The sequence below is a fragment of the Somniosus microcephalus genome, chromosome 6 (genome assembly GCF_052327205.1).
Source record: "Somniosus microcephalus isolate GS21.2 chromosome 6, FLI_Smic_1.0, whole genome shotgun sequence".
Taxonomy (NCBI): Eukaryota; Metazoa; Chordata; class Chondrichthyes; order Squaliformes; family Somniosidae; genus Somniosus; species Somniosus microcephalus.
In genome coordinates, this window is record NC_140992.1 from 5,353,648 (window position 1) to 5,497,826 (window position 144,179).

At 44.8% G+C, this 144,179-nt stretch overlaps 2 protein-coding genes across 2 annotated transcripts; both read right to left on the reverse strand.

Annotated features, from left to right (window-relative positions):
* Positions 1 to 1,900: 1,900 nt before the first annotated feature.
* LOC147115389 (scavenger receptor cysteine-rich domain-containing protein DMBT1-like) lies at positions 1,901 to 47,556 on the reverse strand. The gene is made up of 16 exons (XM_085989567.1): positions 47,463 to 47,556; positions 38,681 to 38,749; positions 36,882 to 37,193; positions 25,341 to 25,658; positions 23,098 to 23,412; positions 21,573 to 21,887; positions 18,064 to 18,375; positions 15,934 to 16,248; positions 15,247 to 15,561; positions 15,101 to 15,175; positions 13,937 to 14,242; positions 8,787 to 8,918; positions 7,689 to 7,775; positions 7,519 to 7,602; positions 6,184 to 6,375; positions 1,901 to 2,004 (listed from the first exon to the last, which is right to left on the reverse strand). The coding sequence occupies exons 1-16, from the start codon at positions 47,554 to 47,556 to the stop codon at positions 1,901 to 1,903; spliced, it is 3,345 nt and encodes a 1,114-aa protein (XP_085845693.1).
* Positions 47,557 to 95,087: 47,531 nt separating this feature from the next.
* On the reverse strand, positions 95,088 to 132,448 carry LOC147115390 (scavenger receptor cysteine-rich domain-containing protein DMBT1-like). Its single transcript, XM_085989568.1, has 15 exons — positions 132,436 to 132,448; positions 131,054 to 131,122; positions 129,619 to 129,930; positions 126,239 to 126,556; positions 124,035 to 124,349; positions 122,684 to 122,998; positions 116,645 to 116,956; positions 114,205 to 114,519; positions 113,516 to 113,830; positions 113,370 to 113,444; positions 112,228 to 112,533; positions 103,901 to 104,032; positions 98,172 to 98,258; positions 98,002 to 98,085; positions 95,088 to 95,188 (listed from the first exon to the last, which is right to left on the reverse strand). Exons 1-15 carry the CDS (start codon positions 132,446 to 132,448, stop codon positions 95,088 to 95,090), a joined length of 3,069 nt encoding a protein of 1,022 aa, XP_085845694.1.
* Positions 132,449 to 144,179: the final 11,731 nt, after the last annotated feature.

Below are 144,179 nucleotides of genomic sequence, written 5' to 3' on the forward strand. Positions count from 1 at the left end.
AATGGCAATAGATTGGGAGAAGGGGAAGTGCAAAGAGACCTGGGTGTTCTTTTGCACCAGTCACTGAAGGTAAGCATGCAGGTGCAGCAGGCGGTTAAGAAGGCAAATGGTATGTTGGCTTCGTAGCAAGAGGGTTCGAGTACAAGAGCAAGGATGTCTTGCTGCAGTTGTACAGGGCCTTGGTGAGACCACACCTTGAGTATTGTGTGCAGTTTTGTTCGCCTTACCTGAGGAAGGACGTACTTGCCATGGAAGGAGTGCAGCGAAGATTCACCAGGCTGATACCTGGGATGGCAGGAATGACGCATGAGGAGAGATTATCTCAATTGGGCTTATACTCATTGGAGTTTAGAAGATTGAGAGGGGATCTCATCGAAACCTATAAAATTCTGTCAGGCCTGGACAGACTAGATGCAGGAAGGATGTCTCTGATGGCCGGGAGTCCAGAACCAGGTGTCATAGTCTAAGGATAAGGGGTAAGCCATTTAGGACTGAAATGAGGAGGAATTTCTTCACCCAGAGAGTGGTGAACCTGTGGAATTCTCTGCCACAGAGGGCAGTGGAGGCCAGTTCATTAAGTATATTCAAGAAAGAGTTGGATATATTTCTTAAGGCTAAAGGGATCAAGGGATATGAGGAGAAGGCCAGGGACAGGGTACTGAATTTGGATGATCAGCCATGATCTCATTGAATGGTGGAGCAGGCTCGAAGGGCCTAATGGCCTACTCCTGCTCCTATCTTCTATGTTTCTATGATAGCATTTTAGCAGTGTAAGCCGTGGTTCAGTGGGTGGCACCATCACCTACTCGAGTCAGAAGGTTGTGTGTTCAAGTCCCATTCCAGAAGGCGAAAACACAACAATTTAGGCTGACACTCCAGTGCAGTATTGAGGGAGTGCTGCACTGTCGAATAGTGCTGTCTTTCGGATGAGACATTAAGCCGGGGTCTGTCCACTCTCTCAGGTGAACGTAAATGATCCCGTGGCACTATTCGATGAAGAGAAGGGGCGTTATCCCCGGTGTCCTGGACAATATTTGTTCCTCAATCAGCATCACTAAAACAGATTATATGGTCATTATCACGTTGCATTTTTGGGGAGCTTGTTGTGTGCAAATTGGCTGCCGTGGGTCATAAATTACTACAGTGAATACACTTCAAGAAGTACTTCATTGACTGTGATATCCCGAGGTCGTAGAAGGCGCTATATAAATGTTTGCAAGTCTTTCTTTCTTTTAGTACCTTGGGATCTTTAACGTGCACTCTAGACGGCACATGGGACCTCGGTTTAATCTCACATAATTAAGACAGCACCTCCGACAGTGCAGCAGTCCTTCAGTACTGGAGTGTACGCCTTCATTATGTGCTCACGTCTCTGGAGTGGGACTTGGACCCACATGCTCTGACTCGGAGGCGCAAGTTCTACCTTCTGAGCGAAGGCTGTTCAATAAGACTGAGTTAACTGAGCTTCGACGTCCAGATAGTCAAAGCTGACAGCCGCAAATCCACATAACGCTCTGCTACATTCCAGTCTACACTAGATATTCTCTGGGCTTCAGCATCAGCGCTCACTCCAGTAAACGGACATCGCATTGTCCACAGTTCTTTAGTCCTGGCACCCAGATAGAATATAGTGTAACACGCGGGATGTAATATAAACCCTTGCCGTGTGTACCGGCGACTGTAATCTCACTACCACGTGTGATATTCCCAGCTCTGTAAAAGTGGACTGAAAAAAACATTCTGGCGGTACGAGATATGATGGCTAAACAATAACTTTGTTTTGCATGAAATATATAAATGCACAGAATACATTTTCACAGTGATTTCTTACCGCTCATCGTTTCATGAAAATAATAATACACAACTCTAATAATGCCATTTAAAGTAGCTAGCTTGTCAATTATTTAGGTTGGACATAGCTGCCCGTCCTTTGGCTCAGATGTGGAGCTGAAATCAGCTCAGCATTGATGACAAAGCGAAGACTCTCCATCGCCAGGTTCCACCCTGTAAGCGAAGACAGGGAGTTGAAGAAGCCAGAGACAATCAAGTGCTTTAATGTTCCTGACACTGAGAGGCGGGGAGTTTCAATTCATGCACAACTTAATGTCAGGCAGGCAATGGGACAGTACAGCAAGGAGCCTGTGAATCAATGGCCCAGTAATTCGGGTCGGTGGCTTGCCGCGCGTGCAAGCCCCTGATATGCACTTACCCGACGCGCTGACATTTCACCTCCAGGGACGCCTGGAATTCGTGTTTGAAAAAGAAGAATCCCGGGCAGCGTCTGACGTCACGCCGCCCAGGAGTGCAGCCAGCGCGAAGCCTGGAGCGCGCTGTGCAAGTGGGACACGCCCCTTGAGGTCTCAGTTTAATAGGACACGCCCCCAATGTTTCTCACAAGCTGCTAAGCATTTTTACATGCAAAGCAGCATTTTAAATAGGTTTTTGGTATTTTTATGAAGCTTTTGGTAACTTTTATAAACTTTTAAAAACGTTTACATTATTTTGAAGAATCTGAAGTAGTTTTAAACAGAATTAAAGCAATTTAAAGACTTTTAAAAGCCCTAAAATAATTTTTTTATTCCATTTACTTATTTACCAATGTCGTCGTCATACGTGTCTTCACACTGTTCCCTTTGGGGAACTGTATGAAGTGGTGGAAGGATTTATGGCCGTGATTAACACTCATTCCGTGACCGTAACCATCTTTGAACCAGCCATTAGGGTGGTTAGTCCTATGGCAGGAGGGTTTTACGGGCTCCCACAAGCTATACAAGGAGGGGGGGCCACCCACACCCACACCCACACCCACGGACGCAAATATCCCACTGGATGTCAAACCCAGAATTTAGAACCGGAACTCTGACTCCACTTGCCAGGACTGTCATGGAGTGCGGTTCGAAACTCTACCCCGTCTAGCTCCAGCGGCAGGGATCCTACCACTACGCCAAAGGCCCAATCCGATTAGCAGCGTGAAATGGCTGGAATGAGCACAATTCACGGCATTAAAAGAACTCACAATTGAACTGACGATGACCTCCGCAATCTCCTCAACGAGGTGGAGGTGCAGCGCCTGCTCATCATTGGTAATGAGAAGTCAAAGGCGCCGCAAAAAGGACAGATGATAGCTTGGTCTTTCAAGTGGCAGCATAGGGCTCCAGTCACGGGGAGGGAAAAGGCGCAGGAAACATATGGGTGTCACCTTTTGCGCGGAGTGGGCCTTTTGCATAGCGGTAAGCATCCCCGCCGCTGGGCCAGAAGGAGTAGGGTTTCAAACCCTGCTCCAGACAGTCCCGGCAAGTGGAGTCGGAGCTCCAACTATAAATTCTGGGTGGACATCCAGCGGGATACTTGCGTCCGTGGGTGTGGGTGGCCCCCCCCTCAGATGGGTTGTGGGAGCCTGTAAAACCCTCACGCCATAGGACTAACCACCCTAATGGCTGGTATGAAGATGGTTATGGTCACGGAAGGAGTGTTAACGTGGCCAGAAATCCTTCCACCACTTCATACAGTTCCCGAAAGGGAACAGTGTGAGGATACGTATGACGATGACCTCTTGCGCAATGCACCTCCTTGGACCCTCAGTCGCAGATGCGAGGGGGCAAATCGTGCAATTGTTAAATTTTTCATTTTATTGACATGTAAAATGTTGGCCCAGTAATTCCCTTCCAAACGCGCGAGTACGGTTGGGGTACTTATGCGTCTGTCTGGAGGAAATGCCGGTTTTCAGCATGCACAGCGCATGCGGGGAAAACCAACATTTCCTGTCCTCTGAACAAAGGGGTTCAGAGGCAGAATGCGTGCGACTGTACAGGCAGCGCGTGCGCAGTAAAATTTGCCGCTTTCATTCATGCTTTCAGTGAGGTCAAGTCAATACAACTTACACATGAAAAAAGCATGAGTACAGTTGCTCCAGAGGCTGCGGTTGTTTGGGAAAGGGATTAAAGTTATTTTAAGAAATGCTGAGGTAAGTTTTAAAGTTTATTTTTGATTTTTAAAATGGGTTTTCAGTACTGTAGGTAGAAGGATCAATTGTGGCTATGTGAATTGAATTTGCTGTGTTTATTAAATGTGAAAATGACTCCAACATTTTTAAGAAAGAAACTTTTCATCAGCAATATGTTCTTTTAAGTAATTATGTATGTATGTCTGTATATATTCCTTTGCGTGTATGAATATATTCCTTTACTTATGTGTATGAATGTATGTATTTAATTATGACTTTCAGAGAAAGTAACTTATTGGAAAATCATAATTAAAAACATACATTCATACACATAAGTAAAGGAATATAAAACATACATACATATATGTAAAGGAATATATGCGGACATACATACATAATTACTTATTACTGATGAAAGGTTTCTTTCTTAAAAGTGTTGGAAATGTTACATTACTCATTTTAGAACACTCATTCTCACATTCAATTCATACAGCCACAATTGCTCCTTCTACCTACCGTACTGAAAACCCGTTTAAAAAAAAAAAAATTAAACTTTAAAACTAACCTCAGCATTTCTTAAAATAACTTTGCTCCCTTTCCCAAACAAAAATATTGCTCCACGATGAAATATATCTTCCTCCGCAGCCTTGGACCAACCTTACACATGCTTTTTTCAAGTGTAACTTGTAAGGACTTACCCTCACTGAATCCATGAATGAAATCGACGAAGTTCACTGCGCACGCGCTGCCTGTGCAGTCGCACGCGCTGTGCCTCTGAACCCCTTCGTTCAGAGGACTGGAAATGCCGGCGTTCCCCGCATGCACGGTGTTTCCTGAACGCCGGCATTTCATCCGGCCAGATGCGTGAGTACCCAGACCGTACTCACGCATTTGGACCCGAATTACTGGGCCAATACATCAGGGACAGAAGGATTTTAATGCGTATAATGACAAAACAGGATTGGAATATTTAATGTAGATTGTGAGAAAGTTAACCGCTTCAGTTTCTAATGGTAACAAGTGGTCTCGGGCTTTAACATTGCTGTCATCTGTACTACAGGTTTGTAATATCTGTAAAAAAAGCGTTAATCCGACTGTCCTGAAGTATACTAGTGTTACACTGTTATTGATTATTCTTTATATTGTAGTAATGATAATCTTTGCTATTTAAGCAGGCAACTGTAAGTCAATTTCAAGTACCACTGGTCTGCTGGGCCAGGCCTGACCCTGCAGCAATGGCCAGTTTCAGGATAAAACAATAAGTGGTTTCATTAAAGGCTACCATTTAATCATTTGATAAAAGTGTGGGGAAAATGGTTAGTTCGCAAAGCAAAACATCTGGGCATAAATCATCCATTTCAATTGTTACAAATGATACAGAAACGAAGACAGGCTGAAAGTTAAAGGTTTCACGTAGTAAAACAGCAATTATATGGAACAAGAGAGAAGCTAACAAAGTTAAGGAGTTGAACAGTTCTATGGAAAAAGCGCTTGTTCAGTCGGGAAATTAAAGTTATTGATAAGGGATAAATCAATTACATTCTTCTTATTTGGAGTTGTATTTTAGCTTTTATATAATTATAATGCAAAATTGTGTGGATTGTTATGAATATTTGGATTCGCAAAGGCCTAAGATGCTGAACTAATTGTAACCCGTTTGAATCCACAACAAAACTATCAGGTTTGGTATAAGTACTGCCTTTCAAGTGTATGTTTAAGTATTATTGCATGTTCTCCTTATTTAATAAATTGTTGACACCTGATGTTTCAATGTTTAGAACTTTATTGATTTGACGAGTAGATTAGGAATAAGCACCCCTCCTTTAACAGTCAGAGTTCAGATTTACATCCGATTACCAAGCCAAGAATCCAAATGTTTGCATATCTGTAGCTAAAGAGAGATCGATACCTCTACAGTGTACAGCTGGTATAGACATGGTCTGTTCAGCAGTAAGAATCAGACCTCATTAAACAGGTTCGTTCGTCAATCGATTTCACAACTGTCAGCATTTACTATGCCACTATCATCCGATCAGGTAGGCCGTCCCGCTGTCGATGATACAACATAAGGATCATCACTTTGATGAATACCTGTACCTGAGCACGAGGAACAAAATCTAGCCAAGCGCAATTCCTTTAAGCACGCACGTGTAATAACTACAATAAGAAAGCTGCCAGGCCTTTAAGTCTGCATCGTGCAAAAGCAAATGGACAGGACGCGAAAATTGTAAGGTATTTACCAAAAACAATCCACATTAAACAAATTTTAGAATTCGAACCGATGAATGAATCTACAGAAAGTTCCAATCTGCCACTGTCTGCACAATAAATTGCTGTCCTGTTTAATTTCTCGGAACTTCCCACTGGAACTTCCCCATCACTGGTGACTGAGAATTCTGTTGGATTCGATTTTCGATTTCCAATATCAGGACCTGGTTCAAATCAAATTCAGTAGGTAATTAACAAATGACAGGATTGTTCTTAATTCCACAAATTGCAGGGTGAGTAATTCCAGTCATGGTGGTCCTCACAGCTCCATCTCAAGTTATTGAACATCATCATATTCTCTTCCGAATTCAGTATCAGAGTGAGTAACGGAACCTAAAAAAATAGACAGACATAGTCAGCTGATTATAGATAATGTAGTTTCCAAAATAATGAGCTCAGCTATCACATATTCTAATATGAATCTATCCAACTCCAATTGGTTTGCTCTCAGTCCATCTCATCACTCTACATTTGCAATCAGCTATCGCTCACTCGACACAAGGATTCACGATAATTTAATTGGGATACTTCATTGATATCTATAATTGATCCAAATAAATTCGCAGGAAATACTTCTGAATAATGGCTCTTTGTAACTAATTATGGGTTTAATTTAGAGGACAATGCAAGGTGTGGGGTAAATAATGTGTTCTGTAGATAGGCGATGCTGAATTGCTTTTTTTCTATTTTTGAGTGCTGAAGCCGTGATACTGATTTACTGTCCTTTCTATAAGGTGAAGTTCTAACACCTTTAACGTATCGGGTGTACGGGTGCAGTTTTTTTGTCTGAGCCCGATTTCAATGAGGCCGATGTCAATTCAACCAGGGACATTGGAGTCTCGACACTGGTACCGACAGAATGTTATATCTCTAGTTTTATACTACGCAAAACGTCTAAATGATATTTACAAATCATGTCAGCTGCATGATTTCCACAGTAACGCCCCTTTAGTCCAAGATTAGCTAATTATCAGTTATCTGCCAGTGCAATTATCGGCCCTCGATCACAATGCAGACAGGTAGCTGAGTAAATTCGGTCTAATAACTGCTTCAGATCCACAGCTAAAGAGTGTAACGTCCCTCGAACATTACAGTCAGTGTGCTTCAGTGGATGATACAATCAATGATTAACATACACTTTTTATACAGTGTTCGTGTTAATTAAATCAGTCCGCACTAAAACCAGTCCATCGTTAGATAACTGTGTGTTTGTAAAATGTCTGAGTATGACTGTGATAGATTACTTCATTTTATCTCGATCTGTGTCGCGGCGGGCGGCGTGTGACATGATCTCAAATTGTCCTAACCTTCCATATTTATATCTTCAATTTCATGTAAATCGCTGTCAAGATAATATTCCAACTTGTCGGCTGAATTGATAGAGTGCGAATCTAATAACGAAACACAAATTAATCTTAAAATACAAATAATTATCAAAATGCAAGGTAACATTTGCATCAAGCTTAAAGATAATTACCGGGTCCTCCCCCAAACTCCTGTATCTCTATCTCCTCATAAACTGGCTCAGGGAATCCATTCGTTGAAGGTTGTCTTTTTCTGTCACCTGTAATACCAAGAGCAGGAGAATATCGGGTGAACTAGAGTCGAGAGTTATTTATATCTCTCTTTCCTCGTTTCCTCTTTCCAACTCTCATTACTACTTTCTGGCAATAATCTGTTACTTGGAATATGATATATCAGCGTAATTCCCCTTCCCATGTCCCGGAAGAGCGCTACACCGCTCAAGAACTCTCTCGCTCTATTTTGCAGAATAGGACCACTAGGGTTCGGCACAGAATCTACAGCTGGCATGATCTTATGGCCAGAACTATAGTTCTAACAGGAAACATGTCTAATAGTCCTGACAGTATTCTCGTGCCTGTGGGACTCGAGTTCCTCTGGCAGATGTTGGGGAGGCAAACGGCTCAAAATCCTGCTGAGGTAATGAAAACAATTGGCGTATCTTCTGCGATGCTACATTTGGCCTTCTCCCGACCACCACACCACCACCCCCGCCCCCCGTCCGCCTCCACACCCCGGGATCCTCCCGATCTGAGGAGGGTCCTGGCTGGTCCATCACTGCCAACTTCCTGGGAGTGTATGTGTGTTCGGGAACCCCATGGGCGTATTTCGAGGAAATCGAGGCAGCAAGACCTTACTCGAACTAATCGCCGGTGCAGATCCACTTATGATCTCGCTGGAAATCGCGGGGCAAGGTTCAGAGCCAGGGACATAACATTAAGCATTTTCGCCCCTTATCCATGTAAAGCGCCAGGGAACTTAACATTTCTCAGGCGCTACGAGGAGGGAAATCAGCCGTTTCATGTTGCGGCAGTTGAGCTCTGGTCAGGGATGCCAGGATCATTGATTTTGGAAGCGGACGTTTGATTGCTTTGGCTGCTTGCCCCATAAAGAGGATCTATCCTCTCTTATATAGTCTATTTTGTTCTGCATATATTGTGCATTCCGTGGATTGACAGCCCATTCCGATAACATTTAACAATGACTAGAAAAGATGAACAGTAATAGGACGCACAATTTGTTCACCAAGAGTTCTCACGATTCATAAACCAACCTTTCTGGAAGATTCTCTGCAGTTCTGCGGCCAAAGCAATTGACACGGCAACCAAAAGGGCACCAAGAATGCAGGGGATGATGAAAATGGAGGGTCTCTGCTGCTTAAAAGGCGCTGTGTACTGCTCAAGGCCTGTAAACAAAAGCACTTACTATTAACCAACTCTAGCCAGAAGTGCCGAGTGGCTGATCCATATCGGCCTTTTCCTGAGTTCCTCACCATCACAGAAGCCAGTCTTCAGCCAATTCGATTCACTCCACATAATATCAAAAACCGGCTGAGCGTGCTGGATAGAGTAAAGGCTATGGTCCCCGACAACATCCTGGCTGTCGTCCTGAAGACTTGTGCTCCAGAATTAGCTGCGCCTCTAGCCAAGCAGTTCCAGTACAGCTACAACACTGGCATCTATCTAACATTGTGGAAAGCTGCCAATGTATGTGCTGTCCACAAAAAGCAGGACAAATCCGGCCAATTACGGCTCCATCAGTCTACTCTCAAACATCAGCAAAATGATGGAAGTTGACTTTGACAGTGCTAGCAAGCGGCACTTACTTACCAATAACGTGCTTACCAGTGCTCAGTTTGGGTTCTGCAAGGACCAGTCGGCTCCAGACCTCATTACAGCTTTGTACCAAAACTGGACAAAAGAGCTGAACCCCAGAAGTGAGATGAGAGTGACTGCCCTTGACATCAAGGCAGTATTTGACCGAGTGTGGCATAGAAACATAGAAGATAGGAGCAGGAGAAGGCCATCCGGCCCCTCGAGCTTGCTCCGCCATTCAATGCGATCATGGTTGATCATCCAAGTTCAGTACCCGGTCCCTGCGTTCTCCCCATACCCCTTGATCCTGTTAGCCTTAAGAAATATATCCAACTCCTTTTTGAATATATTTAATGTATTGACCTCTACTGCCTTCTGTGGTAGAGAATTCCACAGGTTCGCCACTCTCTGGGTGAAGAAATTCCTCCTCATTTCTGTCCTAAATGGCTTACCCCTTATCCATAGACTGTGACCCCTGGCTCTGGACTCCCCGACCATCGGGAACATCCTCCCTGCATCTAGTCTGTCCAGTCCTGTCAGAATTTTATAAGTTTCAATGAGATCCCCCCTCATTCTTCTAAACTCCAGCAAGTACAAGCCCAATCATCCCAATCTCTCCTCACACGTCATTCCTGCCATCCCAGGTATCAACCTGATGTATATTCGCTGAACTCCTTCCATGGCAAGAATATGCTTCCTCAGATAAGGCGACCAAAACTGCACATTGTACTCAAGATGTGGTCTCACCAAGGCCCTGTACAACTGCAGCAAGAGATCCTTGTTCCCGTACTCAAACCCTCTCGCTATGAAGGCCAACATACCATTTGCCTTCTTAACCGCCTGCTGCACCTGCATGCTTACCTTAGGTGACTGGTGCACAAGGACACCCAGGTCTCGTTGCACTTCCCCTTCTCCCAATCTATTGCCATTCAGATAATAATCTGCCTTCCAGTTTTTGCCACCAAAGTGGATAACTTGACATTTATCCACGTTATATTGCATCTGCCATGCTTCTGCCCAATCACCCAAACTGTCCAAATCATCCTGTAATTTCTTAGCATCCTCCTCACAGCACACACGCCCACCCAGCTTTGTGTCGTCTGCAAATTTGGAAATATTACATCTAGTTACATCCCTTGTCTAGATCATGAATATATATTGTGAATAGCTGGGGTCCAAGGACCGATCCCTGCGGTACCCCACTAGTCACTGCCTGCCACTCGGAAAAAGACCCGTTTATTCCAACTCTTTGCTTTCTATTTGCCAACCAGTTCTCTATCCAAGTCAATACCCTGCCCCCAATCCCATGTGCCTTAAATTTACACGCTTATCTCACCAAGGCTTCAAGGAGACCTATGAAATTGAAGTTAATGGGAATTGCAGGGGGGAGAAATTCACCACTAGCTGGAGTCATAACTAGCAGAAAGGAAGATGGTTCTAGTTGCTGGAGGTCGATCATCTCAGCCCAGGATATCACTGCAGGAGTTGCTCAGGATATTGTCCTAGGCCCAACCATCTTTAGCTGCTTCATCAATGACCTACTCTCCAGCACAAGGTCAGAACTGAGGATGTTCGCTGATGATTGCACTGTGTTCAGTTCCATTCGCAGATAATGAAGCAGTCTATGCCCGAATGCAGTAAGATGTGGATGACATTCAGGCTTGGGCTGATACGTGGCAAGTAATATTCGCACCAAACAAATGCCAGGCAATGACTATCTCCAACAAGTGTGAATTTTACCAACGTCCCTTTACATTCAACGGCATTACCATCCGAATCCTCCACCCTCAACATCCTGGGCTTCACGATTGACCAGAAACTTAATTGGACCAGCCACATAAATATTGTGGCTACAATAGCAGGTCAGAGACTGGGTATTCTGCAGTGAGTGTCTCACCTCCTGACTCCCCAAAGCATTTCCACCATCTACAAGTCACAAGTTAGGAGTGAGATGGAATACTCTCCACTTGCCTGGATGTATGTTGCTCCAATAACCCAATCGACACCATCCAGGACAAAGCAGCCCACTTGATTGGCACCCCATCTACCACCTTATACTTTCATTCCCTGCCGCACCGGTGTACCGTGGATGCAGTGTGTACCATTTACAAGATGCACTGAAGCAACTCGCCAAGACATCTTCAGCACCGCCTCACAAACCTGCAACATCTACCACCTAGAAGGACAAGGGTAGCGGGTGCATGGGAACGCCATCACCTGTATGGTCCCCTCCAAGTCACACACCATTCTCACCTGGAAATATATCGCCATTCGGTCATCGTCGCTGGGTGAAAATCCTGGAACTGCGTCCCTAATAGCACTGTGGGAGTATCTTCACCATAAGGGCTGCAGCGGTTCAAGTAGGCGGCTCACCTCCACCTTCTCAATGGCAATAATGAATGGGCAATAAATGTTGGCCTTGCCAGCGGCGTCCAAACCCCAGGAACGAATAAAAAAAATTACCACATCGCAAATCTGTCTCACTCATTTCATTCACTCACGGATACAGCAACTGGATCGAACTGAAATATTCACGCGTTAGAGTTGGGTAGAGTTCCATCACCTGACAGGAGCTGTGTTGTTTTACAGAGGTTATTACTCTCCGCAACATTTCAATTTAAACCCAGTTAAGAAACGCAAGTGTCAATGTAAATCTCACACGCTACCTTTTCCATAGATCTCGATCTGAAGCTTCCATTAAACGTATTGCACTGTTTGGCTAACAATGGTTCAGTTCTGGACAGGCATTGGGCCGTAGAAAAGACGGGTAGATAATTCTACCCCGAGGTGCTAATAACGTAAAGCAATAGAGAGCCATAGATCCATTTGTTGTCGACACCAAGTTATGTGGCACAGCATATCATGCAGATAGGCGCATCACGCTGCAAATGGAGATTACAAGTTTAAATCAGTGGACAAAACTGTGGAAAATGAAGTTGAAAGTGGGGATGCGTGAGGTGATCCACTTTGAAGATAAGAAAGATAGGTCGGAGTATTTGCTGAATGGTCAGAAGCTATGAACTGTGGATGAGCAGAAAGATTTGGAAGTGCAAGTACAGAAAACAGTACAATCTAGTGGATAGATACAAAAGATAGTGAATGGAAGAACAGGCATGCGGGGATGAATGGCCTATCCCTGTCGCTCTTTCCTAGCATCTGGGACGGTTCTCAGGATGGACTGTGTCAAATATACACTGTGTACCGCTGCAGGAAGAGCTGGCTTCGCTTCACCAGGTGACATCCTGGGTCAAGAATCGCCGTTTCCAAATGATAAATCCTTTCAGTCGTCCAGCAGACTGAAGTGGTTACAATGCAATTCAACACATTTTAAATGAACAGCTGGACGATGTCAGGAAACATGTGACTGTCGTGATAAACTAGTGAGAGATGCTTAGTTATTCCTGAACTATTCCAAAACAATCCTAGTGTTGTCCCTTTGAGCGTGTTGTCTACATGCGGATTATCACAACAACTTGTATTTATTTAATACCTTTAAAGTGGTAGAAACATCCCAAGGCGCTTCACACGAGCGTTATCAGAGGAATTTTGACACCGAGCCATATAAAGAGATATCAGGACAGATGACTAAAAACGTGGTCAACGAGATAACGGTTAAGGAGCGACCTAAAGTAGAGTGAGGTAGAGCGGTGGAGAGGCTTGGTATTCCCGAGCTTACAGCCAAAGCAGCTGAAGGCAAGGCGAGCAATGGTGGAGCGATGAAACTTTGTCATATGGAAGAGGCCAGAGTTGGACGAACACACAGATCTCGTAGGGCTGTAGGGCACTGTGATGGCTCAGAAATTCCGTTTTGGAAAAATCTTCGCATGGACCGGAGGGCTCCCGGGAGGCGCAGAGTTCCGTTGTTGTGCCTCTTCAAACTGCCGGTGTGCAGGGCACGCGTATCCCAAGGGCGCAAGTAGTTCGCAGCGTCCCTGGGAACACCTGGGCCATGAGGAGCCAATCAGACCAGGGAATCTCCATTCATAGATTTGACAGGAAGACCTGTCAAAACTATGGCTAGAGATCACCCCCAAAACATAAGTAAAACTTCAAATAAATTAAAAAACACATCACATTTTTAAAATGATTATAAATCCCATAAATTAACTAGTTTAAAAAATTAAATTTTTGAAAAAAATAATTAAAGTTTTTAACGGGGCTAAAATAAACTTACCTTTCTTTAAAGTATTTTAAATGATAAATCAGTGGAAACATTTTTTTTTACGTTCTTCAACTCTTAGCCTGGTAAGAGCAGACCTTGCGCCTCCTTTTACAGGTGCAAGAATTGTAAGGGTTTTCTGCGGGCAGAGGGTCTACAAAAAACGGAACTCTCCACCCGCAGTGGCCCTGCTGCGGCGGATCTGCCAAGAGCTTTCTTGACAGATCGGAAATGCCGTTTTCCAGCGCATGCGCAGTGCATGCCTAAAACCGGCATTTCCAATGTCCCGACGGGTGAGCACACAGGTCGTACTCACCCGTAGGGATCGAAATTTGTGCCTCATAACGTTACAGACGTAGGGTGCCGGGAAGCCATGGAGGGATTGGAACACAAGGTTTGAAATCAAGGATGAGAGTTTTAAAATCGAGGCTTCACTTTAAAGTCACGTACCAGAACATATCACACCAACGTCCTCTTCATGCCCACAGTCATGACGACCCATTGCTGAAAACTGGCAGTCCCACAGGAATAGCTCACTCCCCTTGCATTTAACCTCGTCCATCCAAATGGTGCCGTTTCCTCGGCCGAATAGCGTCTCTCCGGGAGCCCAGACTGGGTCGCCACAGTTTAATTGTCTACAGACGACAGCGGCATCGTGTCTATCCCAGGAATCATCGCACACCGTTCCCCAAGCACCACTAAAGAATATTTCAACTCTTCCGGAGCAATTACTGAATCCTGCAGCCAGCCGCAGCTCTACATCAAAAGATACACGTGTAAGCACTTGGACACTTTAATTTGCTCTTGGATACAATCACTTTGTTTTATTTGTCGTACTCCGAGTCCCAACCCACTGTGTGACGGGACACATGTTAAAGATCCTGGGATTCCCAGTGTCCGCGGTCACGCTGCTGGAACACATAAAGCTAAACTAGATGGTGAACGTGTACAGTGGAAGATAACTGTTCACTCTTGGGTTTCCTGATGTGTAATAAGAGACTTTAGAGGAGTGGAACCAATGTTATTAATATCCTGTCTACTAACCGCTAACTGAGACCCTAACATATATCGGAGGGCAGTTGTTACGTTGAACCCACTGAGAATTCAGAATAGAAACTCCGAATGTTCCTTGAAAGGAGGCAATGGGCAAAACTCCAGTGTTGAATAAAGAGTTGCTGTAGCCTGTGTGACAACTGATCCATAGGCTAACTGCGTTTGACTCAAATAACTATCTTCCGTCGACATTTTATCCAGGGTGCCCCACTTCCAAACCTGTTCTATTGGTTAACAACAGCGAGTTCCGAAGTGATGAATGACATCGTACAATCGGTACTTTCAAAGCAGCTGATTCTGGCAATGGTGAAATCAACTGTCTGAAAGGCAATTCCATCGCCTACTGTCCCTGGTGAGTGCATTCGCTACTGGACTTAAACGTGCTATTGCACTAATGGTGCAAGAATCAACGAGGTGATGTATAGTCTGATTGTATCTACCTGGGATTGTAAATAATCAAAAATGCATGGACACATACAGAAGTATTAAAATAAGCCAAAGCAAAATAAATCCCAAGAGACAAAATGCACAAATCTTATTAATATCCATATCAGTAATTACCAGCATCTTCTGGAATTGGTCCCATTTTATTTTTCTTCGTGTCCGCCTCATCGCGGTTCATCATCGGATTTATTTCTGAAAAACAATTCCAGCCATTATTTTAGTGAAACATCCCAAAGAAACGTGTTCCATTTGTAGTTTGTTACCTGAACAAATGACCCCAACATCTTCCTTGTGGTCACAGTTATGTTGTCCCCATGGTGAAGATGGGCATTGCCATAAGAGAGAATCGTGCAAACGACATTTCACATCATCGAGCCAGATCGGTCCAGAACCCTTTCCAAATGCTGCATTATTTTCCACAGATCGGGCCGAGCCGCAGCTGAGCTGGTTACAAACCACTTCTGCATCTTCCAGGCCAAAGGCATCAGAACAAACAGTGCCCCAGGTCATATTAAAGAAAACTTCAACTCTACCCTGGCAGGGACTCCGTCCATTCGCCAGCCTTATCGCCCTGTGCTCTGTAGAACAAAGAGTGAAGTGTAATCTTCATTTTAGCGATACCTCACTTAAGTAAATGTAAAAACAAGAGATCAGACGCTTTCCGTTGTATAAAATCGTTTCCTTTAACAGATTGCATATCTCAGAAGCGGCAAAAGGCCAATGATTCCAGCAGAAGAAATTTAGATGATGTTGATTTGTCTCTTATGTTCTAATTTGTGATTGGGGTCATAGATCAAAGCCCTTTCATATAGGTCATCTACATCACGAGGCCTTAAAGTTTCAAATTCAGTGATTACCATGGTCAGAAATCAATTGTCCTTACCTCATTCTTGTTAAAAATGGCTCTTTAGCTGGAGTCAAAAAGTGCACATATTGAAAGCAAATCTCACCCGAGCAGATAACTCCAGCATCTTCTTTATGAATGCAGTCGCTATTGCCCCACGACCCGGCCAGACATTCCCACAAAACCGAATCATTCGCTGAACATTTCAGGTTGTCCAACCAGATAGGCCCCGATCCTGGGCCAAACCAACCGGAAATCGTTGCGTTGAGAGCCTGTCCACACTTCAGCTGGTTACAGACAACATGGGCATCTGTTAAATCCCAGGAATCATCACACACAGTTCCCCAGGTTCCGTTGTAGTTAATCTCTACCCTTCCAGCACAGCGACTTCCACCATCCGCCAACCTTATCGGAATATGATCTGAAGCACAGGAATAATTATATTGAACAGGATGCGGTCCAGGAAGAGGCTTCTGCACGGCTCCCAATCGATTCATTCCCAACTGATATATTGTTTTTAATTACTTTTCTTGCAACGATTAGGTTGTAGTGACGTTTCTTTCAAACCTTTGTACAACCATTTCCATTATAACTTCCTATGCACACATTGATAATGAAAACTAACTTGTTAATGGCCGCCTCTCCCATTGCAGGTGCTATAATGCTACCAATGTCAGAGGATATAAAATAAAAACATAAAAATAAGGACTCAATCTATGATTTAAAAATTGGAAATGAATTCCATCTGAAGCTGTTTCATTTAAGTCTACACTTTATAAAACCCATTCACGGAATACGATCGTCACTTTTATTGCTCATCTGTAGCTACCCTTCAGAAGCAGGTGATACAATTGCTTGGTTATTTCAGGGGCAGTTACGTCAACTACGTTGGTTTGGAGCTGGAGGCATATCAAAGCCGGACTGCATAAGGACGGCAGGTTTCCTTCCCTAAATGACAATAGGGAACTACTTTGGTGTTTATGACAGTCCGACAGCTTCATGCTCACTTTTAATGATGTCAGCCTTTATTTCTAGTTATTTAATTTAAACTGAATTCAAATTCTCAAATTGCCCCGGTGGGATTTTAACGAACCTGTGCTAGATTGTTAGCCCAGGCCTCTGGTTTACGAGCCCAGTAACAATAAAACACTACGCCACTGTACCCATGCGTTGATACTCTGAGAGCAATGCCTCAGGTGATCAACTAGTACTATAATAAATTTATTCTGTCTGTGCAGACTTAAAATGGATATTTCTATTTACACGGAGCCCTCTATATAAACTCGGCAAGCTGTAATTTCAGCCTGCCACCAGAGATGACGTTGTAGACCCTCGGTTTCATTTGTTTGATTGCTCTGTTTGTACTGCAGAGACACTCATTTGTTCCAATCCACTCTAATTATTTACTTCTTAAATTGTCCAAGACTTTGCTACCTAATATAAATAGAACTATATCATCAAAATATTATGAAAGACGAAGAAGAGAATGTATTACTATTAAGTGGGGACCGAATAAAACCCGTGTGCTCGGGTTCAACTGAACCCGGACATCTCACACTGCTTCAGATGAAAACGACACTCGAGCTGCAGTCCTCGTGTGCAACCTCAAGGGAGATCGACTATCATTATATGAAATGTATTGTGCACCGAGGCTTTTCCTGTTGTTGTCACACTTAACTTTCATTTAACGCTTTCCCTTCATATTTTACCAATATTACAAAGTATTAAAATATTCACAGCACAGAAACAGGTCGTTCGGCCCAACGGGTCCATGCTAGTGTTATGCTCCACACGAACCTACTCCCATCCCTCTTCATCTAACCCCATCAACTTATCAGATACAAAATACTGGGGATGCCGGAAATCTGACATAAAAGCAGAACATGCTGCAAACACTCAACAGGTAAGGCAACATCTGTGGCGAGAGAAACAGAGTTCACGTTTCAGGCCGATGACCTTTCGGCAGGACTGGAAAAATTTAGAGATGTAACATATTTTAAGCAAGTGCAGGGGCAGGGAAAGGGAGGAGGGGAGGTAAGAACAAGGTAAAGAGGTTTGTCCACTCACTGGGTGAAGAGATTTGTCCTGAATTCCCTATTAGATTTATTATTGACTGTCTTATATTTATGGCCCTATTCCGACTTGCTGTGGCTAAGTCCATGGGATATTCAGCAGCATATCGTTGCAACGCGATATTCTGATACATATTTTTATTTAGAGTTAAATAAATTCTTACCAGAACAAAACACGCCCACGTCATCAGCGATAGAAAAGTGTTTCGCTTGTGTAAAACTACAGTTCCACAGGTAGGGTTCACTTCCATTACATCTGACATTGCTCATCCACACCGGCCCGTTAGCTGGTCCATACTTCGAGTAATTATAAATACTTATTGCGGAGCCACATTTCAGCTGTCTGCACACGACAGCTGCATTATTGAAATTCCACAGACTGTCAATTACTCTCCCCCAAACACCGCTGTAATAAACCTCTACTCTGCCGTCACAATCACTCTCTCCATTGGCCAGTCGCAACTGCCAAATTTCAGCTGCAAAATACAATATGTAAATCATTGTTTCACAAGGTAATATTTTGAACATAAATTGCACAAGTTCATAATTTTGTATGGGTTCACTTTGCCTGAGTTAATAAAATGAGAAACTGTTGCAAATACACGACAATATAATCGGTATCTGCAAGAGAGAGGTAGAGCCAGGTTACCGTTTCAGTGGAAGCCCCGGTCTGTAATGCTGTGGTCAGAATGACAATCATTTACAGACAGGCCAGAGGAAAGCAGGCAGCTATATCGTTAGGTGAAGGTTAAGGCTACAAGTCCTGTTACTACCTTTAACAGGGTTTTAATAACCTACCCAAGTAGACACGGAATGTTCGTAATAACTTGTAAATCTAGATTAAACAGGATGCAATTAATCTGTTAATTGGCTCAATGTCAGGGACTCCAGCGGTTCAGGGAGAATGCCGACAGCTTCCTTCTTAGGGCATCTAGGGATAGTCAGTAAAATCCAGTCTTGTCCATATCGCCCACTTTCCGACAACAAATTTATAAAAACAAAGGCTAACTGGAGTTTTGGTCAGTGAAATAGCAGAGAAATTGAGAGCATTAGGAACAAAAAAACAGTATTAGAACATTCAGTCCCTCAAGCTGGTTCCGTCATTCAATGAGACCATGGTTGATCTGTGGCCTACCTCGATCCACCCGCCTTAGCTCTATATCCCCTAATACACTTGGCTAGCAAATATCTATCGACCTCAGGCTTAAAATAATTTATTGACCGAGCATCTGTTGCTTTTTCTGGGAGAAAGACCCCGCACTTCCACCACTCTTTATGTGAAGAAGTGTTTACTCACTTCTCTCCTGAATGGCCTGGCTCTGAAGTTATGGTTATGTCTCCTTCTCCTAGACACCCACGCTAGCGGAAACCGTTAATCTTTATCTACCCTATCAATTCCCTTCCAAAGCCTATAATAACACAATAAAATCACTCCTATATAAAAGGGAATACAATCCTAGTTTTTATAATCTCTCCTCACTATTTAACTCTTGGAGATCTGCTAACTTTCTGGTGAACCTGCGCTATACTCCTTCCAAGGCCAATATATCCTTTCTAAGGTGTGATTCCTGGAACTGTATACAGTACTCCAGAAGTAGTCTAACAAGTGCTTTGTATAGCTGTCGCAAAATTACCTTCCCTTTATATTATAGACTTCCAGTTATAAAGCATAACATTCCATTAGCCTCTTAGGTAACATTTTTTCTCGACAACTGCACTTTAGTGATCGCTGTACATGAATCCCTGAATCTCACTGGACATCCACTGTTCCTGGCTCTTACCTTTTTAAAAATCCTCCGGTATAGCCTTTTTCTGTCCACAATGGATGACCTTACACTTATCTGCGTTGTAATGTATCTGCCAGTTTCGCCCACTAAATTATCCTATTTGTAATTGTATGCTAGCCTTCTACGCTACTTACTATGGCCCCAAATTTTTGTGCCGTCGGCAAACTTGGATATATGGCTCACTAATAAAAATACTGAATATATGATACACCAGCAAAGACCTTTTCTTTAAAGTCTTTCATGGGATGTGGGCGTCGCTACCAAGGCCAGCATTTATTTCCCATCCCTAATTGTCCTTGAGATGGTGGCGGTCAGCCGCCTTCATGAACTGCTGTTGTGCCTGAGGTGAAGATATTCCCACAGTACTGTTAGCGAGGGAGTTCCCCGCTTGGTACTCAGGTATACCACCGGCTTTGGGCTTACGTGGCAACAGACATTCGGGGTTTCAACTTTTATCCAATGTTGAATTCGGTGCACCCTTAGGGACTGTGCAAATTTAGAGGTGGTCTCCTCACAGGATGTGAAAAATTAGATTCACTCTATTTTCCGGCTGCCCGAAGAGGACAAATCGAAGAGCAATAAATTACCCTCGCATTCTGGTCACTAGAACACCGCCCCCTCGCCCCGCTGTCTTCTAATTTATCCCAAAGTAAACAGGTCATGACGTTGCATGTAGTTCATTATTACTACATACACATAAATTGCAACAAAAGCAAATTGTATTTGTGTAGCCTTTAATGTGGCAAAACGAGACAGAGGGGGTGTAAAAAGGAGGGGGTGTCGCAATATTAATCAAGGAGACAACTACTGCTGTAAGGAGGGATAATATCTGAGCAGGTTCCGCTAATGAGGCCATATGTGTAGAACTTAAAACAAAAAGGGGGCAAGCACTTTACTGGGAATGTACAGGGAGTCATGATGGAGCTGTACAAAACGCTAGTTAGGCCACAGCTGGAACACTGTGTGCAGTTCTGGTCGCCACACTATAGGGAGGATGTGATTGCTTTAGAGAGTGTGCAGAGGTGACTCTCCAGGATATTACCTGGGCTGGACTGCTTCAGCTATGAAGAGAGGCTGGACAGGCTGGGGTTGTTTTCCTTGGAGCAGAAAAGGGTGATCGGGGACCGGATAGAGGTGTACAAAGTTATGAGGGCCATAGATAGGGAAGATAGAAAGGATCTTTTCCCCTTATTAGAGGGGTCAATAACCAAGGGGCATCGTTTCAAGGTAAGGTGCAGGAGGATTAGAGGGGATTTGAGGAACAACTGTTTCACCCAGAGGGTGGTTGGAACCTGGATCTCACTGCCCTAAATGTTGGTAGAGGCAGGAACCCTCACAACATTCAAGAAGCATTTAGTTGAGCACTTGAAACGCCATATCATACAAGGCTACGGGCCAAGTGCTGGAAAATGGGATTAGAATAGATAGGGCTTGATGGCCATCGCGGACACGATGGGCCGAAGGACCTCTTTCTGTGCTGTATAACTCTATGACTCTATGACTCTAAAATGTCCCAAGACGCTTCACAGGAGCGTTATAAACAAAGTTTGACACCAAGCCACACAAGGAGAAGGTATGGCAGGTGACCAAAAGCTTGGCCAAAGAGGTAGGTTTTAAGCAGCGTCTTGAAGGTGGAAAGAGAGGTAGAGAGGCAGAGTGGTTGACAGAGGGTAATCCAGAGCTTAGGGCCTTGGCACCAATGGTTGAGCAATTAAAATCAGGGATGCTCATGAGGCCAGAATTAGAGAAGGACAGATATCTCGGGCGTTGTGGGGCTGGAGGAGATCACAGAGATAGGGAGGTGCGAGACCATGGGGGGATTTGAAAAAAGGATCAGAATTTTAAAATAATTATGAATCATTGATACTTGACATTGATGTACCTACCGGAACAGATAACGCCAGCATCATTTCTGTGCGTGCACGGATGTTGCCCCCATGCTGTAACGGGGCAGTCGCTCAAACGCATCTCATTGCCGTTACATTCGTTGATATCCTTCCATATCGGACCATTTCCTTCTCCAAAGAAGGCTCCCGCTGGCGTTGATACCGCGGTCCCACAACCGAGCTGATTGCAGACCACAGCCGCATCCTGTAAATCCCAGTAAGTATCGCAGGCCGTGCCCCAGGTGTCACCCAGCAGAATTTCCACTCTCCCTGAGCAGGTGTCCTCACCACCGACTAATCGCGGTCCTTTTAGTCCTTTGTGCACAAAGAATGAATATTATTGAACTGATTTATTTTCCGTTGGAAAGTCCTTGTCTTATTTAATCTATCAAATGTACACAAATAGAATTGTTTAAACCCTGCAATGCGTCATCTGCAGTTGGTCATTGTGACCTACACAAAGAGTTTCTCAATGTATCCTTGACATCGCTGTAACAATTAAAACTGCACTGTCGCGCAGAGGGAAGGAATGACTGGGGAATGCAGCAGCTTGGCCACTTGTTGAGAGCCAAAGTGAAAGAGGAGGCCGCATAGTGGAAGATGATACCAATATTCTGCAGAAAGAAAGAATTAACCTAGGAAGAAGTGATCAGATGACGGAAAGCTATGGGCTTTTATTAGCCTGAATACCTTACAACTAAAGGGAATACTAGGCTAGGAGGAGTTCGATGGGTGATAAAGTCCTGGAAAAGGCTAAAGTAAAGAGGGAAATATTGCGACGAGTCTTCCTTTGAAACCCGGTGCAGAAGTGGCGCCAGGGAAGGAAGCTGTACGAACGATGAATGGGGGCTGGGGGCGGGACTGGAGGAAAGGTACTTTGCTGATCCTATTTTTGGGGAAGAAGAACAAGTCCATCGGAATCCGCGGGGTTTTAATGTAACCATTGTCAGGCACCAGATTTTCCTGGAATCTGAGCCTCGATGCCATATTATTCGATTGACTTTCAGTGCTTTGGGATGATGTGTTTATTTAAAATTGCAAATATCTCTATTAATACGGTGAATAAAGTAATTTGATACGAAAAGGCTATGTGATATCTCCGCGTAATTTCCAACCTCCGATGTTAAACTGGCGGCTGCAGTGTGGGTCTGATGTTGAGCTTGATGCGCTATCAATTACTCATAAAAGACTGAGAGTTAAGAGAGTAACTAAAGGCTTTTATTAACAAAAGAATGAAGGTCTGCCTCGAGTGGTCGACTGGTCCAGAAATACAAAGGGCTGGGGAGCAGTCACCTTTATACTAGGACTTGTGGGAGGAGTCAGCCGAGGCATGTCCAGGCATGTACACAGTGGAATACAAACAGTGGCTTACCACAGAGCGTCAACGATGTTTTCCATATAAATGATAGAGCTTTAGAGATAAAAAGTATCGAGTCTATTAGGGAAACTGCACAGATTTTAAGCTACCTGTGATCTGCCTTCATCTCTATCTGAATCCACATGTACGAACGAATGAAGCACCTACCGGAACAAATGACACTGACATCATTTCTGTGCGTGCAGTTGTGCTGATTTCTTGGTGTAGTGGCGCAGTCCCAAAGACTAGTCTCATTACCCTGACATTCATAAGTATCCTGCCATATAGAACCACTGCCCTCTCCAAAGTGAGCCCCTCCGGGTACTGATATTGCGTCGCCACATTTCAGTGCTGCGCACACCACACGTGCGTCCTGTGAATCCCAGTGCGAATCACACATAGTTCCCCAGGTCTCTCCATACTGTATCTCCAATCTTCCAGTGCATCCGTCATCTCCGCCAGCCAGTCTTTGCTGTCTGTGTCCTGTCATTTTAAACAGATGGTAAACAATCTTCAAAACAATTTGTTTGAACAAGCAGCTTAAAACAAGTAAAAATAAAAGTTTTTTTAACTGAAAATATCGGCCTTGTGTTCAAACCCACAGTTCACGATTTAATATAATGCACCTTATATTATCTTTTACATATTTCTTCCAAATAATTTAGAGTTTTTGTTATACATTTAGATCCTGGAATCGCTGAGCTGCGATCTCATTCGATCTTTCCCTTTCGTATTTTACCCTTTCGGGTTATTTCTGAAATTCCAATGGCAAGAATGAAATCTCAGGCGGCCGTCCGATATCACTCTGACACACGACCAGAATTTCATCATCTCACACCGGAAAATACAACAGAATGTTACTGTCAGCATTTGAAGCTTAAAACTATCTGTTGGTATAAAGCGGTTGTAATCATTAAAGTGTTACTGTAATCGCTAAAAAATAAAGCTATTTTAATCATTAATCTGTTTCGGTAATCTGTTACGATGAAATGTTAGATTAATTAATTATCATAGTTAAAAGAGTATTTGATGCATGTGCTTATTTTTCTCTTCAGAACTGTTCTCAACTAATTTATAGGCCATCAATTGCTTAATGATTTCTTTATGATACTGAACTTCTGACAAATAATGAGCAAAAGACCTTCGAGGCTAAAACTAAGATAAGGGCGAAAACTTGTAGTAAAAAAGTTGGCATAAATACAGGTCGCATATCTCTTTTCTATCCTAACAGAATTACCATGACGCCACTGTGTCCTGTATTCTCTGGATTGGGTACCGGTACACTATCTGAATATCGGTAGCGCTACTCTTGAAGTTACAAAACTAAATTGTTGCTATGAACGAGATGATTTGGTGCCCAAAACCATTAGACTCCATCTCTCATTACAACACTAGGCTGTCAACCCCACAACACATCTGCCGGCAGTTCTCTATAACTCTGTATCGCAGCACCTCAACAAGCAGCTACGTGTAAAGGGGTTTCATGTCGCTTTTAGATCCTCTTTTTACAACCATTCTTGCCCTGGACTCTGGCACTTTTCAAAATGTCTAGGAGTTATATTTGTGAATCCGAACTGTGAAGAAATATATATTGTTGTAGCAGTACACTGTTTGGAATATCACAAATAATGTTCTATTTGCTTCAATCGGCAGTTAGAAAAATCGCGTCTTCCGCAAGGTTTATTCATGGTTCTTAGACATTATTATCTGTTTTTATTTGGCTGTGTATAGTGACACCAATATTCCGGACCGGAATGGAGATGATTGGGTAAGTCGCCGGCCAATCACGCCTGGAGAACGCACTGCTCTAAGTAACTGGGATTGGCATAATGTACATAAATTGTACTATGTGACTGTACTCCACTGACTGCATTTTGCTGGCGAAAAAATATTTTTATTATGTAACACTCGTCCACTCACTGCAATTTTTTGAAGCTGGAGAAATAATCAATTTGTATCATGTCACTATCCTCCACTGACTGCATGTTCCTGGTGAACTAATCTTGCTGTACACTGGAGACTGTTTGCTGTAGTTTATGAGTAAATTAAAATCGCTAGTCCCGTTCCGCTTCCAACTCATTGGCTGACACAGCAGTGTCAATATTCACTCCGTTTTTATTCCAACCAGAGATCGGCTGCCCACTGTTCTTTATATTCCTGATCAAACGACAAGGAGTTGTAGAAGGGACTTCTTATTTTGGTGACACGAATAACGAAATGGATAATTTATAGATCAATATATGAACCGTGCTTACATTTTTCCTGTAAAGCTGTCAACATTCAAAGTGAGTTCAATAGCTTTCAGTATTTTAAAATGGCACGTCCATGCCCAATTTGTGTGGTTCACTGCTGTGGGATGGAGTGACGTCACCTTCAGTTATTTTCTAAGATATTGCAGGCAGAATAATTACCTGAACAAACGACACCAGCAGATTCCTCTTCCCTAGAACAGTTATTGTGAGCCAAATGTTTTAGCTGGCATTTCCAGGGATCGTCCTCGGTGCCTTTGCAGTGAACTTCAACGTTGAGCACAGGCCAGTGTCCACCCCCAAACTGGGAATTCCCTGATGCGGATACAGCGTCGCCACAGCCCAGGTATTTACACAAAACGCGGGCCTCGTTCATATCCCACATTCGACCGCAAATAATGAACCAGCGTCCAAAGTTAGCGCCCTCAACTCTTCCAGCACAAGAACTTCCTCCGCCCACCAGCGCCGCCATTTGCTTGGCTGTTGTGAAAGAAATGCAGTTTTAGATTATTCACCTTTAATATATTACACCGATTTAAACGGGAGACACAGAGGGCTAGAAATTCAGTTGCGTGTGCGACCAGTTACCGCCCAAAGAGGGCTTCTGCGCCAGTAGAGGAGTTTGCGCTGATATTCAGAGCTGCGGTAATGGCGGCGGTAGCCGGTAGCGCTGCGCCGGCACCGATGACGTCATCGGTGCGCGCAGTGCCCCGGTTCCGCCCCGCTACCAGCCCGACCCCCATATTTAGTTGCGGCGGCCTCTTCCGCAGCGGCTGCAAACAACGTTGTGAAGACCGGGCCGTGCTGCAGCCTTAGTGGCGCTAGTTAAGGCAGAGGTGCGGCCGGCCGCTTTTCCGGCGGCCGCCTGGCCGCACCTCCTTCCCCGGCCTCCTCCACCCGCCCCCCCGCGGCATTGCCGGCTGCTTTCCGCGAGCCCGGCATTTCTCCGTGGTGCCGGGCTCATTTGCCGGCACTATCAAGCGGCGAGCTCCCCGTTGCAGGCACCTCCCCCTTAAGAGAAGGAGGAGGCCTGCAGTACCGCAGCCTGCCGCTCCGCAGGGGGTGGCGCAGTGGCACCTACAGCGCTGAAATTCAGTTTCAGCGCCCCAAGCGGGGGCGGGCACACCCTGGAATAGTGCCCGGTTCCGACTTGGGGTGCAAAAACTGAATATCTGACGGGCGCAACTGGCTCCGCGTGCAGCGCTAACCTTTGGGCGCTAGCCAGCTGGCGGGGCCTTACTGAATTTCTAGGCCAGAGCCTCTAGTTTAAGGTCATCTACACAAAACATCTCGGCCCAGAAATTCAGTTCGGACGCTATTGCGGCGCTAAAGTTGGGCGCTCATCAAATTTAGCGGCCGCCGGAAAGTGCAGGCGAGCTCGCCGAAATTCAGTACATTTGGCCAACTTTTTGGCCGAGCGCTGCAAAAGGCGTTGGAACCCTGTGTTCAGGCGCTAATCCGGCGATGCAGCCTAATAACGCCGATTCCGGGCGCAGCGCAGGTGCGCTCATGTCGTGAGTGTCAGCAGACACCCTGACGCCGGCCAGCTCTTAAAGGGGGAAGGCTCAACTTTGACTGCAGCCACGCCCTGCATGCTGTAGCCCTGCAACTAGGCCTCAGGACTGGTTGTGTGCCATATCAAAGCCTGGAGGTCATGGAGAGGGCCCGTGAAAGAGCCCAGCGGTTCTCTGAGCATGCGCTGGGTGTGCTCCTTCATGGGGTGCGCAAAAGAAGACGGGTCGTGTGCCCGGCTAGTGGCAGGAAGGCTCCCAGGAGCCAGTTCAGGGAGGCGTGGACCAAAATTGCCCGGAGGGTCTCCTCCAACTCCGATGTTCCCAGGAGTGCGGACCAGTGCCGCAAGAAATACAACGACCTATGTCGGCTGGTCAAGGTGAGTACCCTTTCCAATGTCCCCCTCATCCTTGCATGTGCACCTCCCATTAGGGCCAAAGGGACATCCAAGGTCTAATGCCCAGCCCTGCTGCCGCTGCAATGGCACTTGCATGTTAATCAATAGCTCTTTCTGCACTTACCACACTGTGCAAGCTATTCCACCATGGGAGGCCTCACACACAGCTACAGGGCACCACACTGTGCAAGCTATTCCACCATGGCAGGCCTCACACACAGCTACAGGGCACCACACTGTGCAAGCTATTCCACCATGGCAGGCCTCACACACAGCTACAGGGCACCACACTGTGCAAGCTATTCCACCATGGCAGGCCTCACACACAGCAACGGGGCACCACACTGTACTTAGACGCCCTCCTTTCTCTTGCAGGCCAAGCTGGCGAGGAATGCCAGGAGCCTGCGTGTCACTGGTGGAGGCCCTCATGATTACCAGGAGCTAACGCCTCTGGAAGAGAGGGTGGCCCGACTGCTGCGTCACCCAGTGATTGGGCCTGTGGCGCTCGGTGACGCCGACCCTATACTGGAACCCACTGGTAAGGACAGGACCGGGTGCACCTCTATCCTTGCCCTCGCGCATCAGATCTACATCCTTCCCCACTGGCCCAAAAATGCGCATAATGCACCAGTGCGGCCTCCCTCGCTGTCGGCCTGTCCTCACTCTAAAGCTACACTTGTGCCTTCCTGCTTTCAGCTGGTGAGGAGGAGGTGCTCCCTGAAGCCCACACAGCCAGGCCCTCGGAGGAGGAGGACGTCGAGGAGCAGCAGGAAGGCGCCACCTCGGGGGAACCCTCCTCCGCTCCAGGAGATGGCAATGAAGGGGAGACGTCTGGCGTGCCGGAGAGCCAGGGGGAGGCGGGGGAGGGGAGCCCCGAACCTGGTCCCAGTGGCATGGACGCCCGCGGCAAGGCTCCGGCGGCACGCCAGCCTTCTGCCCAGAGGGGGGAGGCGGTGGAGGGGAGGGCAGAACCTGGTGCCAGTGGCGTGGCCGCACGCGGCAACGCTCCAGCGGCACGCCAGCCTTCTGGCCAGAGGGTGGAGGCGCCCTCCAGTCCGGACTCGGACGTCGCCCAGGAGGTGCGCCTCCTGGACGAGATGTCGGCGGCGTCGGAGCGCCGGCACGTGGAAATCATGGAGGTGGTGGCACAGATGCCTCAGGCCATCGAAAGCCTCGCTCAAAGTGTGGTGGCTTTCGGCCAATCCCAGGCCAGGGGCCTAGAGCTTTTCGCAGCAGCGCACGCCAGGGGGGTGGAGCTCCTTGTGGCAGCGCATGAGAGGGGGGTTGAACAGCTCGAGGCAGCGCAGCACGCCAGTCGCCAGCTGAGAGGTGCTGTGCAGACAATGGCACTGCAGATGCGGGGACATGCCGGCGCAGTTGGGGCACTGACTTCTGCCACCCTCGCACTGGCGCGGAGGCATCGCAAGGCCAGCCGCCGCCCTGCTGCCGCACACCGGTCTGGCGACCAACAGTTTGGCGCGCTTGCTCCCCGGCCAGGCCGGCCGAGTGCACGTGTGTCTGGTGACCAGCGCGCGCCTGGCATCACCCACCTTGTCCCCATTGGTGCAGGCGAGCCTGCCACTCCCCCAGCCAGGGTGCAAGGAGCTACTGCAGCCAGTGAAGAGGGCCACCCACAGCTGCAGCAGCCACCAGCCGGCCCCTCCTGGGCCCGCCCTCGTGTAGGCCGACCCCCAAGGGCATCTGGCGAGATGCCTTGTCGCCCTGAGGATCCTTCCCCCAGCCTCGCCACAGCCTCACGGCCCAGCTTGAGGTGCAGCAGCAGGACGGGCCAGGGCAAAAGACGGCTGTCGACAGACTCGCCCTCTCGCCACACCGAATAGAGTGTGTTGAGCGAGGGTTTGGGTGATGCAGGGGCTTCTGTTCTGGGGGGCATTATGTGTTTTGGTTTTATGGGGGTCTTTGTGTTGTTGGGGGGGCTTGTTTTTGTTAGGCCAGTGACGAAGGCCATTTGGATGGTGATGTTATGTTAGTCCTCCCCAGGTTTTGGGAGTGACAGAAGTTTGTTACTGTTTTTTGGGGGTCTTCTCTGTTTTGCTCTTCCATGTGGGAAGGGCCCTGAGTTTTTGAAATAAAGATGTTTATTTATTCACCATGTGCAGGTGTCATGTTTCAAGTGGTTGTTGGGTTAACCGGCTGAGGGCTTGCGAAGCGGCTGCGTTCAGTGGGCCAGGCCATTCCCTGACAGGGGGCCTAGAAGTGTCGAGCAATAAGCCCCCGGCGGACGGCCCTTGGACCTTGTCGCTCCCTTCTGGCCTGGTGCTCCTCCTCCTCAGGGTCCTCCTGCTCGTCCTCCTGAGGTGGTGGGGCAATGTCAGGTGGCAGTGCCTGAGTCCTGCGGATAGCCAGGTTGTGGAGCATGCAGCACACCACGACAAACTGGGAGACTCTATCCGGCGAATACTGAAGAGACCCGCCCGAACGATCCAGGCAACGGAACCGTTGCTTGAGGACGCCTATCGTTTGCTCTATTAGGTTCCTTGTGGCTTGATGGCTTTCGTTGTATGCCAGCTCCGCTGGGGTCCTGGGCGCGCGGAGCGGGGTCATGAGCCATCTGCACAAAGGGTAGCCCTTGTCCCCGATAAGCCATCCCCTTGGTGGAGGCTGTGCCTGGAACATGTCAGCCACAGTAGTCTGTCGCAGGATAAAGGCATCGTGGCTGCTTCCTGGGAAGCGGGCATTGACAGCTAGGATGCGCTGCCTGTGGTCACACACCAGCTGCACATTTAGGGAATGGTAGCCCTTCCGGTTGCGGTATTGCTCGGCATTGTGGATAGGTGCCCGCATAGCCACATGCGTGCAGTCAATGGCGCCCTGCACCATGGGGAAGGCCGCGATCCTGGCAAATCCGAATGCACGCTGCTCCTGCTTGTGTTGGGTCATGGGGAAGGAGATGAATTGGTGCCTCCTCGCGAAAAGTGCTTCGGTGACCTGTTGGATGCAGAGATGCGCGGCGAACTGGGAGATGTTCGCGATGTCCCCAGCAGCGGCTTGGAAGGAGCCGCTTGCATAAAAGCTGAGAGCCACCGTGACCTTCATTTCCACCGAGAGAGACGCCCTGGACATGAGCTGTGGCTGCAAATCTGCATGAAGCAGCTGGCAGATCTCTTCAACCACCTCCCTTCTGAAGCGCAGCCTCTTAACACAATGCGCCGCAGTCATGGTGAGATATGAGACCTGCTCCCGGTATTGCCTGACTGGGTAAGGCCTACGTTGGCGATGCCTAATGGCCCCTCTGCGTCTAGGCATGCCTGGCCCTGTCTCAAAGCGTCTGCGAGCCCTTCGCACAAAATGTAGGAACTGAGGGTTGGCCCCCCATGCAGCCCCCATTACAAAGTTCCAAACAGCAAAATCACAAGGATGCAAATGTCAAAGCACTGGCTAGAAGCCAAAAATACCTCTCCTATGGTGTCCGAAATCAGTAATCTCTGTGCCTTGCTCTCTGTGCAGAAATCCAAACCAGTCAAGTCATTGCAGCGAAATGGCTAGCTTTTATGGGTGAGTGGATGTGCCCTTTAATTAGCGCTCCCCGAATCCCACAGGGCCTCTGTTGAGTTCCATTTCACAGTTCTTAGCAGCGCCACGGCCACATCGGCCGGGCGCCACTGAATTTCCGGTTTGGGGCGCACAAACGGCGTTGCACGACGGAATGACGTCATAAGATGCGCGCGCAGCTGAGCGGGCGCTAACACTTTGCGCCGGCGCTAAAGCCCAGCTGAATTTTGGCGTAGGCGCAGATCCGGCGGTGCCCGGGCGCTAAGTGGATAGCGCCGGAAATCTGGCGCTAACGGCTGGCGCAAACAGCTGAATTTCTAGGCCCTCAAGTCTATCCTGCAGTAAATTGCATCAAATTTAAAAATATTACATTTGCAGCATAAGCAGTTAGCTCTACACATATAGCATAAAGTGCAGAGGTTTTGATCAATATAAACATAGCCACATAGAGCGCTGGCAATTAATACCGGGAGCACTATAAATACAGCACAGCTGCAGCACAGGCAGAGAGAAATACATTTTGCAAGAATGAATAGGAAAATTATGCGATTTTAAATGGAATTGAAGCGCACATGGGCACCCCAGGTAAACAAGCCGAAAATAAGGCAGACCAAATCCTTGCTTTTTAACGAGAGAATTGAATATGAAACCAACGGGGTTGCGCCCCAGTTGGAGTGCCGTGTATGTGCACTATGTTTGGCCTTTCTCAGGTCCACATTCTACATTCAATCAGGCATACAAGCATCGATTTTCTGTTTCGCATTATTTTAACGCTGGTAATCTGGTAAGCGCGACTAGGCTAAAAGGCAGATTTGCACCAAAGCTCGATTGGCGGTAAAATGATGGGAATAAAGGTGGATAAATCCCCTGGACCTGATGGCTTACATCCGAGGGCCTTGAGAGAAGTAGCGGTAGGGATTGTGGATGCATTGGTGGTAATTTTCCAAAACTCCCTGGATTCAGGAAAGGTCCCAGCAGATTGGAAAACTGCTTATTTAAAAAGTGAGGCAGACAAAAGGCTGGAAACTATAGACCAGTTAGCCTAGCATCTGTGGTTTGTAAAATGTTGGAGTCCATTATTAAGGAGGCAGTAACAGGACATTTGGATAAGCATAATTTAATCGGAAAGAGTCAGCATGGTTTTACGAAGGGGAAGTCGTGTTTGACAAATTTTCTCGAATTCTTTGAGGATGTAACAAACAGGGTGGATAAAGGGGAACCAGTGGATGTGGTGTATTTGGACTTCCAAAAGGCATTTGACAAGGTGCCACACAAAAGATTACTGTACAAGATAAAAAATCACGGGATTGGGGGTAATATACTGGCATGGGTGGAGGATTGGCTATGTAACAGAAAACAGAGAGTTGGGATAAATGGTTCATTCTCTGGTTGGCAATCAGTAACTAGTGGCGTTCCATAGGGGTCGGTGCTGGGACCTCAACTCTTTACAATCTATATTAATGATTTGGAGGAAGGGACCAAGTGCAATGTATCCAAGTTTGCCGACGATACAAAGATAGGAGGGAAAGCAGTGAGTGAGGAGGACATAAAAAACCTGCAAAAGGACATAGACAGGCTAAGTGAGTGGGCAAAAATTTGGCAGATGGAATATAATGTTGGAAAGTGTGAGGTTATGCATTTTGGCAGAAAAAATCAAAGAGCAACTTATTATCTAAATGGAGAGAAACTGCAAAGTGTTACAGTACAAAGGGATCGGGGTCCTGGTGCATGAAACACAGAAGGTTAGTATGCAGGTACAGCAGGTGATCAGGAAGGCCAATGGAGTCTTGCCTTTTATTGCAAGGGGGATTGAGTATAAAAGCAGGGAAATCTTGCTGCAGTTATACAGGGTACTGGTGAGGCCACACTTGGAATACTGCGTACAGTTTTGGTTTCCATGTTTAAGAAAAGATATACTCGCACTCGAGGCAGTTCAGAGAAGGTTCACTCGGTTGATTCCGGAGATGAGGGGGTTGACTTATGAGGAAAGGTTGAGTAGGTTGGGCCTCTACTCATTGGAATTCAGAAAAATGGGAGGCGATCTTATCGAAACATATAAGATTGTGAGGGGGCTTGATCGGGTGGATGCGGTGAGGATGTTTCCACTGATGGGTGAGACTAGAACTAGGGGGCATAATCTTAGAATAAGGGGCTGCCCTTTCAAAACTGAGATGAGGAGAAACTTCTTCACTCAGAATGTAGTAAATCTGTGGAATTTACTACCTCAGAGAGTTGTGGAAGCTGCGACATTAAATAAATTTTAAACGGAGATAGACAGTTTCCTAGCTGATAAGGGAATAAGAGGTTACGGGGAGAGGGCAGGGAAGTGGACGTGAGTCTGGATTCGGATCAGCCGTGATCCTATTGAATGGTGGAGCAGGCCCGAGGGGCCATATGGCCTACTCCTGCACCTACTTCTTATGTTCTTGTATTATAAACTGCTGCTATGCTGTAATACTCTATGATTTTAGAATAGACGCTCTACCTCAGCTGGAACGACAGTAAATTCCATAACTGTAGCATAACTTTCTTACTGAAGTAGTATTGGACTTTTGCAACTCCAGAAATCTATGTTACATACCTTGTCTGTTGAAGGGACAATTCTTCTGGGTATTTAACGTTATGTGCCAACTGCATCTGACGCATCATCTATTTATGTATTAAATTATAGATCTTATGTAGGTGGAGCCTGTTCCATTCACCAATCTTCTTATATTTTTGCCAACATTTCCCATTTGCAATTCATATGTCCATATCGCTAACAAAATGTCCTATATCTCCTATCATCTGTCACAAATTTTCCTAGGCATCTTCGGCAGCAATTCCAAAACCCACGACCTATATTACCTAGAAGGACAAGAGCAGCACGTACACCATCTGAACCAATTTCCCTTCCAACCTAAACTCCATCCCGACTTGGACATATATCGCCGTTCCTTCATTATGGTCGGGTCAAGATTATTTAACTGCCCACGTAAAAGCATTGTGGGAGTACATTCAACACATGAACTGCAGCTGTTCAAGAAGAAGGTCCAACACCATTTTCACAAGGGGTACAAGGGATGGACAATAAATGCCGAACCTGCAAGCGACGCACAGAATCCGAGCATGAATTAAAAATATCACAGTCTCTGGCCAGATGATAGTGATATATTGGCCCGTATTTTGCGATGTCTACAGGTGTGTACGAGGTGTTTACACACCCGTAGTGACATCGGAAATGCCGGTTTCAGGCATGCGAAGCGCATGCGCTGAAAACCGGTATCTCAGATCTGTCGAGAATCTTCTTGACAGATTGGACGGCTGCCCTGGAGAAGGCGCTTTGCGGGCGGAGAGTTACCTTTCTGCGAAACCTCCGCCCGCTGAAATCACTTAAAAATCTTACGCCCGGTAAAAGAGTTTAAACAAGTAAAAAAAAAATTCACCCATTTGTAATTCAAAAATACTTTAAATAATGGTAAGTTTATTTTCAGCCCCGTAAAAAACTTTAATTATTTTTTTCAAAAAATTCTGTTTCTGTTTAAAATATTTAACTTATTGCAATTTTAACTAATTTTAAAAAGTGATTAAAAAAAGCTATTTAATGTATTAGTGTCTTTATTCAGTGATCACCATTCATAGGTCCATTCAGAGGTCTATCTGTTAAAAGTATGAAAGGGGATTCCCTTCTTTCATTGGCTTGCCTGGCCCACGTGATCCCAGGGATGCTAACGAACCGCATGCGCCGCCTGGATACGTGAGCGCTGCGAATTTCGGCGTGAACAGGCGCAGGAGCGGAACAGTCCGGACCTCCGAAGCCCTCACGTAAGGGCGTAGAATTTTCCTCGATGTGAGTCATCCGCACGCAGGAAGCCTCCTATCGGAAATTACGGGCGATTATCTTTCCCCCACTCATCACTGAACACGTTTTCTAAAACAAAAAAATGGTTTGCTATTTATTGTGTCTTTACACGAGAGTTGTAATGATCAAATACGACATTGATGAAAATATGTATATTTTAGAATGAGCACGATTACATTTATCAACTGGATTGTCCATTATGTCTTTAAATTCCTTCAATTAAGTCTTTAGGGCTCAGCTTTTGCCAACAGCCTGGGCTTGGAGTGGGTTTGTGATGCTCGTAGTTGATATAAATTGTGCAATCTGAGCATGTGCATTGTTAACAATTATATGTTTATCTTGTTGTTGTTTGTGCTTAGTTTTTATTCAAATTTATTTGAAGAACAGCTAGAAGACAATTGTAATAAGCTTTATTGTGGTGCGTTTTACATTTAAAAAAACAGAGAGAGCTCCTGAGAGAGAGAGAGAGGGGCAGATAAAATCAGAAAAAGGAGACAGTTTTGATTAAATACCTAATGTTTGTTTCATAAACCTCAGGAAGTGTATTTAGTTGGTGAAAACCAAGGCCAGACCTCATATTTCCACTATCCGCAGTATTTTGCTGTTGTTTTAGTGTTTACTTCACTGCTCCTTCTCTTCCAGGAATAGCCTACTTGAGGAATTTCTGCTCTGCTCTACGATGGGATTTCAGTTTGTCTCTTTTACACTGTTCATTTTCATTGCTTTTTGTTTACCTTCTCGTGTTTGACAAAAAACCTCTGCTAGACAAATCTTTTGATTCTTTACATGTCCCATTAACATATCCCTTTGCTTGTACCAGCATCCCTCTTGTCATTGAATCTCTCCTGTCTTCGAACCTCTCACAGACTTTCCCTTTTGTTGTTTCCTCCCCTCCCCCATTCCCTGCCTCTCACTTGCTTAAAGCCTGTTGTGTCTCTAACTTTTTCCAGTTTTGACGAACGGTCATCGACCTGAAACGTTAACTCTGTTTCTCTCTCCACAGATGGTGCCTGACCTGCTAAGTATTCCAGCCCTTTCTGTTTTTATTATTTCAGATTTCCAGCATCCACTGTATTTCGCTTTTGCAGACGTCTTTATTTAAAGCATAGATGCAAGACATTGTCTCACACTTTGTAGAGGGATGTTAGGTAGGCACAGACAGAGGTCTATTTAAATAAATGGAATGAAAATCCGGAAGGCACTGTTTTTGTTCCGCAATCCTCCATACCAAATTGTTCTCTGTGGTACAGCCAGATTTGACTTAATGCCCAGGAAGTAAGGACAAAAATCTACTCCAAATTTTCTTTCCTCACTCTTATTTAAACTCCCTTTTTTTTAAATAAAGGATAATTTTAGAGCAAGAAGAAAGTGTCCAATTATCACAAATGTTATTTTCAAAGTTAGAAAGTGTAGACATTCTAATTACTAACAATCTGTGTGTGTTTGCGTTGGTGAAACAGAGTAGAACTGTCAACTTCTCTGGGGGAGTAATGGGCGTGGAATTGAATTGGCTGCACATTAGACACTCTGCTCAACTTTTCTTACCTTTTACAGCAATGAGTTGAATTTAAAGAAAGAAACAGAATAAATCTAATTGACTTCAATGGAAAGGAAAATCAGGCGGCGTGTGTCCGGGGTAGCTCATCCACTGTCAGATATTTTCACCCCCGGCTGAAGTTAAAAATTCCACCCAAAGAGAAAGAAAGACGGACAAAACAGACAGAGCACGTGTTCCTTTTCATTCCAATTTCAGTTTCTATGAGTTGAATTTCGAAAACAGACCTAAAGCTTCTAATTTTAATTTATTACCAGTGATGTGTTGCTAACACTTGGAAAATGTTAATTGTCAAACTCATGGAGGACAACAGGAAAAAGGGAAGAAACAAAGAGACAACTAAAAAAGACATAGAAAGGTCCTCATTTTAATTTGATTTTGCTCATATTAAAATAAAAGTGTTGAGTTTTGCAAGCAAATAGATCAACTCTAAATATCAGTTGTGTTTTATTGATATTATTTGGAATATTTGCGCTTCACTGAAATATATCAGCCGAGAGACAGAAAGAGAGAGATACAGTGACACACAGCCAGGAACAAAGTCACAAAACAACAAAATCTAACGTTAGATCAATCCGATAGAAAGTCACAAAAACCTATTGCCCGACATGGAGTCCCCAAACAATGGCCGTCAGATGCAAAATTGGAGGTAAACTCGCTAACACCCATTTTTGGCAAGTGATAAACAGTTAAAATTACCCCTCATTCTGCATTTTTCCTGTAAGACCTCCGCCGCGAGACTTCCCGTGACTGCAGGACTGAGATTGAGAACTCAGTGTGCGACAAACATGGTGAATGCAGAGCATATTTTTGGATAATTTACATGCAAACGATTAAAACAATTGAAAGAACATATTCATCAGTAATTAGCAACAACACAGATACCTTTGCAGAAGAGCATTACAATCGTGCCAGTTTCGCAGTTCTGCTGGCCCGAAACATTGAAGCGACACTCCCACAGAGAAGGCTCAGTTCCCTTGCACTGAACCTTATCCAGTAAAACAGGTCCCGTTTCTCCTGAGATCGGATTGGTTACTGATGCGTGAAAATATTTGCAGCCAATCTGCCTGCAGACGACTTCTCCATTAATTGAGTTCCACAGACTGCTACAGACTGAGCCCCACTGGCCTTGGTAATAAACCTTCAGTTCCCCGGCGCATGGCGCCTCCGGGCCCACCAATCTCACGTCTCTGAGCTCTGTTAAAATTTAAGAAAGACGCGAATTATGTAAGTATTCCCAAACTGAACTGAAATAATCATCTTAGAATCATTACAATCCACTTTAAAACATGATACTAAAATTACTTTGAATAATCAGAATATTAAAGTTAGTTTGTGCACTGACGTTTCACTTTGTTCTACATTTAGCTATTTTACGATTTTGGCATAACGTCTCTCCATCTCCAACAGATCCCTCTGTGACTTTGAGTCACAGGCGGAATGACTAAAATATACATATTTAGCCTGTGCCACTTACCCATTTTATTTTGTCTTATAGCTCTGATTTTGAAACCATTTCCGTTATTAATCTTTAGAACGTATTATGGCCAACTGCGATAGCAGGAGATGGATAATACACGTGGCATTGCAGGTGCCGCCCGCAGCCCGTGCAAAACCAATCTGAATCCATCTACACTGAATGGCCCATTTCCCATTGCTACACGACCGAAGTACAACACATTTGGAGTCACAGTTCTGAGGATAAATGAGCACCGATCTGTAACGCCAGGTCTATTGCGCAGGGCGAGAAATTCTACATGAGCGCGTCTCAACGCGGGCTGATTTGTATCTGCCACCAGTTATGCGTCAGGTTCCAGTGGACTGCGCCTACATGCATAAACTCCAAATTCACTGTAGCGCCGAATGTGCATTTTCTACCGCCTGAAACGAACATGAGTGTGCAGAGTGCATAATAAATGTTAGGAGACACTGGGACAAACGTTTCCTTTGTTTCAACGCGTCTAAGTTGAAGTGTAGGTTGCTCTCGTAAAAATTGGTCACTGAGAGTGGTCATAGAGTCATAGAGTTTTTACAGCACAGAAAGAGGCCCTTCGGCCCATCGTGTCTGCGCCGCCCATCCATCCCTGTCCAGTCTAATCCCATTTTCCAGCATTTGGTCCATAGCCTTGTATGCAATGGCATTTCAAGTGCTCATCCAAATGCTTCTTGAATGTTGTGAGGGTTCCTGCCTCTACCACCCTTTCAGGCATTGAGTTCCACATTCCAACCACCCTCTGGGTGAAAAAGTTCCTCCTCAAATCCCCTCTAAATCTCCTGCCCCTTACCCTGAATCTATGCCCCCTTGTTATTGACCCCCCTACTAAGGGGAAAAGTTCCTCTTTGTCTACCCTATCTATGCCCCTCATCATTTTGTACACCATTTCATTTCACTGGCAGCCATTTTGATAGGATAAGAAAGAAACTGTGAAAAACGTTGTTTTGAGAGTTTGGGGTCATTACGCAATTTAAATTTATGACGGATCCTGACCAACTCCTTATATCAAATCTGTTTTCCTTCAGTCTCAGAGCAGAATATCAGAAAATCAACATTGTAATTATTCAGAAAAGCAGATATATAGTGTGTTTCCTTTGAGCAAAGTTGGGTAATTCAATACAAAGGGTTAGTTTCTTATCTTTTTTGATAATTTATGATATATTTATCTTCCAATGTATAAAACGTTTACCTCTGTCATTCACTGCTTGAACTGCAGCACTTTGACTGGGAGGTTGCACCGATGATCGAATTGCTGAGACTGAAATACAAAATGGGGGAGATAAAAATTCTGAAAATTTACAGAGACTGGTTAGTGGTATCAAATAATTGAACCCGAACACACCAATAGCCGATCCGCCGCGCAATGTGATATCCTTATTAAATTTCTATATTGTTCAGTTATTGCCTGCATTCGCATCATTTCTCTATATAGGCCTAGAAATTCCGCAGCGGATTTCGTAATCTCCCGCGAGAATGTCGGCGGAACCCAAGAGAAGGAGTAAAAATGACTGAAAATGGTTGTTAAAGCGTATCCTTTGGTGGCTTCGCCAGTCAGCGGAATTGCAGCCTGCGTGAACTGGGAGCCCACAGAATTTCAGGCCATAGTACATAAGTGCGTCCCCAGCAGATTCCCTACGGAACGCCATTCACTGCATCAGACCCAGTCGGAGAAACAGTCACCATGCTAGTCTCAATAACCGTCCCTGAGAATGTATTCAGAGATTCTACTGCGTGAATACATTTTCTCCGACTTCCCGTCTTATTAATTTTGAATCTTGTGGCCCTGGTTTGCCAACTTGACCCTGATGAATAACTTGCCGGTTGTCACTTTGATTTAAAAATGCAATTACATCAACTAAAAGTTCAAGGATGGTTTCCAAAGAAAATAAGGCAAAATTCCTCGAGGGGGTAGATCTTGACTTTGTGCGTTGTGTGAAACGGGTGAGAGCGAGTCAGCCGAATTAACGTCATAATCCATGTTAGATTGCTGACAGCCAGCATTTTTCATGACCCTTTTGTACCCCCTAAAAAGGCAATATTATCATCTCCGTGATGACCTCACCAGGGCTGTACACAATACTCCAGATGGGACGTGCCCAGAGCCTTTGACTGTTAGGAATAAATCCATTTGAGTATGCGCTCTGTGGGATGACATTCAACTTACGCGCCCGACTTTCTCTTTCATTGAAGGCGGTTAGCGATCATTTTCACTGTTATGGTCGGGCGAGAAACGATTTCCCGCGAATCGGCAGCCTGTTTAAATCTCTTGTGATTTTCTCATCCATTTAAATTAACGGAAAGGAACATCTGGAGAGTTCCGAACCGGTTGGACTGTTCCCTATCACCTCTATTTCGTCCAGTGACAAAAGTGAAATTAACCCAAATAGCTGATCCACTAACGCCCGTTTTGCGCCCCGCTGTGTAGTTTATGTCTCCATTTCACAGAGTACCTAGTTTATCTCTCCTTTAACAGTCATATTTTGTTGAGTATCTTTCACACACACCCATTGTACCGAGTTTATCTCTTTCTCCTTTCTCTCTGACTGTTTCGATGTCATTTCCTCTCTGTATAAGTGGGGTCACTTTTTATTACCTCGGCCGGTTCGGAAATGTCCAGTACTGTGTGGCTGTGTGTAATGGAGGGCGATATCCGTGTTTGTCACGGACGTCGATGTGTCCATCAGGAATCTGTTTGCAAAATTGTGTATCGGCTGACTAGGGTTACTGTACTTTAATAACAGAATTTAAAATATATTTATTATTACACTGGAATCGGACTGATTAAAGAAGTCTCCAAAATGATCAGACACTTTCCATTTGCTTCTGGGCACTGTATTTACATAAACGACATGAAGTTTTTATTTTTGATCCCGTTATTGTTTGTGTTACGTACGGGGGACGAATTTCAAATATTCCCTTACCTCACATTCACGTCTCCTATTACCACACAGAAGGAACAGTCTCCGTCTCTTCCTTATTGGGATTGTTTAGAAACATGGATATTTTAGTTTCTTGCAATGATTCCAAGTTTAACATATTCAGCAGTTATTCACAAAATCATATAATAGTGAAGCACAAAGTGAGGCCATTCGCCCATTCCAGTCTGCGCCGGACCTTTCGAAGAGCCATCCAGTTAGACCCAATCCCGCTCATTTCCCATATCCCTGCAGTATTTTCTCTTTCAAGTATTTATCCAATTCCCTTTTGAAAGCTACTTTTGAATCTATATCCACCACCCTATCAGGCAGTGCATTACAAATCCTAATCAAAGAATTAGGAAGAAAATGTCTGATATCTGGGATTTTTTCATATTCTTCCAACAACAACAATTTGAATTTAGATAGCGCCTTTAACGTAGTAAAACATCAAACGGCGCTTCACCGGAGTATTATGAGACAAAAAAATTGACACGGAATCACATAAGGAAATCATAGGGCAGATGACCATAAGGTTGGTCAAAGAGCTAAGTTTTAAGGAGAGTCTTAAAGGAGAAAAGTGAAGTGGAGAGGTTTAGGCGGGGAATTCCAGAGCTTAGGCACAGGCAACAGAAGGCACGGCCACCAATGGTTGAGCGATTTTAATCAGGGATGCTCAAGAGGCCAGATTTAGAGGAGCGCAGATATCTCGCGGGTGGGATGGGGTTGTGGGGCTGAAGGTGGTTACAGAGATAGGGACGGCGAGGCCATGGAGGGATTTGAAAACAAGGACGAATCAAACTGAATCAAACTGAGAATTTGCATTGAAACAGCCCAAGTTTTGAATTTATTTCTGTTTAGTTCAGAACATGAATGATCTGTAACAGTTAAATGTTCACCGAACACTCCAACTGCCAGTTTCCCTCTGGTCCGTTATTAATTATGATCAACAACTTGTCTAATGTTACTTTTTGGGCGACATTTATACAACTCAAGTAGAATTGTATACAGTACGAACTTTAATAAATAATACTTGTTTTATTTTTTCCGCCGCTCTTCTTGGATCTGTGAGTGAAGCTTATCTCAGTGCCGCTGTGACATCGCCCGGTACATTAATTCGGAGCTCGTTGATTAAACAGTCTTTATCCGAGTGCTTTACTTGGAGCCGGCTTTTAAACAGCATTTAACGGAATCCTTACTACGGAACTGTATGAGAGACGGCCTATAACCGAGTCCTTAGTATCGACGCAAGTGCGAACCAGCCTTTAACGAAACTCTTATTTATATCTGACGCCTAGCGGCTGGTCTATTTTTTTCTATCGTATGTAAACCTGTCTCGCAAATCAATTCATGAACACACAGAATGAAACCGTGCAAGCCTGACGCACCTGCAGCCGGGAAACACTGCTATCGATGCTGTTGAGTTGCCCAGTGTTTGAGTTGCTTGGCGTGAGCCGCGGTAGAAGGGGCTGCTGTTTCACTAAGTTAGGTAGGCTGCCTTTAAGCTGAGGTATATTTTAAACTTGCCACCATTGCCTAAACCGGCGTTGCGGAACCTCTGCCAGTTCTGGTAATATATATGGGACGGTTCTGTAACGGGTGGCTTTTGGCAACAACAATAACTTGCATTTAGCGGAGTAAAATGGCCGAAATCGCTTCGCATGAGCGTAATCAGAAAGAAATTGGCACGGAGCAACATAAGGAGAAATATTGTCACAGATCACCAAAAGCTTGGTAATATAGTTACGTTTTCAGGAGTTTCTTTAAGGAGCAGAGAGAGGTGGAGAGGTTTAGGTATTAGCCCCCAGGCAAGTTGAAACATCTATTGCATTGGGGATAACAAAGAACTTGGGTTGGGTCGCCAAAGCAGGCGGCAGCGGATTAGGCGCTCATTTGCAGCCTTCACGCTTTCTATTTCCATTTGACTGATCGGCTACCGCCCCTCGCCCACCCGCCGTTGTCTTGGCCCACCGAAATTGAATTTTACCAGGACTGAGTTTGGATTATTCTCGTTGTGAGCAAAAGGCTGTCTGACAAATTTAAATAAATTAGGCCTCTGGTGTTGACAAAGAGTGAAATTGTTCTTGGGCCATAGCCCAAAACCGGCAGAACGCATATGCGCCCAGTTTACACTTTGTCCGATGTTCCTTTCGATTCAGAGAGTTGCATAATGGGCCACTGATAACCCCGGTAACCCTATTCCAAAAATTAAAATTCTCCCGTTTTGCTGCCCTGGAATAAAACTGATATTGCAGTGGACCGGCCCTCATCAAACGCGTCCGACTTTCATTTCCATCAATTTCAGCATCTCCCGGGCAGCAAATGGAATTCAGATGAAAAATGTTACAAATGACCAAAATGTAACAGCAGTAGCAGGTCAGAATATGGCATCAATAAAATATCAGTTATCAGGCACGTGTGACTAGAGAATCTTGCTGGGTTTTATCTTTTTCCTACATTTCCTTTCACAGAAAATAAGCTGACTCCCGCCCCCCACCCTGTATCGGAGCGAACCGCAGAATTGGTCACCTTAAATCTGGCACACACTGGGCGAGGAGTCTCTATGGATGGCACGGTATATAATATCGTGGAGTTGCGTGTTGGATGTTGAAGCACCTTCCACTAGGATAATGTAAAACATTGCTGAAACTGTGCTTGCGGGAGCTGCTGCACAAGGCACGAGATATTATTTTAAAGGAATCAAAATGTTTCAGGGACATCAGGGGCAGCGTTGAGGTCCTGGGATATTAATCTTTGGCAACTGTCAAGTCCTGTAGGCCAGCAGTCAGCATTAAACCCTCGCCCCAGATTGATAGTCAGGGACAAACACATGGCAGAAGCTCGCAGCAGCTGAAACTATAAATTATACTCAAAGGAAAGGGTCAAATTATTGATACAACTAAATGACATCATGAGAAGAACAAGGATCAAGGACTAAATCTCTATTCCCGAGTCTTTAACTTTCCACTAGGTTCTAATTTACAATAATTCCAAGTTTCCTGTCTGTTGCGTCAAATTACTTTAGAACCGAATTAAATTATATTTCTAAATGTGGATTTTCTTCTCTGACAAGATATTGAAACCAAAAATCTGCTGTAATCTTCCCAAATATATCATTTCACCGATATTTATCTCTGTTACTTGCAGTGACTTAAATATCCAAATCAAGATCCAAGTATAACATCACTAAACCACGCTCGCAAATATACTGAACTACATTCGGTTAAGTTGTAGTTTTGAATACAAATTCATTCTACGTATCACAGATCATCAGCCGGCATCAAAATTCTATAATTTAGCATCAATTTACTTCAGTACATTATAACTAAACATATCATATTATATAATTAATAAATGTAATTAGTTAACTGTCCATTTGCTCAGTCAGCAGAATATCGGCACGCGGCAATTTCACCCTGATTCGATTCTGCGCTTGAATAAGACACGGACTGTGATACATTTCAACCAGATACCGAATTCCATCTCAACTGAAGGATGTCTGGAAACCTTTTCACTAATCACGGCACCAAATAAGAAACGGGCAAAGATTCCACTGCTAGAAACATTGATTGGTAGATTGGGATTGAGGTTCCCCAATCCCTCTCTTCTTGGTCAGTGCGGAGTTGAGAATTTGCAGTGAGATCACCATTAACATCAGGGAGACTCACAAAAGGATGAAAAATATAAGAAAAGGAAAATAATTCAATAAATACCCTAGGTTTCTGTGTGATTGATTGTAATATACAGAAACACTCCGAGATAAGCACCGTTTCCGGAATGTATATTTCGGCAATGTGTACATTTCAGCGAAAGCGGAATTGAGATATACTTACAGTTTGAAGCTTGCAGAACCTGCACGAGTATCCCCAACCCCTGCATTTCACGGTGAGTGTATTACAGAGACATGAAGGAGAAGCTGATCGATGGATCTGTGGAGAACCTATATTTCAGCACGCTGAGAAATACATCTGGCCCACATCTGACCGCGGTTCTGTCCATTCACCGGAAGCAGGCTCTTAAATCCAGGCCGGCCAATCAGTTCTGAAGTTTTTGCGGCAAACACAGGTCTGGAATCGATACACCAATAATAGGTATTATTAACAATTTAGGGAAAACGTCAGTAATGCGGTCGGGGGAGGGGCTATAGAAACTGAAATTGCCCGACAGAATTCAGATCAGGGCTAAACTTAGAAACGAACTGGGATTTGGATCCAACAACGGCCAATTTTATTAACGGCTACTACAATGTTGTTCTGTTTATACAGTTAGATAAAGAACAGAAATACGAAAATATACTGAACATCACGAATGATTAAATCAGTCGCTGCCACTCAGTGGCTTCTCTCTGTGCACAGCTGGTGGGGAAGTGGAACGTCACACGGGAGGATCCATAATCAGCCGTACTGTCCTGGTAGGTACAACACTTTGTGAGGCCGATATATAGATAATTATATAGCTAGATAGCTAGTTAGATATATATATACAGATAGATAGACAGACAGACAGAGAGAAAGATATATATCTTCTATATATATAAATCGGTCGGTGTGTCTGTCTGTCATTCTGTCTGTCATTCTGTCTGTCATCGCCTGTGCGTCTGTCGGGCTATGCGCTCGAAAGTTACAGGGCGTACCTACGCGCGTGTTACCTCCAAAGAAGCTTACACTTCCGAGACGGTTTTAAGCGTATTTACGTTTCGGCCGGGCTAAAATCCTGCCCGCGGTATCCCAAAAACCTTCAACGTTCCGCTCATTAGCATCTCATTATCCGCTCATTAGCGACAGAGTGACCTCGAGCTCGACCAATCGTATGCCGGGTTGCTGGCGTGTGCCGCCGGGCCAATCGGTGCATGTGTGGCCGGGCCTTATCATTCTGAACCGAGGTGAGTCGCCGCCATCTTGATTCCAAACTTTTCCTTTCTTTTTCCCGCTTTCTGCGTCTTAAGAAAAAACGTAGCTTTTAAAACACATATTGTTTTTTAAAAAAATGATTTAGAAAGTAATTAACTTATCTAATCTCATTAATTTTCCTACCTTTCCCCGTTTTTTCCAGGTAGGCCTAGAAGCCTCGGTGTCTCCTCCGCACCCACGCCCGAGCTAGGCACCTCCCGGCCCCACTCGAAGGCTGGAGGGCCGAGCCTCAGCCCAGCGCCGCTAGGGTGCACGCGCAGCAGGAGCTGAGACGCGCTGTCTCTCTCTGGCTCGGCCGGGGGGCGGGGCTTGCTGAGCGTCAAGCGTTACCCAAGCAACCCCGGCCGGCCGTCTCGCACAGCCGCAATCGGCGGTCTTCACCTCGGGGGGTGGCGTGGGGGGGGGCCGCGACCCTCGGGGGGACGCGACCCTCAGGGGAGGGGGCCGTGACCCTCAAGGGGGGGGGCCGTGCGCGCAGCAGGAGCAGCTGAGACGTGGCGTCTCTCTCTCTCTCTGGCTCGGCCCGGGGGCGGGGCTTGGTCAGCGTCACGGTTACCCTGGCAACCGGGCCCGCCGGCCGAGCCAGAGAGAGACGCCGCGTCTCAGCTCCTGCTGCGCGCGCAATCGTCGGTCTTCACCTCGGGGGGCGGGGGGCGGCACGCGACCCTCGGGGGGGGCCACGACCCTGGGGGGCCGCGACCCTCGGGGGGCGGGGGTCGCGACCCTCGAGGGGGGGCGGCCGCGACCCTCGGGGGGGCCCCCTGCCCTCCCTGCCCCCCCGCCCCCCCCCTTCCCCCCGCCCTCCCCCTCCCCTCCCCCTCCCCTCCCCCCTCCCCTCCCCTCCCCCTCCCCCCCTCCCCTCCCCTCCCCCCCTCCCCTCCCCTCCCCTCCCTCTCTTCCCCCCAGTCGCTCTCTGTCTTCCCCCCAGTCGCTCTCTCTCTTCCCCCCAGTCGCTCTCTCTCTCTCTTCCAACAACAACATGCCCTCGAAAAAGCCTCGGCACCGCCGGGCACTTCAGCTAGTATATATATAAATGGATACAGTCGCTCGCTCTCTTCCTCCCCAGTCGCTCGCCCACTTCCCCCCCAGTCGCTCGCTCTCTTCCCCCCCAGTCGCTCGCTCTCTTCCCCCCCAGTCGCTTGCTCTCTTCCCCCCCAGTTGCTCACTCTCCTCTCCCCCAGTCGCTCGCTCTCTTCCCCCCAGTCGCTCGCTCTCTTCCCCCCAGTCGCTCGCTCTCTTCCCTCCCCAGTCGCTCTCTCTCTTCCCCCCCAGTCGCTCGCTCTCTTCCCCCCCGTCACTCGCTCTCTTCCCCCCAGTCGCTCGCTCTCTTCCCCCAGTCACTCGCTCTCTTCCCCCAGTCATGCGCTCTCTTCCCCCCCAGTCTCTCGCTCTCTTCCCCCGCAGTCGCTCGCTCTCTTCCCCCCAGTCATGCACTCTCTTGCCCCCCAGTTGCTCGCTCTCTTCCCCCCAGTCGCTCGCTCTCTTCCCCCCCAGTCGCTCGCTCTCTTCCCCCCAAGTCACTCGCTCTCTTGCCCCCCAGTTGCTCACTCTCTACCCCCCCAGTCGCTCGCTCTCTTCCCCCCCAGCCACTCACTCTCTTCCCCCCCAGTCGCTCGCTCTCTTCCCCCCCAGTCGCTCTCTCTCTTCCCCTCCAGTCGCTCTGTCTCTTCCCCACCCAGTCGCTCTCTCTCTGCCCCTCCAGTCGCTCTCTCTCTTCCCCCCCAGTCGTGCTCTCCCTCTCTCGCCCCCCAGTCACGCTCTCTCTCTCTCCACCCCCCCAGTCGCGCTCTCTCTCTCTCTTCCAACAACAACATCCCCTCGAAAAAGCCTCGGCACCGCCGGGCACTCTAGCTAGTATATATGTATATATAGATAGATACATAGCTATATAGATAGATAGATAGATAGAGATCGATAGATAGATAGGTAAATAGATAGACAGATAGGTAGATAGATAGATAGATGTAATGATAGATACAAAAGGCAAACACGCAAAAATGGCAAAAAAGAGTTGGCATATGAGGGAGAGTATAATGGCGAGAGGCAGTGTTAGGGAGATAAATACAAGCAGGGAGAAATAATTAATTTACACTTATAGAACGCCGTTCGCATCGTCAGATCTGTCTGTTTTGTATCTGTCTCTCACCCGGTTTAGTTGCTTGCCTCTGTTTCTGTCCCAGTGTCTGCCTGTATTTCTCTTTCTGCAATTGGCACGGTTTCTTTGCCTCTCCAGTAAGCATTGCAGAACGTATGTTGCTGGACAAGAAATTCAGATACTTGGATTAATAATCTTGAGAACTTGAGTTCAAATGCCACCATGGCAGATTCAGAATTTGAATTCATTGTTTATGTTACTCCAGACCCAAACCAAACCGACTAGTTCCTAACTTCCCTCTGAAGTGGTCTGGCAAGCCCATCAATTTAGGTCAGCGAGGCATGGCCAATAAATTCGGTATTCCCAGCGACGCCCATACCATCAGAATTAATTAAAAATAAAACAGCCCAGAAAGTGATGCCGGCACACATTTGGCACACGGGACGATCCCTATAGCAAAGCGATCGGCCCGAGTCCCGCCAGATGTTGGGCATGGGTTGTCATTTACATCAGACCAACAAGTTACAGATGCATTCTGGGCATCCCCAGGCAGCACGCCGGTGAAGACCGTTTGAATTTCCAGATGCTTCAACGCCGGCAGTGGCCCTCAGGTAGAACTTGGAAGAACGGGAGGAAGTGTGTCGGCCAGAAGAGGCCGGGGGGGGGGGGATGGGTAGGAGTTGAGGTAGCGATCGGGAGGCGGATGATTGGCGGCCAGTAGAGGGCCATGGTTTTAATGTAGAGCTTGGAGCAGTATTTCTGCACCTCTTGGCTCCAAATACATGTAATTTTTCAAAAAAAATTTGCTTATTAATTGCACCCTACAGTGGTGTGCGTAAGGCTGCCGCGAGGCCGCAGGTACACCTCGTTTGACTGAAAGCAGTCCGACCGGCTTACTCAATTTAGTAAAGGGGTCTCAACCAGGCGTTAAGCCCCTTATTTGCATATGCAAATGCTGAACTGCTGTTTCAGGTGCGGGCCCTGGACACATTTTTTGATGCTATACCAATCTGGTGGGTGCCCCATGTCTAGCTCAGAACGTACATCGCACAAGGCACGTCATATTGGATAGATTGGCACTTCTTTACAACGGTTTTCTCTCTGCTTTCTGTTCCTTAGCCAAGCATATATCCATGCTGCCAGTGCCCCTTAAATACAGTGGGCTTTAATTTTGCTAACAAGTTCATTGTGTGGTGCTTTGTCAAACGCCTTTTGAATGTTCAAATACACAACCTCAACCGCACCACCCTCATCAACCCTCTCCGTTACTTCATCAAAGAAATCGATCAAGTTAGTCAAACACAATTAGCCTTTAAAAATCCATGCTGACTTTCATTTATTAGCTGAAATCTTTCCAAACATCTAACGTAATACCGATATTTAAGAAGGGGGATTGAACATGTCTAGGGATTTATAGACCAGTCAGCGTAACATTGGTGGTAGGAAAAATAATGGAACCCCTATTAATGGAGAAAATAGAAGAACATCTGGAAACCAAAAATATAATAATGAATAGTCAATATGGATTTAAAAAGGGAAAGTCTTGCTTGCCCAAACTCATTGAATTTTTTGAAGAGGGAACAGAAAGAGTAGACAACGGTAATGCAGTAGATGTAATTTACCTGGATGTTCAAAAGGCCTCCCATAAGGTATACCATAATAGACTGATGATCAGGGTAATTGAATGCAGAGTATGGGGCCAAGTAGCCGAAGGGAATGCCGGCTGGCTACAGGACAGAAAGCAGAGAGTAGGGGTAAAGGGTAGCTATTCACAGTGGTAGAAGGTGGGTAGTGGTATTCCACAAGGATCAGGACTGGGAACACTGCTGTTCACAATTTACATTAGTGATTTAGACTTAGGAATCAAAAACACAATTTCTAAATTTGCGGATGACGCCTAATTGGAGTGGGGTGGGGGGGTTGGCAATACTTTGGAGGACTGCAACACTTTACAGGAGGACATTAATTAACTTGCAGAATGGGCACATAATTGGAAAATGACGTTCAACACAGATAAATGTGAGGTATTACATTTGGGCAGGAGAAATAAGGAGGTCCATTGTCACTTGGAGAGTGCGAGACTAGGTGGGGTAGAGGAACAAAGGGATCTCGGAGTACAAATACAGAAATCACTAAAAGCTGCGACACAGGTTAGCAAGGCCATAACAATGCAAAGCAAGCACTAGGGTCTATTTCTAGAGGGATAGAATTGAAAAGTAGGGAAGTTATGCTACACCTCTATCGAACCTTGGTTAGACTACACTTAGAGTATTGCTTACAGTTCTGGTCGCCATATTATAAAAAATCTATAGCGGCATTGGAGTGGGTGCCGAGATGATTTACAAGGATGATACCAGAAATGCGAGGGTATAAATATCAGGAAAGGATGAACAGGTTGGGTCTTTTTTCTCTTGAAAAAGAATGCTGAGGGGTGACCTAAGAGGGGCCTTTAAAATTATGAAAAATTTTGAAAGAGTGGATACAGAGAGAATGTTTCCACTTGTGGGGAAGAGCATAACTACATGCCATCAATATAAGGTATTCACCAATAAATCCAATAGGGAATTCAGAAGAAACTTCTTTACCCAAAGAGTGGTGATGATGTGGAACTCGCTACCACAGGGAGTGGTTGAAGCGAATAGTATAGGTGCATTTAAGGGGAGGCTAGACAAACATATGAAGGAAAAGGGAATAGAGGGCTATGCTGATAGATTTAGATGAGAAAAGATGGGAGGAGGCTCGCGTGGAGCATAAATGCCGGCATGGACTGGTTGGGCCGAATGGCATGTTTCTGTGCCGTATATCCTAATTAGTACTGATGTAAAACGGCTACTGAGCACTTGATTTCAGTATAAAACAAGGCTTTATTCAACTGTTTCAAAACCATGATATTTCTAGTTACATCACTAGTTCCTGGTTACAGAAACATCCTGGGCAAGCTGGGCCAACGCCTGAGTATTTACACTCCTTGGCCGGCACCACCAGCTGGCCGCCCAGTGTTACTTCATGAGTCATGATAAGATTCATGACAAGTACTATGTTTGTTAGATGCCAAATAATTTTGTCCCGGATTTTTTCTCCTAAACGTTTCCCCACGACCGATGATAGACTGACTGGATTCTGATTGCCAGTTGTATCCATCTCGCCATTTTTGAACAGAGGTGTAGCACTTGTAATCCTCCAGTCCTTTGGCACTTCACCCGTATCTGAAGAGGATTGGAAGATTATGGCCAGAGTCTCCGTTATTTCCACCCTTACCTTCCTCAGCAAATAAAGATACATCACATCCTGACCAAATAAAGAGCCGCAAACTAAAATTCTACCGACCAAGAGATGGAATGTGGGATTAGGCTGGATAGCTCTTCTTCGGCCAGCACAGACACGATGGGCAGAATAGCCTCCTTCTATGCCGTAATTTTCTATGATTCTATGCTGCTATCTCCTTTATGATCTCTCCTCGGCTCCACTCTTCCTTTGACTGCCCTTTTACTTTTTAGGTGTTTATAAAGTACTTCTGGGTTCCCTTTTATGTTAGCTGTTAATCTATTCTTATACTTGCTCTTTGCTGCTCGTATTCACTTTTATTATATCTCCTCTGTACTTTCTATATTCAACTTGGTTCTCTACTGTATTCTGAACCGCACAATTGCTATAAGCCTCCTTTTTCCATCTCATTTTAATCTCTATTTCTTGAGTCATCCAGGGAGCTCTAGATTTGGGTGTCCTTCTTTCCTCCTTGATGGAAATGCGATAGTCTGTACCCGAACGATCTCTTCTTTGAAGACCCCCATTGTTCAATTACTGCATTGCCTACCAGCTTTTGATTCCAATCCACGTGGGCCAGATTACTTTCCAACTCTTTGAGGTTCGCCCCGCTCCAATTAAGTATTTTAATGCTTGATTGCACCTTGTCCTTTTCCAAAACTATTCTGAACCTTTATGATATTATGATCACTATTGTCAAAAAGCTCTCCCACTGAAACATGCTCCATTTGCCCCAATTTATTCCCCAGAACTAGATCCAGCGCTGCTTCATTCTCGTTGGGCTGGAAGCACACTGATCAAGAAAGTTTTCTTTTAGGCATTTAAAGAAATCTTCCCCCTCATTGACCTTTACACTCTCACTATCCTAGTCCATATTTAGATAATTGAAGTCCCCCATTATCACTATTCTGTAGTTATTGTACCTTACTGCCATTTGGCTCCAAATTTGGTCCTTTATCTGATTCCCACTGTTTCGTGGCCAATAGCATAAACCCAGTTGCGTATAGCTCCTCTATAGGCCCCTAATTCTAAACAAATATACAGTGCCTTTGGCCCCTCAACTACTTCATCCCTCTCCCGTGATATAATGGGTTCTTATTTCAATACTTCCACCCGTCGTCCTTTTTTCATTCTCTATCTTTCCTGAATTACTTGTCGCTGGGAACATTACTTTCCCAATCCTCCGCTTCTTTGAGCCATACCTGTTATTGTCACTATATCATAGATCTGTATGGTAACTTGTGGCTGGACCTCATTTTCCACTCTCTGTGCATTTATGTACATGCAATCTTAAACCTTTATAGACTGCTTTGCATTTGACCCTTTCTAATCCCTCCTACTTTTGAACTATTCTTTAAATGTGGTGAATAAGGTTGATGAGCTACAAGCTCAAATATTCGGGTGGCAATATAATGCTGTGGCAATAGCTGAAACGTGGCTTGAAAACGGTGATGACTGGGCACATAATATTCAAAGGGTGCAAGGTGTTCACAAAAGAAAGGGAAGGGAAAAAGCGAGGTGGGGAGACAGTGCTGATTAAGGAAGACATGTTAGTGTTGGAAAGGGAGGATGTTCTTGAGGGAACAAGGACATAGTCAATTTGGTTAGATTTGAGGTGCAGAAGGGGTATGATCACGCTATTGAGTGTATTCTATAGGCCTCCAAATAATGAGAGGGAGGTAGAGGAGAAAACCTGCAGGGTAGTCGCAGAGATGCGCAAGAGCTTTAGACTGGTGATATTGTGGGACTTTAATTATCTCAATATCGATTGGGATAATGCTAGGGTAAAGGGAAAGGAGGGGGAGGAATTTCTGAAATGTGTTCAGGAGAATTTCCTAGACCAATATAAACTTAGCCCAGCCACGAAGGAGGCATTGCTGGAAATTTCGCTGCCGAATCAATTGGGCCAGGTCGACCAAGTGTCTGTGGGAGAACACTTGCGTACGAGTGATCATCGTATCATAAGATTTAGATTAGCAAGGAACGTTCTAGAGTGGAACTTCTAAACTGGAATAGGGCTAACTTCAATGGGATGCGAAAGGATCTAGCCAGAGTAAAATGGAACAAAAGACTGACAGGAACATCTGTAATGGAACAATGGGTGGTCTTTATGGAGGAGATGTTCGAAATACAGGCTAGGTATACTCCAACAAGAGGGAAGGGTAAGGGAAACAAAGCAAGGGCTCCTTGGATGACGAGGGAGATAGAGAAGATGATGAAAGAAAAAAGAGGGTGTATGATGCATGTCAGTTGAATTACTCATGGGAGAACCAGACTAAATACCATAAGTTGCGAGGGAATGTGACGATGAAAATAAGATTGGCAAAGAGAAAAGATGAGAGCAGAATAGTGGTTTACATAAAAGGGATCCCAAAAGTCTTCGACTGGCGTGTAAACAGTAAGCGGGTAGTATGAGGCTGTGTGGGGCCTATTGGAGACAAAGAAGGTGATATATGCTTAGAGGCGCAGGGCAAGGCTAGAATACTCAATGTGTCGTTTGTATCGGTGTTTACTAAGGAGGTGGATGCTGACAAAAAATCGGTAGAAGTGGAAAAGATAGAATCAATGGAAGGTGTGAAAATTGTTAGACAGGAACTACTGGAAAGGCTGGGTATGCTCGGAGTGGAAAAGTCGCCTGGTCCAGTTGGCTTGCATCCCAGGTTGCTAAGGGAATAGCAGAAGATAGCAGAAGAGCTTGCCATAATTTTTCAATTTCCCTAGATGCGGGGCAGGTGCCTGAGGATTGGAAAGTGGCATGACACCATTGTTCAAGAAAGGGTGTAAGGACAATCCAAGTAACTATGGGCGGGACAGCTTAAAATCAGTGGTGGGTAAAGTTTTAGAAATAATAATCAAGGAAAAAATTATCGGGCACTTGGAGAGGTTTAAGCTAATTAAGGAGAGCCAACACGGATTTGTAATAGTCAGATCATGTTTGACTAATATAATTGAATTTTTTGTTGAAGTAGCAAAGAGGGATGATCAAGGGATGCAATGGATGTTGTCTACGTGTATTTTAGGAAGCCGTTTTACAAAGTACCACATAGAAGGCTGGTTAAAAAAATTGATGATCATAGACTAGGTGGATCAGCGGCAGCTTGGATAAGGAATTGGCTTATGGACAGAAAACAGCAAGTTGTGGTAAATGGTTGCTTTTCAGTTGGAAGATGGTAGACAGCAGTGTTCCTCAATGGTCAGTGCTAGGGCCACTGTTTTTTTTGATATATATATAAATGACCTGGATATTGGAATACAGAGTAGAAATACTAAATTTGCCAATGACAACAAACTTGGTGGTGTGGCAAACAATGATGATGATAGCAATCGCCTGCAACAGGCCATAGAAAGGCTAGCAGAATGGGCAGAGAAGTGGCAAATGGAATTTAATACAGAGAAGTGTGTGGTGATGCATTTTGGCAGAAGGAACAGGGAGGGGCAATATACACTTAATGGCACAGTTTTAAAGAGTGTGCAGGGACAGAGCAATTTAGGAGTTAATGTGCATAGGTCCCTGCAGATGGCAGGACATATTGAGAGATTGGTTATCAAAGCATATGGGACCTTGGGTTTCATAAGTAGCGGTATTGAGTACAAAAGTAGAGAAGTTATGCTGAACATTTATAAAGCGCTGGTTAGGCCACAACTGGAGTATTCGCTCCAGTCCTGGTCACCACACTTTAGGATGGATGTGAAGGATCTTGAGAGGGTGCAGAGGAGATTTACAAGAACAGTTCCCGGGATGGAGGATCTTAGTTACAAGAACAGGTTGGAGAAGTTGGATTTGCATTCATTAGAGAAAAGGATGTTAAGGGGTGGTTATGGAGGGAATGAGTGGAGTCTTGTACACCTCTATCGAATCACCCCTAAACATCGTTGACGGGTTTGGATAGGCTAGACGGGGAAAGGCTGCTCCCGCTAGTTGATGGTGCAAGGACTCGGGGACACAGACTTAAGGTATTGGGCAAGAGATACAGGGGGGATGTGAGGAAATACTTTTTTACGCAGCGAGTGTTAAGTACCTGGAATTCGTTGCTAACGGAAGTGGTGGAAGCGGAGATACTCAATGTTTTCAAGGAAAGACTGAATAGGCACTTGAGGTAAATAAACTTGCAGGCCTACGGGGATAGAGCAGTGGAATAGGACTGACTGGTTTGCTCTACAGAGAGCCGGTTTGGACTTGATGGGCCAAATTGCCTCCTTCTGTGCCGTTATGACTCTATGAATCTATAATCAAATGCTATTTGTGTTTCCCGGTCCTCTGTGCACCATTTTATCTCCTCCCTAATGTTTGATTCTGGTGCCAACTCCACTGCCAAATTAGTTCAAAACATTCCCCACAGTGCGAGTTACACTTCCAGCAAGGACATTGGTCTCATCGTTGTTGAGGTACAACCCGTCCACCTTGAGCAGGTCCCTCCTGCCCCAAAACCGGACCCAATGCCCCAAGAATCTGAAGCCTTCCTTCCTGCACGGTTTTTATCCTACTATTCCTATGCTCACTAGCGCATGGTACTGGGAGTAATTCAAAGATTACTACATTTCATTTACTACTTTTTATCTTCCTCCCTAACTCCTGAAGCTGTGACTGCAGTACCTCATCCCCCTTTTTTTCCGATGTCAATGGATCCCAGGTGGACCACGAGTTCTAGCTGTTTCCCTTCCCCCTTCAAAATATTCTGCACACGCTCAGTGAAAACCTTTACCCTGGCATTAGGGAGGGAACGCTGCCTATTGAGTCTCCTTTTCTCACTGTATTTCTAAATGTTGCTGTGCCCCACTATGCAGTCATTTCCCCTCTACTGCTGTGGATGTGCTGTAGACTGTACTCTCCCAGGTTCACGTCGCCCTCTCTGGTATTCAGCAGCAGAAATAGATTTGAGAGCGCCACACTCCCGGAGGAGTCCTGTGCTGCTTGCCTTTTCCTACATTGCCGATTGGCAGCCCGCTTAAGATCCTCCTGAACTCTCTGTAGCTGCCGGGGGACAACCTCCTGCAACGTGCACTTCAGGAAATGCACAGTTTCCTTTATGCTCTACAGTGACTTCTGCCGCTCCTCCAGCACAGAAACTGTGAATTTGAGCAAGTGCAAGCAATACCTGGACACGTGGGTACCCAGGACATAAGAAGCGTCCTGGGGTTCCCACATGACACAGGAATTGCAGACAACGAGTCTCAGCTGTTCCACTATTTTGCTTATCAAATCACTTTAGATCTAATTGATTGCTTGGTTATTTATCTATTCATGGTATCGTGTTTTACTCTCGTCCTTTTTCACAGCTAGCTTACAAACCCAGCTGTGCGTCTGGAATTCCCCCCTTGATTATGAGTGGTGTTACCGACCTTTACCCAATTATCTGAACTGATTTTGGAGCCGTTGCCACGAGCAACTGGTTATCTGAACATCTTTGGTTTGAAACTGACGCACTATCGATCGCTGAGATCTTTCTGAAGCCACGCTTGCAGCAGCAGCGCAAGGTATAGTGAGTAGGTGCGGAGTGCAGGGCAATGGGTTGAGATACAGTGCAGAGCCTTATCTGATTTGTACCTGGGCTTTCAGTAATGCTGCAATGTAAAAAACAAGAACTTAAATCTGCTCAGCAAAAAAGCAAGCAATCTCATTTTACAAGTGGAAAATTGTTTAAAAGTATAAAGATTGCCTGCTTGTGTCAAACGATGGCACCATTTATACAACAAAAACAACAACTTGCATTTGTACAACGCCTTCAATGTAGTAAAACTTCCGAAGGCGCTTCATAGGAGCACTTTTAAACACAATTGTACACCGGGCCACATAATAAGTTGTGTACAGGAATATATGAGATGGAGTAAGAACACAGTGCAGCCAGGAGCTACCGATAGTTCAAGAATTGAGTCTGCTGTGTGTTCCGACCCTCAGAAAAAGCCGATATATTTGTCATGGGGCCAAACCCAGATCTTGTTAAAGAATCATAGAATCACGGAAGGAGGCCATTCGGCCCGTCCTGTCTGTGCCGGCTGTCTGACAGAGCTACCAATTCGTTCCCCATAGCTCTGCAATGTTTTCCTTTTTAAGTCGAGATCCAATTTCCTTTTGAAAGTTACTATTGAATCTGCTTCCACCACTCGTGCAGGCAATGCATTCCAGATCATGACTGCTTCTGGGAAAGGTGGGACTTGTACAAGTCGGACGGTTTACACCTGAACCAGAGGGGAACCAATATCCTTGCGGGGAGGTTTGCTAGCACTGCTGGGGGGGGGGGTTAAACTAACTTGGCAGGGGGATGGGGTACAGAGTGGAGCTATAGTAGGGGGTGATTTACAGCCAAATACAGAGGGAAAAACAAGTCAGCTGGGAAGGCAAAGCAAATATGTGAAGGCAAAAGAGAATATGGCAGGGCTGGAAGGCATTTATTTTAATGCAAGGAGTCTTGCAAATAAGGTGGATGAACTGAAGTTGTTGTTGAACACATGGGAGTACGATATTGTTGCTATCACGGAGACATGGTTGAGGGAGGGTCAGGACTGGCAGCTCAATATTCCGGGGTATAGAATCTTCAGGCGAGACAGAGGGGGGTGTAAAAGGGGAGGGGGTGTTGCAATATTAATTAAGGAGTCAATTACTGCTGTAAGGAGGGATGATATATTAGCGGGTTCCTCTAATGAGGCCATATGGGTAGAACTTAAAAACAAAAAGGGGGCAAGCACTTTGCTGGGAGTGTACTATAGGCCCCCAAACAGTCAGGGGGAGATAGAGGAACAGATATGTAGGCAAATCTCAGAAAAGTGCGAAAATAATAGGGTAATAATAGTGGGGGATTTCAACTTCCCCAATATAAATTGGGATAGTCAGAGTGTGAAAGGCTTAGAGGGTGCAGAATTCTTAAAGTGCATCCAGGAGAGCTTTTTGAGCCAACATGTAGAAAGTCCTACAAGAGAGGGGGCGGTACTGGACCTAATTCTGGGGAATGTAGCCGGGCAAGTGGTGGAAGTGTCAATAGGAGAGCTTTTTGGCGACAGTGACCACAATTCGGTGAGATTTAAGGTGGTCATGGAAAAAGACAAAGACGGCCCGGAAATAAGGGTTCTAAATTGGGGGAAGGCCGATTTTAATATGATAAGGCAGGATCTGGCCAAATTGGACTGGGAGCAGCTACTTATAGGAAAATCCGCATCAAAACAGTGGGAGACTTTCAGAAGGGAAATAGAGAGAGTACAACGCCAACATGTTCCTGTAAAGGTCAAGGGTGGGACCAACAAGCAAAGGGAACCTTGGATGACAAGGGATATACAAAAATGCATTAGAAAGAAAAGGGGGGCTTTTGGCAGTGACAAAAGACTAAAGACGGAAGAAGCCCTAGCGGAGTATAAAAAATGCAGGGGCATACTTAAAAAAGAAATTAGGAGGGCGAGGAGGGGCCATGAAATAACACTGGCGAGCAAAATAAAGGAAAATCCTAAGATGTTTTATAAGTATATTAAGGGCAAGAGGATAACCAGGGAAAGGGTAGGGCCCATTAAGGACCAAAGTGGCAATCTGTGTGTAGAGCCAGATGATGTAGGCGGGGTTTTAAATGAATTTTTTGCATCTGTGTTCACTATGGAGAAAGACGATGCAGACATAGAAATCGGGCAAGGGGGCTGTGACATACTTGAACATATTAGCATCGAGAGGGAGGAGGTGCTAGCGGTTTTAGCAGGCCAAAAAGTGGATAAATCCCCAGGCCCGGACGAGATGTATCCCAGGCTGCTGTGGGAGGCAAAGGAGGAGATTGCAGGGGCTCTGACACAAATTTTCAGAACCTCTCTGGCCACAGGGGATGTACCAGAGGACTGGAGAACAGCTAACGTAGTACCATTATTCAAGAAGGGTAGCAGGGATAAACCAGGGAATTACAGGCCAGTGAGCCTAACATCTGTGGTAGGGAAATTATTGGAAAAAATTCTGAGGGACAAAATTAGTCTCCACTTGGAGAGGCAAGGATTAATCGGGGATAGTCAGCATGGCTTTGTCAAGGGTAAATCATGTCTGACAAATCTGATTGAATTTTTCGAGGGGGTGACTAGGGGGGTGGATGAGGGAAATGCTGTGGATGTGGTTTACATGGACTTCAGTAAAGCTTTTGACAAAGTCCCGCATAGGAGACTGGTCAAGAAGGCAAGAGCCCATGGGATCCAGGGTGCCTTGGCGCATTGGATCCTAAACTGGCTGAGTGGCAGGAGGCAGAGGGTGATGGTCGAAGGTTGCTTTTGTGACTGGAAGCCTGTGTCCAGTGGGGTACCTCAGGGATCGGTGCTGGGTCCCTTGTTGTTTGTGATCTACATAAATGATTTGGATGAGAATGTAAAAGGTATGATCAGTAAGTTTGCAGATGACACGAAAATTGGTGTGGTGATAAATTGTGAGGAGGAAAGCCTCAGGCTACAGGACGATATAAACGGGTTGGTCAGATGGGCGGAAAAGTGGCAAATGGAATTTAACCCTGAAAAGTGCGAGGTGATGCATTTTGGACGGACAAATAAGGCAAGGGAATACACAATGAGTGGTAGGACCCTAGGAAGTACAGAGGGTCAGAGGGACCTTGGTGTACATGTACATAGATCCCTGAAGGCAGCGGAACAGGTAGATAAGGTGGTTAAAAAGGCATATGGGATACTTGCCTTCATTAGCCGAGGCATAGAATATAAGAGCAGGGGGGTTATGATGGAGCTGTACAAAACGCTGGTGAGGCCACAGCTGGAGTACTGTGTGCGGTTCTGGTCGCCTCACTATAGGAAGGATGTGATTGCTTTGGAGAGTGTGCAGAGAAGATTCACCAGGATGTTACCTGGGATGGAGCGCCTCAGCTATGAAGAGAGGCTGGACAGGCTGGGGTTGTTTTCCTTGGAGCAAAGAAGGCTGAGGGGGGACCTGATTGAGGTGTACAAAATGATGAGGGGCATAGATAGGGTAGAAAAAGAGGAACTTTTCCCCTTAGTAGGGGGGTCAATAACAAGGGGGCATAGATTCAGGGTAAGGGGCAGGAGATTTAGAGGGGATTTGAGGAGGAACCTTTTCACCCAGAGGGCGGTTGGAATGTGGAATTCAATGCCTGAAAGGGTGGTAGAGGCAGGAACCCTCACAACATTCAAGAAGCATTTGGATGAGCACTTGAAATGCCATTGCATACAAGGCTATGGACCAAATGCTGGAAAATGGGATTAGACTGGACAGGGATGGATGGGCGGTGCAGACACGATGGGCCGAAGGGCCTCTTTCTGTGCTGTAAAACTCTATGACTCTATGACTCTATGACAACCAGCTCTGTGTAAAATATTTCTCTGTATCACCTCCTGGCTCTTATGGTCAATTATTTTAAATCTATGTTCTCTGGTTACCGACCCTCCTGCCAGTGGAAACAGTTCCTCACTAACTAATCTATAAAAAGCTGCACAATTTTGAACACTCTGTTAAATCTTCCCTAAACTTTTTCTGCTCTAAGAAGAACATCCCGAGATTCTCTAGCCTCTCCACATAACTGAAGTCTCTCATACCTGCCACCATTCTTGTAAATCTCCTCTACACCCTCTCCAAGCCATTGACATCCTTCCTATGGTATGGTGCCCAGGATTGAACACAGCACTCTAGCTAAGGTCTAACCAGTGATTAATAAAGTTTAGCAAAATGTCCTTGATTTTGTACACTATGCATCTATTTATAAAGACAAGGAACCCGTATGCTTTTTTAACAGCTCCATCAGCTTGTTTTGCCACCTTTAAAGATTTCCGTATGTGGACCCCCAGGTCTCTCTGTCGCTTTACACCTTTAAAATTATACCATTTACTTCATATTGCCTCTCCTCATTCTTACTTGCAAAATGCATCACTTCACACTTTTCATTAAATTTTATCTGCCAGATTAACAAATTCACTGATTTTATCCTTCTGGCTTTTGCATGGTATAAGAACATCAGAAAATAAGAACATAAGAAATAGGAGCAGGAGCAGGCCAATCGGCCCCTCGAGCCTGCTCCGCTATTCAATAAGATCATGGCTGATCTGATCCTAACCTCAAATCTACTTCCACTCTCATCCCACCCGAACCCATGTGATCTCCCGGGAGAGGTGAAAAACCAGATAAAAAACCCAATGGCCAATTTGGGAGAAAAAATCTGGGAAATTCCTCTCTGACCCTGTATCGAAACTCGTCCAGGAGATCACCCTGTCCCTGTATTTCCTGCAGTACTTACCTTCTGTAAAAGGTGATCTGCACCCCAGCCAGGAACAGGCCCAATTTACTCTTGAAGGACTCCTAGCTGGCAGCCTGTTCCCGAGGTCTCCACTAGTCCCTGTGAATAGAACCATCTCCTGAAATCTAACACAGAATTAGAACACAAGAAGTAGGAGCAGGACCAGGCTACACGGCCCCTGGGCCCGCTCCGCCACCCACAGGGCCATGACCGATCCGAACCTAGACTAATGTCCAATTTCCTGCCCGCTCCCCGTAACCCCTAATTCCCTTTACTTCTAGGAAACTGTGTATTTCTGTTTTAAATGTATTTAATGATGTAGCTTCCACAGCTTTCTGGGGCAGCAAAATCCACAGACCTACTACCCTCTGAGTGAAGAAGTTTCTCCTCATCTCAGTTTTGAAAGAACAGCCCCTTATTCTGCTACTTCCTTTATTGACATGACTTGTTTCAGTCCTTCACATAGTAGGTTAGCAATTTGAATGTTTATACCATTCAGCAGCCCTTTCAGATTTTAGCCATTGCCCCACCATGCTTTCATAATAATTCAATGCCGAATGAGTTCCAATCTGCACTTTCTACTCAACCATTCACCCATATATCTCTTACCTCCTCTGACGTTCAAAATTGGAGGCCTGAATCATTTAAATCTCTACCTACATTTCTCTGATTAAGATCATGCACAGTTTCCAGGATCATAACAGAATAATCAGCACAGTGATTTTCTGGGAATGCAACTAATTTACTGTAAATTCAACTGACATAAAGATGCTAATACCCTAAATTCACAGGCATGATGTGTACAATTAAGTGCTGTGACTTCTACCAAAGATATTTTAGCGTAAACGGATCTAGGCTAGTCATCTTTAATTTAAAATCTATAGGTCAAATTTCCAAGCACTGTTTGTGACGCATAGATGTTTCACCAATTTCTAACATTGCCATCTTAATTGCCACGGCTACACTATAAAACTACATAAATAGATGGGTTCCATAATGGAAATACTTGTAGCCTTAGGAAAAGTAAATCTGTTCAAACAAGCCGAAACCATTATTTGATACATTACATTATCACTATTGTTTGCCCTCATATTTATGTATTTTTAACTCAATCCTATTTAGCAAGATTGTATTTCAGTTCGTTTATCTCATTTAAAATGAAAAGAAGTGTTTCCAAGCCCTTTCTCATATACACACAAGACTCGGAGACAAAGCAGGTCTACCTTAAATCTTCAAGATCTTAGGGGCGCCATATTGAGCGGAAGTTAATCCGCCAAAGGCATAATTTTACTAAAGCTTGTATTTAATCTAGGTATTCCAAGATATCAACTATATTCATGTTGTACGAGAATTAACATAACTCCACTTAAAAGCCACTACTGATTTACTCTGAAATTATTAAATGTCTGTTCTATATGATCAACTCAGAAGTGCAAATTGTTACGTGACAAACCCAATTTGGCGAACCATGTTCTCGGAGTTTACTGAAATAAATGGCTGCAGTAAATAGAAACAGAAAAGCAGTATTCATAATTTAATTAATTTGATCAGACACTCGAGTTGTAAACTGAAAGAGTGAATCCGGGGTCATGCCCTCTTGTCTCCACAGGAAAATTTCCTTTGTGGTGCCTTATCGGCCCGGGAGTATTCGGAGATCCTACGGCATTTCCAGTGGAGTGTTCCTGTCTAATGCTGAGGTGTGTGTGTGGCGGGAGTGGGGCTGGGGAACGAGAGGGTAAAATTCGGCAGTTGCGTAATTCCACCTTTTCATCTCTGTTGTGGTTGGCAATGCAATACGGGTCATTAATGTGCCCAACACACGCACACAATAACGATTCATTAGTTCCAATTGACTCTGCAGCTTGAGAAAGTTAGGCCGTGCGGGATGCAACTCCCACTCAGACTTCTCTGCCCTCGCTCTCCTACACTGTTCCAAAGATGCTGAACGCAAGCTCGAGGAGCAGCACATTCTTCTTTCGATTAGACACTTTAAAGCCCCTGGTCCTAAAAGTCAGTTCAACATCTTGAGATCATAACCAGCATCCTGTGTTGGAGCAGTGAATGACTGGCCGCAACAACAGGATTTCCGCGTTAAGGTGCGCATGCGTTACAGCTTGAAGTTGCGGTCAGTTTCAAAGTGCTAAAAAGGGCGAACGCTGCGAGTTTGCCGTTATTACCCAAGGCAAAGTCCGGCCATCTGATCCTCCCTCCAAATATGCTATTTGAGCTGCTGAGTGTGTGCTTAATTTATAATTTTACTTTATGCCTTGCTGCTGCCGTAAGTACACAGATACCCCTTTAGTCACCTAGAAGGACTGTTAGAATGCCCAAAATTATAGTGCCTATAATTATAGTTTCCTTGGCGAGAAACTCATATTCGCTTCATCAAAGTACGGAAGCAGAACAAGCGCCTTTACAAACACAGACACATTTATGTTACTAATAATACACACAGATGGTCCTGCGCAGCATTGAAGCAACGAAACAGCATCAGTAGATATTTTGCTAATGAGACCTAACGCGCGTCCAAACGCCTCCCTGCAGGTAGCAAGGGAAATATGTGGGACCCAGTTGTCGGATGTGGAATGGCGTCACACTCACATACCGCACAGTTTTTGAGGTGGGTGCTGGTTTTCATGGACGAGAGAATCTGGTGTGACGTTACACCTGGGTAATCAATGAAGATTGTGGGCCAAATCGGACCCGCCGATTTTATCAGAGTATCGAGGAGAAGTATGATGGAATCGAAGACACACTTCTCTGCAAACCGGCCGCCACCCGTTTCACAGTGATCTGGGATTTCAGCCTAAAATGCGCCTGCCGTATGTGGCTGTGCAGGCGCAATTTAGATGGAAAAGAACAAATATGGCCTCTGTCATATTACCGGTGCTTTGCTAATATTAAGTACTGGGCTCTGCTGCCATCTGTTTGGTCCCGGCATCTACTGTGCGAAGCTCGGCGGAGGGGAAACAGTTGGGAGAAACATCAAGCGACTTGTGCTCGGGCTTCAAGAGAGCGGCGGTGCACGGGCCGCAGCAGTAGCAGCAAAATGTACAAAGAGAAAAGTGTGATTTTTTTTTACAAGCCACTCAGCCGCTGCCAATTTCTTGGAGTAATCTCCTGTGACAGGTATTCTGAAAGTCTAGCTTTTTGGGAGGTTGTAGCGTCATCCTGTGGAGGAAAAATAGATGCAGGTGTTACCACTACCGTTCCAGTTTCCATTACGGTAAAGGGTGGAGAACGTTCATGTTACCAAATGAAATCTTATAAGTTTGTAAATATCTAGGAAATATTGAATCGGTATTCCCGCATGCAGGCCCTGTCACTTTTTTCACTATTGTTGTTCTTTGTAATAGAATCTGCCTTTCTAACCTTCTCACGCTGTCATTACGTCCTACTTGCAGTCGAAGTACTGCAATGCTACAATTGGAGGCACCTTCATCAGAAGATAAAAACAACGGTTACCCTCCATACCCACCAGAAACTGCCAGTGAAATCGATTCTGATCTCAGATTTTAAATCCAGAATGCTCTCAGAGGAATCGTTGCAGTCTATCTCGGATACAACCCGCATTCGTGACTTACGGCTCCAAATACCAATATGTTTGTTAGTTGCACGTTTGAGGTTCTACTGCGACAAAAGACAGATATTATTCACTATGCGCAATAGCCCCCAGCAATGAATTCCAGTTTGGACCCTGTGTGCGCTGGTCTACATTGTCGCTCGGCCCGGCAACGCCTTGACATTAAAATTCTCATCCTTCTGTTCAAATCGTTCCAAGACCTCGCCCCTTCCTATCTATTTAACCTCCCCCAGCCCTACAAACCTCCTGTGTTCCTCCAGTTTTGGCTTCTTGCGCATCCCCGATTTCTATCGCCCCAGCATTGGCGGCCGAGCCTTTAGCTTCCGCGGTCCGTAGCTATGGGATTCCCTCCCGAAACTTGCCCTCAGCTGGGGATTGGATGTATTTCTTGAAATTATCAGTCACCGGTGTGTTAAAGTTACAGGATATTTAATATTTATGATTAGATTTTCTATCTACTTTTAAATCATTACTGTACTTACACGTTGCGGTGAGTGTTCATAGTTTATTAAGCATAGAGTACACACCTCAGTACTTAACATACACTTAACAGTTAGTACTTGGCATGGTTAATGTGAGGACTCAAACACATTAAACGTCGGAACTCGGAATACAGAATGACCAGACTTTTTATCGAATCCAAGATATCTGTAAGAGCTGCCACTTTTTAAGCATTTCCCTCACACCTTCTACGTGACACTGAATTACATGATCATACAGAAATAAAAGTACAACTCCATATTAGTTAATAATCTGGTCCCGTTTCTTAATGAGCTCTTTTCTCATTGGGCCAACGCGATCGGTATAACTCCCTTACTTTTGTTATTTTATAAATAGTTACACTTTTGATCTATATATTGTTATTCCTCCAAGTGAAACATATAATTATATATTTTTATTTGTTTCTGTGTAATTAGTTCCAATAAAAAAATGACGTGTACCCAGATGCTTTCCTTTGCGGTATTAATTGTTTCCCCACACTGTTATCAACTGATTCAGTATGCAATGGTGCTTCTTTAATTAAGTCTCTCATTACTTCATTCTGAAACTGACCATTGCTGCAGTGTCATCCGTGGCACAATAGCCCAGTGAAACTTTAAAATGACTTATGCTTCCCTTCTTACCTGGCAAAGGCTGAAGGATAACTTTACTACAGTATAAAGATAAATCAACAGTAGCATAACATTAGTAGACTTCAGGAGCGCCTGATGAAACTTTTGCTGATAGGCTTAATTTTCAACTTTGGAATGGAAGGTCCTGCCTAGTGAAGAACCTGATCGACTTAATATCCATTGAAAAGCATTTAATGCTACATATTTTGCACTGCTGTTTAGTGAAGCACAGTGGCCTATTAAATATATATTTTGGTTCTGTCTTCACAATGGAGGACACAAATAACCACCCAGAAATGTCGGAGAACATGGGGTCTGATGGCAGGGAGGAACTGAAAGAAATCAGTATTTGTAGGGAAATGGTGTTAGGGAAATTGATGGGATTGAAGGCCGATACATCCCCAGGGCCTGATAATCTACATCCTAGCGTACTTAAGGAAGTGGCCATAGAAATAGTAGATGCATTGCTGATCATCTTCCAACATTCGATGGAATCTGGAACAGAACCCATGGATTGGAGGGTAGCTAATGTTACCCCACTATTCAAAAAAGGTGCTAGAGAGTAAACGAGGAATTACAGTCCGGTAAGCCTGTCATTGGTAGTGGGGAAAATGCTAGAGTCCATTATAAAAGATGTAACAGCAGAGCACTTGGAAAACAGTGACAGGATCGGACAAAGTCAACATTGATTTACAAAAGGTAAATCGTGCTTGACTAATCTACTGGAATTTTTTGAGGATGTAATTGGTAAAATAGATAAGGGAGAACCAGTGGATGTGGTGTATTTGGACTTTCAGAAGGCTTTCGATAAGGTCCCGCATAAGAGATTAGCGTGTAAAGTTAAGGTCCATCGGATTGGGGGCAAGGTATTGACTTGGATAGAAAACTGGTTGGCAGACAGAAAGCAAAGAGTTGGAATAAATGGGTCTTTTTCCAAGTGGCAGGCAGTGACTAGTGGGGTACCACAGGGATTGGTCATTGGACCCCAGCTATTCACAATATATATTAATGATCTAGACAAGTGAACTAGATGTAATATCATAAGAACATAAGAACATAAGAAATAGGAGCAGGAGTAGGCCATACGGCCCCTCGGGCCTGCTCCGCCATTCAATAGGATCATGGCTGATCTGAATCTAGACTCACATCCACTTCCCTGCCCTCTCCCCATAACACCTAATTCCCTTATCTGCTAGGAAAATGTCGATCTCCATTTTAAATTTATTTAATTTTGCAGCTTGCACAGCTCTCTGGGGTAGCAAATTCCATAGATTTACTACCCTCTGAGTGAAGAAGTTTCTCCTCATCTCAGTTTTGAAAGGGCAGCCCCTTATTCTAAGATTATGCCCCCTAGTTCTAGTCTCACTCATCCACCCAATCAAGCCCCCTCGCAATCTTATATGTTTCGATAAGATCGCCTCTCATTCTTCTGAACTCCAATGAGTAGAGTCCCAAACTATTCAACCTTTCCTCATACATCAACCCCCTCATCTCTGGAATCAACTGAGTGAACCTTCACTGAACCGCCTCTATGGAAACCAAAACTGCACGCAGTATTCCAGGTGTGGCCTCACCAATACCCTATATAACTGCAGCAAGACTTCCCTGTTTTTATACTCCATCCCCCTTGCAATAAAAGCCAAGATTCCATTGGCCTTCCTGATCACCTGCTGCACCTGCATACTAACTTTTTGTGTTTCATGTACCAGGACCCCCAGATCCCTTTGTACTGTAGCACTTTGCAGTTCCTCTCCATTTAGATAATAACTTGCTCTTTGATTTTTTCTGCCAAAGTGCATAACCTCACACTTTCCAACATTATATTGCATCTGGAGGAAAACGTTAGTGGGTGTGATATATAGGCCTCCAAATAGTAATATGGAGGTGAGGGAAGGCATAAAAAGGGAAATTAGAGAAGCGTGCGATAAGAGCACAGCTGTCATCATGGGTGACTTTAATTTACATATTGATTGGACTACCCAAATTAGTAAAAATTCTGAGGAGGAGGAATTCCTGGAATGTTTTCGGGACGGTTATCTGGACCAATATGTCGAGGAGCCGACTCAAGATCAGGCCATTTTAGACTGGGTATTGTGCAATGAGAAGGGACTTATCAGCAATCTTCTTGTACGAGGCCCCTTGGGTCAGAGCGATCATAATATGATCGAGCTCTCAGTCGAGATGGAGAGTGAGGAAATTGAATCAGAGACTAAGGTCCAGAACTTAAATAAAGGGAATTACGAGGGTATGAGACGGGAATTGGGTAAGATTGATTGGGTGGTGTTTCTGGGGGGATTGACAGTGGATAGACAATGGCAAGCATTCAAAGATAGAATGGAAGAATTCCAGAACATGTTTATACCGGTTTGGCATAAAAATAAACCTAAATGGTGACTCAACCGTGGATAACGAGGGAAATTAGGGACAGCATAAAATCAAAAAAAAGGGCATATCAACTGGCAAAAAAAAGCACCAGACCGGAAGATTGGGGGCAGTACAGGATACAGCAAAAGAGGACAAAGGGATTAATCAGGAAGGGGAAAATAGAATACGAAAGTAAACTTGCAGCAAACATAAAGACAGACTGCAAAAGCTTTTATCGGTATATCAGGAGGAAAAGACTGGTAAAATCCCAAGTCGGTCCCTTGCAGTCCGATTCGGGAGAATATATAATGGAGAATAAGGAAATGGCAGACCAATTAAACTCATACTTTGGTTCTGTATTCACAAAGGAGGACACAAATAACCTCCCAGGAATATCGGCAAACATAGGGACTAATGAGAGGGAGGAGCTGACAGAAATTAGTATCTCTAGGGATATGGTGTTGGGTAAGTTGAGGGGACTGAAGGCCGACAAATCCCCGGGGCCTGATAAACTACATCCTAGGGTACTTAAGGAGGTGGCCCTGGAGATAGCAGATGCTCTAAGGATCATCTTCCGGAACTCCATTGACTCGGGAACAGTACCCGTGGATTGGAGGGTAGCTAATGTTACCCCAATATTTAAAAAGGGGGGTAGAGAGAAAGCAGGGAATTATAGACCAGTAAGCCTTACATCGGTTGTGGGCAAAATGCTAGAGTCCGTTATTAAGGATAAAATAGCGGAGCACTTGACAAATGGGGAAAGGATCGGACAGAGTCAACATGGATTTACAAAGGGTAAATCGTGTTTGACTAATCTGCTGGAATTTTTTGAGGAAGTAACTGGTAAAATAGATGGGGGAGAGCCAGTGGATGTGGTGTACCTTGACTTCCAGAAAGCCTTCGATAAGGTTCCACACAAAAGATTATCATGCAAAATTAAGGCTCATGGGATTGGGGGCAAAGTATTAACGTGGATAGAGAACTGGCTGGCGGATAGAAAACAGAGAGTTGGAATAAACGGCTCGTTTTCGGAGTGGCAGGCAGTGACCAGCGGGGTGCCGCAAGGATCTGTCCTGGGACCCCAGCTGTTCACAATATATATAAATGATCTGGATCAGGGAATTGGATGCAATATTTCCAAATTCGCTGACGACACTAAACTAGGAGGAGGGGTGGGCTCTGATGAGGATGTCAGGAGGCTACAGTGCGATTTGGACAGGTTGGGGGAATGGGCGGATACGTGGCAGATGCACTATAATGTGGATAAATGCGAGGTTATCCACTTTGGGGGTAAAAACAGGAGGGTAGATTATTATCTAAATGGCAATAGATTGGGAGATGGGGAAGTGCAGAGGGACCTGGGTGTTCTTGTGCACCAGTCACTGAAGGAGAGCATGCAGGTGCAACAGGCGATTAAGAAGGCAAATGGTATGTTGGCCTTCATATCAAGGGGGTTCGAGTATAGGAATAGGGATACCTTACTACAGCTGTACAAGGTGCTGGTGAGACCACATCTGGAGTATTGTGTACAGTTTTGGTCGCCCCATCTGCGGAAGGATGTTCTTGCCATGGAAAGAGTGCAATGGCGATTCACCAGGCTGATACCTGGAATGGCGGGAATGACCTACGAAGAGAGATTAAATAGTTTGGGCTTGTACTCACTGGAGTTTAGAAGATTGAGAGGGGATCTCATCGAAACATATAAAATTATGGCAGGCCTGGACAGGCTGAATTCAGAGAGAATGTTTCCAATGGCCGGGGAGCACAGAACCAGGGGCCACAGTCTAAAAATAGCGGGCAAATCATTTAAAACAGAGATGAGGAAGAATTTCTTCACTCAAAGAGTGGTGAGCCTGTGGAATTCCCTGCCACAGAGGGCTGTGAAGGCTAATTCAATAAATATTTTCAAGAGAGAATTGGATATATTTCTGAAGGCTAAGGGGATTAAGGGTTACGGAGAAAAGGCGGGGACGGGGTACTGAACTGGTAAGATCAGCTATGATCTCAGACGAAGATCAGCCATGATCTCATTGAATGGCGGAGCAGGCTCGAAGGGCCGAATGGCCTACTCCTGTTCCTATCTCTATGTTTCTATGTTTCTATCTGCCAAATCTCTGCCCACTCGCTTAGCCTGTCTATGTCCTTTTGCAGGTTTTTTATGTTCTCCTCACTCACTGCTTTCCCTCACATCTTTGTATCGTCGGCAAACTTGGATATTTTGCACTCGGTCCCTTCCTCCAAATCGATAATATAGATTGTAAGGAGTTGGGGTCCCAGCACTGATCCCTGTGGGACACCACTAGTTACTGATTGCCAGCCCGAGAACGAACCTTTATCCCAACTCTTTGTTTTCTGTTAGACAGCCAATCTTCAACCCTTGCCAGTATATTATTCCCAATCCCGTGATTTTTTATCTTGATCAGTAATCTTTTGTGTGGAACCTTGTCAAATGCCTTTTGGAAGTCCAAATACACTACATCCACTGGTTCCCCTTTATCCACCCTGTATGTTACATCCTCAAAGAATTCGAGCAAATTTGTCAAACATGACTTCCCCTTCATAAAACCATGCTGACACTGTCCTATTAAATTATGTTTATCCAAATGCTCTGATACTGTTTCCTTAATAATGGACTCCAACATTTTGCCAACCACAGATGTTAGGCTAACTGGTCTATAGTTTCCAGCTTTTTGTCTACTTCCCTTCTTAAATAAGGGTGTTACATTAGCAGTTTTCCAATCTGCCGGGACCTTTCCTGAGTCCAGGGAGTTCTGGAAAATGATCACCAATGCATCCACAATCCCTACCGCCACTTCTCTCAAGACCCTAGGATGTAGGCCATCAGGTCCGGGAGATTTATCTGCCTTAAGTCCCATTATTTTACTGAGTACCATCTCTTTAGTGATTTTAATCCTGTTTAGCTCCTCCCCCAAATATCTCCAAATTTGCAGACGACACAAAGCTGGGTGGGCGTGTGTGCTGTGTGGAGGATGCCGAGAAACTACAGGATGACTTGGACAGTTTGGGTGATTGGGCAGAAGCATGGCAGATGCAATATAACGTGGATAAATGTGAGGTTATCCACTTTGGTGGCAAAAACAGGAAGGCAGATTATTATCTGAATGGCAATAGATTGGCAGAAAGGGAAGTGCAACGAGACCTGGGTGTCTTTGTGCATCAGTCGCTTAATGTAAGCATACAGGTGCAGCTGGTGGTTAAGAAGGCAAATGGTATGTTGGCCTACATAGCGAGAGGGTTTGAGTACAGGAACAAGGATGTCTTGCTGCAAATGTACAGGGCCTTGGTGAGACCACATCTTGAGTATTGTGTGCAGTTTTGGTTGCCTTATCTGAGGAAGGATATTCTTGCCCTGGAAGGAGTTCAGCGAAGATTCACCAGGCTGATACCTGGGATGGCAGGAATGACGTATGAGGAGAGATTGGGTCGATTGGGCTTGTACTCGCTGGAGTTTAGAAGAATGAAACCTATAAAATTCTGACAGGGCTGGACAGACTAGATGCACTAAGGATGTTCCCGATGGTCGGCGACTCCAGAACCAGGGGTCACCGTCTAAAGCTAAAAGTTAGGCAATTTAGGACAGAAATGAGGAGGAATTTCTTCACCCAGAGAGTGGTGAACCTGTGGAATTCTCTGCCACAGAAGGCAGTAGAGGCCAATTCATTAAATATATTCAAGAAGGAGTTGCGTATATTTCTTAAGGCTAAAGGGATAAAGGGGTATGGGGAGAAAGCAGGGAATGGGTACGGAACTTGAATGATCAGCCATAAAGGCGGAGTGGACTCGAGGGGCCGAATGGCCTACTCCTGCTTCTATCTTCTATATTTCTATATTTGCAGGCAAGACTATTATGTGGCATTTTATCTATTGCCTTTTGGAAGTCCATCTACAACACTTAAACCGCATTGCCCTCATCAACCCTCTCTGTTACCTCTTAAAAAAAACTGAATCAAGTTAGTTAAACACGATTTTTGTTTAAGACATCCGTGCTGGCTTTCCTTAATTAATCCACCCTTGTCCAAATGGCTGTTAATTGTTCCTGGATTATCATTTCTAAAACCCTCCTCATGTTGAACGTTAAACTGACTGACCTACATTTGCTGAGTTTATTCTTGCACACTTTCTTGAATAAGGGTGTAATATTTGCAATATTCTAGTCCTTTTGCACCACCTGGTAACTAAGGAGGATTGCAAGATTATGGCCAGTGCCTCCGCAATATCCACCTTTACTTCCCTCAGCATCCTAGGGTGCATCGCATCCGGTACTGGTTACTTATGAACATTAAGTACAGACAGCCTTTCTAGTATCTCCTCTTTATCAATTTATAGCGCACCCAATACATCAACTACCTCCTCTTTCACTATGTCTTTGGCAGCATCGTCTTCCTTGGTAAAGACAGATGCAAAGTACTGATTTTGTACCTCAGCCATGCCCTTTGACTCCATGCGTAGGTCTGCTTTATGTCCCTAATCTACCCCACCCCTCGTCTTGCTAACCGTTTACTATTTAGGCTGATGACGTATTACTGTTCCTCTGTTCCTATATTATTCAAAATAGGCAGCCACTCGTTTAGCTTTAGGGTATACTCATGAACATACTACTGTAGAAATACCCCAGATTACACAGGTTTAAATGTCTTGTCCTTCATTTTCCAGTAAATATGTTGAAGTTCAATCTCGATGTAGCATCCATTGCCATTATAACACATTTTGTACGCAGCAATCGTGCTCCTTTATTTTACTCAGGCTCCTTATTTTCTCCTTTCTTTTACTGTTTATAACCCTATACGATTAGTCTTGAGGCTGATAACGTTGTGTCTTCAAACGGCTTGATACAAAAGTATCAATAATAAAATTCAATGCAGCTAACATTCTCATTCCTGAAGGTGCAGGGGTGGACAATTTTAATCGAAAAAGTTAACTTCATTTTGCCTTTCCTAGTGTTGAGGAGAATTTCAGTATTAAGGACTTTTGCAAAGGCTGTCGGGATACTTGACATTAAACTGGTTGACAAAGGGGCCCCCTGAGCTCGCACGTAGGCTGGGATGAGATAATGCCAGCTGCAGTTTTGTTATTGAACGATTGTGGTCACCTTACAACGAAAAATAGGTTGGACTTCTGCTTCTCCTGTCTGCGGTTAAAGGTCCCGAAAAAGGTTTTAGACCTAGGGTCCATCGCTTGCTTAAAATAGGTAACCATTATAGATGTCACGGGGTATCGCGGTGATTAGTAATATGAGGTAATTTATTTTGACCCCTGTATATAGGCAGGGGCTTTGTGTGTGTAAAATGAGAAGTGTGGCGATTGCACACCGGGTGTATAGCTGCTTCTCCCAGAGCTCTGCAATAAAGCATTCTTTTACTTTGCCATTCACTCGTGGTCAGAGTTTTATTTGACTCCAAAGGCTTCTGTTGGGATCGTGTCGACCTAGAATATCACCTGGTCCACGTAGCCCCAAATTAGCTACAACAATTGGCGCTGCGAGCAGGGTCACCGAGTGACTGGCCGCCCTGATCAAGCGGACACACGCTCGAGTGATCTAAAAGAACAAAAGAGAGGTGAGATGGCATATGTAAAATTGTGCTAGGATACTAACAACCGTAAGACTGCATTATTTCTTGTAATTCCAGGGAAACTAGGTATAGCCTGGGAGGAGAACTGGAGATTCCAGGGAAACCAGGTATAGCCTAGGAGGAGAACTGGAAGAGAGGAGAGGTAATGGAGCCGGACCAACCTTTACCTACACGTGACGGACCCCGAGAGAAAGGTATTTGTGTTCTCAGAATCGGGGGGCCGAAGATAGTGACCAAGGGACATAATGTCGAGTAAGGATCTGAAGCGGGGGCCCCCGGGCTCCCTCATCGATACTTTTATGACGGATAGATGTACCCTTATTGAAAGAATGCAGGAAGACGGGTGGGACGTATCCAAAGGTTTGGACCGACAGCGGTCATGGTGGGACACACAGAAAAAGGGAAGAACTAAAAAAGCAGGAGTACTGTTGGTTCATCAATTGGCAGGATTGATAGAACAGGCAGAAAAGGCAGCGGTGAGTTTTAAGGGAAAACAACTTCAGATAGATAACCTCCGAACAGAGTGTGAGGGATGTAAAAAGCAAATAGAAGTCCTCAAAGGAGTTAATGAAGGACAACAACAATGGCTGAGAGAATATAACCGACAAACCTGGGGAGAGACAGGGAGAGAAGAAGCTCTGCCCCCATATACCAACCCCAGCGCACCCCCAGTTTATAATGTAGCACCGGTGACAAGGCAAGACCCACTGAATGACCTAGTGGTTGCTAATAGGGGAAGAGCAGATTGGAAAGCATTATACCCCAGGTGAAAAGGAAGCCGTTATGAGCCGTCTGGGAAAACTACAGACCCGGAGTTCTAACACTAAATTTTGGGCGGAGCTGGATTCAGTTTGGCAGGGTCATTCCCTCCACCTTAGGGACGTACACCAATTAGTGCAGGCAGCATGCCCCGTGGACAGATGGCGGTTGGTGCCTGAAAACCAAGGCGCTGGCAATGCCAACACAGACTACCGCAACGGAAGATGGGTGAATCAATGCCCACTAAAAATGAATAAGGAAGAAATGACTCCCGCCTTCCAGTTATACAAAATAGCAGTACAAGGGGTGTTAGGAGAGGCCCCCACAAATTGGAATAAAATAACGGCGTGTAAACAAAAGAAAGGAGAGGGCTCTTCAGAATACGGGGAACGATTGTTCGCCGTCTACGGAGAATCCTCTGGACAGCCAAACGCGGTGAGAACAGACCCAGCCTTTATCCAGGCATTTAAAGATGGGCTGTCCCCCCCCCCCATCAGGCAATCCTAAAACTAGGAGTACTGACTACCAGAGTATATGATGAGATAGTTGAATGGGCATGTGGCGTTGACGGATTACAGACTAGGGAGAAGGAAGAGGTGCAAGTGAAGAAGGAGAGAGTAAGTGCAGTCCAATCCGACAATGTCGGGTCAGGGACAAAACCGAAAGGCGCTTGCCACAATTGTGGTAAGGTAGGACAGTTTATTAGAGACTGTAAGCAACCAAAACCGTTGAAGGAGTATTGGGGTCGGGTATTTCCCATGATTGTGGAGATGTAGATGCTGACTTAGAGGGAGACAAGATAAAAGACACTCCGTTACCAGGGGCTGAAGAGACCCTGTACGTGGACGGGTCCCGAAAATATATAGACGGACAGCCTCGTACGGGCTGGGCGGTAGTAAATAGTCAGATGAGAACTGTACGATCGGGGAGACTTGAAGGAGGCTTGTCAGCCCAAGTAGCAGAACTAGTGGCTCTGACAGTAGCATTAGAAGAGTCCGAGAATAAAATTGTAAATATATATACAGATAGCCGATATACGTTCGGTGTAGTCCATGACTACATGACTGCATGGGGCAGACGGGTTGTAACTACCGGAGGAACCCCCATAAGACATCAGGAAAGAATCAAAGCCCTCCTGGAAGCGAGTAATAAGCCTAAACAGGTCGCAGTAATAAAGATTAAAGCACACCAAAAAGAACCAGCCAGAGACAGTCCAGAATGGACGGGTTATATGGGCAACCAGGCAGCTGACAGGGCAGCTCAGGCAGCCCTGATCTTGGAACGGAAAGAAGCAAACCTAGAACGGAAGGAAGGAAAGCAGATAGCGAAACAATCCGCGGAGTTAGCCTTAGGATGGGAACCCGAGGAACCTGTAGCCAGTGTAGATAGCCCAGGAAATGAAATTAGTATCGCTGAGCTACACGAGGATATATTACCTAGTGAAAGGCAAAGATGGAAAGAACAAGGAGCCAGACCAACAGCAGACGGAGTATGGCGAATAAATAACAAGGTAATGGCCCCCGAGTGTATACAGAATACCCTACTCGAAATACACCATGGATTAAGCCACTCTGGAAAGGAGGCAATGCAACAGACTTTAGGTAAGGAGTGGTGGTGGAAGGGTATGGGGCGGGACATTGCTAAGTATTGTCAATGATGCATCGTGTGCGCTCAGCATAACCCAGGAAGACCGGTTAAGATTAGATTAGGACACCAACCCAGGCCCCGAGGGCCATGGGAGCACTTGCAAATTGATTTTACGGGGCCCCTACCCATGTCAAAGGGTAAGACGTATTGCTTGGTAATCATTGATCAATTCACAAGATGGGTGGAGGCCTTTCCCACCAGAAATTGTACGGCCACTACAGTCGCTCGAATCTTGGCGGAGGAGGTAATCCCACGTTGGGGAATGCCGCTCCAGATAGATTCGGATCAAGGGACCCACTTCACAGGAGGTGTGGTCAAACATATGTGCCAGTTAATGGGAATTAAGCAAAAGTTTCATATACCCTACCATCCCCAGAGCTCGGGGATGGTAGAAAGAATGAACCGAACACTAAAAAATGCGCTGGCTAAGGCCATGCAGGAATCGGGAAAAACATGGGTGGAAGTGTTACCTATCATTCTGATGAAATTACGAGCCACCTGTAATCGTACCACAGGCCTTGCCCCGTATGAACTTATGACAGGACGAGCAATGCAATTGCCAGAAGGCATAATTACGGGAGGGGTGGATGTAGGCCCCTTAAAGGACAAGCTACGGCGATATGTCCAAGAAATGAGTAAACAACTAAAAGAAATGCGGACGCAGGTAAGGTACCGCCAGAGGGAGCAGGACGAGAAGGAATTCCCCTTCCCGTTACCAGAAGTCCCTACAGCGGGAACTAGGGTAATGCTAAAGGTATTACCAACCAAATCAGGCTTTGCTCCCAAATGGAATGGGCCTTACGAAGTTATTATTAGCGGAGATACTTGCGCCTGTCTAGACATACGGGGAAAGGGAGTGTGGAAACATTGGACACAGCTAAAGATATATGAGCCAAAGTCATCCCTGGAGCCTCCTGAGACGGAGACTACCGGGGAGAGTGAAACCACGAAAGAAAAGACTGACTAAATGAATGTAACCAGCATAAAATTAAGATTAAAGTTGTTAAGGTATTGTGTTAAGGACTCAATCTGTAGGGGCGTACAACGCAGATTGAGAATTGATACTGTTTGGTTAAGGCATAAGGATTACGCTTCGGGGTTACAGAACTCGTACTCGGCCTTGGAAAGGTGACTGCGGTTATGCGAGATCTGTTATGGTGTTTGGATCGTTCTGACCTGCTGACATCCAACACCCATTTTAAGTTTTAAGCTTTAATCTACCTCAGAAGGGGTGTGCATAGAAGTTACTACTAATACACCCTTGTATTATTTTCCAGGTCAACATCAGCTGATTAATGCCTGATACTTTGATCTGTTTGCCTGTGTGGGCATTTATTTTGTGGCTTATTGCATCGGTTGTGCTTGTGTGCTTTTATCTTAACGCGTTGTTACAAGAGTGTTATCGGGAGGGCCAGAGAAACCATAAGCCAGTTTCAGACAGGCAGTCCTTACTTAAAATTGAAAATGAAGACCGTAATATGTTTAGTTGCGATAATATGCATTGTTACGGTAACCCGGGGCAGACCGCGGTGTAAGCGTAATTTACACGTAAATACCTTTGTTTATATGTCCTACGAGTATGCTAAGAAAAGGGAGCAGTCCAGCTGTTGGGTCTGTATCCACATCCCGATACATTGTAGGGGTGGAATACCCCTTCGTCCGGTGGCCTTTAATGTTACTCAAATGCTGATATGGATGCACCACCAGAACCAAACTAACGTACCGTGTGAGGAGGCAGTCGGAAACCGTACTGCCACCAGGGGTGCAATCCGACGGAACCCTTTTACTGGAATGAATTGTTCCGCCCTCAGGACGGCGGGTTATGAAATGACCGAGTTTGAGGGATGGTATTATACATCCTATAATACCAGTGTAAACCCCCCTTATCTGGTACTAACAAATACCAGTAGATTGGGAAACACCACGAATTTAAGAAACACCAGATTAAAAGAGAGCTAGGAGCTTATCAGAGATTTTTTGGTGTAATAAACCCTCCCTATGGAATAATGAACTTAATGGATGAAACAAGGAGGTTGGCAAGGCTAATAGAGGTAGTTGCCAATGTTACTGGGGAAGCTTTAACAGAAATGAGTACTGAAATGGTAGCCATTAGAACAGTAACCCTCCAAAATCGAATGGCCTTAGATTATCTCCTTGCAGCACAAGGAGGAACCTGTGTCTTGATAGGAAGTGAGTGCTGTACTTATATCCCTGATAGTTCAGAAAAGATCACAAACTTAGTAAACCACATGAAGGATGGAGTGAAGAGAGTCCATACCAATCCGGGAGAAGGATGGTTGGAGTGGCTAGGACTAACAGGATGGGGTTCCTGGATAATGCATGCATTGGCTATCATCGTTGCGATATGTGTTGCAATATGCTGTTTGCTAACTATAGTGCGAGTTTGCTGCAAAATGGCGATGACCGCGACAATGCCAGTCAGTGCGATTCAGGCAGACGAACTATCGCTTATGGAACAAGGCAAGACGGACGAATCCGAGCCGCCTGACGTCCCCGGGAAGAGGCAGTGGTTGTAGGAACAACACTGTGAAGAAAGAGGATTGGTGGTCAGCTGGGCCAAGAAAATCGTGGTCCAGCACCAAAAGGAGGGATTGTTGAGGAGAATTTCAGTATTAAGGACTTTTGCAAAGGCTGTCGGGATACTTGACATTAAACTGGTTGACAAAGGGGCCCCCTGAGCTCGCACGTAGGCTGGGATGAGATAATGCCAGCTGCAGTTTTGTTATTGAACGATTGTGGTCACCTTACAACGAAAAATAGGTTGGACTTCTGCTTCTCCTGTCTGCGGTTAAAGGTCCCGAAAAAGGTTTTAGACCTAGGGTCCATCGCTTGCTTAAAATAGGTAACCATTATAGATGTCACGGGGTATCGCGGTGATTAGTAATATGAGGTAATTTATTTTGACCCCTGTATATAGGCAGGGGCTTTGTGTGTGTAAAATGAGAAGTGTGGCGATTGCACACCGGGTGTATAGCTGCTTCTCCCAGAGCTCTGCAATAAAGCATTCTTTTACTTTGCCATTCACTCGTGGTCAGAGTTTTATTTGACTCCAAAGGCTTCTGTTGGGATCGTGTCGACCTAGAATATCACCTGGTCCACGTAGCCCCAAATTAGCTACAACACTAGGTACTGTTTGTGTATCTGAATTGCCGCTTATTTAAACTTTTGTGCCACGCCTTACGACGTCCCCGACGTTAAATGCGCTATATAAATGTAAGTTTTCGTTGTTATAAATGTGTTTTTTGTATTTTTTATCTAATTTCTTGAATTTATTTAAGGTTGTATTATATTAATTTATTTGATTTGAAATATCGTTCCTTTAAGCTATGTTTTGAAAGATGAATCGGAAGGATGGAGAACATTACAGTGATATAAGGAAGGATGAGACTATTTACATTTGCAACTTTTAATGGTTTACACGAAGTGATTATTTTAATACTGCTCAGTAAGTTGTTGAATGTTTTAAAAAGATCAATATTAGAAAGGAGAGCTACCAGAGATACTCAAATCAATGTGCACCTGGATCAGTCGATGCAAAGGTGAGTGTAATAAAATGAAAATCGTGTTTGTAGGACGGGGCTGTTCAGTTAGAATCATAGAATCATAGAATGGTTACACCCGAAGCAATAAATGGATGTTTGACTTTAAGAAGGGGAACGATTTCAGGCCAGTGTCAGGCTGGAGCAGTCACACCAGCATTCAAATGTCACCTCAGGCAGCAAATAGGAACATTTCACAACAGAAAATTAATATTGGAGGTTTGTTTCTGGCGTTTAATGCAAGCATTAAATTAATTTTAAAAAGCTAGAGCACCATCCAAAGAAAAGTTTAAAATAGTTTCCAAAGAAACAACTGAGCACAGCTGCCACATTGGAAATATGGAAAGTAATTAGAGTCATAGAGTCATAGAGTAATACAGCACGGATAGAGGCCCTTCGGCCCATCGTGTCCATGCCGGCCATCAAGCCCTGTCTAATCTAATCCCATATTCCAGCATTTGGCCCGTAGCCTTGTATGCTATGGCATTTCAAATGCTCATCCAAATGCTTCTTAAATGTTGTGAGGGTTTCTGCCTCCACAACCCTTTCAGGCAGTGAGTTCCAGACTCCAACCACCCTCTGGGTGAAAAAGTTCTTTCTCAAATCCCCTCTAAACCTCCCGCCCTTTACCTTGAATCTATGCCCCCTAGTTATTGACCCCTCTACTAAGGGGAAAAGCTCCTCAGCATCCATCCTATCTATGCCCCTCACAATTTTGTACACCTCAATCATGTCCCCCCTCAGCCTCCTCTGCTCCAAGGAAAACAAACCCAATCTGCCCAGTCTCTCTTCATAGCTGAAGCGCTCCAGCCCTGGTAACATCCTGGTGAACCTCCTCTGCACCCTCTCTAACGCGATCACATCTTTCCTGTAGTGTGGCGACCAGAACTGCACACAGTATTCCAGCTGTGGCCTAACCAGTGTTTTATACAGCTCCATCATAACCTCCTTGCTCTTATATTCAATGCCTCGGCTAATGAAGGCAAGTATCCCATATGCCTTTTTTACCACCTTATCCACCTGTTCCGCCGCCTTCAGGGATCTGTGTACCTGCACACCTAGATCCCTCTGACCCTCCGTCTTGCCTAGGGTCTTTCCCTTCATTGTGTATTCCCTTGCCTTGTTAGACCCCCCAAAGTGCATCACCTCGCACTTTTCCGGGTTAAATTCCATTTGCCACTGTTCCGCCCATCTGACCAACCCATCTATATCGTTCTGCAGACTGAGGCTACCCTCCTCGCTATTTACCACCCTACCAATTTTAGTATCATCCGCGAATTTACTGATCATACCCTTTACATTCATATCCAAGTCATTAATGTAGACCACAAACAGCAAGGGACCCAGCACCGATCCCTGTGGTACCCCACTGGCCACAGGTTTCCAGTCACAAAAACAACCTTCGACCATCACCCTCTGCCTTCTGCCACTAAGCCAGTTTTGTATCCAATGTGCCAAGGCACCCTGGATTCCATGGGCTCTTACCTTCTTGACCAGTCTCCTGTGCGGGACTTTATCGAAGGCCTTACTGAAATCCATGTATACCACATCCACTGCGTTACCCTCATCCACACACCTAGTCACCCCCTCAAAAAATTCAATCAAATTAGTCAGACATGATCTTCCCTTGACAAAGCCATGTTGACTATCCCTGATTAATCCTTGCCTCTCCAAGTGGAGACAAATTTTGTCCCTCAGGATTTTTTCCAGTAATTTTCCTACCACTGATGTTAGGCTCACTGGCCTGTAGTTCCCCGGTTTTTCCCTACTACCCTTCTTGAATAATGGTACTACATTAGCGGTTCTCCAGTCCTCTGGCACATCCCCTGTGGCCAGAGAGGTCCTGAATATATGTGTTAGAGCCCCCGCAATCTCCTCCTTTGCCTCACACAGCAGCCTGGGGTACATTTCATCCGGGCCTGGGGATTTATCCATTTTTAGGCCAGCTATAACCGCCAATACCTCCTCCCTCTCGATGTTAATATGTTCGAGCATATCACAGTCCCCCCGCCCTATTTCTATGTCTACATCGTCCTTCTCCATAGTGAAAACAGATGCAAAAAATTCATTTAGAACCCCTCCTACATCTTCCGGCTCCACACACAGATTGCCACTTTTGTCCCTAATGGGCCCTATTTTTTCCCTAGTTATCCTTTTACCCTTAATATACTTATAAAACATCTTCGGATTTTCCTTTATTTTGCTCGCCAGTGTTATTTCATGGCCCCTCCTTGATCTCCTAATTTCTTTTTTAAGTATCCCCCTGCACTTTTTGTACTCCTCTAGGGCTTCCTCCGTCTTTAGCCTTTTGTATCTACCAAAAGCCCTCCTTTTTTTCCTAATCCATTCCCGTATATCCCCTGACATCCACGGTTCCCTGTGGTTTTTGGAACCACTCTTGACATTTATGGGAACATGTTGCCCTTGTATGATCTCAATCTCCCTTCTGAAAGCCTCCCATTGCTCCGATGCGGATTTTCCTACAAGTAGCTGATCCCAGTCCATTTTGGCCAGATCCTGCCTTATCCTATTAAAATCGGCCTTCCCCCAATTTAGAACCTTTATTTCCGGCCCATCCCTGTCCTTTTCCATGACCACCTTAAATCTTACCATATTATGGTCACTATCACCAAAGTGCTCACCTACTAGCACTTTTTCCACTTGGCCGGCCACATTCCCTAGAATTAGGTCCAGTACCGCCCCCTCTCTTGTAGGACTTTCTACATGCTGGCTCAAAAAGCTCTCCTGGATGCACTTTAAGAATTCTACACCCTCTGAGCCTTTCACACTTTGACTATCCCAGTTAATATTGGGGAAGTTGAAATCCCCCATTATTATTACCCTATTATTTGCACATTTCTCTGAGATTTGCCTACATATCTGTTCCTCTATTTCCCCCTGACTGTTTGGAGGCCTATAGTACACTCCCAGCAAAGTGCTTGCCCCCTTTTTGTTTTTAAGCTCCACCCATATGGCCTCATTAGAGGACCCTGCTAATATATCATCCCTCCTTACTGCAGTAATTGACTCCTTAATTAATATTGCGACACCTCCTCCTCTTATACCTCCCCCTCTGTCTCGCCTGAAGATTCTGTACCCCGGAATATTGAGCTGCCAGTCTTGCCCCTCCCTCAACCATGTCTCCGTGATAGCAACAATATCATACTCCCATGTGTTTATCAACACCTTCAGTTCATCCACCTTATTTGCAAGACTCCTTGCATTAAAATAGATGCCATCCAGCCTTGCCCTTATATATTTGCCCTGTCTACCAAGCTGACTTGTTTTTTCCTCCATAATTGGCAGCACATCCCCCCCTATTTCAGCTTCCCTCTGTATCCCATCCCCCTGCCAAGTTAGTTTAAACCCCCCCCGACAGTGCTAGCAAACCTCCCCGCAAGGATATTTGTCCCGCTCTGGTTCAGGTGCAACGCGTCCGACTTGTACAAGTCCCACCTTTCCCAGAAGCAGGCCCAGTGATCCAGGAAAGTAAAACCCTCCCCCCTACACCAACTCTTTAGCCACGCATTCATCTGCTCTATCCTCCCATTCCTATACTTACTAGCACGTGGCACTGGGAGTAATCCAGAGATTACACCCTTTGAGGTCCTGCCCTTTAATCTGTTACCTAGCTCCCTAAATTCTTGATGCAGGACCTCATCCCCCTTTTTACCTATGTCGTTGGTATCAATGTGGACCACGACCACTGGCTGTTCACCCTCCCCCTCCAGAATGCCCTGCAGCCGCTCAGTGACATCCTTGACCCTGGCACCAGGGAGGCAACAAACCATCCTGGAGTCACGTTTGCGGCCACAGAAACGCCTATCTGTTCCCCTTACTATAGAATCCCCTACCACTATTGCTCTCCCACTCTTTTTCCCCCCCTCCTGGGCAGCAGGAGCACCCCCAGTGCCAGGAAGTTGGCTGCTGCTGCCTTCCCCTGGTGAGTCATCCCCCTCAACAGTATCCAAAGCGGTATACCTGTTTGAAAGGGGGATGTCCGCAGGGGTTCCCTGCACTACCTGCCTGCCTTTGTTGCTCCGCCTGATGGTCACTCCCTGTGCTGCCCTACCCTGAGGCGTGCACAACTCGCTAAACGTGGTATCCACGAGCCTCTCAGCATCGCGCATGCTCCACAACCCATCCACCCGCAGCTCGAGCGCCGCAATGCGGTCTACAAGTAGCTGCAGCTGGATGCATTTCCCGCACACATGGTCGTCAGGGACACTGGCAGCGTCCCTGATTTCCCACATGGAGCAAGAGGAGCAGAACACGGGTCTGAGCTCTCCTGCCATGACTTACTCCTTTAATTAATTTAAAAATTAATTCAATACCCCAGTTACAGATATACTCTAGGGCGCTTTATTTACCAACTGTCCCCACTACACCTTAATCCCGAGAAATTTAACACCACAGAATTCAAGCTTGTACTGAAAAGAGAGAAATACTCACCAACCAATCACTTACGTGCTCCCTGGTGACGTCACACTCTGATTATTTTTTACCTCTCTCCTCTGATGTTGATTTGGTACGCTTCTGCTTTGGCGCCGGTTTTTAAGCCGGGCCTCTGCTGCTCTCCGCTGCTGCTCCCTGCCCGAACTGGTCGGGCTTCTGCTTTGGCGCCGGTTTTTAAGCCGGGCCTCTGCTGCTCTCCGCTGCTGCTCCCTGCCCGAACTGGTCGGGCTTCTGCTTTGGCGCCGGTTTTTAAGCCGGGCCAAAGGTTAAAGGGAATGTCATGCTCAGAATATACAGCAAATAGCTGACCTGTTTGATTGGCCTAATTCCTAATCACAGTAATAGAATTATCCTCATTCTAGTTTGCTTTCTCATCATTGATGCGGCTCCAGAAATCAAGAGAAAGAATGAATCTTCTGATTGATTTAATCAATTTTGATGCATCGTACGTCAGCACTCTAATGCCGCTATGTTTTCAAGGGTTCTTTTCAAAATAATTTTCAGTGTTAATACAAGCGGTGAAAATGCACCACATGGCATCGGGAAGCTTATGTTTCTAGGAAGGGAAAGTGGAGCTTCCATCAGAAATGGCATTGATATACCAGATAAACTCCTTTAACTGGAACAAACAAAACAAATCAAGGAGTGGAGTAAGAGGAGCAATGAGCAACACTCTAACTGCTGATGGAGGAGCGCAGCAAATCAATGGAGGACACGTTGTATTGGAAGAGAAGAGGGATTGAAAGAATACGTACCAGGGAAGTCAGGAATGTGTGAAACTGACCTTTCCGGCATTTCTTCCTACACCATTGAGAAAAGTGTGACTTTGGCTTTTATACAGTCAATTATTGTTGATGGCTGGAACCATTTGATTTTTCAGCAGCATTTATGAACGTTTCAAAATATCCAATCTTTGCTAACAGACTAACATTCAAAATCTTACCATAAAGGTTCAGTGGACTCGTTTCTCACTTACACGACAAAGAACATTTCATACTTTAATCCACCTATTAAATGTACGTTCAAGCCTATCAGTGTTATTAGAACAGATTGCTACAAAAAGGAACAATGAAAGCTGTTTCTGTGAACTGTAAAACTGCGAAAATAGCCCTACCTCTTAAGTATAATTCTGGTTGCTGAGTTTATAATTCTCCTCTAACATGTTAAGTTTCCACATTTTTACCCATCACGTGTTTTTTGCTGTTCCCTTCTGGTTTTAATAAGATAATGTTACATTTTGGAGAAAAGATACAGCTCAGCACACCAAAGCTCAATGCTAAAAATGCAAAAATTTCCAAAGTGACGGTGTATTTTCCGGGAGTGCTCACATAGCGGGGACAAAATTTACCCAAACTGCAAAAAAGATAAGCGTGCTAAAGGTTATAAATTTAGATTCATTGAAATTGTCTGGTAACGCTCGGGCCAAGAAAGCTAAAATAAAACACTAACAAGCTAAGCGCCCGATGTAACCGAACACAGAGCCGAAAGCAACTGTGGAACCCACATCGCACTCAAGGATAATCTTTGCGCTTTGATACGTGGTGTTTTTAGCTGGGAGTGGGGGAGATGTCACCAACCAGATCACACATATTATAATTTGGATCAATGTACAGAGAAAGACAATTGATCTTTCTTGTTAGGGTCGAAACCATTTCATCACATTTCTGGCATGCAGGGTTGCTTTAAATGCCATCAGGACTACCAGAGTTTTACTAAGAATACAAGAAATGCACAGAAGAAAGCTAACTGGAAAGACAGTGTGACGGACCATACATGACCATGGTGATGGCTGTCCAATGAATGCAATGGAGCAGAGAAAGCACAGTAATAATGAGAATAGTAGCAGGCATCTTAGTTCCTAATTGTTGGCCCTTACAATGGGAATGTTTCTGAAATATAAGAAAACAGCTGCAACAGCCCCTGTGATACAAGCTGCAAACAATGAAATCGCGGTGTGTTATTCCCATGCTGTCTTTTAAGGAGAGGAACTCAATTTCTTTCGGAATGCACTGATCTCTTGGGTCATTGGACCAGTAGTCTGTAGGGCATTTGATACATTCTGTAGAATTTGTGGAAGAAACAGATATAATTAGCATGAGTTACAGAATCGTGAAGTAGCTTAATTATGAGCCGGTACCCTAGAACTTATATTAATTTGATCAATATGATTTACCTGTTTGGTTGCTGATTTCTCCATCGGAACATGGTAAGCAATCAAAGCAGCAGATTGGCTGCCCAGTTCGAGCACCCCTTCTTGTACCCACAGGGCAAGTGCCACTGCATACCTGTAGAGAGAGAACATTCTGCTCTGAGGCTCGACCTACATTTAAAAGACTACGAAAACATGTCAGATTTATTCCATGCATTCATTAACTTTCTTTACGCGCAGAACGTTTCCTTTGCTTTGCTGATGAAGCGTTGTAAAGTAGCGATTATTATGGATTGTCTCCTGGACTGCATAGTTGTAATGAAAATGTTGGAGTCGATTGCACATTACGGACATGTAGGCGGTATTATTTGGCGGAACGAAAATATTGAATTTTTATTTCAATGTACTAAACAATTCTCGAACCAAATCAAATCAAATCAAATCAAATCAACTTTTATTGTCATTGTTAGTGCACAAGTGCAGTACAACGAAATGTCCTCTCGATTTAATTGATAAGATACATCTTTATAATTCACCTGCTTCTCCTTGGATTTCTGTAAAGAAAATTTTATAATTTAAATAAATGAAAAGAAATAAACAAAAAATCCTTAGCAGAACCTGTCAAGAAAAAACACATCGTTGCGTCGGGAGGGAAAGTGTAAGAGGAAACGCTTAAAAAATTAATGCTCCACTCGAGCCTCCTCCAGTCTTTCCTCATCTGAATCGATCAGCTTAACCCTCTATTCCCTTCTCTCTCAGATGTTTGTCCAGCCTCCCCTCAAAAGCAACGATACTGTTCGCTTCAACCACTCCCTGTGGTAGTGAGTTCCACATTCTCACCACTCTTTGGGTAAAGATGTTTCTTCTGAATTCTCTATTGGATTTCCTGGTGACTGTCTTATATTGATAGCCTCTAGTGATGCACTTCCCCACAAGTGGAAACATTCTGTCTGCATCCATTCTATCAAAACTTTTAATAAGTTTAAAGGCCTCTATTAGGTCACCCCTCAGCATTCCTTTTGAAGAGAAAAGAGATCCAGCCTGTGCTTCATTTCCTGATATGTATACCTTAGCATTTCTGGTATCATCCTTGTAAATCTTCTCTGCCCCTTCTCCAGTGCCTCTATAGCCTTTTCATAATATGGTGACCAGAACTGTACGGCCTTCCAGACCTTCTTCCTAGCCGATTAGAAACATAGAAACATAGAAACATAGAAACATAGAAGATAGGAGCAGGAGTAGGCCATTCGGCCCTTTGAGCCTGCTCCGCCATTCAACGAGATCATGGCTGATCATCCAAACCCCAGCACCCGGTCCCTACACCGACAGCCATCCCACCCAAGCCCTATCCCCGTAACCCCACGTATTTAATCCCCCCTAACACTAAGGGCCAATTTTTATCATGGTCTTCACGCTGCCCCCCATGTTTTCTGCCTCCTTCATAGCTCCTCCGGCTCGGGTCTGCCCCCCCATTCAGCTCCTAGCCCCCCGATCATCCTGTTCCCTTTCCCCGACGACCATCCTCTGGACTCCCCCATCATCCTCTACCTCCCCCCCTCAAATTATTGGATAAAATTCTGAGGGACAAAATCAGTCTTCACTTGGAGAGGCAAGGATTAATCAGGGATAGTCAACATGGCTTTGTCAAGGGAAGATGATGTCTGACTAATTTGATTGAATTTTTTGAGGGGGTGACTAGGTGTGTGGATGAGGGCAACGCAGTGGATGTGGTATACATGGATTTCAGTAAGGCCTTCGATAAAGTCCCGCACAGGAGACTGGTCAAGAAGGTAAGAGCCCATGGAATCCAGGGTGCCTTGGCACGTTGGATAAAAAACTGGCTTAGTGGCAGAAGGCAGAGGGTGATGGTCGAAGGTTGTTTTTGTGACTGGAAGCCTGTGTCCAGTGGGGTACCGCAGGGATCGGTTCTAGGTCCCTTGCTGTTTGTGGTCTACATTAATGATTTGGATGTGAATGTAAAAGGTATGATCAGTAAGTTCGCAGATGACACGAAAATTGGAGGGGTGGTAAATAGCGAGGAGGGTAGCCTCAGTCTCCAGGGCGATATAGATAGGTTGGTCAGATGGGTCGAACAGTGGCAAATGGAATTTAACCCTGAAAAGTGTGAGGTGATGCATTTTGGAGGGACTAACAAGACAAGGGAATACACAATGAATGGTAAGACCCTAGGAAAGACAAAGGATCAGAGGGACATTGGTGTGCATGTACATAGATCCCTGAAGGCAGCAGACAGGTGGATAAGGTGGTTAAAAAGGCATATGGGATACTTGCCTTCATTAGCCGAGACATAGAATATAAGAGCAGGGAGGTTATGATGGAGCTGTACAAAACGCTGATTAGGCCACAGCTGGAATATTGTGTGCAGTTCTGGTCGCCACACTATAGAAAGGATGTGATTGCTTTGGAGAGGGTGCAGAGGAGATTCACCAGGATGTTACCTGGGCTGGAGCGCTTCAGCTATGAAGAAAGACTGGACAGGCTGGGGTTGCTTTCCTTGGAGCAGAGAAGGCTGAGGGGGGACCTGATTGAGGTGTACAAAATTATGAGGGGCATAGATAGGGTAGATAGAAAGGAACTTTTTCCCTTAGTAGAAGGGTCAATAACTAGGGGGCATAGATTCAAGGTAAAGGGCGGGAGGTTAAGAGGGGATTTGAGAAAGAACTTTTTCACCCAGAGGGTGGTTGGAGTCTGGAACTCACTGCCCGAAAGGGTTGTGGAGGCTGGAACCCTCACAACATTCAAGAAGCATTTGGATGAGCACTTGAAATGCCATAGCATACAAGGCTACGGACCAAATGCTGGAATATGGGATTAGATTAGACAGGGCGTGATGGCCGGCGTGGACACGATGGGCCGAAGGGCCTCTATCCGTGCTGTATAACTATATGACTCTATGACTCTAAATCCGCCCCCTGGACCACGGATCATCCTCCACCACTTCAGCACCCCCCCCATCAGCCCCCGTTGCCTGATCATCCTGTTGCACCCCAATCATCCTCCGCACCACCCGCCCCCCGATGAGCCCTCGGCCCCCCGATCTTTCTCCGGCTCACCGTCTTTCGGATGAGATGTTAAGGCACGGTCCGTCTGCCCTCTCACCATTGAAGCTGTATTTTCGGACGTTGAGCACAATGAGAGCTTTCTTACTACAAAACACTGCCTGATATCGAGGGACATAAAATATCCCATCACACTATTTCAAAGACCAGCAGGGGAGCTTTCCCCGGAGTCCTGGCCAATATGTAAACCTGAAAAAAACTCGGGCATTTGATCAAAAAATGCTCCCACCTCTTGGTGGGATTGTGGCTCCATGACGATTGTGGTCACACTAAGCTCCTTTTCAATTGGAGTTTCTGTAGATGCAAGGCATTGACTGGCACATAATGTTACTGAGTCAAAGACATTCTTAGAATTTAAGTTTCGTTTGGTGGAATAGCATTTATATGTAACAAGAGGAAAACTATCGAGAAGATAACAAAGTATGGGAAATACTAGGGAAGGAAAGAGCTTGTTATAAAAAATATAATGTTATTGATAAATGATAAGCCATTACATTCTTCTGATATGGAGCCGTATTTTAACTTTTATAGAATTATGTCATGTGAAATTGTAAGAATTGTCAGGTACAGGGAGCAAGAGAAATGTGGAAAACTGTTGAACTGCCAGTTCTGACGAAGGGACATCGACCTGAACCGTTAACTCTGTTTCTCTCTCCACAGATGCTGCCTAAGTATGTGCAGCATTTTCTGTTTTTATTTCAGGTTTCCAGCATCCGTAGTATTTTGATTTTGTGGAAAACTGTCTGTTGTAATGAGTATATGGATTCGTAAATTTCTAAGACATTGAGCTCAGAACTGTAACACATTTGCATCCCTCATATAATCAGCAAGCTTCAGTTGTAATTACTGCCTTTTATGTTTCTGTTTCAATACTATTACATGTACCGTTTCATTAATAAAACTGCGATACCTGATAGTCAATGACTAAGACGCTTATTAATTGGCGGAGTAAAGTATAAGTAAGTACCCGTCCTCTAACAATGCAATTGACAGTAATGCGCGGCCAGAGTTAGGAACATTTTAAACTAAAACGTGAGCTAAAAATTGAACAATCTCCAGAATAGTAATATAAGATGATGAAGTAAGCAGCTTTATATAAGATTGTGTGATGCATTTTTCTTCAGCTGATACAGGGTTTTCAATGAAAAATAACTGATACAATTAAACTTGCGGCGGACCTGCGGGAAACAAGGCAGCAGCGGCGAGGCTGAAAGCAGTGGCAGAGACCAGGTAGGCCTCAGAGTGGCGGCAGCGGCTGACCTGTGGGAAACGAGGTGGCAGCGGTGCGGCTAAAAGCAGCAGCAAAGCCCAGGTAGGCCTCAGAGTGGCGGCGGCGGACCTGTGGGAAATGAGGCAGCAGCGGCGAGCCGAAAAGCAGCGGCAGAGACCAGGTAGGCCTCAGAGCGTCGGCGGCGGCGGACCTGCGGGGAACAAGGTGGCAGCTACGTGGCTAAAAGCAGCGGGAAAGGCCAGGTAGGCCTCAGAGCAGCGGTGGCGGACCTGCGGGAAACGAGGGGGCAGCGGCGAGGCTAAAAGCAGCGGCAGAGAGAAGCTGGCCTCAGAGCGGCGGCGGCGGTGGGCCTGCGGGAAACGAGACGGCAGCGGTGTGGTTAAAAGCAGCTGCAGAGGCCAGGTAGTTTTACCAATTTCCAAGCTCAGAGGGAGGGAGAGAAGTAAAATGTAATAGAAGTGTGACGTCACCAGAAAGCAGGTAAGTGATTGGTTAGTGAGTATTTCTCTCTTTTTTAAGCTTAAACTCTGTGGTTTATAGTTTCTAAGCTCTCTCTGGAGTAGTGGGGACTGTTTGTAAACCTGGGCCCTTAAATATATCATTTAACTGTAGTGTAATTTATTTTGAATTAATTAAAAGGTAAGTCATGACAGGAGAGCTCGGCCCCATGGTATGCTCCTCTTGCACTATGTGGGAACTCAGGGACACTTCCTGTGTCCCTGACAACCATGTGTGCAGGAAGTTTATCCAGCTGCAGCTACTGGCAGACCGAATTGTGGCGCTGGAGCTGCGATTGGTTACACGCTGGATCATTCGTGATGCTGAGGATGTCGTGCATATCACGTTTAAGCAGTTGGTCACACCACAGGCAAAGGTTGCACAGGCAGAAAGGGAAAGGGTGACCAACAGGCAGAGTAGTAGGCGCAGGCAGGTAGTGCAGGAGTCCCCTGTGGCTATCCCCCTCTCAAACAGATATACCACTTTGGATACTGATGGGGGTGATGGCTTACCAGGGGAAGGCAGCAGCAGCCAACTTCCTGGCACCAGGGGTGGTTCTGCTGCACAGGACGGGGGGAAAAATAGTGGGAGAGCTATAGTGATAGGAGATTCTATTGTAAGGGGAAGAGATAGGCATATCTGCGGCCACAAACGAGACTCCAGAATGGTGTGTTGCCTCCCTGGTGCAAGGGTCAAGGATGTCTTAGAGCGGCTGCAGAACATTTTGGAAGGGGAGGGTGGCCAGCCAGTTGTCGTGGTGCATATAGGTACCAACCATATAGGTAAAAACCGGGATGAGGTCCTAAAAGCTGAATATAGTGAGTTAGGAGGTAATTTAAAAAAAAGAACCTCAAAGGTAGTAATCTCAGGATTGCTACCAGTGCCACGTGCTAGTCAGTGCAGCAATAGAAGGATATTTCAGAGGACTACATGGCTAGAGGAATGGTGCAAGGGGGAGCGATTCAAATTCCTCGGACATTGGAACCAGTTCTGGGGGAGGTGGGACCAGTACAAAACGGATGGTTTGCACCTGGGCAGGGCCGGGACTGATGTCCTAGGGGGAGTGTTTGCTAGTGCTCTGGGGAAGGGTTTGAACTATAATGGCAGGGAGTTGGGAACCTGAACGGGAAGACAGAGGAAAGGGAAACAAAGATAAAAGCAAAAGACAGGAAGGAGATAAACAAAAGTGGCAGAGAGAGAAATCAAGGGTTTAAATTAAACATGGCCACAGTAAATCATAATTCTAAAAGATCTAAGAGCGTTAAAGAAACAAGCCTGAAGGCTTTGTGTCTTAATGCAAGGAGCATTCAGAATAAGGTGGATGAATTAGCTGCACAAATAGAGGTAAACAAATATGATATGATTGGGATTATGGAAACATGGCTCCAGGGTGGCCAAGGCCGGGAACTCAACATCCAAGGGTATTCAATATTCAGGAAAGATAGGCAAAAAGGAAAAGGAGGTGGGGTAGCATTGCTGGTTAAAGAGGAGATTAACACAATTGTACGGAAGGATATTAGCACTGATGATCTGGAATCTGTATGGGTAGAAGTCTGAAATACCAAGGGGCAGAAAACGTTAGTGGGAGTGGTAGATGGACCACCAAAGAGTAATGCGAAGGTCGGGGATGGCATTAAAAGGGATATTAGAGAAACGTGCAATGAGGGCACAGCAGTCATCATGGGTGACTTTAATCTACATATAGATTGGGCTAACCAAATTAGTAACAATACTGTGGAGGAGGGATTGCTGGAGTGTATAAGGGATGGTTTGCTGGACCAATATGTCGAGGAAACAACTAGAGATCAGGCCATCTTAGACTGGGCATTATGTAATGAGGAAGGATTAATTAGCAATCTTGTTGTGCGAGGCCCCTTGGGTCGGAGCGATCATAATATGATAGAATTCTTCATTAAGATGGAGAGTGAAGAAGTTGACTCAGAGACTAGGGTCCTGAATTTAAATAAGGGAAACTACGATGGTATGAGGCGAGAGTTGGGTAGGATTGATTGGGGATAGTCACTCAAAGGGTTGACGGTGGATAGGCAATGGCAAACATTCAAAGATCGCATGGATGAACTACAGAATTTGATCATCCCAGTTTGGCATAAAAATAAAACAAAAAAGGTGACTCAACCGTGGCTAACAAGGGAAATTAGGGATAGCATAAGATCCAAGGAGAGGTTATATAAATTGGCCAGAAAAAGCAGTAAACCTGAGGATTGGGAGCAGTTTAAGATTCAACAAAGGAGGACAAAGGGATTAATAAAAGGGGGAAAATAGAGTATGATAGTAAGCTTGCACGGAACGTAAAAACTGACTGTAAATGGTTTTATAGATATGTGAAGAGAAAAAGATTGGTGAAGTCAAGCATAGGTCCCTTGCAGTAAGAACCAGGGGAATTTATAATGGGGAACAAAGAAATGGCTGACCAATTAAATACATACTTTGGTTCTGTCTTCACAAAGGGGGATGCAAATAACCTCCCACAGGTGTCAGGGAAATTAGGCTCTAATGAAAGGGAGGAACTGATAGAAATCAGTACTTGTAGGGAAATGGTGTTAGAGAAATTGACGGGATTGAAGGCTGATTAATCCCCAGGACCTGATAATCTACATCCTAGGGTACTTAAGGAAGTGACCCTAGAAATAGTAGATGCATTGCTGGTCTTCTACCAAAATTCGATAGACCCTGGAACAGTACACATGGATTGGAGGGTAGCTAATGTTACCCCACCGTTCAAAAAATGTGGTAGAGAGAAAATGGGGAATTATAGACCAGCAAGCCTGTCATCGGTAGTGGGGAAAATGCTAGAGTCCATTATAAAAGATGTAATTGCAGAGCACTTGTAAAACAGTGACAGGATTGGACAAAGTCAACATGGATTTACAAAAGGTAAATCGTGCTTGACTAATCTACTGGAATTTTTTGAGGGTGTAACTGGTAAAATAGATAAGGGAGAACCAGTGGTGTATTTGGACTTTCAAAAGGCTTTTGATAAGGTCCCGCATAAGGGATTAGCGTGTAATGTTAAGGCACATGGGATTGGGATAAAGGTATTGACTTGGATAGAGAACTGGTTGGCAGACAGAAAGAAAAGAGTTGGAATAAATGGTCTTTTTCCATGTGGCAGGCAGTGACTAGTGGGATATTTCAGGGATCGGTCCTTAGAACCCAGCTAATCACAATATATAGTAATGATCTGGACGAGGCAACTAGATGTATTATATCCAAGTTTGCAGACGACACAAAGCTGGTTGGGCGTGTGTGCTGTGAGGAGGATGCTGAGAAACTCCAGTATGATTTGGACAGGCTGGGTGATTGGGCAGAAGCATGGCAGATGCAATATATCGTGGATAAATGCGAGGTTATCCACTTTGGTGTCAAAAACAGGAAGGCAGAATATTATATGAATGGCAATAGATTGGCAGAAGGGGAAGTGCAACGAGACCTGGGCGTCCTTGTGCACCAGTCGCTGAAGGTAAGCATGTAGGTGCAGCAGGTGTTTAAGAGGGCAAATGGGATGTTGGCCTTCATAGCGAAAGGTTTTGAGTAAAGGAACAGGGATGCCTTTCTGCAGTTGTACCGGGCCTTGGTGAGACCACATCTTGAGTATTGTGTGCAGTTTTGGTTGCCTTATCTGAGGAAGGATGTTCTTGCCATGGAAGGATTGCAGTGAAGATTCACCAGGCTGATACCTGGGATGGCAGGAATGACGTATGAGGAGAGATTGGGTCGATTGGGCTTGTACTCGCTGGAGTTTAGAAGAATGAGAGGGGATCTCATTGAAACTTATAAAATTCTAACAGGACTAAACAGACTAGATGGAGGAAGGATGTTCCCGATGGTCGGGGCGTCCAGAACCAGGGGTCACAGTCTAAGGATAAGGGGTAAGCCATTTAGGACAGAGATGAGGAGGAATCCCTTCTCCCAGAGAGTGGTGAACCTGTGGAATTCTCTACCACAGAAGGCAGTGGAGGCCAATTCATTAAATATATTCAAGAAGGAGTTAGATATATTTCTTAAGGCTAAAGTGATCAAGCGATATGGAGAGAAGGCAGGGACAGGGTACTGAATTTGGATGATCAGCCATGATCTCATTGAAAGGCGGAGCAGGCTCGAGGGGCCTAATGGCCTACTACTTTTCCTATCTTCTATGTTTCTATGTTTCTATATTTCTATGTTGGACATAACTGCCCGTCCCGATAGGTCAGATGTGCAGCTGGAATCAGCTCAGCATTGATGACAAAGCGAAGACTCTCTCTCACCAGGTTCCACCCTGCAAGCAAAGACAGGGAGTTGAAGAAGACAGAAACAATCAAGTGCTTTTATGCTCCTGATACTGAGAGGCGGGGAGTTTCCATCCGTGCAAAACTTAATGTCAGGCAGGCAGTGGGACAGTAAAGCAAGGAGCCTGTGAAACAACACATCAGGGACAGAAGGAATTTAATGCGTATAAAGGCAAAACAGGATTGGAATATTTAATGTAGATTGTGAGCAAGTTAACTGCTTCAGTTTCTAATGGTAACAAGTGGTTTCGGGCTTTAACATTGCTGTCATCGGTACTACAGTTTTGTAATATCTGTAAAGAAAGCGTTAATCCGACTGTCCTGAAGTATACTAATGTTACACTGTTATTGGTTATTCTTTATATTGTAGTAATGATAACCTTTGCTATTTAAGCAGGCAACTTTAAGTCAATTTCAAGTACCACTGGCCTACTGGGCCAGGCCTGACCCTGCAGCAATGGCCAGTTTCAGGATAAAATAAAAAGTGGTTTCATTAAAGGCTACCATTTAATCATTTGATAAAACTGTGGGGAAAACGGTTAGTTTGCAAGGGAAAACATCTGGGCATAAATCATCCTTTTCAATTGTTACAAATGATACAGATACGAAGACAGGTTGAAAGTTAAAGGTTTCACTTAGTAAAACAGCAATTATATGGAACAAGCGAGAAACTAACAAAGTTAAGGATTTGTACAGTTCTATGGAAAAAGCGCTTGTTCATTCGGGAAACTAAAATTATTGATAAGGGATAAGTCAATTACATTCTTCTTATTCGGAGTTGTATTTTAACATTTATATAATTATAATGCAAAATTGTGTGGATTGCTATGAATATTTGGATTCGCAAAGGCCTAAGAGGCTGAACTAATTGTCAGCCTTTTGAATCCACAACAAACTATTAGGTTTGGTATAAGTACTGCCTTTCAACTGTATGTTTAATTATTATTGCATGTTCTCCTTATTTAATAAATTGGTGACACCTGATGTTTCAATGTTTAGAGCTTTATTGATTTGAGGAGTAGATTAGGAATAAGCACCCCTCCTTTAACAGTCAGGGTTCAGATTTATATCCGATTACCAAGCCAAGAAGCCAAATGTTTGCATATCTGTAGCTAAAGAGAGATGGGTACCTCTACAGTGTACAGCTGGTATAGACATGGGCTGTTCAGCACTGAGAATCAGTCCTCATTAAACAGGTTCGTTCGTCAATCGATTTCACAACTGTCAGCATTTACTATGCCACTGTCATCCGATCAGGCAGGCCGTCCCGCTGTCAATGATACAACATAAGGATCATCACTTTGATGAATACCAGTACCTGAGCACGAGGAACAAAATCTAGCCAAGCGCAATTCCTTTCAGCACGCACGTGTAATAACTACAATTCGAAAGCTGCCAGGCATTTAAGTCTGCATCCTGCAAAAGCAAATGGACAGGACGCGAAAATTGGAAGGTATTTACCAAAAAAAATCCAAATTAAACCCATTTTATAATTCGAACCGATGAATGAATCTACAGAAAGTCCCAATCTGCCATTGTCTGCACAATATATTACTGTCCTGTTTAATTTCTCGGAACTTCCCACTGGAACTTCCCCATCACTGGTGAATGAGAATTCTGTTGGATTCGACTTTCGATTTCCAATATCAGGACCTGGTTCAAATCAAATTCACTAGGTAATTAACTAATGACAGGATTGTTCTTAATTCCACAAATTGCAGGGTGAGTAATTCCAGTCATGATGGTCCTCACAGCTCCATCTCAAGTTATTGAACATCATCATATTGTCTTCCGAATTCAGTATCAGAGTGAGTAACGGAACCTAAAAAATTAGACGACATAGTGAGCTGATTATAGATAATGTAGTTTCCAAAATAATGAGCTCAGCTATCACATCGTCTGTTTATGAGTCTACCCAACTCCAATTGGTTTGCTCTCAGTCCATCTCATCACTCTACATTTGCAATCAGCTATCGCTCACTTGACACAAGGATTCACGATATTTTAATTGGGATACTTCATTGATATTTATAATTGATCCCAATAAATTCGCAGTAAATACATCTAAATAATGGCCCTTTGTAACTAATCATGGGTTTAATTTAGAGGACAATGCAAGGTGTGGGGTAAATAATGTGTTCTGTAGATAGGCGATGCTGAATTGCTTTCTTTCTATTTTTGAGTGCTGAAGCCATGACACTGATTTACTCTCCTTTCTATAAGGTGAAGTTATAACACGTTTAACGTATCGGATGTACGGGTGCAGTTTTTTTCTGAGCCCGATTTCAATGAGGCCGATGTCAATTCAACCACCTAACACAAGGGACATTGGAGTCTCGACACTGATACCGACAGAATGTTATATCTCTAGTTTTATACTACGCAAAACGTCTAAATGATATTTACAAATCGTTTCAGCTGCATGATTTCCACAGTAACGTCTCTTTAGTCCAAGATTAGCTAATTATCAGCTATCTGCCAGTGTAATTATCGGCCTTCGATCACAATGCAGACAGGTAGCTGAGTAAATTCGGTCTAATAACTGCTTCAGATCCACAGCTAAAGAGTGTAACGCCCCTCGAACATTACAGTCAGTGTGCTTCAGTGGATGATACAATCAATTCTTAACATACACTTTTTGCATAGTGTTCGTGTTAATTAATCAGTCCGCACGAAAACCAGTCCATCGTTAGATAACTGTGTGTTTGTAAAGTGTCTGAGTATGACTGTGATAGATTACTTCATTTTATCTCGATCTGCGTCGCGGCGGGCGGCGTGTGACACGTTCTCAAATTGTCCTAACCTTCCATATTTATATCTTCACTTTCATGTAAATCGCTGTCAAGATAATATTCCAACTTGTCCGCTGAATTGATAGAGTGCGAATCTAATAACGAAACACAATATAATCTTAAAATACAAATAATTCTCAAAATGCACGGTAACATTTGCATCAAAGTTAAAGATAATTACCGGGTCCTCCCCCAAACTCCTGTATCTCTATCTCCTCATAAACTGGCTCAGGGAATCCATTCGTTGAAGGTTGTCTGTTTCTGCCACCTGTAATACCAAGAGCAGGAGAATATCGGGTGACCGAGAGTCGAGAGTTATTTATATCTCTATTTCCTCGTTTCCTCTTTCCAACTCTCATTACTACTTTCTGGCAATAATCGGTTACTTGGAATATGATATATCAGCGTAATTCCCCTTCCCATGTCCCGGAAGAGCGCTACACCACTCAAGAACTCTCTCGCTCTATTTTGCACAATATGACCACTAGGGGTCGGCACAGAATCGACAGCTGGCATGATGTTATGGCCGGAACTACAGTTCTAACAGGAAACATGTCTAATAGTCCTGACAGTATTCTCCTGCCTGTGGGACTCGACTTCCTCTGGCAGATGTTGGCGAGGCAAACGGCTCAGTATCCTGCTGAGGTAATGAAAGGTATTGGCGTATCTTTTGCGGAGCTCCATTTGGCCTTCTCCCGACCACCACACCACCGCCACCGCCCCCCGCCCGCCTCCACACCCCGGGATCCTCCCGATCTGAGGAGGGTCCTGGCTGGTCCATCACTGCCAACTTCCTGGGAGTGTATCTGTGTTCGGGAACCCCATGGGTGTATTTCGAGGAAATCGAGGCGGCAAAGCCTTACTCGAACTAATGGACCGGTGCCGCTTGCAGGTGCAGATCCACTTACGAACTCGCTGGAAGTCGCGGGGCAAGGGTCAGAGCCAGGGACATAACATTAAGCATTTTCGCCCCTTATCCATGCAAAGCACCAGGGAACTTAACATTTCTCAGGTGCTACGAAGAGGGAAATCAGCCGTTTCGTGTTGTGTCAAATCAGCTCTGGTCAGGGATGCCAGTATCATTGATTTTGGAAGCGGACGTTTGATCGGTTTGGCTGCTTGCCCCATGTGGTAAACCACTTTTATCGTTACACTATAGTTATCACTGTTGTATTGTTATCACCGTTATCACTGTTGTATCACGATACGAGGTCGCCTCTTGTCGCGCTGTTATACCTGGGCTGACCACCTCCGACTCCGCCCATGGCTCCACCTACCTGCCCAGGTATAAAGGTAGTCGACTGGCTGGTATTCCTCCTTGTTGGACCCGATCACCCACGAGGGTGGGCTCTGTTATTTAGTCAATAAAAACCTTTAGTTACGTTCCTAACTCGTCGCTTTTTATTGGACGAATTGATAGGTATATCAATTTTATTGACTAAATTTTAAAGATGTCTACTACTGGCCAGCCAGAAGCCCTCCCAGAAGCACAGCCACACCAGCCGGCTTGGCTGCAAGCCCTCAAACCACCGTACCTGGATCTAAACCCACAGGCAGCAAACGCAGCCCTCAACTTCAAACACTGGCTGGACTGCTTCGAATCCTACCTGGAAGAATCCGGCGCCCCGCAGAGATCCAAACTAAGACTTCTGAACGCCCAAGCGAGCCCGAGAGTATACGCACTCATACAGGACACGACTACGTACAAGGCCGCTATCAACCTACTGAAACAGCAGTACCACAGCCCGGTAAATTACATGTACACCAGGCACCTCCTAAGATCCCGCCCGCAACAGCCAGGAGAGTCTGTAGCTGAATTTTTACGGGCGCTAAGAGCACTCGGCAGGAACTGTGACTTTAAAGCGGTGACGGCTGTTGAAAATACGGAAGATAATATCCGCGATGCCTTTGTGAAAGGCCTACGGTCCGACTACTCACGGCAAAGACTGCTTGAAGCTAAAGACCTCGACCTGGACAAAGCTGAAGCCCTCGCTCTCTCCCTGGAGGTGGCCCATCAGGACCAGGAGGCGTTTTCCAGGTACTGCTCGCGACCCTGGGACTCGGGCCCGACCCCTACCGCAATACCCTTCGCAGCGCCGCCCCCGGGACCTACCTCAGCGTCGGCGTCCCGGACCCGACCGGGCCCGCCACCCCCGGTACCGGCTCCGACATCGGGCACCCGCGATCGGGCCGCCGGCTGCTTCTTTTGCGGCCAGGAGAAGCACCCGAGGTCGCGCTGCCCAGCCAGGAACTCTACCTGCACAACCTGCAGGAAGAAAGGCCATTTCTCTAAGGCCTGCAGGAGCGGATCTTCAGAGGCCAGCAGTGCCTCATGCGAACTGTGGGGGCGGCCATCTTCTTTCACGGCAACTGAGGCCAGTATCCCCACACGTGAGTCATGGGGGCGGCCATCTTTGATCAAGGCAACCGACCCCAATAGTGCCTCATGTGAGTTATGGGGGCAGCCATCTTCTCCGCCATTTTGTCCTACCTCGTGGGAGACGCCATTTTACCCACCACGCACGACTGCCACCGGGCCCCCGGACCCGACGACTGCCTCGCCCGCAGACGACAACGACTCGCTTACCTACACGCTAGCCTCCGTCACTCTGGATCAAGCCCGCCCACACCACCTGTCCAAGTCGATGATGGACATCAAAGTAAATGGCCACGCCACGACCTGCCTGTTCGACAGCGGAAGCACGGAGAGCTTCATCCACCCAGACACGGTGAGCCACTACTCCCTCCCTGTCCTGCCAACGCGCAACCGAATCTCGATGGCATCGAGGTCCCACGCCACGGACATTAGCGGCTACTGTGCTGTGACCTTGTCGGTTAAGGGTACAGAGTATAAAAACTTTAAACTCCTCGTCCTCCCCCAGCTCTGCGCTGCCGTCCTACTAGGGCTGGACTTCCAATCCCACCTCCAAAGTGTAACCCTAGCATACGGTGGACCCCTCCCCCCACTCACAGTCGACAACCAGCGAAGGTTAAACCGCCCACCGCGTAACACCTGCAGCCTATCCACCCTCAAGGTGCCGCCACCTTCCCTGTTCGCTAACCTCACCCCCGACTGCAAACCCGTCGCTACCAAGAGCAGGCGGTACAGCGCTGGGGACAGAGCTTTCATTAGCTCTGAGGTGCAGCGTCTCCTGAAGGAGGGCATCATCGAGGGGAGCAACAGCCCCTGGCGTGCCCAGGTCGTGGTCGTTAAGACCGGCGATAAAAATCGCCTGGTCATCGACTACAGCCAGACCATAAACAGATACACCCAGCTGGACGCATACCCCCTTCCCCGCATATCTGACATGGTCAATCAGATTGCACAATACCGCGTATTCTCGACCATCGACCTTAAGTCGGCCTACCACCAACTCCCTATCCACCCCGAGGACCGCCAGTACACCGCCTTCGAGGCGAATGGGCGCCTATACCACTTCCTTAGGGTCCCCTTCGGTGTCACCAACGGGGTCTCGGTCTTCCAAAGGGAGATGGACCGGATGGTTGACCAGAACGGACTGCAGGCCACATTCTCCTACCTAGATAACGTCACCATCTGCGGCCGCGACCGGCAGGACCACGACGTGAATCTGGAGAAATTCCTCCGTACAGCCCAACGGCTGAACCTCACCTACAATAAGGAGAAATGTGTGTTTAACACCTCGCGCCTTGCCATCCTTGGCTGTGTAGTAGAGAACGGACTCATCGGCCCCGACCCCGAAAGAATGCGCCCCCTCATGGAGCTACCCCTCCCCCACTGCCCTAAGGCACTTAAGAGAACCCTGGGGCTCTTCGCCTACTATGCCCAATGGGTGCCCAATTATGCGGACAAAGCCAGACCCCTCATGAAGTCCACATCCTTCCCCCTTACGGAGGAAGCGTGCGCAGCCTTCTCCCTCATTAAGGGAGACATTGCCAAGGCCACTATGCACGCAGTGGATGAGTCCATCCCCTTCCAAGTCGAGAGCGATGCATCCGACTTCGCCCTAGCCGCCACCCTTAACCAGGAGGGGAGACCGGTGGCCTTCTTCTCAAGGACCCTACAGGGCCCTGAGATCCGACACTCGTCGGTCGAGAAGGAGGCCCAGGCGATTGTGGAGGCGGTACGACGCTGGAGGCACTACCTGGCAGGCAAACGATTTACCCTCCTTACCGACCAACGTTCGGTCGCTTTTATGTTTAATAACAAGCTGAGGGGCAAAATCAAGAATGACAAGATCTTGAGGTGGAGAATCGAGCTCTCCACCTACGATTATGATATCTTGTACCGGCCAGGTAAGCTGAACGAACCCCCCGATGCTCTGTCACGAATTACATGCGCCAGCGCGCAAAGTGATAGACTTCAGACCCTCCACAACGACCTCTGCCACCCCGGGGTCACCAGACTTTACCACTTCATTAAGGCCCGCAACCTGCCCTACTCCATCGAGGAGGTCAGGACCATAACCAGGAACTGCCAGACCTGCGCCGAGTGCAAACCGCACTTCTTTAGGCCGGACAGAGCAAGCCTGATCAAGGCCACCCGCCCCTTCGAGCGCCTGAGCATCGACTTTAAGGGGCCCCTCCCGTCCTCTGACCGTAATGTGTACTTCCTCAACATTGTTGATGAGTACTCCCGTTTCCCCTTTGCCTTCCCCTGCCCAGACATGACCAGTACCACGGTCATTAAATGCCTGAACGACCTCTTCGCCTTGTTCGGGTTCCCAAACTATATACATAGTGACCGGGGCTCCTCTTTCATGAGCGAGGAACTCCGTCAGTTCCTACTAGCGAGAGGTATTGCAGCAAGTAGGACCACCAGCTACAACCCCCAAGGGAACGGCCAGGTGGAAAGAGAGAACGCGACGGTATGGAAGGCCGTCCTCTTAGCCTTAAAGTCTAAGGGCCTCCCAACCTCCCGCTGGCAGGAAGTCCTCCCGACAGCGCTGCACTCCATCCGGTCACTACTTTGCACTGCCGTTAACGCCACCCCCCATGAACGAATGTTTGTTTTCCCCAGGAAGTCGACTACGGGAACCACTCTACCAACCTGGCTGACCTCTCCGGGGCCCGTCTTGCTGCGAAAGCACGTGAGGGCCCATAAAACAGACCCCCTGGTCGAAAGGGTGAACCTCCTGCACGCCAACCCCCAGTACGCCTACGTGGCTTACCCAGACGGGCGGGAGGACACTGTCTCCTTACGAGACCTCGCACCCTCGGGCACTCCGGAGACACCACCTTTACCCCCCCCCACCACCCCCCCAATTCCAGCCCAGGTAGACGGCATGCCGGAACCCCACGAGCCTTCGCCGACCACGCAGACACCAGCACTAACACCGGATAATGCAGCACCGCCGCTGCGACGATCGGAGAGGCTTACGAGGCCTCCGGACAGACTGACATACCAGAACTGGTAGTACACTTCACCCCGCCGGACTCAAATCTAAACAAGGGGTGAATGTGGTAAACCACTTTTATCGTTACACTATAGTTATCACTGTTGTATTGTTATCACCGTTATCACTGTTGTATCACGATACGAGGTCGCCTCTTGTCGCGCTGTTATACCTGGGCTGACCACCTCCGACTCCGCCCATGGCTCCACCTACCTGCCCAGGTATAAAGGTAGTCGACTGGCTGGTATTCCTCCTTGTTGGACCCGATCACCCACGAGGGTGGGCTCTGTTATTTAGTCAATAAAAACCTTTAGTTACGTTCCTAACTCGTCGCTTTTTATTGGACGAATTGATAGGTATATCACCCCATAAAGAGGATCTATCCTCTCTTATATAGTCTATTTTGTTCTGCATATATTGTGCATTCCGTGGATTGACAGCCCATTCCGATAACATTTAACAATGACTAGAACAGATGAACAGTAATAGGACACACAATTTGTTCACCAAGAGTTCTCACGATTCATAAACCAACCTTTCTGGAAGATTCTCTGCAGTTCTGCGACCAAACCAATTGACACGGCAACCAAAAGTGCACCAAGAATGCAGGGGATGATGAAAATGGAGGGTCTCTGCTGCTTAAAAGGCACTGTGTACTGCTGATGGCCTGTAAACAAAAGCACTTAATAATAAGCACCTTCAGCCAGAAGTGCCGAGTGGCTGATTCATCTCGGCCTCTTCTTGAGTTCCACACCATCACAGAACTCAGTCTTCAGCCAATTTGAATCACTCCACATGATATCGAAAAAACGGCTGAGCGGACTGGATACAGCAAATGCTACAGTCACCGACAACATCCCGCATGTCGTCCTGAAGACTTGTGCTCCAGAACTAGCTGCTCATCTAGCCAAGCAGATCCAGTGCAGCTACAACACTGGCATCTATCCCACATTGAGGAAAACTGCCCAGGTATATGCTGTCCACAAAAAGCAGGACAAATCCGGCCAATTACCGCTCCATCAGTCTAATCTCAAACATCAGCAAAGTGATGGAAGTTGATATTTACAGTGCTATCAAGCGGCAATTAGTTGCTGATAACGTGCTCACCATTGCTCACTTTGGGTTCCGCAAGGACCACTCGGCTCCAGACCTCATTACAGCTTTCGACCTGAACTGGACAAAAGAGCTGAACTCCAGAAGTGAGATGAAAGTTACTGCCCTTGACATCAAAGCAGTATTTGATCGAGTACAGCATTAAGGAGACCTAGTGAAATTGAAGTCAATGGGAATGGGGGCGGGGGAGATTGACCACTAGCTGGAGTCATACCTCGCACAAAGGAAGATTAGTTTAGTTGCTGGAGGTCGATCATCTCAGCCCAGGACATCGCTGCAGGAGCTGCTAAGGTTATTGTCCTAGGCCCAACCATCTTTAGCTGCTTCATCAATGACCTACCCTCCAGCACAAGGTCAGAAGTGGGGATGTTCGCTGATGATTTCACAGTGTTCTGTTCCATTCGCGGATAAAGAAGCAGTCCATGCCCGAGGACAGTACGGCGCGGATGACATTCAGGCTAAGGCTGATATGTGACAAGTAATATTCGCACCACACAAATGCCAGGCAATGGCTGACTCGAACAAGTGTGAGTTTGAGCACCACCCCTTTACATTCAATGGCATTACCATCGACAAATGCCCCACCATCAACATCCTGAGCTTCACGATTGAACAGAAACTTAACTGGACCAGCCAAATAAATATTGTGGCTACAAGAGCAGGTCAGAGACTGGGTATTCTGCAGTCAGTGTCTCACCTCCTGACTCCCCAAAGCATTTCCACCATCTACAAGTCACAAGTAAGGAGTGAGACGGAATATTCTCCACTTGCCTGGAAGAATGCTGCACCAAAAACCCTCAAGAAACTAGACAACATCCATGACATAAGAACATAAGAAATAGGAGCAGGAGTAGGCCAATCGGCCCCTCGAGCCTGCTCCACCATTCAATAAGATCATGGCTGATCTGATCCTAACCTCAAATTTTCTATCACTGTGCATCCACCCAAACCCATGTGATCTCCCGGGAGAGGTGAAAAACCAGATAAAGAACCAATGGCCAATTTGGGAGAAAAAAATCTGTGAAATTCCTCTCCGGCCCATCTAGGCGGTCGAAAATCTTCCAGGAGATCACTCTGTCCCTATATTTGCTACAGTACTTACCTCCTGTAAAGGCGACCTCCACCCCAGCCAGGAACAGGAATAAAACCATCTCCTGAAATCTAACACAGAATTAGAACACAGTAGGAGCAGAACCAGGCTACACGGCCCCTGGGCCCACTCCACAACCCACAGGGCCATGACCATTCCGAACCTAGACTCATGTCCAATTTCCTGCCCGCTCCCCGTAACCCTTAATTCCCTTTACTTCTAGGAAACTATCTATTTCTGTTTTAAATTTATTTAATGATGTAGCTTCCACAGCTTTCTGGGGCAGCAAATTCCACAAACCGACCGCCCTCTGAGTGAAGAAGTTTCTCCTCATCTCAGTTTTGAAAGAGCAGCCCCTTATTTTAAGATTATGCCCCCTAGTTCTAGTTTCACCCATCATTGGGAACATCCTCACCGCATCCACCAGATCAAGGCCCTGCACAATCTTATATGTTTCAATAAGAGCGCCTCTCATTCTTCTGAACTCCAATGAGTAGAGTCCCAATCTACTCAACCTCTCCTCATATGACCACCCCATCATCCCAGGGATTAACCGAGTGAACCTTCTTTGTACTGACTCGAGAGCAAGTATGTCTCTTCTTAAGTATGGATACCAAAACTGTATGCAGTATTCCAGGTGCGGTCTCACCAATACCTTGTACAACTGCAGCAATACCTCCCTGTTTTTATATTCCATCCCCCTAGCAATAAAAGCCAACATTCCATTGGCCTTCTTGATCACTTGCTGCACCTGCATACTAACTTTTTGAGTTTCGCGCACCAGGACCCCCAGATCCCTTTGTACTACAGTACTTTCCAGTTTCTTGCCATTAAGATAATAATTTGCTCTATGATTTTTCCTGCCAAAGTGCATAACCTCACACTTTCCAGTATTGTATTCCATCTGCCAAATCTCTGCCCACTTACTTAGCCTGTCTATGTCCCTTTGCAGGTTTTTTATGTCCTCCTCACTCACTACTTTCCGTCCCATCTTTGTATCATCTGCAAACTTTGATATGTTACACTCGGTCCCCTCCTCCAAATTGTTAATACAGATTGTAAAGAGTTGGGGACCCAGCACTGACCCCTGCGGAAAACCACTAGTTACTGGTTGCCAATCTGAGAACGAACCATTTATGCTAACTCTCTGCTTTCTGTTAGAGAGCCAATCCTCCACCCACGCCAGAATATTACCCCCAATCCCGTGATTTTTTATCTTGAGCAATAATCTTTTGTGTGGCACCTTGTCAAATGCCTTTTGGAAGTCTAAATACACTACGTCCACTGGTTCCCCTTTATCCACCCTGTATGTTAGTTCCTCCAAAAATTCCAGCAAATTTGTCAAATATGACTTCCCCTTCATGAAACCATGCTGAGTTTGTCCTATTAAATTATGTTTATCCAAATGTCCCGTTACTGTCTCCTTAATAATGGACTCTAACATTTTACTAACCACAGATGTTAGGCTAACAGGTCTATAGTTTCCAGCCTTCTGCCTACTACCCTTTTTAAATAAGGGTGCTACATTAGCAGTTTTCCAATCTGCCGGGACCTTTGCTGAGTCCAGTGAGTTTTGGAAAATTATTACCAATGCATCCACAATCCCTACCGCTACTTCCCTCAAGACCCTAGGATGCAAGCCATCAGGTCCAGGGGATTTATCCGCCTTGAGTCCCATTATTTTACCAAGTACCACTTCCTTAGTGATTTTAATCATATTTAGTTCCTCCCCCCCTAGAGCCCCCTGTTTGTGCAGTGTTGGGATATTCCTAGTGTCCTCTACTGTAAAGACTGATACAAAATAATTGTTCAGTGTTTTTGCCATCTCCATGTTTCCCACCATTAATTTCCCGGTCTCATCCTCTAAGGGACCAACATTTACTTTAGCCACCCTTTTTCTTTTTATATAAACTTTTACTGTCTGTTGTTATATTTTTTGCTAATTTACTTTCATAATCTATCTTCCCTTTGTTAATCAATTTTTAGTTATTTTTTGCTGTCTTTTAAAGACTTCCCAATCTTCTATCCTCCCACCAGATTTCGCTACCTTGTATGCCCTTGTTTTTAGTCGGATACTATCCTTAATTACTTTACCAAGCCACGGATGGCTATCTTTTCTTTTACACCCGTTTTTCCTCAGTGGAATATATATTTTTTGGAAGTTGTAAAATAACTCCTTAAATGTACACCACTGATCACGTACCATCTTACCCTTTAATCTATTTTCCCAGTCCACTCTAATCAATTCCGCGCTCATACCTTCATAGTCTCCTTTATTCAAGCTCAGCACGCTTGTTTGAGATCCAACCTTCTCACCCTCTAATTGAATATGGAACTCAACCATGTTATGGTCACTCATTCCAAGGGGATCCTTTACTAGGACATTTTTAAATTAATCCTGTCTCATTACACAGGACCAAATCTAAGGTTGCTTGCCCCCTGGTCGGTTCAGTTACATACTGCTCAAGAAACTCATCCCTAATACACTCAATGAACTCATCCTCAAGGCTGCTCTGCCCAATTTGATTTGTCCAGTTAATATGATAATTATAATCCCCCATAATTATCGCTGTTCCCTTATTACAAGCCTCAACTATTTCCTGATTAATACTCCGTCCAACAGAGTTGCAACTGTTCGGAGGCCTATAGACTACACCCACTGGTATTCCTTATCTCCACCCAAACTGTTTCACTATCCTGCTCCTTTGACCCAATATCATTTCTCTGTATTATAGTGATTCCTTCCTTTATTAACATAGCCACCCCACCTCCTCTCCCTTCCTGCCTGTCCTTCCTGATTGTTAAATAACCTGGTATGTTTAATTCCCAGTCATGGTCACCCTGCAGCCATGCTTCTGTAATGGCCAGAAGATCATACCCATATGTCGTTATTTGTGCCATTATCTCATTCATTTTGTTACGAATGCTACGTGCATTCAGATAAAGAACTTTCAAATATGTTTTGTAACACTTAGTTCCTGTTTTTTTCCCTTTTTAGTACTTTACTTTTTGCTCCATACCTTCTGTCCCTTCCTGACACATTCTGTTTTTTAATTCCCCCACTGCTACCTAAGTCTATGACCTTCTCTGTTGTCATTTCTATTATTTGCTCTCTCGAAACCTCCCCCCCACTAATTAGTTTAAAGCCCTCTCTACAGTCCTAGTTATATGATTCGCCAGGGCTCTAGTCCCAGCACTGGCCAAGTGGAGTCCGTCCCAACGGAATAGCTCCCTCCTGTCCCAGTATTGGCGCCAGTGTCCCAAGAAGCAAAACCTATTTTTCCCACACCAGTCTTTGAGCCACGCATTTAACTCTTTAATTTTATTTATCCTAGCCATATTCGCTCGTGGCTCAGGTAATAACCCAGAGATTATTACCCTTGAGGTTCTGTTTTTTAATTTGACCCCTAGCTGCTCATACTCCTTTAACAGAACCGTCTTCCTTGTCCTATCTACGTCGTTTGTACCAACATGGACCACGACAACTGGATCCTCCCCCTTCCACTCCAAGTTTCTTTCCAGCCCAGAAGAGATGTCCTTAACCCTCGCACAGGGCAGGCAACACAGCCTTCGGGACTCCCACTCTTGACTGCAGAGAACCCTATCTATCCCCGTAACGATACTATCCCCTACCACTACAACATTTCTTTTTACTCCCTCCACTTGAATGGCCCCCAGTACCACGGTGCTGTGGCCAGGTTGCTCATCCTCCCTGCAGTCCCCGCTCCCGCCCTCACAGGGAGTAAGAACCTCGATCCTGCTGGACAACAACAAGGGCTGCATCTCCTTCAAAACTACATCCTGGATCCCGGTACCTTCCTCACTCGTAGTCACACCGTCCTGTCCCTGACCACGGATTACATCTGCAGTAATTAACTTCATAGGTGTGACCATCTCCTGAAACATAGAGTCCAGGAACTTCTCCCCCTCCCTGATGTGTCGCAGTGTCTGAAGCTCGGTCTCAAGCTCCATAACATGGAACTTGAGTTCCTCTAGCAGCAAACACTTGTCACAGATGTAATCACCATGAGCCTCAATGGGGACCACCGGCTCCCACATCTCGCAACAGTAACACATCACCTGCTCCATTCTATATAATTAATTACATTTCTTATTATTAGTTATGAAGACCCTGCCCGGATATAGATGATAATGTCACACCACTATTCAAAGGGCTTACCAACTTAAAGGTATAAAAGAGAAGAGAAGGAAGAAAACCAACCAACCAGCTGATCACCAACCTCCTCCTTGAATACTGTCTGTGGGGCCTGTTTGGTTGACTCGTCTCGCTGCTCCGCCTCTGCAGTGTTGTCCACGCCTTGGAGTGGGGAACAAAACAGAGCAAAAAACACACCCTCACCTCCCACTTATCTGAACTCTCCCACTTAGCAAAACTCCAGCACCACTCAATGCACAAGGCACTCCGTGCACTGCACTAGCCCCTCCCCTTTTATACCCGGATTCTACTTCCGGTTTAAACTGCCCAAGAGTTTAAAAAACCCTTAAAGAATTAAACTTACTTCAAATAATTGACTTCTTAACACACTAAAATTCACAAAATGCACTTAAATGATTTTTCTCCCCCTTAGCAAAACTCCAGCACCCCTCAATGCACAAGGCACTCCGTGCACTGCACTAGCCCCTCCCCTTTTATACCCGGATTCTACTTTCGGTTTAAACTGCCCAAGAGTTTAAAAAACCCTTAAAAAATTAAACTTACTTCAAATAATTGACTTCTTAACACACTAAAATTCACAAAATACACTTAAATGATTTTTCTCCCACTTAGCAAAACTCCAGCACCACTCAATGCACAAGGCACTCTTGATTGTCACCCCATCTACCACCTTAAACATTCACTCCCTGCAGCACTGGCGTACTGTGGCTGCAGTGTGTACCATCTACAAGAAGCACTGAAGCATCTCATCAAGACTTCTTCGGCAGCGCCACCCAAACCCGTACCTCTACCAACTAGAAGGACAAGGGCAGCAGATGCATGGCAACACCATCACCAGCATGGTCCCCTCCAAGTCAAACACCATCCTCACTTGGAAATATATCACCGTTCCTTCATCGTCGCTGGGTGAAAATCCGGGAACTCCGTCCATAATAGCACTGTGGGAGTATCTTCACCATGAGGGCTGCAGCAGTTCCAGAAGGCGGCTCACCTCCACCTTGTCAATGGCAATAATGGATGTGCAATACATGCTGGCCTTACCAGCGACGTCCACATGCCAGGAACGAAAAAAAAATGGCACATCGCAAATCTGTCCCACGCATTTCATTCAATCATGGATACAGCAACTGGATCGAACTGAAATATTCACAGTTTACATTTGGGAAGAGTCCCATCACCTGATTGAGTTGAGTTGTATTGTTGTTTTACAGAGGTTATTACTCTCCGCAACAATTAAAATTAAACCCAGTTAAAAAACGCAAGTGTCAATGTAAATCTCACACTCTTTAACTTTTCCACAGTTTGGCTAAAAATGGTTCAGTTCTGGACAGACATTGGGCCGTAGCTCAGGCAGGTAGACAATTCCACGCATAGGTGCCAATAACGTAATGCAATAGAGAGCCATAGATCCATTTGATGTCGACACCATGTTATTTGGCACTGTAACTTATGCAGAGAGGCGCATCACGTTGCAAATGGAGATTAACAGATTAAATGAGTGGGCAAAACTGTGGAAAATGGATTTCAATGTGGGGAAGTGTGAGGTGATCCACTTTGGAGATAGGAAAGATAGATCGGAGTATTTTCAAAATGGTGAGAAGCTAGGAACTGTGGATGAGCAGAGAGATTTAGAAGTCCAAGTACAGAAAACACTAATAACTAGTGGATAGATACAAATGATAGTGAATGGCGGAACAGGCATGTGGGGCTGAATGGCCTATCCCTGTCGCTCTTTCCTAGCATGTGGGACGGTTCTCATGGTGGACTGTGTCAAATATACACTGTGTACCGGTGCAGTAAGAGCTGGCTTCTCTTTACCAGGTGACATCCTTGGTCAAGAATCACCGTTTCCAAATGATAAAGCCTTTCAGTCATCCAGCAGACTGAGGCGGTTGCAATGCAATTCAACACATTTTAAAGGAACATCTGGACGATGTCGGGAAACATGTGACTGTAGTGTTAAACTAGTGAAAGATGCTTCGTTACTCCTGAACTATTCCAAAACAATCCGAGTTTTGTCCCTTTGAGCGTGTTGTGTACATGCGGATTATCACAACAACTTGTATTTATATAGCAGCTTTAAAGTTGTAAACACGTCCCAAGGCGCTTCACCCGAGCTTTATCAGTTAAACTTTGCCACCGAGCCACATAAAGCGATATTGGGACAGATGACCAAAAACTTGGTCAACGAGGTAACGTTTAAGGAGCGACTTAAAGTAGAGCGAGGTAGAGAGGTGGAGAGGGTTGTTATTCCCGATCTTACAGCCCAAGCAGCTGAAGGCAAGGCGATCAATGGTGGAGCGGTGAAACTTTGTGATATGTAAGAGGCTAGAGTTGGAGGAACACATAGATCCCAGAGGGCTGTAGGGCAATATTATGTTACAGACGTAGGGTCGCGGGAAGCCATGGAGGGATGGGAACACAAGGTTTGAAATCAAGGAGGAGAATTGTAAAATCGAGGCTTTGCTTTAAAATCACGTACCAGAACATATCACACCGACGTCCTCTTTATGCCCACAGTCATGACGGCCCATTGCTGAAAACTGGCAGTCCCACAGGAATTGCTCATTCCCCTTGCATTTAACCTCGTCCATCCAAATGGTGCCATTTCCTCGGCCGACTAGCGTCTCCCCGGGAGCCCAGACTGGGTCGCCACAGTTTAATTGTCTGCAGACGACAGCGGCATCGTGTCTATCCCAGGAATCATCGCACACCGTTCCCCACGTACCACTAAAGAATATTTCAACTCTTCCGGAGCAATTACTGAATCCTGCAGCCAGCCGCAGCTCTACATCAAAAGATACACCTGTAAGCACTTGAACACTTTAACGTGCACTTGGATACAATCACTTTGTTTTATTTGTCCTGCTCCGAGTCACAACCCATTGTCTGACGGGACACATGCTAACGATCCTGGGATTCCCAGTGTCCGGGGTCACTCTGCTGGAACACATAAAGCTAAACTAGATGGTGAACGTGTACAGTGGAAGATAACTGTTCAGTCTTGGGTTTCCTGATGTATAATGAGAGACTTTAAATCATGTGAGTGGAACCAATTTTATTAATATCCTGTCTGCTAATCGTTAATTGAGATCATAACATAGATCGGAGGGCAGTTGTTACGCAGAACCCACCGAGAATTCAGGATAGTATTCATCGACAGGAGGCAATGGGGCAAGCTCCAGTGTTGAATAAAGTGTTGCTGTAGCCTGTGTGACAACTGATCCATACGCTAACTGGGTTTGAATCAAAAATCTATCTTTCATCGACATTTTATCCAGGGTGCCCCACTTCCAATCCTGTTCTATTGATTAACAACAGCGAGTTACGAAGTGATGAATGAAATCGTACAATCGTTACTTTCAAAGCAGCTGATTCTGGCAATGCTGAAATCAACTGGCTGAAAGGAAACTTAATCGCCTACTGTCCCTGGCGAGTGCATTCGCTACTGGACTTAATGGTACAAGGATCAACGAGGTGATGTATAGACTGATTGTATCTACCTGGGATTGTAAATAATCAAAAATGCATGGACACATACAGAAGTATTAAAATAATCCAAAGCAAAATAAATAGCAGGAGACAAAATGGACGGATCTTATTAATATACATATCTGTAATTACCAGCATCTTCTGGAACTGTTTCCATTTTATGTTTCTTCGGGGCCACCTCATCGCGGTTCATTATCGGATTTATTCCTGAAAAACAATTCCAGCCATTACTTTAGTGAAACATCCAAAAGAAACGGGTTCCATTTGAAGTTTGTTACCTGAACAAATGACCCCAACATCTTCCTTGTGGTCACAGTTATGTTGTCCCCATGGTGAAGATGGGCATTGCCATAAGAGAGAGTCGTGCAAACGACATTTCACATCATCGAGCCAGATCGGTCCAGAACCCTTTCCAAATGCTGCATTAAGCTTCACAGCTCGGGCTGAGCCGCAGCTGAGCTGGTTACAAACCACTTCTGCATCTTCAAGGCCAAAGGCATTAGAACAAACAGTGCCCCATGTCATATTAAAGAAAACTTCAACTCTACCCTGGCAGGGACTCCGTCCATTCGCCAGCCTTATCGCCCTGTGCTCTGTAGAACAAAGAGTGAAGTGTAATCTTCATTTTAGTGATACCTCACTTAAGTAAATGTAAAAACAAGAGATCAGACGCTTTCCGTTCTATAAAATCGTTTCCTTTAACAGATTGCTTATCTCAGAAGCGGCAAAAGGCCAATGATTCCAGCGGAAGAAATTTAGATGGTGTTGGTTTGTCTCTAATGTTCTACTTTGTGATTGGGGTCAGTAGGTCAAAGGCCTTTCATATAGGTCATCTACATCACGAGGCCCTAATGTTTCAAATTCAGTGATTACCATGGCCAGAAATCAATTGTCCTGGCCTCATGTTTGTTAAAAATGGCTCTTTAACTGGAGTCAAAAAGTGCACATATTTGAATGTACTTCTCACCCGAGCAGATAACTCCAGCATCTTCTTTATGAATGCAGTCGCTCTCAGCCCACGGCCCCGCCAGACATTCCCAGAAAACCGAATCATTCGCTGAACATTTCATGTTGTCCAACCAGATAGGCCCCGATCCCGGGCCAAACCAACCGGAAATCGTTGCGTTTAGAGCCTGTCCACACTTCAGCTGGTTACAGACAACATGGGCATCTGTTAAATCCCAGGAATCATCACACACAGTTCCCCAGGTTCCGTTGTAGTTAATCTTTACCCTTCCAGCACAGCGACTTCCACCATCCGCCAACCTTATCGGAATATGATCTGAAGCACAGGAATAATTATGTTAAACAGGATGCGGTCCAGGAAGAGGCTTCTGCACGGCTCCCAATCGATTCATTCCCAACTGATACATTGTTTTTAATTACTTTTGTTGCAACGATTAGTTTGTTGTCACGTTTCTGTCAAACTTTTGTACAACTTTTTCCACTGTAACTTCCTATGCACACATTGAAAATGAAAACTAACTACCTAAACTTGTTAATGGCCACATCTCCCAGTGCAGGTGCAATAATGCTACAAATGTCAGAGGATATAAAATAAAAACATAAAAATAAGGACTAAATGAATGATTTTAAAAATGGAACAGAATTCCATCTGAAGCTGTTTCATTTAAGTCTACACTTCATAAAACCCATTCACGGATACGGTCGTCACTTTTATTGCTCCTCTCTAGCTACCCTTCAGAAGCAGGTGATACAATTATTTGGCTTGCCAGGTTACTTCAGGGGCAGTTACGTGAACTACGTTGGTTTGGAGCTCGAGGCATATAAAAGCCAAACTTCGTAAGGACGGCAGGTTTCCTTCCCTAAATGACAATAGGGAACTAGTTGGGTGTTTATGACAATCCGACAGCGTCATGCTCACTGTTAATGATGTCAGCCTTTATTTCTAGTTATTTATTTTAAACTGAATTCAAATTCTCACATTGCCCTGGTGGGATTTCATCGAACCTGTGCTGGATTGTTAGCCCAGGCCTCTGGTTTACGAGCCCAGTAACAATAAAACACTACGCCACTGTACCCATGCAGTGACACTCTGAGAGCAATGCCTCAGGTGATCAACTAGTACTATAATACATTTATTCTGTCTGTGCACATTTAAACTGGCTTTTTCTATTTACACAGAGCCCTCTCTATAAACTTGGCAAGCTGCAATTTCAGCCTGCCACCAGAGTTGACGTTGTAGAGCCTCGGTTTCATTTGTTTGATTACTCTGTTTATACTGCAGGGACACTCATTTGTTACAATCCACTCTAATTCTTTGCTTCTTAAATTGTCCAAGAATTTGCTACTTCATATAAATAGAAATATATAAACAATTTATTATGAAAGACGAAGAAGAGAATGTTTTCCTATTATTGGGGAACGAATACACCTTGTGTGCTCGGGTTCACCTGAACCCGGACATCTCACACTGCTTCAGGTGCAACCTCAAGGGAGATCGACTATCATTATATGAAATGTATTGTGCACCGATGCTTTTCCTGTTGTTGTCACACTTAAATTTCATTTAACACTTTCCCTTCATACTTTACCAATATTACAAAGTATTAAAATATTCACAGCACTACAAAGTATTAAAATATTCACAGCACAGAAACAGGTCTTTCGGCCCAACAAGTCCATGCTAGTGTTATGCTCCACACGAACCTACTCCCATCCCTCTTCATCTAACCCCATCAACATATCAGATGCAAAATACTGTGGATGCTGGAAATCTGACATAAAAACAGAACATGCTGCAAACACTCAACAGGTAAGGCAGCATCTGTGGAGAGAGAAACAGAGTTCACGTTTCAGGCCGATGACCTTTCGTCAGACCTGGAAAAAGTTAGAGATGTAACAGATTTTAAGCAAGTGCAGACGCAGGGAAAGTGGGAAGGGGGTGGGGGGAAAGAACAAAAGGGAAGTTCTGTGATAGGGTGGAAGGCAGCAGAGAATAAATGACACAAGTTATGATTGCCCAAAGCAAAAGGAGATGTATTGGGACAAGTAAAGAAACAAAAGATAAGTCTAGAAGAGGCGTAAATGGGAATGGCAGAATCATCAACAGCTGTCATGTGAAAAATGGGGGCAGAGGTTAAGATCTGAAATATTTGAACTCAGTGTTGAGGACAAATCTCCTTCATGTGATTACCTAGATTCCCCTTGAAAGCATCTATGCAATTCGCCTCGACTACTCCCTGTGGTAGCGATTCCACATTTTAACCACTCACTGGTTAAACAGGTTTGTCCTGAATTCCCTATTAGATTTATTGTTGACTTTCTTATATTTATGGCACATTGTCCGACTTGATGTGAGCAAGGCCATGGGATTTTCAGGAGCATATCGTTGCAACGCGATTTTCTGGATACATATTTTTATTTCGAGGTAAATAAATTCTTACCAGAACAAACCACGCCCACGTCATCAGCGATAGAAAAGGGTTTCGCTTGTGTAAAACTACAGTTCCACAGGTAGGGTTCACTTCCATTACATCTGACATTGCTCATCCACACCGGCCCGTTAGCTTGTCTATACTTCGAGTAATTATAAATACTTATTGCGGAGCCACATTTCAGCTGTCTGCACACGACATCTGCATCATTGAAATTCCACAGACTGTCAATTACTCTCCCCCAAACACCGCCGTAATAAACCTCGACTCTGCCGTCACAATCACTCTCTCCATTGGCCAGTCGCAGCTGCCAAATTTCAGCTGTAAGAATACAATATGGAAATGAATGTTTCGCAAGGTAATATTTTGAATATAAATTATACAAGTTCATAATTTTGTATCGTTTCACTTTGCCTGCTTTAATAAAATGATAAACTTTTGCAAGTACACGACAATATACTCGGTATCTGCAAGAGAGAATTAGAGCATTAGAGCTAGGTTACCGTTTCAGTAATGCTGTGGTCAGAATGACAAGTCCTTTACAGACAGGCCAGAGGAAACAAGGCAGCTATATCGTCAGGTGAAGGTTAATGCTACAAGTGCTGTTAGTACCTTTAAAAAGTTTTTAATAACCTACCCAAGTAGACACGGAATGTTCGTAATAACTTGTAAATCGGGATTAAACTGGATGCAACTAATCTGTTAATTGACTCAATGTCAGGGACTTCAGCGGTTCAAGGAGAATGCGAAGAGCCTCCTTCTTAGCGCATCTAGGGATAGTCAGTAAAATCCTGTCTTGTCTATATCCCTCACTTTCCGACAATAAATTTATAAAAACAAAGGCTAACTAGTCTGTTGGTCAGTGAAAAAGCACAGAAAACGAGAGCAATAGGAACATAAAAACAGGATTAGAACATTCAGTCCCTCGAGTTAGTTCCGTCATTCAATGAGACCATGGTTGATCTGTGTCCTACCTCGATCCACCCGCCTTAGCTCTATATCCCCCAATAACCTTGGCTAGCAAATATCTATCGACCTCGGATTTAAAATAATTAATTGACCGAGCCTCTATTGCTTTTTGTGGGAGAAAGATCCGCACTTCCAACACTCTTTATGTGAAGAAGTGTTTACTCACTTCTCTCCTGAATGGCCTGGCTCTGAATTTATGGTTATGTCTCCTTCTCCTAGGCCCCCCCACTAGCGGAAAATGTTAATCTCTATCTACCCTATAAATTCCTTTCCAATGCCTGTAAAAACACAATAAAATCACTCCTATATACAAGGGAATACAATCCTAGTTTATGTAATGTCTCCTCACTATTTAACTCTTGGAGATCTGCTAACATTCTGGCGAACCTGCGCTATACTCCTTCCAAGGCCAATATATCCTTTCTAAGGCGTGGTTCCCGGAACTGTACACAGTACTCCAGGAGTAGTCTAAGCAGGGCTTTGTATTGCTGTCGCAAAATGTCCTTTCCTTTATATTATATACTTTCAGTTATAAAGCTTAACATTCCATTAGCCTTCCAGATAATATTTTTACTTGACAACTGCACTTTAGTAATCTGTGTACATGAACCCCTAAATCGCACCGGAGCTCCACTGATCCTGGCATTCGCCATTTCAAAAATCCTCTGGTACAGCCTTCTTCGGTCCAAAATGGATTACCTTACACTTACCTGCTTTGTAATGTATCTGCCACAGTTTCGCCCACTAAATTATCCTATTTGTAATTGTATGCTAGGCTTCTACGCTATTACTATGGCACCAATTTTTGTGTCGTCGGCAAACTTGCATAGCTCTCTAATCACTGGTAAATATAGTTCATATATGATACACCAGCACAGGCATTTTCTTTAAAGTCTTTCATGGGATGTTGGCGTCGCTGGCGAGGCCAGCATTTATTTCCCATCCCCAATTGTCCTTGAGATGGTGGCTGTCAGCCGCCTTCTTGAACCGCTGCAGTGTGTGAGGCGAAGGTAATCTCACAGTGCTGTTAGGGAGGGAGTTCCCCGCTTGGTACTCAGGTATACCACTCGCTTTGGGCTTACGTGGCAACAGCCATTCGGGGCTTCAACTTTTATCCAATGTTGTATCCAGTGCACCCGTAGAGACTGCAAATTTAGAGGCAGTCTCCTCACAGTATGTGGAAATTTAAATTCACTCTAGTTTATGGCTGCCCGAAGAGAACAAGTCGAAGAGCAGTAAATCACCCTGGCATTCTGGTCCCTGGAACACCGCCCCCTCGCCCCGCTGTCTTCTAATTTATCCCAAAGTGAACAGGGCGCGATGTCGCATGTAGTTCAGAATTACTACATTGTAGCGGTTCGTGTAGATCGCCACTAAATAAGAGAGTTTGACTTCGACGAAATATAAATAAGTTGTTTATTTACAGGAACAGGTTAATTACAGCAGGTAAGATAGCAGGTAAGATGGCTGACTGTAGGAGCACCGTGGTGTAGGTCTTGTCCCAGCAGGGACTCCATGAGGACTGAGTTCGCAGTCCTGTGGGGAGCGTGATGACGTCATCGCATTTGTGTTGTGACGTCATCACATTGTTCGCATTTCCCACGCTTAGGGTGTCACGTGATGTGCGTCGTTGTGTCGCTGGCCGTTGAGGCTGAAGTCGGGAGGCCGGGCTGTGCCGGTGCTTGCCGCGGGAGCGGAAGATCGCGTCGCTCCCGTCAGCTGGCCGTTGAGGCCGAAGATGCTAGGCCGGGCTGTGCCGGCACATGCACATCATGTCGTCCGTGATGTGACGTCAGCGCGCTAGGGCGCGTCTTAAAGGGGCAATCGCCCTAACAGGTAAGTTAAAAGAGCAATGGCCCCAAAAGGTAAGTTAAAGGGAATTATGTGTCTTTATGTAAGATACAACCAGTGGTACTGCCACAACATACACATAAATAGGAACAACCACAAATTGTATTTGTATAGCCTTTAACGTGGAAAACGAGGCAGAGTGGGGTGTAAAAAGGAGGGAGTGTCGCAATATTAATCAAGGAGTCAATTACTGCTGTAAGGAGGGATGGTATCTTAGCAGTTTCCTCTAATGACCGCCATATGGGTAGGACTGAAAAACAAAAAGGGGGCAAGCACTTTGCTGGGAGTGTCCTATGGGACCCCAAACAGTCAGGGGCAGATAGAGGAACAGATATGTAGGCAAATCTCAGAGAAGTGTAGAAATAATAGGGTGACAAAGGTAGGAGATTTCAACTTCCCCAATATTAACTGGGATAGTCAGAGTGTGAAAGGTGTAGAGGGTGCGGAATTGCTAAAGTGCATCGAGGAGACCTTCCTGAGCCAGCCAGCATGTAGAAAGTCCTACAAGAGAGGGGTCAGTGCTGAATCTAATTCCACGGAATGTAGCCGGGCAGGTGGTAGAGGTGTCAGTAGGAGAGCATTTTGGTGACAGTGACCATAAGTCGGTGAGATTTAATGTAGTCACGGAAAAGGACAAAAATGGAATGGAAATAAAGGTTCTAAATTGGGGAAAGGCAGATTTTAATATGATAAGGCAGGATATGGCCAAAGTGGACTGGGATCACCTACTTGTCGGAAAACCCACATCAGAGCAGTGGGAGGCTTTCAGAAAGGAAATAGAGAGAGTACAACGCCAACCCGTTCCCATAATGGTCAAGGTTGGGACCAACAAGCATGGACGTCAACACTGGATGTCAAGGGATATACAAGAATGGATTAGGAGAAAAAGAGAGGCTTTTGGCAGATAAAAGCATTAAAAACAAAAGTAAAGAAAGTGCAGGGGGGTTCTTAAAAAAGAAATTAGGAGAGTGAAGTTGGGGCCTGAAAATACACTGGTGGGTAAAATAAAGGAAAATCACAAGGTGTTTTATAAGTATATTAAGGGCAAAAGGATAACCAGAGAAAGAGTAGTGCCCATTAGGGAGCAAAGAGGCATTCTGTGTGTGGAGCCGGAAGATGTGGGTGAGGATAAATGAATATTTTGCATCTGTGTTCACTATGGAGAAGTACGATATAGGCATAGGAATCAGGCAGGGAGATTGTGATATACCTGAACAAGTTATTATTGAGAGGGAGGAGGTATTAGCGGTTTTAGCGGGCTTAAACGTGGATAAATCCCAAGGCACAGACGAGATGTAGCCCAGGCTGCTGTGTGAGGCAAGGAAGGAGATTGCAGGGGCTCTGACACAAATTTTCAGATCCTCTCTGGCCACAGGGGAGGTGGCAGAGGACTGGAGGACAGCTAACATAGATCCATTATTCAAGAAGGGTAGAAGGGATAAACCAGGGAATTACAGGCCAGTGGGCCTAACATCAGTGGTAGGGAAATTATTGCAAAAAATTCTGAGGGACAGAATTAGTCTCCACTTGGAGAGGCAAGGATTAATCAAAGATAGTCAGCATGGCTTTGTCGGGGGGAGATCATGTCTAAACTAATTGTTTGAATTTTTCGAGGGGGTGACTAGGTGCATGGATGAGGGTAGAGCAGTTGATGTAGTCTACATGGACTTCAGTAAGGCTTTTGTCAAAGTCCCGCATGGGAGACTATTGAAGAATGTAGGAGCAAATGGGATCTGGGGCAATTTGGCACATTGGATCCAAAATTGGTGTAGTGGCAGGAGGCAGAGGGTGATGGTCGAAGGTTCTTTTTGTGACTGGAAGCCTGCGTCTAGTGGTGTACTGGAGGGATCGGTCCTGGGTCCATTGCTGTTTCTTTTGTACATTAATGATTTAGATATGAATGTAGGAGGTATGATCAGTAAGTTCGCAGATGACACGAACATTGGTGGAATGGTAAATAGCGAGGAGGGGAGCCTTGGGCTGCAGGACGATATAGACGGGTTGGTCAGCTGGGCAGAACAGTGGCAAATGGTATGTGACCCTGAGAAGTGTGTGGTGATGTATTTTGGGAGGAATAATTAGGGAAGGGAATATAATGAAACGTAGGACCCTAGGAATTACAGAGGATGAGAGGGATCTTGGTGTGCATGTACATAGATCCCTGAAGGCAGCAGGGCAGGTAGATAAGCTGGTTAAAAAGTGTTATGGGATACTTGCCTTCATTAGCCGAGGCATAGAATATAAGAGCAGGGAGGTTATGATGAAGCTGTACAAAACGCTATTTAGGCCACTGCTGGAACACTGTATGCAGTCCTGTTCGCCACACTATAGGAACGATGTGATTGCTTTGGGGAGGGTGCAGAGGAAATTCACCAGGATTTTACCTTGGCTAGAGTGCTTCAGCTATGAAGAGGGACTGGACAGGCTGGGGTTGTTTTCCTTAGAGCAGACATGGCTGAGGAGGGAACTGATTGAGGAGTACAAAATTATTAGGGGCATAGATAGGGTAGACAGAAAGGAACATTTCCCCTTAGTAGTGGGGTCAATCACCAAGGGGCATAGTTGAAAGGTAAGGGGCAGGGGGTTAGTGGGGATTTGAGGAATAACTTTTTCACTCAGAGGCTGGTTGGAATCTGGATCTCACTGCCTGAAAGGATGGTAGAGGCAGGAACCCTCACAACATTCAAGAAGCATTTAGATGATCACTTGGAACGCCATAGCATACAAGGCTACGGACCAGGTGCTGGAAAATGGGCTTATAATAGACAGGGCTTGATGGCCGGCGTGGACACAATGGGCCGAATGGCCTCTTTCTGTGCTGTATAACTCTATGACTCTATGACTCTAAAATGTCCCAAGACGCTTCACAGGAGCTTTATAAAACAAAATTTGACAGCAAGCCACATAAGGAGAAGGTATGGCATGTGACCTAATGCACGGTCAAAGAGGTAGGTTTTAAGGAGCGTCTTAAAGGAGGAAAGAGAGGTAGACAGGCAGAGAGGATTAGAGAGGGTAGTCCTGACCTTAGTGCCTTGGCACCAATGGTTGAGCAATTAAAATCAGGGATGCTCATGAGGCCAGAATTAGAGAAGGACGGATATCTCGGGCGTTGTGCGGCTGGAGGAGATCACAGAGATAGGGAGGTGCGAGACCATGGCGGGATTTGAAAAAAGGAACTGAATTTTAAAATAATTATGAATCATTGATACTTCACACTGATGTACCTACCGGAACAGATAACACCAGCATCATTTCTGTGCGTGCACGGATGGTGCCCCCATGCTGCAACGGGGCAGTCGCTCAAACGCATCTCATTGCCGTTACATTCGTTGATATCCTTCCATATCGGACCATTTCCCTCTCCAAAGAAAGCTCCCGGTGGCGTTGATACCGCAGTCCCACAACCGAGCTGATTGCATACCACAGCCGCATCCTGTAAATCCCAGTAAGTATCGCAGACCGTGCCCCAGGTGTCACCCAGCAGAATTTCCACTCTCCCTGAGCAGGTGTCCTCACCACCAACTAATCGCGGTCCTTTTTGTCCTTTGTGCACAAACAATGAATATTATTGAGCTGATTTATATTCCGTTGGGAAGTTCTTGTCCGTTTTAACCTATCAAATGCAGACAAATAGAATTGTTTAAACAGGAATAGCTTTATATTTGTGATACGACTGAGTGACAAACCCTGCAATGCGTCATCTGCACTTGGTCCTTGTGTTCTACACAAAGAGTTTCTCAATGTATGCTTGACATCGCTGTAACAATTAACACAGCAATGCAGCGCCACAGTAAGAGGGAAGGAATGACTGGGGAATGCAACAGCTCGGCCACTTGTTGAGAGCCAAGGTGAAAGAGGAGGCCGCATAGTGGAAGATGATACCAATATTCTGAAGAAAGAAATAATTAAACTAGGAAGGAATGATCAGGTGACGGAAAGCTATGGGCTTTTGTTAGCCTGAATAACTTACAACTAAAGGGAATACTAGGCTAGGAGGAGTGCGATAGGTTATAAAGTCCTGGAAATGGCTGAAGTAAAGAGGGAAATGGTGCGAGGAATCTTCCTTTGAAACCCGGTGCAGAAGTGGCGCCAGGCACGGAAGCTGTACGAACGGCGAATGGGGGCTGGGGGCGGACTGCAGGAAAGGTACTTTTCTGATCCAGTTTTTGGCGAAGAAGAACAAGTCCATCAAAATCCGTGGGGTTTTAATGTAACCATTGTCAGGCACCAGATTTTCCTGGAACCTGTGCATCGGTACCGTATTATTCGATTGACTTTCGGTGCTTTGCGATGATGTGTTTATTTTAAATTGCAAATATCTCTATTAATACGGTGAATAAAGGAATTTGATCCGAAAAGGCTACGTGATATCTCCGCGTCATTTCCAACCTCCGATGTTAAACTGGCGGCTGCAGTGTGGGTCTGATTTTGAGCGTCAACGATGTTTTCCATATAAATGATAGAGCTTTAGAGATAAAAGGTATCGAGCCTATTAGGGAAGTTTCACAGATTTTAAGCTACCTGTGATCTGCCTTCATCACTATCTCAATCCAGCTGTACGAATGAATGAAGCACCTACCGGAACAAATGACACTGACATCATTTCTGTGCGTGCAGTTGTGCTGATTTCTTGGTGTAGTGGCGCAGTCCCAAAGGCTGGTCTCATTACCCTGACATTCATAAGTATCCTGCCATATAGGACCACTGCCCTCTCCAAAGTGAGCCCCTCCGGGTACTGATACTACGTCGCCACATTTCAGTGCTGCGCACACCACACGTGCGTCCTGTGAATCCCAGTGCGAATCACACAAAGTTCCCCAGGTCTCTCCATACTGTATCTCCAATCTTCCAGTGCATCCGTCATCTCCGCCAGCCAGTCTTTGCTGTCTGTGTCCTGTCATTTTAAACAGATGGTAAACAATCTTCAAAACAATTTGTTTCAACAAGCAGCTTAAAACAAGAACAAATAAAGTTTTTTTTTACTGAAAATATCGGCCTTGTGTTCAAACCCGCAGTTCACGATTTAATATAATGCACCTTTCATTATATTTTACATAGTTCTTCCAAATAATTTAGAGTTTTTGTTATACAGTTAGATCCTGGAATCGCTGAGCTGCGATCTCATTCGATCTTTCCCTTTCGTATCTTACCCTTTCGGGTTCTTTCTGAAATTTCAATGACAAGAATGAAATCTCAGGCGGCCGTCACTACCAGAATTTCATCATCTCACACCGGAAAATACAACAGAATGTTACTGTCAGCATTTGAAGCTTAAAACTAGCTGTTGGGATAAAGTGATTGTAATCATTAAAGTGTTACTGTAATCGCTAAAAAATAAAGCTATTTTAATCATTAATCTGTTTCGGTAATCTGGTACGATGAAATGTTAGAATAATTAATTATCATAGTTAAGAGTATATGATCCATGTGCTTATTCTTCTCTTCAGAACTGTTCTCATCTAATTCATAGGCCATCAATTGTTTAATGATTTCTTTACGATACTGAGCTTCTGAGAAGTAATGAGCAAAAGACCTTCGAGGCTAAGATAAGGGCGACAACTTGTAGTAAAAAAGTTGGCATAAATACAGGTCGCATATCTCTTCTATCCTAACAGAATTACCATGACGCCACTGTGTTCTGTATTCTCTGGATTGGGTACCTTTACACTATTTGTATATCGGCAGCGCTGCTCTTGAAGTCACAAAACTAAATTGTTGCTGTGAACGAGATTATTTGGTGCCCAAAACCATTAGACTCCATCTCTCATTACAACACTCGGCTGTCAACCCCACAACACATCTGCCGGCAGTTCTCTATAACTCTGTATCCCAGCACCTCAACAAGCAGCTTGGTGTAAAGGAGTTTCATGTCGCTTTTAGATCCTCTTTTTACAACCATTCTTGCCCTGGACTCTGGCACTTTTCAAAATGTCTAGGAGTTATATTTGTGAATCCGAACTGTGAAAAAATATATATTGCTGTAGCAGTACACTGTTTGGAATATCACAAATAATGTTCAATTTGCTTCAATCGGCAGTTAGAAAAATCGCGTCTTCCGCAAGGTTTTTTCATGGTTCTTAGACATTATTATCTGTTTTTATTTGGCTGCGTATAGTGGCACCACTATTCCGGACCGGAATGGAGGTGATTGGTTAAGTCGCCGGCCAATCACGCCTGGAGACCGCACTGCTCTAAGTAACTGGGATTGGCACAATGTACATAAATTGTACTATGTGACTGCCTTTTGCTGGCGAAATAATATTTTTATTATATAACTCTCGTCCACACAATGCAATTTGTTGAAGATGAAGAAGTAATCAATTTGTATTATGTCACTATCCTCCACTGACTGCATGTTCCTGGTGAACTAATCCTGCTGTACACTGGAGACTGTTTGCTGTAGTTCATGAGTAAATTAAAATCGCTAGTCCAGTCCCGCCTCCAACTCTTTGGCTGACACAACATTGTCAATATTCACATCCGTCCTTATTCCAACTAGAGATCGGCTGCCCTCTGTTGTTTATATCCCTGATGAAACGACAACAAGTTGTAGAAGGGACTTCTTATTTTGGTGAAACGAATAACGAAATGGATAATTTATAAATCGATATATTAACCGTGCTTAAATTCTTCCACTAAAGCTGTCAACATTCAAAGTGAGTTCAATAGCTTTCAGTATTTTTAAAATGGCACGTCCATGCCCAATTGTTGTGGTTCACTGCTGTGGGATGGAGTGACGTCACCATCAATTATTTTCTAAGATATTGCAGGCAGAATAATTACCTGAACAAACGACACCAGCAGCTTCCTCTTCCGTAGAACAGTTATTGTGAGCCAAATGTTTTTGCTGACATTTCCAGGGATCGTCCTCGGTGCCTTTGCAGTGAATTTCAGCGTTGAACACAGGCCAGTGTCCACCCCCAAACTGGGAATTCCCTGATGCAGATACAGCGTCACCACAGCCCAGGTATTTACACAAAACGCGGGCCTCATTCATATCCCACATTCGACCGCAAATAATGCGCCGGTGTCCAAATTTACTGGCCTCAACTCTTCCAGCACAAGGATTTCCTCCACCCACCAGCGCCACCATTTGCTTGGCTGTTGTGAAAGAAATGCAGTTTTGGATTATTCACCTTAAATATATTACACCGATTTAAACTGGAGACACAGAGCCTTTAATTCAAGGTCATCTACACAAAACATCTCAAGTCTATCCTGCTGTAAATTGCACCAAATTTAAAAAAAATTACATTTGCAGCACAAGCAGTTAGCTCTACACATATAGCATAAAGTGCAGAGGTAGTGATCAGTATAAACATAGCACATAGAGCGCTGGCAATTAGTACCGGAAGTTAGCACTATAAATAAAGCACAGCTGCTGCATAAGCAGAGAGAAATACATTTTGCAAGAATGAATAGGAAAATTTTGAGATTTCAAATGGAGTGGAGGAGCACAGGGGCACCCCATGTAGACAAGGCGAAAATAAGGCAGACCAAATCCTTGCTTTGTAACGAGAGAATTGAATATGAAACCAAAGGGGTTGCGCCCCATTTTGAGGATTCCCTTCTTTCATTGGCTTGCCTGGCCCACGTGAAACGCATGCGTCCCGAGGTATGTTTTGGTGCTGCGCATTTCAGCGCGAACAGACGCAGCAGCAGAACAGTCCAGACCTCCGAAGCCCTCAGGTAAAGGCATAGATTTTTTCGCGATGTGAGTCATTCACACGCAGGAAGCCTCCTATCGGAAATTACGGGCAATTATCTTTTCCCAACTCATCATTGAACATGTTCTTTAAAACAAAAAAATGGTTTGCTATTTATCGTGCCTTTACACGAGAGTTATAATGTTCAAATAAGGCATTGATAAAAATATATATTTTTCAGAATGAGCACGATTAATTGTATCAAATGGATTGTCCATTATATCTTTAAATTCCTTCGATAAAATATTTAGGGCTCAGCTTTTGCCAACAACCTGGGCTTGGAGTGGATTTGTGTTGCTCGTAGTTGATACAAATTGCGCAGACTGAGCATGTGCAGTGTTAACAATTATATGTTTATCTTCTGGTTGCTTGTGCTTAGTTTTTATTCAAAATTATTTGAAGAATAACTAGAAGACAATTGTAATAAGCTTTATTGTGGTACGTTTTACATTTTTGAATAAAAACAGAGAGGGCTCATGTGAGAGAGAGAGGGGCAGATAAAATCAGAAAAAGGAGACAGTTTTGATTAAATACCTAATGTTTGTTTCATAAACCTCAGAAAGTGTATTTAGTTGGTGAAAACGAATGCCAGACTTCAGATTTCCACCATCTGCAGTGTTTTGCTTTTGTTTTAGTGTTTACTTCACTGCTATGTCTCTTCCAGGAATGGCCAACTTGAGGAATTTCTGCTCTGCTCTCCGATGGGATTTCAGTTTGTCTCTTTTACACTGTTCATTTTCATTGCTTTTTGTTTCCTTCTCGTGTTTGACAAAACACCTCTGCTAGACAAATCTTTTGATTCTTTACTTGTCCCATTAACATATCCCTTTGCTTGTACCAGCATCCCTCTTGTCATTGAATCTCTCCTGTCTTCGAATCTCTCACAGACTTTCCCTTTTGTTCTTTCCTCCCCTCCCCCTTTCCCTGCCTCTCATTTGCTTAAAACCTGTGTGTCTCTAACTTTTTCCAGTTTTGACGAACGGTCATCGACCTGAAACGTTAACTCTCTTTCTCTCTCCACAGATGCTGCCTGACCTGCTAATTATTCCAGACCTTTCTGTTTTTATTATTTCAGATTGCCAGCATCCACTGTATTTTGCTTTTGTAGACTTCTGTCTTTACAACATAGAAGCAAGACATTGTCTCACACTTTGTAGAGAGATGCTAAGTAGTCACAGACAGAGGTCTATTTTAATAAATGGAATGAAAATCCGGAAGGCAATGTTTTTGTTCTGCAATCCTCCATACCAAAATGTTTTCTGTGGTACAGCCAGATTTTACTTAATGCCTAGGCAGTAAAGACAAAAATCTATGCCAAATTGTCTTTCCTCACTCTTATTTCAACTCCTTCTTTAAAAAAAAAGGATAATTTATAAAGCAAAAATAAAGTGTCCAATTATCACAAATGTTATTTTCAAAGTTAGAAATTGTAGACATTCTAATTACTAACATTCTGTGTGTGTTTGCTTTGGTGAAACAGAGTAGAACTATCAACTTCTCTGGGGGAGTAACGGGTGTGGAATTGAATTGGCTACACATTAGACACTCTGCTCAATTTTTCGTTCCTTTTACTGCAATGAGGTGAATTAAAAAAAACAAACAGAATAACTCAATTGACTTCAATGGAACGCAAAATCAGGCTGCGTGTATCAGGGGTAGCTAATCCACTGTCAGATATTTTCGCCCCCAGCCGAAGTTAAAAATTCCACACAAACAGAAAGATAGACGGACAAAACAGACAGAGCACGTGTTCCTTTTCATTCCAATTTCAGTTTCTATCAGTTGAATTTCGAAAACAGAGCTAAAGCTTTTAATTTTAATGTTATTACCAGTGATGTGTTGCTAACACTTGGAAAATGTTAATTGTCAAACTCATGGAGGACAACAGGGAAAGGGAAGAAACAAAGACAGATAAAAAAGACAGAGAAATGTCATCATTTCAATTTGATTTTGCTCATATTAAAACAAAATTGTTGAATTTTGCAAGCAAATAGATCAACTCTAAATATCAGTTGTGCTTTATTGATATTATTTGGAATATTTGCGTTTCACTGAAATATATCAGCCGAGAGACAGAAAGAGAGAGATACAGTGACGCACAGCCAGGAACAAAGTCACAAAACAACAAAATCTAACGTTAGAGCAATCCGATAGAAAGTCACAAAAACCTATTGCCAGACATGGAGTCCCCAAACAATGGCCGTCAGATGCAAAAATGGAGGGAAACTCGCTATCACCCATTTTTGGCAAGTGATAAACAGTTAAAATTACCTCTCATTCTGCATTTTTCCTGTAAGACCTCCGCTGCGAGACTTCCCGTGACTGCAGGACTGAGATTGGGAGCTCAGCATGCGACAAACATGGTGAAAGCAGAGCATTTTTTGGGATAATTTTCATGCAAACGATTAAAACAATTGAAAGAACATAATCATCAGTAATTAGCAACAACACAGATACCTTTACAGTAGACGCTTACAATCGTGCCAGTTTCGCAGTTCTGCTGACCCGAAACATTGGAGGGACACTCCCACAGAGAAGGCTCAGTTCCCTTGCACTGAACCTTATCCAGTAAAACAGGTCCCGTTTCTCGTGAGATGGGATTGGTTACTGATGCGTGAAGATATTGGCAGCCAATCTGCCTGCAGACGACTTCTCCATTAGCTGAGTTCCACAGACTGCTACAAACTGAGCCCCACTGGCCTTGGAAATAAACCTTCAGTTCCCCGGCGCACGGCGCCAGCGGGCCCAACAATCTCACGCCTCTTAGCTCTGTTAAAATTTAAGAAAAACGCTAATTATGTAAATATTCCCAAACTGAACTGAAATAATCATCTTAGAATCATTACAATCCACTTTAAAACATGATACTAAAATTACTTTGAATAATCAGAATATTAAAGTTAGTTTGTGCACTGACGTTTCACTTTGTTTGACATTTTGCTATTTTACGATTTTGGCATAATGGCTCTCCATCTCCAACAGATCCCCCTGTGACTTTGTGTCACAGGCGGAATTACTAAAATATGCATATTTAGCCTGTGCCACTTACCCATTTTATTTTGTCTTATAACTCTGATTTTGAAACGATTTCCGTTATTAATCTTTAGAACGTATTATGGCCAACGGCGATAGCCGGAGATGGACAATACACGTGGCATTGCCGGTGCCGCCCGCAGCCCATGCAAAACAAATCTGAATCCATCTACACTGAATGGCCCATTTCCCATTGCTACACGACCGAAGTACAACACATTTGGAGTCACATTTCTGATGATAAATAAGCACCGATCTGTAACGCCAGGTCTATTGCCCCGCGGGCGAGAAATTCGACATGAGCGGGTCTCCACGCGGGCGGATTTGTATCTGCCACCAGTTATACGTCACGTTCCAGTGGACTGCGCCTACATGCATTAACTCCCAATTCAGTGTAGCGCTGGATGTGCATTTTCTAGCGCCTGAAACGAACATGAGTGTGCAGAGTGCATAATAAATGGTAGGAGACACTGGGACAAACGTTTCCTTTGTTTCAACATGTCTAAGTTCAAGTGTAGGTTGCCCTCGTAAAAATTGGCCACTGAGAGTGGTAAACGTTCCATTTCACTGGCAGCCATTTTGAAAGGATAAGAAAGAAACGGTGAAAAACTTTGTTTTGAGAGTTTGGGGTCATTTGGCAATTTAAATTTATGACAGATCCTGACCAACTCCTTATATCAAATCTGTTGTCCTCCAGTCTCAGAGCAGAATATCAGAAAATCAACATTGTAATTGTTCAGAAAAGCAGATATAGTGTGTTTCCTCTGAGCAAGGTTTGGTAATTCAATACAAAGGGTTAGTTTCTTATCTTTTTTGATATTTTATGATATATTTATCTCCAAATGTAGAAATCGTTTACCTCTGTCATTCACTGCTTGAACTGCAGCACTTTGACTGGGAGGTTGCACCGATGATTGAATTGCTGAGACTGAAATACAAAATGGGGGAGATACAAATTCTGAAAATTTATAGAGACTGGTTAGTGGCATCAAATAATTTAACCCAAACACACCAATAGCTGATCCGCCGCACAATGTGATATCCTTATTAAATTTCTATATTGTTCAGTTATTGCCTGCACTCGCGTCATTTCTCTATATAGGCCTGGACATTCGGCAGCAGATTTTGTAATCTCCCGCGAGAATGTTGGCAGAACCCAAGAGAAAGAGTAAAAACGACTGAAAATGGTTGTTAAATCATATCCTTTGGTGGCTTCACCAGTCAGCGGAATTGCAGCCTGTGAGAACTGGGAGCCCACAGAATTTCAGGCCATCTATATATATATAAACGAATAGTGGTGTCTGTCCATCAGTCTGTCTGTATGTATGTCTGCCTGTCTGTCCGCTATACACTCAAAAGTTATAGAGCATACCTACACGTATGTTATATCAAAAGAAAGCTGATGATCCGGGGAGTGTCATAGGCGTATGTACTTTTTGCTCAGACAAAAATTGTTCGGACAGTATACAAAAAACCTCCAAAAATCCACTCATTAGCGGTTCACCAACCCTACCACTCATTAGCGTTGAATGACGTGATGGTTGACCAATCCTACAGTTCAGTGACCTGATGGTTGACCAATCGGTGTGTCACGGGAGGCGTTTCACTCTGTGTGTCGGCAGGCCTAATCATGCAGCCTCCCAAAACGTCGCTGCCATTTTTTTAATACCGACAGCACCAGCACAACAAACCCCCACATTGCGACTCTGGCACAGTATCCCGCTCCCAGCCCGCCAGAGCGGGAGGTGAGTTGGGTTCACTCGGGCCGGGCCCCACTCTGCCCGAGAAACAGAGCGAGGAAGCAGCAGCCGCCGGCCATCAACCACACGGCCCTGTAAACAGCCGTTCTACAAAAAAGCCTAGGCAACGCCGGCCCCCCCAGCTAGTAGTACATAAGTGCAGCCCCAGCAGATTCCCTACGGAGCACCATTCACTGCATCAGACCCAGTCGGAGAAACAGTTACCCTGTTAGTCTCAATAACCATCCCTGAGAATGGATTCAGAGATTCTACTGCGTGAATACATTCTCTCCGACTAATTTTGAATCTTGTGGCCCTAGTTTGCCAACTTGGCCCTGATGAATAACTTGGCAGGAGTCGCTTTGATTTAAAAATGCAATTACATCAACGAAAAGTTCAAGGATGGTTTCCAAAGAAAATAAGGAAAAATTCCTCGAGGGGGTAGATCTTGACTTTGTGCGTTGTGTAAAACGGGTGAGAGCGAGTCAGCCGCCCGTTTTACATCTCTCCGCCATTTTTTGTTTCTACTGACGTCAAAATTAACTTCCTAATCCATGTTAGATTGCTGACATCAGCATTTTGCTTGTCCCTTCTGTACCCTCCAAAAAGGCAATATTATCATCTCCGTGATGACCTCACCAGGGCTGTACACAATACTCCAGATGGGACGTGCCCAGAGCCTTTGACTGTTAGGAATAAATCCATTTGAGTATGCGCTCTGTGGGATGACATTCAACTTATGCGCCCGACTTTTTCATTGAAGGCGGTTAGCGGTCATTTTCACTGTTATGGTCGGGCGAGGAACGATTTCCCGCGAATCGGCAGCCTGTTTAAATCTCTTGTGATTTTCTCATCCATTTAAATCAACGGAAAGGAACATCTGGAGAGTTCCGAACCGGTTGGACTGTTCCCTATCACCTCTATTTCGTCCAGTGACAAAAGTCAAATTAACGCAAATAGCTGATCCACTAACGCCCGTTTTGCGCCCCGCTGTGCAGTTTATGTCTCCATTTCACAGAGTACCTAGTTTATCTCTCCTTTAACAGTCATATTTTGTTGAGTATCTTTCACACACACCCATTGTACCGAGTTTATCTCTTTCTACTTTCTCTCTGACTGTTTCGATGTCACTTGTTTCTTTCCTACACGTTCTGTTCTCCACACAGCCCTTCAGTCTCACAGGTCTCACCTCTCTGTATAAGTGGGGTCACTTTTTATTACCTCAGCCGGTTCGGAAAGGTCCAGTACTGTGTGGCTGTGTGTAATGGAGGGCGATATCCGTGTTTGTCACGGACGTCGATGTGTCCATCAGGAAACTGTTTGCAACATTGTGTATTGGCTGACTGAGGTTACTGTACTTTACTAACACAATTTAAAATATATTTATTATTACACTGGAATCCGACTGATTAAAGAAGTCTCCAAAATGATCAGACACTTTCCATTTGCTTCTGGGTTCTGTATTTACATAAACGACAAGAAGTTTTTATTTCTGGTTGTGTTACGTACGGGGGACGAATTTCAAATATTCCCTTACCTCACATTCACGTCTCCTATTACCACACAGACGGAACAGTCTCCGTCTCTTCTTTATTGGGATTGTTTAGAAACATGGATATTTTGGTTTCTTGCAATGATTCCAAGTTTAACATTTTAACAGTTACTCACAAAATCATATAATAGTGAAGCACAAAGTGAGGCCATTCGCCCATTCCAGTCTGCGCCGGACCTTTCGAAGAGGCATCCAGTTAGACCCAACCACTCTCATTTCCCATATCCCTGCAGTATTTTCTCTTTCAAGTATTTATTCAATTCCCTTTTGAAAGCTACTTTTGAATCTCTATCCAACACCCTATCAGGCAGTGCATTACGAATCCTAATCAAAGAATTAGGAAGTAAATGTCTGATATCTGGGATTTTTTCATATTCTTCCAACAATAACAATTTGAATTTAGATAGCGCCTTTAACGTAGTAAAACATCAAGCGGCGCTTCATCGGAGTATTATGAGACAAACAAATTGACACAGAATCACATAAGGAAAACATACGGCAGATGAACAAAAGCTTGGTCAAAGAGTTAAGTTTTAAGGAGAGTCTTAAAGGAGAAAAGTGAGGTAGAGAGGTAGAGAGGTTTAGGCGGGGAATTCCAGAGTTTAGGCACAGGCAACAGAAGGCACGGCCACCATTGGTTGAGCGATTTTAATCAGGGATGCTCAAGAGGCCGGATTTAGAGGATCGCAGAGATCTCGGGGGGTGGTGTGGGGTTGTGGGGCGGAAGGAGGTTACAGAGATAGGAAAGGTCGAGGCCATGGAGGGAGTTGAAAACAAGGACGCATCAAACTGAATCTAACTGAAAATTTGCAGTGAAGAGTCCCAACTTTAGAATTTCATTGTTTAGTTCAGAACATGAATGATCTGTAACAGTTAAATATTCACCAAACCCTCCAACTCCCAGTTTCCCTCTGGTCCGTGTTTAATTATCATGAACAACTTGTCTAATGTTACCTTTTGGGGGAGATTTATACTACTCAAGTAGAATTGTGTACAGCACGAACTTTAATAAATAATGCTTGTTTTATTTTTTCCGCCGCTCTTCTTGGATCTGTGAGTAAAGCTTATCTCAGTGCCGGTGTGAGCCCGCCCGGAACCTTAATTCGGAGCTGGTTTAGTAAACAGTCTTTAACCGAGTGCTTTATTGGAGTCGGTTTTTAAACAGCATTTAACGGAGTCCATACTGCGGAACTGGTTGAGAAACATCCTTTAACTGAGACCGTAATACCGAGGCAAGTGCGAACCAGCCTTTAACGGAACCCTTATTTATATCTGACGCCTAGCGGCTGGTCTATTTTCTATCGTATGTAAACCTGTCTGGCAAATCAATCCATGAACACGCAGAGTGAAACCGTCCAAGCGGGTCGCACCTGCAGCCGGGAAACACTGCTTTCGGTGCTGTTGAGTTGCCCAGTGTTTGAGCTGCTTGACGTGAGCCGCGGTAGAAGGGGCTGCTGTTTCACTAAGTTAGGTAGGCTACCGTTAAGCTGAGGTATATTTTAAACTTGCCACCAATGCCTAAACCGGCGTTGAGGAACCTCTGCCAGTTCTGGCAATATATATGAGACGGTTCTGTAACGGGTAGCTTTTGGCAACTCCAATAACTTTCAAAAGCTTGGTCATATAGTTACGTATTCAGGAGTTTCTTTAAGGAGCAGAGATAAGTGGGGAGGTTTAGGTATTAGCCCCCAGGCAACTTGAAACATCTATTCCATTGAGGATAACAGTTAACTTGGGTTGGGTCGCCAAAGCAGTCGGAAGCGGATTAGGCGCTCATTTGCAGCCTGCACGCTTTCTACTTCCATTTGACTGATCGGCTACCGCCCCTCACCCATCCGCCGTTTTCTCGGCCCACCGAAATGGAATTTTACCACAACTGAGTTTGGATAATTCACGTTGTGAGCAAAAAGCTGCCTGAGAAATTTAAACAAATTAGGCCGCTGGTGTTGACAAAGAGTGAAATTGTTCTTGGGCCATAGCCCAAAACCGGCCAGAACGCATCTGCAGCCCAGTTTACACTCTGTCCGATGTTCCTTTCTATTCAGAGAGTTGCATAATGGGCCACTGATAACCCCGGTAACCTTATTCCAAAAATTAACATACTCCCGTTTAGCTGCCCTGGAATAAAACTGGTATTGCAGTGGACCGGCCCTCATCAAACGCGTCCGACTTTCATTTCCATCAATTTCAGTAAAACTCGGGCAGCAAATCCAACATTAGAAGAAAAATGTTACAAGTGGCCAAAATGTAACAGCAGTAGCCGGTCAGAATATGACATCAATTAAATATCAGTAATCAGGCACGTGTGACTGGAGAATCTGCTGGGTTTGAACTTTTTCCTACATTTCCTTTCACAGAAAATGAGCTGACTCCCGCCCCCCACCCCGTATCGGAGCGAACCGCAGAAGTGGTCAATTTAAATCTGGCACAAACTGGGCGAGGAGTCACCATGCATGGCACGGTATATAATATCGTGGAGTTACTTGTTGGATGTTGAAGCGCCTTCCGCTAGGATAATGTAAAACATTGCTGAAATTGTGCTTGCGGGAGCTGCTGCACAAGGCACGAGATATTGCTTTAAAGGAATCAACATGTTTCAGTGACATTAGGGGCAGCGTTGAGATCCTGGGACATTAATCTTTGGCAACTGTCAAGTCCTGTAGGCCAGCAGTCAGCATTAAACCCTCGCCCCAGAATGATAGTCAGGGACAAACACATGGCAGAAACTCGCAGCAGCTGAAACTATAAATTATACTCAAAGGAAAGGGTCAAATTATTGATTTAAGTTGCTGAAGTTATCTCACTGTTTATAACATCTGTACAACTAAATTACATCATGAGAAGAACAAGGACCAAGAACTAAATCTCTATTCCCGAGTCTTTAACTTTCCACTACTTTATAATTTACAATAATTTCAAGTTTCCTGTCTGTTGCGGTCAAAGTACTTTAGAATCGAACTACATTATATTTCCAAACATGGATTTTTTTCACTGGCAAGATATTGAAACGAATAATCTGTTTAAATAATTTCACCGATAGTTCTCTCTGTTACTTGCAGTGACTTGAAATATGCAAATCAAATCAAATTATAACATCATGGAACCACACTCGCAAATATACTGAACTACATTCGTTTAAGTTGTAGTTTTGAACACAAATACATTCTGTGTATCACAGAACATCAGCCGGCATCAAAACTGTATAATTTAGCATCAATATAGTTCGGTACATTATAACTAAACATATCATATTATATAATTGATAAATGTAATAGTTAACTATCCAACTGCTCAGACAGCAGAATATCGGCAATTTCACCTTGATTCGATTCTGCGTTTGAATAAGACACGGACTGTAAAACATTTCAACCAGCTATCTAATTCCATCTCAACTGAAGAATGTCTGGAAACCTTTACACTAATCATGGCACCAAATAAGAAACGGGCAAAGGTTCCCACTGCAGAAACATTTATTGGTAGATTGGGATTGACGTTCCCCAATTCCTCTCTTCCTGGCAATGAGATCACCATTAACATCAGGGAGACTCACAAAAGGATGAAAAAGATAAGAGGAAAATAATTAAATAAATACCCGAGGGTTCTGTGTGATTGATAGTAATATACAGAAACACGCCGAGATAAGCATCGTTTCCAGAATGTAGATTTCGGCAATGTGTACATTTCAGCGAAAGCGGAATTGAGATATACTTACAGTTTGAAACTTGCAGAAACAGCACAAGTATCCCCAACGCCTGCATTTCACTGCGAGTGTATTACAGAGACATGAAGGAGAAGCTGATCGATGGATCTGTGGAGAACCTATACCTCAGCTCGCTGAGAAATGCATCTGGCTCACATCAGACCGCGGTTCTGTCCATTCACCGGAAGCAGGCTCTTAAATCCAGGCCGGCCAATCAGTTCTGAAGTTTTTGCGGCAAACACAGGTTTGGAATCGATACACCAATAACAGGTATTATTAACAATTTAGGGAAAACGTCAGTAATGCGGTCGGGGGAGGGGCTATAGAAACTGAGATTGTCCGACAGGTTTCAGATGAGGGCTAAACGTAGAAACGAATTGGGATTTGGATACAAAAACGGCCAATTTTATTAACGGCTACTGCAATGTTGTTCTGTTTATACAGTTAGATAAAGAACAGAAATACTCAAAATATACTGAACATCACGAATGATTAAATCAGTCGCTGCCACTCAGTGGCTTCTCTCTGTGCACAGCTGGCGGGGAAGTGGAACGTCACACGGGAGGATCCATAATCAGCCGTACTGTCCTGGTAGGTACAACACTTTGTGAGGTCGATATTTAGATCGTTATATAGCTAGATAGCTAGTTATATATGCAGATACATAATTTGATAGGCAGACAGACAGACAGATAGATAGAAAGATATAAAATAGATAGAGAGATAGATAGATAGATAGATAGATAGAGGTAATGATAGATACAAAAGGCAAATATACAAAAATTGCAAATAGAGAGTTGGTATATGAGAGAGAGTGTAATGGAGAGAGGCAGTGTTAGGGAGATAGATACAAGCAGGTAGAAATAGTTAATTTACACTTATAGAACGGCGTTCTCATCCTCAGATCTGTCTGTTTTTGTATCTGTCCCTCACTCGGTTTAGTTGCTTACCTCTGTTTCTGTCTCAGTGTCTGTCTGTATTTCTCTTTCTGCAATTGGCACGGTTTCTTTGCCTCTCCATTGAGGATTGCAGAACGTATGTTACTGGACAAGAAATTCAGGTACCTGGATTAATAATCTTGAAAACTTGAGTTAAAATGCCACCATGGCAGATTCAGAATTTGAATTCATTGTATATGTTACTCCAGTCCCATACTAAACCGATTAATTCGCAACTGCCCTCTGAAGTGGTCTGACAAGCCATTCAATTCGCGCAACGAGGCATGGCCAATAAATGCCGGTATTGCCAGCGACGCCAATAGCACCAGAATTAATTAAAAATAAAAAAGCCTACAAAGTGGTGCTGGCACAAATTTGGCACACGGATCGATCGCTATAGCAAAGCGATAGGCCAGAGGCCCGCCCGATTTTATGCATTGGCTGTCATTTACATCATACCATCAAGTTACAGATGCATTCTGGGCGCCTCCAGGCAGCTCGCCGGTGAAGACCATTTGAATTTCCAGAAGCTTCATCGCAGGCAGTTGCCCTCAGGTAGAACGTGGAAGAACGGGAGGGAGTGTGCCGGCCAGAAGAGGCCGGGGGTGGAGAGTTGAGGTTCCGATCGGGAGGCGGATGATTGGCGGCCAGTAGAGGGCCATGGTTTTAATGTAGAGGTAGAAGCAGTATTTCTGCACCTCCTGGCCCCACCTACAGGTAATTTTTAATTAAAAGTCTGCTTATTAATTGCGCCCTACAGTGGTCTGTGTAAGTGTGCCGCGAGGCCACAAGTACACCTGCTTTTTCTGAAAACAATCAGACCGGCTTATCCAATTTAGTGAAGCGGTCTCAACTAGTCGTTACGTCCCTTATTTGAACATAAGAACATAAGAAGTAGGAGCAGGAGTAGGCCATACGGACCCTCGGGCCTGCTCCGCCATTCAATAGGATCATGGCTGATCCGAACCTAGACTCACGTCCACTTCCCTGCCCGCTCCCCATAACCCTTAATTCCCTTATTTGCTAGGAAACTGTCTATTTCCTTTATAAATGTATTTAATGTCGCAGCTTCCACAGCTCTCTGAGGTAGCAAATTCCATAGATTTACTACCCTCTGAGTGAAGAAGTTTCTCCTCATCTCAGTTTTGAAAGGGCAACCCCTTATTCTAAGATTATGCCCCCTAGTTCTAGTCTCACCCATCAGTGGAAACATCCTCCCCACATCCACCCGATCAAGCCCCCTCACAATCTTATATGTTTCGATAAGATCGCCTCTCATTCTTCTGAATTCCAATGAGTAGAGGCCCAACCTACTCAACCTTTCCTCATAAGTCAACACCCTCATCTCCGGAATCAACCGAGTGAACCTTCTCTGAACTGCCTCGAGAGCAAGTATAACTTTTCTTAAATATGTAAACCAAAACTGTACGCAGTATTCCAGGTGTGGCCTCACCAGTACCCTGTATAACTGAAGCAAGACTTCCCTGCTTTTATACTCCATCCCCCTTGCAATAAAAGCCAAGATTCCATTGGCCTTCCTGACCACCTGCTGTACCTGCATACTAACCTTCTGTGTTTCATGCACCAGGACCCCCAGATCCCTTTGTACTGTAGCACTTTGCAGTTTCTTTCCATTTAGATAATAAGTTGCTCTTTGATTTTTTTTGCCAAAGTGCATAACCTCACACTTTCCAACATTATATTCCATCTGCCAAATTTCTGCCTACTCACTTAGCCTGTCTATGTCCTTTTGCAGGTTTTTTATGTCCTCCTCATTCACTGCCTTCCCTCCCATCTTTGTTTCGTCGGCAAACTTGGATACATTGCACTTGGTCCCCTCCTCCAAATCGTTAATATAGATTGTAAAGAGTTGGGGTCCCAGCACTGACCTCTGCAGAACACCACTAGTTACTGATTGCCAACCCGAGAATCAACCATTTATCCCAACTCTCTGTTTTCTGTTAGATAGCCAATCTTCCACCCATGCCAGTATATTACCCCCAATCCCGTGATTTTTATCTTGTGCAGTAATCTTTTGTGTGGCACCTTGTCAAATGCCTTTTGGAAGTCCAAATACAACACATCCACTGGTTCCCCTTTATCCACCCTGTTTGTTACGTCCTCAAAGAATTCGAGCAAATTTGTCAAACATGACTTCCCCTTCATAAAACCATGCTGACTCTGTCAGATTAAATTATGTTTATCCAAATGTCCTGTTACTGCTTCCTTAATAATGGACTCCAACATTTTACCAACCACAGATGTTAGGCTAACTGGTCTTTAGTTTCCAGCCTTTTGTCTGTCTCCCTTTTTAAATAAGGGTGTTACATTAGCAGTTTTCCAATCTGCTGGGACCTTTCCTGAATGCAGTGAGTTTTGGAAAATTACCACCAAGCATCCACAATCCCTACCGCTACTTCTCTCAAGACCCTAGAATGTAAGCCATCAGGCCCAGGGGATTTATCCGCCTTAAGCCCCATTATCTTACCGAGTACCATCTCCTTAGTGATTTTGATCATGTTTAGCTCCTCCCACCCATAGTCCCCTGTTTGTCCAGTGTTGGAATATTTTTAGTGTCCTCTACTGTAAAGACTGATACAAAATATTTGTTCAGTATATGCAAAGGCCTAACTGCTGTTTCAGGTGCGGGCCCTGGACGCAACTTTTGATGCTATAACAATCTGGTGGGTGCCCATTGTCTCGCTCAGAACGTGTGCTCGCACAAGGCACGCCATATTCGATATTTTGGCATTTCTTTACAACGGTTTTCTCTCTCTGCTTTCTGTTCCTTTGCCAAACATGTATCCATGCTGCCAGTGCCCCTTAAATCCCGTGGGCTTTAGTTTGCTAACAAGTTCATTATGTGGTACTTTGACAAACGCCTTTTGAATGCTCAAATACACAACCTCAACCGCACTACCCTCGTCAACCCTCTCCGTTACTTCATCAAAGAAATCGATCAAGTTAGTGAAACACAATTAGCCTTTAAAAATCCATGCTGACTTTCACTTATCAGCCGAAATCTTTCCAAATAGCTAACTTAATAGCGATATTTAAGAAGGAAATAGAACATGTCCAGGGATTTATAGACCAGTCAGCTTAACATTGGTGGTGAGAAAAATAATGGAATCCCTACTAAAGGAGAAAATAGCAGAACATCTGGAAGCCAAAAATATAATAATGAATAGTCAACATGCATTTCAAAAGGAAAATCTTGTTTGACCAATCTTATTGAATTTTTTGAAGAGTTAACAGAGAGCGCAGACAACCGTAATGCAATAGGTGAAATTTATCTGGATTTTCAGAGGCATTCAATAAGGTATACCATAATAGACTGATGAACAAGGTCAGAGACTGCAGAGTCAGCGGCGAAGTACCAGAATGGATTGCTGTTTGGCTTCAGGGCTTCAGGACAGAAAGCAGAGAGTAGGGGTAAAGGGTAGCTATTCACAGTGGCAGAAGGTGGGTAGTGGTTTTCCACAAGGATCAGTGCTGGGACCACTGCTGTTCACAATTTACATTAGTGATTTAGACTTAGGAATCAAAACCACAATTTCTAAATTTGCAGCTGACGCCAAATTGGCTGGTGGGGGGATAGTCAACACTGTGGAGGGCTGCAACAAGTTCCAGGAGGACATTAATAGACTTGCAGAATGGGCATATAATTGGCCAATGAAGTTCAGCTCAGATAAATGTGAGGTATTACATTTGGCTAGGAAGAATAGGGAGGTCACTTATCACTTGGAGGTTGCGAGACTAGGTGGGGTAGAGGAACAAAGGGATCTAGGATTATAAATGCACAAATCACTAAAAGTTGCGACACAGGTTAGCAAGGCCATAAAAATGCAAACCAAGCACTAGGGTTTATTTCTAGAGGGATAGCATTGAAAAGTAGGGAAATTATGCTACACCTGTATCGAAACTTGGTTAGACCACACTTAGAGTATTGCTTACAGTTCTGGTTGCCTTATTACAAAAAATATATAGAGGCATTGGAGAGGGTGCCGAGATGATTTACAAGGATGATACCCGAAATGCGAGGGTATACATATCAGGAAAGGATGAATAGGCTGGCTCTCTTCTCTCAAGAAAAATAATGCTGAGGGGCGACCTAATAGAGGTCTTTAAAATTATGAAAAATGTTGAAAGAGTGGATACAGAGAGAATGTTTCCACTTGTGGGGAAGAGCATAAATACAGGTCATCAATATAAGATAGTCAACAATAAATCCAATAGGTAATTCAGAAGAAATTTCTTTACCCAAACAGTGGTGAGAACGTGGAATGCACAACCAGAGGGAGTGGTTGAAGTGAATTGTATAGATGCATTTAAGGGGAGGCTAGACAAGTATATGAGGGGAAAGGGAATAGAGGGTTATACTGACAGATTTAGATGAGGAAAGACAGGAGGAGGCTCGCGTGGGGCATAAACGCCTGCATGGAGTGGTTGGGTCGAATTGCATGTTTCTGTGCCATATAACCTTTTTAATCCTATGTATGTAAAAGGCCAATTAATTTTGTCCAGGATTTTTGGTCCTAAATTTTTCACCACGACCGATGATAGACTGACTGGACTCCAATTGCCAGTTGTATCCCTCTCGCCTTTTTGAACAGATGTGTAGCATTTGTAATCCTCCAGTCCTTTGGCACTTTACCCATATCCAAAGAGGATTGGAAGATTATGGCCAGAGTTTCCGTTATTTCCATCCTTCCTTCCCTCAGCAAACAAAGATACATCCCATCCTGACCAATTGAAGAGCCGTAAACCAGAAGGCAAACAACCAAGAGATGGAACGTGAGATTAGGTTGGATAGCTCTTTTTCGGCCAGCACAGGCACGATGGACATAATAGTCTCCTTCTATGCCGCAATTTTCTATGATTCTATGATTCTGTCTCCTTCGTGATCTCTAATTGGCTCCACTCTTCCTTTGACTACCCTTTTAATTTTAACGTGTTTATGAATTACTTCTGGGTTCCCTTTTATGTTAGCTGCTAATCTATTCTTATACTCGCTCTTTGCCGCTCGTATTCACTTTTAATATATCCCCTCTGTGCTTTCTATATTCAGCTTGGTTCTCTACTGCATTCTGAACCGTACAATTGTTATAAGCCTCCTTATTCTGTCTCATTGTAATCTCTATTTCTTTATTCATCCAGGGAGCTCTAGATTTGGTTACCCTCCTTCCTCCGTGTTGGAAATGTGTCTAGTCTGTACCCGAACCATCTCTTCTTTGAAGGCCTCCCATTGTTCATTTACTGCTTTGCCTACCAGCTTTTGATTCCAATCCACTTGGGCCAGATTCCTTTTCAACTCACTAAGCTTCGCCCCACTGCATTTAAGTATTTTTATGCTTGATTGTACCTTGTCCTTTAGCAAAGCTATTCTAAACCTGATGATATTATGATCATGATAGCAAAATACTGCGGATGCTGGAAATCCGATATAACAACAGAAAATGCTGGATAATCTCAGCAGGCCAGGCAACATCCGTGGAGAGATAAATAGAGTCAACGCTTCGGGTCGAAACCCTTCTACAGAACTGAGAGAAAAGACAGGAAATGAACCAAAAGGCAGTTTGGGGGCTGGGAAATGGGGAGGGGATGATAGAAGAGAAATTATGAGATATTCAAGGTGAGACGAGATAGTAATAGGATAGGTAAAGAAACAGACAATGGCTCTAAATGAAGTGCAAAATGCGCTGGCAGAGTGAAAGACAGCTGCCATGTGGGAGTGAGAGAAAAAAGAAGGAAAGGTCACAAACCAAAAGTGTGGATAAAAAATATAAAAATATAATAGGGGTGAGGTTATGATCTGAAGTTGTTGAAATCGATATTGAGTCTGGAAGACTGTAAAGTGCCTAATTGGAAGTTGAGGTGCTGTTCCTCGAGTTTTCCTTTTTTCCTTCCCTATCTATCCTGAATTAATTGTAGCTAGAAACATTACGTTCCCATTCCTCCCCTTCTTTGAGCCATGCCTGTTATTGCCACTATATCCATTGCCCCTCAAATACATCATTCCTCTCCCGTGATATAATTGATTCTTTGTTCGATACTTC

Bases quoted from the DNA above. Each gene is read 5' to 3' on its own strand.
- LOC147115389 (XM_085989567.1), bottom strand. From the start codon at position 47,556: ATGCTTACTGGAGAGGCAAAGAAACCGTGCCAATTGCAGAAAGAGAAA. The intron at 14,243-15,100 runs GTAATTACTGAT...CTTTTGATGTAG, and splicing joins ACCAATTCCAGAAGATGCTG to AGCTGCGGCTGGCTGCAGGA. The intron at 7,776-8,786 runs GTTGGTTTATGA...TTGGTATTACAG, and splicing joins GCAGAGAATCTTCCAGAAAG to GTGACAGAAAAAGACAACCT.
- LOC147115390 (XM_085989568.1), bottom strand. The intron at 129,931-131,053 runs GTAAACGATTTC...AAATTTTAACAG, and splicing joins TCAAGCAGTGAATGACAGAG to AGCTAAGAGGCGTGAGATTG. The intron at 104,033-112,227 runs GTACGTGATTTT...TTTTGTTTACAG, and splicing joins CGTCGGTGTGATATGTTCTG to GCCATCAGCAGTACACAGTG.